At 53.9% G+C, this 139,859-nt stretch overlaps 3 protein-coding genes across 5 annotated transcripts; all 3 read right to left on the minus strand.

Moving 5' to 3' along the window:
* Window positions 1-4,795: 4,795 nt before the first annotated feature.
* CACNA1S (calcium voltage-gated channel subunit alpha1 S) lies at window positions 4,796-73,514 on the minus strand. 2 transcript variants are annotated; one of them, XM_044377782.3, is made up of 44 exons: window positions 73,152-73,514; window positions 71,358-71,463; window positions 56,380-56,519; window positions 54,266-54,408; window positions 53,934-54,086; window positions 51,424-51,629; window positions 49,973-50,076; window positions 47,793-47,938; window positions 47,268-47,349; window positions 45,190-45,350; window positions 41,853-42,078; window positions 40,730-40,937; window positions 39,654-39,774; window positions 38,716-38,830; window positions 37,536-37,629; window positions 36,808-36,877; window positions 34,444-34,576; window positions 33,659-33,788; window positions 31,959-32,018; window positions 30,256-30,362; window positions 29,655-29,742; window positions 29,306-29,413; window positions 26,937-26,989; window positions 26,508-26,654; window positions 25,835-26,036; window positions 25,211-25,369; window positions 23,772-23,882; window positions 22,984-23,067; window positions 17,378-17,434; window positions 16,398-16,526; window positions 16,169-16,234; window positions 15,503-15,594; window positions 14,602-14,761; window positions 13,527-13,654; window positions 12,427-12,523; window positions 11,996-12,098; window positions 10,923-11,024; window positions 10,498-10,622; window positions 9,157-9,285; window positions 8,126-8,361; window positions 6,697-6,779; window positions 5,859-5,950; window positions 5,506-5,649; window positions 4,796-5,371 (listed from the first exon to the last, which is right to left on the minus strand). In XM_044377782.3, exons 1-44 carry the CDS (start codon window positions 73,301-73,303, stop codon window positions 5,120-5,122), a joined length of 5,604 nt encoding a protein of 1,867 aa, XP_044233717.2. In that variant the 5' UTR covers window positions 73,304-73,514; the 3' UTR covers window positions 4,796-5,119. The 2 variants fall into 2 exon arrangements, with proteins under 2 accessions (XP_044233717.2, XP_044233718.2); XM_044377783.3 differs by lacking the exon at window positions 17,378-17,434 and having other exon boundaries at window positions 73,152-73,431.
* A 1,492-nt stretch (window positions 73,515-75,006) lies between these two features.
* On the minus strand, window positions 75,007-76,068 carry ASCL5 (achaete-scute family bHLH transcription factor 5). Its single transcript, XM_026480684.4, has one exon. The coding sequence runs from the start codon at window positions 75,577-75,579 to the stop codon at window positions 75,007-75,009; it is 573 nt and encodes a 190-aa protein (XP_026336469.2). The 5' UTR covers window positions 75,580-76,068.
* Window positions 76,069-89,246: 13,178 nt separating this feature from the next.
* On the minus strand, window positions 89,247-108,895 carry TMEM9 (transmembrane protein 9). 2 transcript variants are annotated; one of them, XM_048225435.2, is made up of 7 exons: window positions 108,554-108,689; window positions 108,262-108,363; window positions 107,082-107,173; window positions 101,154-101,262; window positions 98,606-98,737; window positions 91,302-91,454; window positions 89,247-90,620 (listed from the first exon to the last, which is right to left on the minus strand). In XM_048225435.2, exons 2-6 carry the CDS (start codon window positions 108,325-108,327, stop codon window positions 91,302-91,304), a joined length of 552 nt encoding a protein of 183 aa, XP_048081392.1. In that variant the 5' UTR covers window positions 108,328-108,363; window positions 108,554-108,689; the 3' UTR covers window positions 89,247-90,620. The 2 variants fall into 2 exon arrangements, with proteins under 2 accessions (XP_048081392.1, XP_048081391.1); XM_048225434.2 differs by lacking the exon at window positions 108,554-108,689 and adding an exon at window positions 108,854-108,895 and having other exon boundaries at window positions 89,247-91,454.
* Between the last annotated feature and the right edge of the window lie 30,964 nt (window positions 108,896-139,859).

Consider the following 139,859-nt stretch of genomic DNA (forward strand, 5'->3'; position numbering starts at 1 on the left):
CCCCCCATCAACCTCGGTCTGCATGCTTCCTGAGAACAGTCCCGCCAGGACGCCCACCTCAGTGAGCCCTCATCCAGACTGATTCGTATAAACTGCCCCAAAGCAAAAGGTGAGGGCTCTGCGACCCCGCCGAGAGGCACGGGTGGTATTTGGGTGCCGCAGGACAGTGGGGCACCCACCCTTATTATAGTAGGTTAGACATTATAAAATTGCAGTTTTATAGACAAACGGTCTAGAATGTCAGCAATTTCGAAAAGTTCAATCTAATGCACATTGTTCTTCAGTTGACATGGTGTGCTGCCGTGCACTCACCCTCGCTCCCCTTCTCATCTCTCCCTCCCTCCCCTCCTTCCTTCCTCCCTTCCTTCCTTTGCTCTTTGCTGGGGATACAAACTTGATAAAGAAACTGTCCTTGAGGAACTCTCAGTAGAAAAAACAAACTTTAAGCTCCTAATTACACTGCGGGGTAATAAAGACCACAACAAAAGTTATCACACAATGCAAGAGCACTAAGGAAGAGGCGACAGACAGCGTGTACCCAGGCCTTTGGGAAGGTTGAGCACGGAGGCATTTGCTGGGGGCAGAAAGGCACAGCAAGTGGGGCCTGGGCGTGGAGGGGCTGCGTTGAGGGTGGCAGCCCGCTTGGCAGGGTGCGGGAAGGGTCTTGGGCCAGGTAAGCCGGGGACGAGGTGGGGACTGGGGGCTGGGGCCATTGTCAGGGGATCCTTACAGCGATGTGAGAAGTCAGCAGCTCAAGAGTAGTGTCCAGGCTCCTATCTGGCCCCTGGCGTCACTACTTCTTGGCCAAGTGACTCTGGGTAATTCACTTAGTCTTTCCAAAGCTGTTTCCATCACAGAACAGGATTCACAAGGACACCTGGTTTACAGACATTGCCGCAAAGACTGAATGAGATGTTGCCGGCCGGGGAACTTGGTGAACTGGGCTCGCTGAATGCCAGCTCTTATTGTCCTACGGATGAGGAAGCCAACATTTCTCTGGCCTTTCTGAAGTTTAGGGGAGCCGAGGTCTCCTCCTGGCTCCTCCCACTGACTTGGAAAATTGGGTGTCTATGGCTCTTTCCTTCTCTGGGTCTTGATTTTCTTTCTCTGGAGAGAGTCACCCGGCTCCATAAGCTGTCAGCCCCATGGCAGGAGTGACATGTTATTGGGATCAGATGCCAGAAAAATGGGGGTCAAGGTCAGCTCTCGGGTGGCAGCGCCTTGCATAGTGGCTTCTCCGGAGGCGGAGCTGGCCTCTCTGTCCACGGGCTGTCCCAGTTGCTGGCAGGGCTGTGGGGCATGCGGTCCGATACAGTGATACTTGGGCTGACAGTCACATTGCCCAGCTTTCCCTAAGAGGCCCGGGACGCCCCTGAGCTCAGGGCCCTCCCAACTTAAAGGTCTGGCTCACTCACCAGCCAGCACCGGACAGAATCGAAGCAACAGCTTCTTACCAAGGCCTGGGTCTTTACACGGTCACGGTCATACCTTTCAGCACCCTGGAAGGTGGAATTAGTCCCCCATTTTACGGAAGGAGGAGCAGAAGCTAAAGAGGATTGTGTGAACTGCCTGACATCACAGCATGGAGGTAGGTGAATGGGATTCAGGTCCAAATGGCTCTGGCTTCCAAGACTATGCTCTGAGACACGTTTCAGAGAGTAGCCATATGTTTCCTTTAAGAACCACTCAGCCCCACCGAGATCAGGGCCTACACACGCACGGAGACCAGAGCCAGGGAGCTCCTCCTTGCTCTGAAGATGGACTGGACCTGCGCCCACCCTCGCTGGTTTTCCAGAGACCGTCCATCTGAACTTCACACCTCCCGGATGGGAGGGCTCTACTAGTCGCCACGGCTGGCAGGAAGCTTTGTGCCCATCCCCTCCCACCAGCTGCACCCCCGCCCCTTTTGGCAGACCCTGCACCCAGCAGCTGGGCCCCAAGTCTGCAGGAAATCAGCAAGGAGAAGATAGGGGTCCAGCAGACACTACCTCCAGCCTGTGCCCCCCCCCCCCACGACAGAAGTGGCCCCACCAGCCCCTCCGGGTACATTGTCTCTGTCTGACAGTCCTGCTGAGCAGAGGAGCCTGTCTCCCCCACGCCAGCCTGCTCCCCTGTGCTCCCCCCTCAGCCCTCCTCCTTCCACACTGTTCCTTTTAGGCTTTATCTGAACAGCCTGGCAGCTCCGTAGCGCTGTGTAGGGCTGCGGTGAAGTCCAGCTTGTTGCCCCTGGAGGCAGAGCACCTCCTGCCTGCCCTCCTGGGCCCGGACAGACTGCCAAGGTGGCGGAGGCTGCAGAACCCAGGCGGGTGACACGGGGTAGGGAGCCGGTGGAGGGAAGGGTCCGCCCTTCCTACCCTTGTCCTGCATTTATCAACAGGGAGCCACTGGTCTGGGTTGAAAAGTGCTCAGCTTTGGGGGGATAACATCGAACAAAGGGGACCTGCTCCTGATTTCGTGAAGCTAGCCTCTGGCTAGGGTCACAAGAAACAAGCAATAGTGATCCCCGCTGTACTGGGGTGTGGGGGGGGAGGAGAAGGCACGCCATGTTTCTGGGCCAGGCTTCAGAGGGTTGTTCAGGGAAAGCTTTCTGCAGGAAGCAATAGCAAAGCTGAGAGTTGAAAGATGACTAGGGAGGGATCCAGGGGGCTGAGGGTTCCTGCAGTTTTCCAGGGACAGCGGCGCAGTGGAACTCAGAGATGAGGGCAGCTCCCCCTGGCGGGGCTGGCCTGGGAGCAGGAGGCCAGCTAGGGGCCCTGCATGAGGGCCAGACCCAGGGGCGCTGAGCAGAGGCAAGGTTTTGCCCGATATTCTGAGGATTTGGGGGTGCCTTTAAGGCTTGTAAGCAAGGGAATAAGATAATAGGCTTCTCCTTTTAGAAAGATCAGAGACAGACTGGGAGGAAGGGAAGAGAGGAGGCCAGGAGGGCAGTCCAGAGGCTCTTGGAATAGAAGAGGTGTGAAACGGGGCTGCCTGGGTGGCTCAGTTGGTTAAGCGTCTGCCTTCGGCTCAGGTCATGATCTCAGGGTCGTGGGATCGAGACCCGCATCGGGCTCCCTGCTCAGCGGGGAGCCTGCTTCTCCCTCTCCCTCTCCCCTCTGCCCCTTTCCTTCTGCCCCACCACCACTGTGCTCTCTCTCAAATAAATCCATAAAAATCTTAAAGAAAAAAGAAGAGGCATGAAACATTGATTGAACGTATCAGGAAAGTCACCGTGGGCACGGAGACAGGCTTGGGAACTACTTAGGAGGACGAGTCTGTGGGGACAAGCTGGGGGCCCAGGACAACACCCAGACTTCTGGTTTGAACAGGGGCCGGGTTTCCTTGAGATGAGCAACACCGGAGTAGCAGCAGCCTATGGGGAAAGGACAGTGAGGCTGAATTTGGACATGATGCACTCTGGGCACAGGCAGGACATACGTGACATCGTTGTCAGGGAGAAGGATATAGAGATGTGGAGGTTTGCGCTAGCCATATGCAATTGGGAATTATCAACACAGATGCAGCTGAGATGTGAGTGGCTGAGAGCATCTGGGGACACTTCCCAAGTGGAAAGAGGGTCAAGGACACAGAACCCCGAGGAATCAATCCCCCACCTGAGAGGTAACTGGGCCAGGCGAGAGCTCCCAGGGAAGCGTGGGGGTGGAGCACTCGAAAGGCCGGAGGAAATTCAGGAGGGCCGGGGTGCAGGCAAGTCAGGAAGGAGGGAGAGGTACGTTGTTCCTAATGCTGCCTAGAAATCAAGGAAGGTAAGGACTTGGGGTCCCCTGGATCGGCCACAAGGTTGTGGGAGATACTGGTGAACAACGGCCAGAAGGCAGACTGCAGGGGGATGAGAAATGGGAACTAGGAATGAAAATGTGGACAAGGAGACAACCCAGGGAAGAAGTTTGGTCTTCAGGAATGCACTAGACAGACAGACAGACAGACAGAGCTCGGGTAGATAGCCAAAATGGCGGCAAGGACATGTTAAGATGGAAACACCTCGAATGTGACCTACAGACAGAGGGGGGAGGGGCGAGAGGGAGACAGGAACCTGGCTGGGGAAGAATCCAGGAGCTGCCTGGGGGAGTTGCCAGGCTTCCCTGGGGTCAGGAGCTAGGCAGGAGAGCAAGAGACAAAGGCCAGCAAGTTCGTCAGTTTGGTAAGAGTTGCTGAGGGAGGGACCCTGGGGTGGCCTCTGCTTCTCTGCGGGGGAGGACACCAGGCTGTTGAGGGGAGGTGTGGGGGAAGCCTGTGCCGGGACCGCAGCCCTGCAGCCAGTGGGAGTCTCCCTGCCCTGCACACTCGCAGTCGGGGGCTGGCCCGAGGAGCCCAGGGGGTTGTGGGGCGGCCCAGCAGTCACCTCGGCCATGGCCAGTGCTGGGCCACCTCACCTGCTTCTGGCACGCTGGCTGTGTGAGCAGAGGGGCACCACGCCACCTCCCTGGGCCTCCACCGCCACATCCTTAAAACCCTTTAACTACTTAAAAAAGACCAGCCTCACGAGGCTTTAAAGAAGGTTGGCCTTGGCGTGACGTGGGATGTGGGGCCGTGGCTTGTAAGGCCACCAGTCCTTCCTGGGGCTACAGGGCCCCAGTCAGTGGAACTGGCCACAGACTTCCAGGAGAATCCACATTCTCCACGATGGGCCCCTCTTTGCCGCATGCGGGAACGCAATCCAGATGGCCCCTCTGTCCTCCCAGGCCCAGACTCCCAAGCCCATGAGCGGGGCTCCTGGGAAATGGAATGGGGAAGGGGGAAGAGTGAGGAGAAGAGTAGGAAAGGTTTCCAAAAAAGGAGACAAGCGGGGGCCAGGTGCCAATGTCACAGGCCTGGAGACTTTAATGTCCTGCTGGTGGGAGTGGCCTTCTGCCAGCCAACACTGGCACGGATGGGGCCTAGTTGAATGACGTTAGAGGTTCCATCCAACCGTGCCTCTTGCTGGTAGAAGAAAGGCCTGTCAATCTACTTCTTCCTGACTTTTTTTCAGTGGTTCCCGACCACCCCTACTCAGCCAGTCCATTGAACTGCGGAGAGAGAGAGGGGCTGCCGTGCTGGGCTGACCCTTCTCTGCCCCAGCAGCCCCTCCCTCACCATGGGGCACGCTAGCTCTAAGCCCATGCTGCTGCTGTGCGGGCCTTCACGGCCTGGGCGGGATCAGGGTCTCCCTGGAGCCCTGATGCTGGTCCAGGCTGCCCAGAGAGGACCTGAGGCTCCAGCGTCCCAGGGCACTGGCCAGGCCCTCTGGGGACTCTTGTCTTTTCAGCAGCTCTGTGGCTGCCACCTCCACTTCCTCTGGTGCCATCTGGCAGGCATCTGCCAGGGCCTGGCCGGTCACCATGACAAAGTTAGCGTCAGCCGCCAAGGTGTCCAGGCCTCCTCGAACCAGAGCCTGCGGGGAGGACAGAAGGCTGGGTGGGCTCTCCTGAGGAGCCGCCTCAGGGCTCTGCCTCTATTGGCCAGCCCAGGCCAGCCCAGGGCCATCCCTGAATGCCGCCCACTGCTCTGTCGCCGCCCCCACCTCACCTCTTGAATCAGCTGTGCTGTTGCCGGAGTCTGGCACAGGGAACCACTCTCCTTGGTCCTACTGCTGTGGGATGCTTCCTCAGGCAGAGCGCCCGGGGTAGGGCTCCTCCTCGCCTCAGGCAGGGGAGGCTCGGCCCTGGCATGCTGTTCCAAATGCACGAAAGCAAAGACCCCAACAGGGATGCTGGAGCCCCCTGGGATCCGGTGAAACTCCAGCTCCTCAGAGGAAGCCTCAGCCAAGACCCACAGAGAGGGGAGGACCCAGGGGTCCGGCCCTTTCTGTTATTAATGGGCAAATTATGGTGGCCCCCCTCCTCTGTATAGAGTTTCTTCCCAGGCCTCTGCCCCATTACCTGGCAGGGGGCAGGAGATGCCTGGGAGCTGGAAATTTCTCTCTGGGTCAGCTGTCCTTTTAGCTCTTCCACACAGGATTTGCTGTGGGGTCCTGGGCAAGACAGGGCAAGGGCAAGAGGGGCTGCTGAGTCCTGCCACAGCCCTGGAGTCAGCAGAGCTCCACTTGGCCGGGCAGCCAGACCCTCAGAGCTCGCTGAGAGCCTTGGGGCTGTGGCAGGTGTTGTTGGCGCCAACCAAGTCCAGGCCGGGCAGGACCCTGCGTTGTCCCCTTGCCCCTGTACTTGCCCTAGTCTCTGTCCTTGTGGGCTTGGAGGGGGGATCGGGGCCAAAGTTTGACCAGACCTTCAAGCTCTTCTCCAGTGTGTCCCTGTGTGCTTGCATGCAGAAGTGTGAGTGTGCGTGCGTGTGTGTGTGTGTGTGTGTGTACGTGCTCTGGGGAGCAGGGCAATTGCCCTCATCTCCATTGAACTTGGGCATCGTCAGGGCTTCTGCTGTCACACACAGCAGTCTAGGACCTGCTGGGAGATTGCTAGACCATCCGCTGCAGGTCCCCAGGGCCAAGGGGTCATGCAGCCATGGGCTGTCCCTCGGAGGGGTGGGGTAGGGGGGTGTGAGTTTCCTGGCACGCCCCCTTCCCACCACTCAGTTACCTAGACGGCACCCTTCTCCTCCTCCTGGATGAGGAGCTGGCCCTGACAACTCTTCCATCCCAGGCCCAGCTGGCTCCCATTGCGACAGGCTCCCAAGCCAGATTCCCCAAGTGTAAGGAGAGAGCCAGGCTCCCCAGGCCTGTCTGGGGGGAAGGCTCAGCTTCTAGGGTGCACAGAAAAGACTGACCCAGGACCCTTCGGAGTTGGCCAAAGGCTCCTCTGGCAGCAGGCGTCTCTGTCTCTCCAGGGAACTCCCTTTCATAGTGGACGCTGAAACGGAAACAAGGCTGGTGAGCCCGAGCAGGCTGCTGGTTCTCCTGCCATCATGCCCCTCTGTGGCCCCTCAGGGTCTGGACCCCTCATTGGTGTTGTCCTGACTGTAGGGCTGGTGCTCGCACTGCTCTCTGCCCAGCCAGTCCTTGCCCTCTAAGAGAAAGAAGCCACATACATCCCCTCCTCTTCTCTTTTGCTCAATGGATGCCCTTCCTGCTACCCTTTCCGCATTCTGTTCATCTTCCGAGGCCCAGCCCCAGTCTCACACCCTCGAGGACACTGGTTCTCAACCTAGGTGGCACACTGGATCACCTGGGGAGCTTCCAAAACCAGTAGTGGCTCTCCCATCCCCAGAGTCTGCGGTGAGACCCCAGGCACTGCAATTTGGGGAGGCTGAGAAACATGGGTGGAGAGGAGGCTGGCATGTGGAGGCTCAGTGGAGGCTGAGAAACATTGCTTAGTTCCATTCTAGGCCTTTTCAGCCCCTGGCAATCAGGACACCTGCATTCTCAGGGCACCTGCCCTTTGTGATTATTTGGTCACAGTCATGTCCCAGGACACGTGTCCCAAGAAGACTACAGTCCTTTCAGGGCAGATCCCAGGTCTGGCGCGTCTGTATCCCCAGAACACCTGGCACCCTGCTGACCCGGGCACAGGCGCCCTTCCGGCCCTGTGGGGCTCTGAATGGAAGGGGGTGTAGGCAGCCCTGGCCGGGGGAGTAACTGCTCACGGGGTATCTGCCCTGCCTGCCCATTTCGGACGGTGTGTGACAGCCTTTCCAGGTCCTCCTATCTAGAACGGAAGCTCTGCTTGGACCTCAGCCCACAGGTGATGATTTCTGAGAAGCTCTCCCCCTCATCCTGCTGTTTTTCGTGATACTTTCGTAATCACAGATTATATTTAGTCTACAGCTCAGGGTGGGAGAGAGAGGACCCGCTCAGCAGTGAAATCTCCCCGGAACCCAAATCCAACAGTTAAACTTTAATTTTCCACAGTTTTTTGTAGTAACTCTTCTTGTGGTAACTCTCTCTTCCAAACCTGCTATGTTCCATGGGTCCCAGCTCCTAGACCTGCTGTGGAGGAGGGAGTAAAGGAACCACAGGGCATTTGTGCCAATGCTGCCCTCTACTGGCCAACAGAGTCTCTGCAGTCCAGGCCTGCCTATTGCCTTAAGGTGGAGGATGGATCCCAAAGGACACAAAGGCAAGCAAAGGACAATCTATACATTTCAGATGGGCCCTTCCCAAAGAGCCTGGAACCCACGAACCAGGTCTTCCCAGCCCTACCCCAGGATCCCTACATCCAAAGCTGGCAGTTGCTGCCACTGCCTGGAAAACACCTGCCTGTTGCTATGGTTGCTGTTGTCATAGGCAATGTTGGCGTTGGCATTGTTGGTATTGGCACGAGCAAGAGGGTTGGTGCTCGGATCTTGAGGGAAATCCTCCAAGAAGACAGGTGATTCCAGCTCTTCCATCTCTATCTCAGCAAACTGGAGCGGTCTCTGGTTGGCCATGACAGGGGGCAGGGAGTTGGTCCTTTCCAGGAAGTTGTCCACCTGGCCAAAGAGGCCTCCAGTCCTCTAGGGGCAAGGAGGAGAGTGTAAGGGCTGAGAGCAGTGACTGGGGATGGGAGCTGAGAGTGCATGGGGCTGCCATCCTGGCATGACGTACTGGGAACAAGTGATGGTATGAGAAGACAAACCCTATAAGGCCAGAGGAGAATGGACTGGGCTATAAGGTCAGAAAAGGGATCACGATCTCCCTCTTCAGAGAGTTCTCAATTAAATGGGGTAGACAGGACACAACTAAGGAACTACACAGGAGACACAGACTCCAGATAGGGAAACACGTTGTCACGTAAGGAGCACTGGCATTGGGAGTCTGGAGAACTGGTTCTAGTCCCACGTCTAAAACTAACTTGCTAAGTGATATTGGATATCTCATATCATCTCTTTGGGTTACCATTTCCTCAGGGATAACACAAAAAGTTTTAACTAGGTGGTCATTAAGGACCTTTTAGTTGTATAGTGTCATAAAAAAAACACTAGACAGAGCAAAGGATTGAAGACCAGTGTAACTGGAAGCAGGCGGAGCATTTGGTAAGGAAGGGATTCTAAGAGATGAATGTCAACTAGGGCTTTAGGGGAGATGAGGATGACAGTGAGGCTTGGTAGAGGAAGAGAAGAGAGTATATGTTATATTTGACAATGCCAGTAGGTTGCGTCATTGATTCTGAATCCCAAGAGATGTGGGCTGTGGGTGTTTTCGGTTTCCAAATTCCCCTCCTGTATGGCTGGGCTCCTGGCCCTTATTTCTATGGGATGTTGCTGCTCCCTGTGCCCAGAACACATGGGGTGGTCTCAGCCTTCACTCACCCGGAATATCCCTTCCTCCATCGCAGCCTCTACCATGGCTCTCTCCAGCTCCTCTTCAGCTGTCAGGTCTCCTGAGATGGTGCGGCGGATCTCTGGGGCTGCCTCTTCCTCAATGGTCCGCAATCCGGCCTGGCGATGGAAGCTCAATGACTCCTCCAGTCCAGTGAGGGAGACCAGACTGCTTCCCACAGCCTCACTCATTTCTAGCCCCAGCTCCAGCCCCACTCTCTCTGGACCTTCGATGTCCCAGGGCTCCATGAGGCCCTGATCTGACCTCTGGGATGGTCCAAACCCTAATGGCTCCCAAGGAGTCTTCTCTCAACCTCATGGGTGATTTCACACCCTCCCAGGCCTCCAGGTGGAAAAATCTTTTTACTCAATACAGTCTTCTAGACAAACGATCTCTTTTGATTGAACACGTCATTCATGTAATTTTTTGAGTTGATCAAAGAAATGGGACAAATCACGATCAGTATCATCTGACAGCTTGCAATGAGAACACAGCAACATTTCTGTGACATTCCTGTCCAAGATGTGTGGCCTAAATCTATCATGAAGAAATAGCACATGAACTCAGACTGAAGGATATCCTGGCAATCTTCAAAAGTGTCAAGGTCACATCAAGGAAAGACGGGCAACTGTTCTGGATGGAAGAGTCTACGAAGATATAAAAACTAAATGCTATGTGTGATTCTGGATTGGATCTTTTTACTATAAAGGACATTATTGGGACAACTGGTGAAACTGGCATGAGGCCCGAGGATTTGATGGTAGTAAAGTCTCAATGTTAATTTCCTAATTCTGGTGGTTGCATTGTGATTTTGTAAGAGAATTATGGAAGAGAATGCCCTTGTTGCATATGAAAATGTTCCGGATTGATGGAACATCATGTTGGGAATTACTCTCAGAAGGTTCAGAAAAAAAGGTGTTTGTATTATACATGCAACTTTTAAAATTGTGAGATTGTTTTAAAGTGAAAATTGCAATTGAAATAAGTTTTTGAGCACGCAGCCCACATGCATGTGTATTTTTGAATTTGTACATTGTGTGCATTATAATTAACACCAAAAAATAGAAATAAAAAACAGAAGAGATGAAACAAAATTTTAAATTTCTTTGCATAACAGTGGATCATTTTAAGCACTCAAATCTCTCTTTTGAACAAATCCCATTTCTTTTGGTCCTATCATCCAGAGATGGAGGAGCTCCTGGCCCTTCTCCTCACTCACATGGCTCCCTCATTCCCTCTCTGCTTCCATCACTGGCCTTCAAAGACAGGAAGAGGGAGCTGGAACCTGGAGACCTGGCTCAGTGGAGTGCTGGAGCTCAGGCTGGGCTTACCTGGATCTGTATGGTGTCCTTCTTGGGCCGATACCCATAATACTCTTCCTGACGCTTCATGAACTTCCGGAAGTGCTCCTGGATGAGAAACGTGGCGTAGAACTTCCCTACAGTCACCTCATCATCTGCAGAGGAGCCAACAAGGGATGTCCTGAAGGTGGGTAAGAATCTGAACTGGGTTCAGAGTGGGAGCCAGGGGTAGCCAGGATCGGGCAACTCAGGACCCTCCTCTCCTTGCCGACTTGGACAGTGGGCAGTTTCTGTCCTAAGGCTGATAACCTGCCCTAATGGCCACCAAGGGTTCTATCCAAGGTATTTACAAAGGGTCTGGGCCATTCTCAGATTCCCACAGGGCTTCCTGGAGAAGTCCTTTGCCTCCTTTCCTCAGTGGCTTCTGGACTCTGGTCTCCCAAAGCAGCACCCACCTCCAATTGGAGGAATGACCTGGTCCAGGAGCTTCATGCTGGTTCTCTTCCAGATCTTCTTGATGATGGCCCTCAGCTCCTCATTGGCCTGCTCAAAGTTACCTGGGGGCAAGGGACAGACAGAGGCAGCCCTAAACTCACCTAGCTCAAGGCCACGGCACTTGACAAAGCCACCTAGGATTCTTGGAACACCTCACTCAACAAATGTTGGCTGAGGTTTTGTTTGATTGGTTGGTTGGCTGATTGGTTTTGGCAGCTACTGGGCTGAGCACTGGCTATGGGGGAGGGCATCACCATCCCCATGGGGCAGCCCAACCCTTGGGTCATGTATTCACTCCCCATAAGCCTTGGCTTCTAGTGCTCAGTATGGCTGCCTTTGAAGGCTGTCTGTCATCTCCTGCTCTTCTCCCTTTCCCCTCAAAAGCCCTCAAATCCCCATGTCCTCTGGTCTGTTCCAAGGACCCGCAGGCAGCCTTCCTGCTGCCCTAACTTAGTTTCTCCAGTTCTTGACTCTTGGCCTTCCTCTCCTTGCCCTCCCAAGAAAACCTTCCCTGGGGCTGTCTCAGACACTGGCAGAGGTCCTGATGGCCTTCGGGATGGCTCTGATAGAGCCGAGCCCTAAGTGAGGGCTCAGGAACAATACCAAGCCCCCACCCTGACTCCTTTCCCTGCTCCCACCATGTCTGCCCTCCTGGCAGCGGGGGACTTGCAGGGTTAATGGAGCGGAGTGTGGACTGCCGGCCCAGTGCAACTTGAGGAACTCCTCTGCTCCCACCCAGAGCCAAACCTCTGGTGGCCCTCACCTCTACGCTAACACTGCCACTTCTCTGGCCCCGTTCAGACATAGCTGTGTGGAAACAGATCCTTAGCGATCTTTGCCCTGTAGAGAATTTTTCAGTTCTCTCTAAGCCCTGAAAGGCATGAGAGTGTTGTGGTCATGGTCTGGGGTCCTCCTTCTACTTTTCCCCATGGCTCTTGGTTCCAACCTTTAACTCCGAGAATCTGGCAGAATCTGTACGGGAAAACTCATCCTCTGAGAAAAGGGAGGGGGCCGCCCACCAGAAAGCCCTCACCTTCTGTCTTGATCTTGAGTGCCGTACGGACCAGGGCGAAGAGAGTGGCGTTGAAGGTGACCGTGCCATCGCTGTTCAAGGGCATGTTCATGCCCACCAGGCGCTGCGAGGGAAGGGCAGTGACTGGCTGCGGAGCTGGGACCAGGCCAGGCTTGGCAGGTCATCCCAGCCTGGTCCGTGGACTGGGAGGGGATGGGACATGAAGGCTGGGGTTGTGGGTGATTCAGGATGCCCTTCATGAGGGAATGGAAAGATGAGTTGGGGGGACAATGCTGAGACTTGAGGTCCTCAGGGAGGGACTTGGGGACCCAGGAGATGACTGCTCTAAAATGACTCATCCAATCAAGCCCTCCCTCACCAGCTTCCCTGTCCCAAGGTACCTGAGCCTCTTCCTCTCCCGGAGCCCACCCCTCCCCGGCAGCGCTGGTTACCTTACATGCCACCCGGTGGGGGCAGAACTTCCCAAAGCCCAGAGGGGGCTGGATCCGTCTCAGCAGGGTCACCACATCCAAGTGTTTGATTCTGCCCCTGCAGGAGGACACACAGACTTGTATCCCTGCAGCCCATCCCCCCAAGACCCTTCCTCCCTGCTTACCCTTCCTCCCTGCTTAGAGAATGGGCCAAGGGGAAGAGAGCCAGGCCACAGGGGCACACTTCCTATTTTCCAAGGAAGTAGAAGCTGAGCTCCCCCTTTAAAGAAGAAACAATGTTTGGGTTCACTATTGCCCATCGCCAGGAATGGGCTGTCCTTTTGGGGGCAGATGTCTTTTTGAGAGCAGAATTCCTCAGATGTGGGATCTCCATCCTGGTGTGGAATCTGGACTTCATTTTCCCCATGGCAGAGCCTTCCGTGGGTTCTGTTTGAGCTGACTGGGGGGGCTCTTGGGTTTTATTAATAGAAGTAGAGGGTGTGGATCATTGGAGGCGGAAGCTCACTTCCAGAGACGGGTAGAGAGCTGGAGAGCTGTGTCATAGGTTGTTGTAAGGATTAAATGAGATAATGTATGCAGTGGTTAGCACAGTGCCTGATGCCTGGGAAACATTCATCAAATATGAGCTTATTACCTTTTTTAGAAAGAATGTAAAGCAGTAGTACTTCCCAAGGTTTAACATGAATACGCAAGCCCTGAGGTCAATAAGCAATGCAGATTCTAATTCAGTCAGTCTGGGGTGGGGGGTGGGGGCTCTGCATTTTCATCAAGCTAGGACACTGCTGGTCCACGGACTACAACTCGACTAGCCAGGGCCCGCTGAGGTACTGAGTTCCCTGCTCCTGGATGTGGCCAAGCAAAAGCTGGGTGACCATCTCCCAACAGAGTCAAGGGGTTTTCTGCCCTGCGCGGCTGTGGGGTCCCTTCCAACCCTAAGAAACTCCTATTTTCTGATCTGGGACCTCAGATAATGAAGGGAGAAGAAGCCCACTCATTCTTATGAAACTGGAGAGTGACTCCCTATAGGGGACTCCAGGACAGGGTCTAGGATGGAAGGGGGGACAGTTGAGGGACGCACAGATCTTATAGACTGGACTCACTTAGCCTCCGGGTCATACTCTGCCCAAATGGCCTTGAACTCATCCAGATGATGAGGGCCCAGGATGGACCAGTCCCGCGTGAGGTAGTCAAAGTTGTCCATGATGACAGCTACAAAGAGGTTAATGATCTGCAAGAAGAGAACCGAGGGCTCCCAGCATGGAAAAGCCGGCGATAATGGGGATCGGGTCGGGGGCCGGGAGACGTCCACGGGGTAAGGGGGCCAGAGCTCCTTCCTCCCTGGGCCCTTGCTTGCAGCCCTTCTGAATGACCTCCCTCCCACACAAAAGCCACCTGTGTCACACCCTTGGCTCCCGCGCTGGCAGCGTCCTCCGATGGGGATCTTGGCGCTCATCCTTGAAAACTCAGCTCAAGCACCTCCAATCTCAGCCTCTTGCCCCCACCCCAGAGAGATGATCCCCCTCAGTGTCCTCACTGGGCCATGGCCCCATTACTGCTCTGGCCTTGTCGGTGCATAGGGGGTGTCCCTTTGAACGGCAAGATGTGCTTACACCTGGATTCCCCGGGGCCCCAGTGAGCTTCTTCAGGGCCGGGCTGGGTCTCAGCATGTTTCTACCCTCTGCACTGAGCCCAGGGGCACACGGATGCTCACACAACAGTTTTGACCAAATACAGGAAAGAAGAAAGAGTGAAGGAACGACAGTCCCTTGGATGCCGCTGGCCCTTGGCCTTCCACAAGAACGGACAGCAGCCCTGGAGTCTGAGAACAATCCACGCTCTGTTCCTAACCCCGTCAGGGACCTCCTCCAGGACCCTGTTTCCCCTCACAGGGGGGGCAACTTTCTCTTCAGAGGAATAGGGAGGGACAGGTGGCTTTATTGGGAGCCCCTATCTGTTTAGGACAGAGCCCCATTAAATTCTGCTGGTTACTAATGGCTAACCCAAACAGGTAAAACTTGTCGGCAACCCCCCCGGAGCATGAGGAAGCTCTCAGAAAATCAAGTCACCCCCAGGATGGCCATCTAACCAGAGTCTCCTGTGTCCTGGGTCCCCGAGGCCAGTCCCCGAGGGACAGAAGCTGACCGAAGGGGGCGGGCTCGTGCGCGGGCGTCTCACCAGGAAGGCGCAGAGCATGTAGAAGCTGATGAAGTAGTAGTAGGCGAAGCTGGTGCCGCACGTGTACTCCTCCCCCGGGGCGTAGTCGGACCCGGGCTCACACCGCTTGCCGTAGCTGCAGGCCAGGAGGATCTCCTGCCATGCCTCACCTGTCGCGCACCTGGAAGAGGCGGGATCCTGCCGGCCCGTCCCCTCGCGTCGCCCCTCAGGAGGCCAGCAGCCTGGCAGGTGCAGGGTGTGGACAGGTGGGCAGACGGGGGCTGCCCCCTCCAACCCCCTGCCCCCCCACCACAAGAGGCAGTTCAGACCCCTAGGTTCACCAAGGAGCTCAGTGTGAGGCGGGCCTCAGTTTCCCCTCTGTGCTGCAGCTCCCCTGCTCCCTATGCGGCACTACGCGCGGGAGCTAAACTAAAGAAAAGGGGTCTCTTGGCTGCAGGGGCACAATCAACCCATGATTCAAGTCACTGGTGGGGGACCGCAAGGGAGAAGGCCGTGCTGAGCGAGCTGCGGCGAGGTCACAGGCCACTGAGGCCCCACGGCTCCCGTGGAGGGACGACCTCTGGCCTCTGTCTCCTGCTTCAGCAGGATGAGATCAGGGGGACAGGCCATTCTCCACTCAGGACCGGCTACGTCATTTTCGGGGCCCAGTGCAAAATGGGGCCACTCGTTAAAACTGATTTAAAAAATGGATGGCATTGGTTGTGCAATGGGGAGCATAGCTGACTTCTTAGAGCGATTAAACATTTCAAGACGGGGACAGCAGAGCCTCGGCTCATGGAGCACGGGGCACTGTGTAGCTCCATGGGCCCCAGGGCCAGGAAGCCGGGGCCCTGCCTCTGGGCAGAGTAGAGCAAAGCAAAGGCGGAGGGGGGCGGGAGCGCGGGCAGCGGGAGCCTCGCACCTGAAGAGCAGCAGCACCGCCTGTGGGAAGGTCTGGAAGTTGTTGTTGCGGTTTATTTGGGTCCCGTCCACCATGGCGATCTTACCGAACATCTGCAAATCACAAAAGGCTCCCGCCTTGGGACCGAGATCGCAGCCGCCCCTCAGCCCAGGCCCACCATCCTCTCCCACCTCACCTACTCCCCTCCTTCACCCCTACCCCCTCCAAATCCCCTTCACCACAGGCCACGGCAGACCCGAAGCCAAGTTAATTGGATTATTTTCAAGGTTGGGTGAAGCTCTTCCCATCAAGCCAAAGGGAAGCAGGACGGCGGGCCGGTTTTCCCAGCACAAGCCAACTTAGGGACTCCATGCGGGGAATGGGGGGAGAGGGCTCGCCGGAGGGTAGACTGAGACCACCCGAGGCCTTTATCGGTGGCCCCTGCTGTCCGCCCGCCTGCCGAGGTTCCTCCCTGATGGCTCCCAGCCGACCCGTTCTGCAGTCACTGGGGACAAGGTGCCCAGGGTCCTTCCTCAGTCCTGCATCTGACACCTTGGTGGCCAGGATGGAAGAGGCAGGGAGGGTGGAGGGTCCAGCCTCCATGCCGATTAGGCCTCTCTCTAGGGTCCACAGATGCCCCCCTCTCACGCAGCCAAGACCCCCGACCTGGGCCTGCCTGCCGCTCACCTGCATGCCGATGACGGCGTAGATGAAGAAGAGCATGACGATGAGCAGGGCCACATACGGCAGGGCCTGGGGGCGAGGGCGGGTCAGCGCGCTCGCTGCTCTGCAGCCCTTACCCGCCCCGAGCTCCCTGCGCACCCCGCGGCCACCCCGGGGCTCTGCCCTGGGCGAGAAGGACATCGCACACAGCCTCTCCAGGTCCCCAGTGGTCCGGTGGGCGGGGCAGGCCCACCTGGAAGGACTTGATGAAGGTCCACAGGAGCGTGCGTACTCCCTCCGCCCGGCTCAGCAGCTTGATCAGCCTCATGACCCGGAACAGGCGAAAGAAGGCGCTGGAGATGCGGGCACTCTCGTCGGGGTCCTGCGGGCCAGCAGCCCCAGAGGTCAGTCTGGAGGTGGCACCTCAGAGGGGTAAGGAGCAGGCGGGGCGGGAGGGGCGATGTGTGTGTGCCGGGGAGATGTCCATGGTGGAGAGGAGTCCCAGCCCCGCCTCATGGCCCCTGCTAGGCACTAGCGCCCCATCCTCCTCAGGCTCAGGGCTCTGGGCTTGCTGAGCCAAAAGGAGGGGGGTGTGCGGAGAGTGCGCTAAGCCCATTCTCCGGAGAGGCAGCAGGGACTCCACCCTGGGCCCCCGTGCGGCTGCAGCCAGGCCCACAGCCTTCCTTCTGGGCCCTCCTGCCTCATCTCACCTTCTCCTCAATCTGCCACTGAGCGGAGGACACTTTCAGTGCCATTTCCCTAGAGCGTGACTGCTCTGTCCCCATCAATTCAACATGGCCACTCCACCACCCCACCCGGCACATGGCTGTCCTAAGCCAGGCAAGCCTAGCCTTAGACACCCGGATAACTCTGGAAGGGGAGAGCCCTGCCAGGCTTCCTGTGTCCCCAAAGACCTTGTGCCAGCGAACTGTCACTAAGGTCCTGCACCAGCTAGCAGTCACTGTCCTCTCTGGATGCTCCCATCTGAACAGAGGGGGCCAGAGAGACCCCTCACCCCGTTTCCCAGGGCTCTGAGAAAGCCATTGCGTCCATGCACATTCTGCCACAGAGCCCCAGCTCCCGGCCTCCCCCGAACCCTCCAGGGCACCTGCTCTAGGGAAGGAAGCCCTGCCGGGTCCACCCCATGCAAAGCCATGGCCAGGCCTGAGCATGCAAGCCGCAGGGCGGAGAGCTGGCGGGCGTGCTGGGCAGGCTCATGCAGCCCGGAATTACAACGTTCCCGCAGCCTCCACCCAGGCAATACAGTCCTCCGCTGGAGGCCAGGAATGTCTGTGGAGAGAAGAGACCAGGGGAGGGGCAGGGGAGGAGAGAGAGGAGGAGGGACATGGGGGAGGGGGCAGGTGAGGAGAGGCGTCAGAAAGAACACACAGAAGAGTTAAAGAGAGAAAAAGAGCGGCAGGGCATGAAGACCCCAAGTGGCTGCCAATCAGGGGTGGGGGTGGGTGGGGGTGAGGACGAAGCTGTGGGGACAGGGAGGCAACAGGCTGGGGACAAGGGAGCAAGGAGGGAAGACCAGACGGGGACAGGTCCTGTCCCGTCCCCGGGATGTGCCTACAGCTGACAAGAGGCCCAAGTTCTTCCCATGTGTCTGGGTTATGAGATGCTGGGGACATCCCTGAGGGGACACACGGCAGTGCCCACCCATCACTCTGAGTGGACTCACACCCCTGTCCAGGGAGGCTACTAGCTCGCTTGTGCCACCGAGGCCCTTAGGGAAGTCCCATCCTCCAGGGGCAAAGGCCCTCTGTGGGAGTCCGAGCACCTCCCCCGCCGCCCCAGCTGACGTCTGTCCGCCCCTGGCCCGTGACAACGGCCAAGGCTGCCATCCCAGCGGCCGGGTTCTTAAGAGCAGGTGCTGCATGTCTGAGAACAGCAGTCTTTCCTATGTACCCAGGTTCTCTCTTAGGCCACCTTTCAGGAGAAACCCTTGTCCTACAGTCACAGGACAGGGGAAACCATTATTTTATCTTCCCATTATCTGTGGGTGAACTGGTTCCCAGTACACCGGGTTTCCCAGCCAAGCAACATCCCCCCCTGCCCGCCCCCCGGGCCACTGGTTCTCAAGCCTGCGGGCCCTCTGGGAATCACAAGGAGAATGTAATAGATTCCTTCCTGGGCTCCCCACCCAGGCCAATTAAGTCAGCTTCTAGGGGATGGGCCCGGCTTCAGACGTTTCAATGCATCCCAGGGATTTTAATAGGCAGCCAAGGACGACCACCAGTGTTCTGGACCTGCGTGACCCATGTGGTAGCTTCCAGGCACAGGAGACTGAGTTACAGTGAAAATTAAATCTAATGAGAAATTCATTTCCTCATTTGCACCAGCCACATTTCAAGTGACCGCTGGACACGAATGCCTAGCGGCTACCGTACTGGATGGGGCAGAAGATTTCTATCAGTGCGGAAGTTCGGACAGACAGTGTTGCCCTAGTCTGCTCTCTGGTTTGTATGTCAGGAATAGGAATCAATATTTAAATTTGAAGCCTTAACATGACTTCAAGGAAACGTTACTGGTACTTCTGCTCCTAAAAATCAAATAATGACCGACACCCTCTGGGTCCTCCGACACCAAAGAATTGTTTTGATTCATCCAGGCTTCCTCTACACAGACTCCGAACTTCAAAAAGTAATTACCTTTCATTTGGGCTGTTTATTTTGGCTGTTTAGAGTTTTCTCTTCTAACTTTGCTTTCAAACCCTGGGGCCTTTGGGACGCTATTCCCCAGTGGAAATGAAACATAGGTGGAAATACGCAATACCCACACACCCACGCACGCACACGTGCACGCTGGTGTTGCCTGGGACCCACCCTGCCCTTCGTCTGCCCCACCCTCTTGGGATCTGAGCAGACAGAGTTCTGCCATTGTCTTTCTGTACATGGGGGCGCACAGGATTCCCAGGCCAAGCCCTCCCCCAGACAGTCAATGAGGCAGCCAAGTGCCCAGAAGGTTCTGCTCCTGCCAGGGCTCAGCCTAAAGGAATCTCAGGCTGAGGGCTTCTTCCTCACAGGCTCCAGGCTTTTCCTCAACTGTCCACCCCATCTCAGGGGTCTCTAGTGCCAATCCTCTCCTCCACCTCTCCACTCACCACAGGGTTCACCCCTAGGCTGGCCGAGTCTAAAGTGCTCATAATTAGGCCGCGGGACATTCAGAAGGAAGCCCTACCCATTGGGGAGGCCTCTGGCTTTGGGGCTAGTCCCCCAGCCACCCCTGAACAGAAGCCCATCACGGCCAGGGTTAGGGTGGCTCAGAAGGCTGAGTGCTCTTCTCCACGCCCCTCCTACGATACAGCTCAGCAGGCACTCTGTGCCCAGAGGGCAGCCAGCTTTGGATTTCAGCCTTGGCTTCTTGGATCTCTTCTTCCCTGTTCCCTGCTCCCCTCTTTCACCCTGCAGTGACTGCCGGCTTCAAATCTGCAGGGAGGCCAGCCTGGAGAGCTTGACTTGGAAGAGCTCAAACAGGGACCTCTCTGGCTGGGACCTCCTGCCTGCCCCCAGTGCTGTTTCTCACTCCACTCGCAGGGCCTCATCCCCTCCACCCCACTTCTCTTGGTCCAGCACCTGAGGCCATATGCCTCCCTGCTCAGCCTGGACCCTTGTCTTGCCATTTCGACAACGGCCGTGCTTACATCGAGACGTTCCATCCAATGTGCCGACTCTCCAGACCACACCTGGTGTCTGGTCCCTTTCCCCAAGCTCCCGGGCCACCGAGCAGAGCATGACTCCAGGGAGAAACCGAGCTCACGAGGCCCACCCCAGCCCCATCATTCTTCCTGCAGATGGAGTCATCACTTCGGCTATGCCTCAAGAATCAATTCCCACCCTCATGCCCACTGTCCTGTCCTCCCTTCCAGTGGAAGATTCTGCCTGCTGCCTCGGACACTCACATGTTGCCCAAGATGAACGCCCTCTTCCCTCCTCCCCATGTCCCTGCTCCCTTGCACCCTTCACAATTCTTACACCCTCTGCTTACACTCTTCCTCTTCCAGTGGTCTGACTTGTGTCCTTTGCTGTCACCCCCCAGAATAATCCATTCCTCAACAATCTTTTCTCATGCTGTGAATTTCTCCCCTGCCCTGGCTCTGCCTGTAGTCTCCCTTTCCCTAAATGAATCAACACCCACCGCTTTCTAGCAACTACCCACTGAACTCCTTGCAAAAGCTGTTTCCTGTACACATGGCCATTTGTTCTCACTCTCTGGTCACTGTTCTATCTTTATCATTGGCTTCAACCCCACAGTCTATCCTGCTCAACGGATGGCTTCCTAATGGCAAACCGAGTGGCTTTGCTGGCTTGAGCTCTGTGGGATCTCAACTCCGTCGCAGCTGGCTAGTCCCACCCGAGGCTTCGACCGTCGCCTCCGTGCATCAGGGGCCAGCCCGGTTCATGGAACCGCTGCTCTGCTGTTTGCAGAGTGACGTTCGGCTCCTCTCCTGCATTTCCAACAACTTGCTACCCATTTCCACTTGTGTACCCAGCACCCAAACCCACAGCACCAGAACAGAATCATGGTGAGTGTGTCCCCCCAAGTCTTTCTTTTTGGGGGGTGCTGAGTCACCCCAGACTCCTTCTTCCTGTGGCCCCAGGCCACCAAATCCTGTTGCCTCAGAGCTTTTCTGTTCCTCTCCTGACATCTGAGCCCTGACTCTCATTGCTTTATGCCCATTTGCTTTATGTCCCCTCTTGCTACCGTGGATGCTTCCTTTCCTAAATCCAGCTTCTCGCCTGGCACACAGGGTCTTAACCCCTTCCATTTATTCAAAGGCTTTGCTCCTATAGTTACATCCTCACTACCAGGTATTTCCAGAGCCTGAGGATATGCTGTCATTTCTCCCATTTTCAAGGAAACCCTCCTTGGCTCCACATTCTCCCCCAGCCTCTTTCCTATTTCTCTCTGTAGCAAAACACTCCAAAGGAATTGCCCCTCCTTGCATTCTATGCTCTCCCTCCCCGGTCCACTGTAACCAGGCATTCTTTCCCATAATTCCAATGAAACTGCTCCTGCCAAGGTCCCCGCTGATCTCCCCATTGCCAAAGTCAAGTCAATGCTCAGCTCTCATCTTCCTTGACTTTTCTGTTCTCCTTGATCTCAGGACACCACTCTCTTTTCATTTCCCTGCCTCAGTGGCCAATGCTTCCCCAGTCTGTTTGCTGGTTCCTCCTTGTCTCTCCAATCACTGAACATGGGAGCATTCCAGGGCTCAGCCTTCAGACCCTTTCTCTCTAGATACCTCCTCCCTTCTCAGCAGACGTCACCCCCTCCCCACGACTTTAAATACCATCTTCATATTTAGACACCCCCAACCTGCCCTAACCTCTGAGCTCCAGACTCATCAATCCCAGCCTGCTCGGTGTCTCCATCTGGATGCCTCATAAGCATCCTACATTACCATGTCTAAAACAGAAATCTTGGTTTCTGCCCCACGCCTGCTTTTCTAGTACTTTCCATATCTCAGTAAAAGGAAGCTCAATTCCTTGGACAAAAATCCTTATAGTCACCTTCAGTTTTTTTTTTTCTTTCTCACTCTAAATCAGGGCCATGTGCAAATTCCGTCAGCTCAACCTTCCAAACAGATCGGATGTGTCCAATTCTTGCTACGTCCACAGCTAACCCCCTAGCCTCCATCACCTCTCATGGGTAATCGCAACAGCCTCCTGACTGCCCTCGCTGGGCCAGGCCTGTGTCCCCCACGGTTTGCTCTCAACACAGCAGCCAGGGGGATCCTTTTAGAACTAAAGCGAGACCAGGTTCAAGCCCTCCGAATGGCTCTCATCTCTCTCAGAATAAAACGCGAGATTGTAACCATGGCCTCCAAGGGCCTGCGTGATCTGGTCCCTGGCCTTCTGTATCTGACCTTCATCACCACCACTCTCCACTCCAGCCACGAGGGCCTCCTGCCACTCCTCAGACTCAGGGCTTTGCACTCACTCACTTTTCTCCCCTACAACACTGTCCCAACGCCTGCAAGTCTCACTCCCCTGCTTTATTCAGGTCGTCGCTCAAATACCCTAACATCAACCCTTCATTCCCTTCCCTTCTAAGCTCTTCTCCTGCTTGGTTTTACTTTGTAATACACACCGAGCAGACCTGCCATGTTCGAGATTTTTTTTAATTGTCTGTTTGCCCCCATGCTCTTGCTCGTTGCTGTATCTCTAGCACGGGTGGGAGGTACTCGACAATATCCCGTAATAAGGAAATAAATGACCTGCTCCCTAACTGGGCGCTCTCATTTTAGTCATTCTTACCTCTTGCCCCTTGCCTCCAGCTGACCTTTTTAGAAGAACACCTTTAATCCTTGTACAGCTCTGTTCAAAAACCTATGACTTCCCATGGCCTGCGGGTAAGATTCAAGGCCTCCGCTCCAGCCGCACCTCCCCCTTCCCTCCTCCGCATGTTCACGTGCTTCTGCCAAACCGGACGCGCAGTGCCCTGAATCTTCTATCATTCATTTCCGACTCGGCCCTGCCTGCCCAAGCCCTGCTTGCTCTTCCCTCTGCCTCTGATCACCAGCATCCCTTCTCTGAGGACCCACTCCAGTGTGTACCACCTCCGTGAAGCCTTCCCTGATCACACCACCCAGAGAAGACCTTTCCCTTCCCCAACAGCTCTAGCCTTGGGCAGCCTGGCACATGGATTATGTCCGCCTGCAATCTGAGTTATCCGTCCGCTCTGTAGGCTCGTGGCTCCTGGCGTTTCCAACTTTGTAAATCCCCAGGGTGCCGTGCTGCACACACAGTGGGTACCCCACCCATTTCTGTGGACCGAGCAAGTGCTTGCTCCCCCCCCCCCCCCCGTGATGGCTCTGTTGGCCTGATACTCACGTCGATTTCACTGAGGATGACGTCGATGATGCTGCCGATGACAATCAAGAAGTCAAACACGTTCCAGGGGTCCCCAAAATAGCCCTGGGAAGGACAGCGATGGGAGAATCGGGGTGAGCTCTGGGGGGAAGGAGTTTGGGTGGCCAGCAGGTGGTGGGCCCCGGCTGAGGTAAAGCAGAATGGCCAAGCCAGGCCAGGGTGGGGTTCGCGTGGCTCTACTCTCCACTAGGGCTCCCGTGTGCCCACACACCCTGCTACCCCTCTCCCTTTGGCTCTGTATTTTTCTTCCTCCAGAGCATGGTGTGGTCAGAGGGGAGGGAGAGAATGGTTGAGAACTCAGGATCTGGGGTCCTGGTGCAGACGGAGAACTCTTTCATCCTCCCCATCTCGAAGCCCTGTCTGGGGCTCGATAGTGCGGACCTGCCAGGGGGTGGCCAGGCCGGGCTGGACGCAGTGGGAGTGGACTGGGGAACCAAAGACACAGCAAAATACTCCCCCAGCCCTGGGCCTCTTCTTCAGAAGCTTAAGGGGAGGCAGGGAAGTCAAGCTCAGAAAGGGCACCGGGAGGAGGCAGCCAACACCTATTGTCATTGCCAGCTCTGGCAGGCTGAATACCTCGTATGCCCGCGTCTGAAGGTGGAAACGGGCCAAGGAGTGAGCAGGGTGGGAGCAGAAGTGCTGGACAAAGGGGCCTTTGGTAGAACAAGACTGGGTTGGGGGTGCTGCACGAGAAGGCCCCCATCCCACCAGGCTCCCCTGCTCCTCTTGTCCTGTATCCCAGCGCTCACCCTGGCCTTGAACGCCATGAGCTTGAGGACCATCTCCAGGGTGAAGATGATGGTGAAGGCCACATTGAGGATGTCTGAGATGTGGTTCATCTCCTCGGACTGGTTGTAGTGCTGCGGAGAGGCACAGGACAAGGGGCTGAAAGGGCCCGGCTGCCCCGCCCTGTGGGCTGTGTCCCACAGCTCCATGCTCTTCCCACGCTGCCCCCAGTCCTCTTCCTCGGGCTTCCTGCCCATTTTCTTTGAAATCGCAGAACACTAGCTGCCTGCTTTAGCCACCCCTGAACTCCACTGAGTCTGATGGATCCCTCTCCCCCTCTAAGAGATGGTGAGAGGAGGACGCGAGGGTCGCGCTGAGCAGGCTGGTCTGCACGTGGGCTATGAGGCTGGAGCTCACCTCCAGATCTGACCAGGAGGGGAGGGCCCCCAGCAGTGCTCTGGGGACAGATTCCATCTAGTCATTTGAGCACAGGGCCAGGCGAGAAGACCACTGCTTCCAGAGCTGGTGTCAGCAGTGGCTGCAGGTGTACTGGTGGGCCACTGAGCTCACCAGGTATGGGCACACTACCCCCCACCCCCTGCCCCATGAAGGCGAGGCAGTCGAAGCCAGACGCTTAGCCCCCGGGCCCCACCACTGCAATCCTCCTTTATTGATTTCCTTGTAACATTTGCCGGGAATCTCTAACCCTTTCTGGAAAGTTGACGAAATCCCACTTTTCCCACAAAATCTTCCCAGCTCGTTCAGAAGGACCTGATGGCTGCCCCCAGCCTACCCTGTGTCTTGGCAGGACTGCCTAAGTCTGTGCCTAGTTCAGACCCAAACTCGAGCCACTGCTCACGATCCTCTGTAGGACCCGGGCCTGCTGGCTCCGTGATCCCTTTTCCATGTCCTCATCACCTGGCAAAGCGGAGTCCTGCGCTGGGCGTGTCTCGGGGAGCCGAGCGGCGCCGTGCTATTTCTACAGGCCTGACGGGAGCTGATGCTTAATTAAGGTTTGCTAACGATGCTGCTGATTATGATACTGTCTATGAAGTATGCTCAACTCCTAAGAGACACCTGTTCTGTGACTATTAAATCCATTTTTCTTGAGACCGGAGCCAAAATTCCCACCAACTCCATCACCCGCACTTGGAAGAGCAGAGCATAAACTGAGAAGGCACTTTCTCCTTCCTACGCTGCCTCGCATTCTGCTTAGCCATCTCCTGTTCACAGAACCGTGCAGTGATTCGTATGTGTGAATCCCTTCTTAATAAACGGGCGGGTGCCTGGCGACAAGGCCTGGGCCCCGGGCGCTTCTCCGTCCCCCATCGCCCCTCACCGCACAGTGTCCGGGACCTAGCAGGCGCCAGGGAAAGTATCTTGGGGGGCAGCTGGCGGAACCCTGCCCTCGCCGCCTGCCCTGCCCGGCGCCGCCCGCCAGCCCCGGTCCCAGGGGCCTTACCTGCATGCCCAGGCAGACGGTGTTGAGCATGATGAGGGCGAACATCAGGTACTCGAAGTAGGACGAGGTGACCACATACCACACCTGGTACTGGTACGGGTTTTTGGGGATATAGCACCTCAGTGGGCGGGCCTTCAGGGCGTACTGCACGCACTGGCGCTGAGACAACACACGGCGGTCAGCGCGGAGGGCCCCTGCCCCGCTCTCACACTCACTGCATGGCCTTGAGGGCACCTGCGTCCTGGTCAGCCAGCAGCAGCTGTGGCCAGGAGCTCGTGGCTGATGGGCTCTGCCGGCCCATTTAGGGGAAGAGTCCCAGTGGGCCCGTGGGCTCCCCCTGCGTTCCCCCAGCCTATTTCCAACATGGCTCTAGCCCCAGCCAGGGCTCTGAAGGGCCTCCTCTGGGCAGGGTGAGGGCTCCGGGAGCGGACTCCCACACCACCAACTTGTGTTGCTTCCTATTGGGGTGGGTCGGACACGGGGGAGGGTGTGTGGAGGCTGGGTCTGGGCCAGAAATGTAATTCTGGGGTCATCCTTTGCCCTGGGGCTCTCACTGGCTAAAGCCCAGGGCTCAGGTTGGCAGAAGGCCTGCTGGGCCTCCACCTTGCCCCTCAGCCCGGGCACCTGGTTCTTGTTCAGCTCGCAGTTCTTGTACTCGGTCTCCCCCTGCTCCTGGAAGGTGACGATGACAAAGCCCACGAAGATGTTCATCATGAAGAAGGCGATGAGGATGATGTAGGTGATGAAGAAGATGGCCATCTCCACGCGGTGGTTGTGGACGGGGCCCACGTCCTCCTTGTACGAGTCGATGGCCTGGTAGAGTAGCCTTGGGATGGGCAGAGGAGAGGCTGGGCTGGACTGGGGTGATGAGGCAGAGCACCAGGCCCGGAAGGGTGGGTGTTACCCCACAGGCCATGGGGAGCCAAGGGAGTTTTCTGCACCATCAAGTGACAGGAGGGAAGTCAGGACTCTGCCAGGAAAGGCTGGAACTGGTCCTGGGAAGGGCCCGCTTTTCCATGGGATGCCCCATCTACCCTAATTGATCAGTAGGGCTCCCCAGAGAGCCCTACACGTGTTGGGGGACAAGGGACATTTTGTCAGCACCCCCAGGTCACGATGTCTTTGGAGTGGCCAGTCAACATTCTCGTCCTCCAAGCCCCCCAAGCTGGTGGGTCTGTTGAGCGCTTACCACCAGCCTGGCAGAGTGCAGCGAGGGCTGCAGAAGGGAGAGACGGCTCCCCGACACTGCCCCCCGCCACCGTGCCCATGTGGGACCCAGGCCCCAGCCCTCACTCACTGAGGCCATCCCTCAAAAGTGGAGACCGTGAAGAGTGACATCATGGCCGAGAGCACGTTGTCAAAGTGGAAATCACTGTGTATCCACTGGCGCGGACGCAGCTCCATCTGCGTGGGGTCCCCATCCTTGTACACATAGTAATAGCCCCTGAGGTGGGGAGGCTCAGTCACACCACTGTGCGTGGCCAGGCCACCTCCTCCCCACCCACATCCTCCGGGCCCTGGGCAGTGAGCGTGCAGGAGAGATGAAGGTCCAGACCGGGGACCAGAGGAGACACTGCTGGGTACTCCCACAGTCACCCACGGAAAGGCACTTTAGAACATCCCTCCTGAGCCTAGGGACTCAGGTTCCCCAGGTCCCCCCCACCACAAGGTCCGCCATCCAGTGGCCATCCCACCATGTGCCCTCAGCCAGCAGCGCTCAGCCCACCTGCACTCCTTCTCTGTCATCTTGGATAAGTCATTGCAGCTGAAGAACTTCCCCTGTGTCCCGGAGAAAGAGGGAGGGAGGGAGGGAGGGAGGGAGAAACACACATTGTTACGGAAACAGCATTCAATGAGCTACGGAGGTGAATAGTGGAAGCATGTGGAAGGAGGATCCTGTCTGCTCCTTTCAGAGGGGGCAGGGCCCCGGAATAGTCTTTTTTCTTTCCCGTCATCCATTCCCGCAGCTGCCCTGTGGGCTCTGCCAGCGGGCCTGAGGCTGCCAAGGCTGAGAAGCCAGTTCCTTAGCAGGAGCCTGTGCTGTGAGCCCCAGGCCAGGCGCGAGGGGTGGGAGATATGAATGCAGCTTGGCCCTGCTCTTCCCGCAGGCAGCACCCCGCCCCCCACCGCTATAGGACGCCCCCTTGGGATCTCCCCATTACAGACCAAGAGGAAGGGTTGCCCCACCTCCCACCTTCCCTCGCCTGCCAGAGGGGTGGCCGCAGGGCTGCCGTGGGAATGAGAGCTCCAGGGATGCAGCCCAACGGGGCGTGATGGTGCAGATTGTCTCCCAGCACACCGCTGCCCGAGGGCCTGCACAGGTCCAGCACTGCTCCCCCTACACTGATTTCAGGCAGGGCAGTTTCTTTTTTTTATCTACATCACAGACTGGGCACCCACGGAAGAGTTTGAAGAAAAGGAGTTGACTACTAGGTCTTCATGTGGCTAAATTAAGTTTGGAATCCTTGGAATCTAGTCGGGTTCCCCCAAAGGCCCCCAGAGGGAAGTGTTTCAGTCAAGGATATGGGACTTGTTGAAGGCACAGGTGTCCTACCCGCTGCAGGTGGCTGCCGTTCCGGCCACATGCCCCCTGCCAATCACCAGAGCAGAGGGGCGCCAGGGAGGCTGGTGACATTGAGGGGGAAGCAGGGAGGGCACACAGATGCCACTGGGCAGGTTTTTGGGGACTTGAATCTAGAAAGCAAACTCTTGTGTAATATGGAATGTATGCGACAAGTCTCCACGGGGTAAAACGGGAGGTAAGATGCCCCTTGTAACGGATGTCTGACCATTATCGGAATGGGTCGTCTTTTGATAAGAGACTAAAGCACAGGGTGTTTGGGGGTCACGGGGCAGCTGCTCTTGCTTGGAAGGGACACAGGAGCCAAAGGAAGGGGTTGCTTATTCATTCTTGCAAGGAGCGTGTCCTGTGGGCCAACTACACGCCAGCCCCAGGCTGGGTGCCAGGGTCAGGGATGAGTCAGACACAGACTCTGCCCTCAGGAGGACCCAGGGCCCCTGGCCTGGCAGCAGAGGGGGCAGGGGGCGAGGGAAGGGGGCAGCCCGCTCCTGGAGCTAGGAGAAGGTCCCATGCAGATCCCAGTAAGCACTGTTTTGAGGCTAAGCTATCTCAATCTCGATGCAGTTTCCTAGGTAACCCCCCACCCCTCCAGAACAGTAATCAACAGGGCCCATCTCCCTTCAGGTCATCTGGGAACCCCACCCTGACTGCTCTCCCCAAAGCCTGCTCCCTGCCCACAGGGAGAGACTTGTGAGTTTTGCTTCATGACACCTTTTCAGCCTTAGCAGAGGCCCTGGCCCAGAGAAAAGGCTCCATAAATGTTGTTGAAAGAGGGAATGATTTTAAGATGATGCCATTGTCTAGGTCTGACTGAGGTGACTTCATCACGATTCTCATGCCCCGGGGGCAGGAGCAGATGGCATCTGAGAGCAGTGTCAAGGGTGTTGGGGAGGTACTGGGATGCCAATTTCTGTGTGAAAGGCAGAGGCATCCAGAAATCGGCTGGGTGGGAGGGGACACCCTTGCAGGGCTGATTCCTAGAGAGGAACTACAGAGCCACGTCCTCCCAGGAGGGTGAGAACAGAATGAGGCAGTTCCCAGATGAGAGTGATGGTCTGGTCCTGGTAGATATGAATGATGCCAGACATAGCAGCAGGGGGCATGGGGTGCAGTAGCCTGGCTGACTGAAGAAAGTGGAGTGGATGGGGCTGGAGTGGGGAGCATGTTTAGACAGCCCTGGCAGGATGGGGGGGCAGGGGTGCTCACAGTGCCCGGCAGGTGGGGGAAGGGGCTCCATCCCCAAGGAGAAGCCACGGAGAGCCAGGAAGACAGCAGGTGCAATGGCCATGGCAGCCAGCAGAGCCACGGGGGCCAGGGAGGGGCATCACCTGGGAAACCACATCCAGACTCCATGTGGCTTAGCCTCACACCCCTGTGCGCTCAAGGACAACTGTTGGCACAGTTTGGGGCTCCCTTTGCTTAGAGGCAGGGAACGGACCGGCTCTGGCCTCGGCCTGACAGCTGGCCCCAGAGCTGGGGAAGGGAGGCTGGCTGCCCGGGCGGGCGGGGCTCACCTTGAAGAGCTGGACGCCGATGCAGGCGAACATGAACTGCAGGAGGGTGGTGACCAGGACGATGTTCCCGATTGTGCGGACAGCCACAAACACGCATTGCACCACATGCTGGGGAGCGAGACCGGGTGGGCTGCCTCCCACCCTTGCTGTCTCCTGCTGCCTCCCAGGTGGGGGAAGGCAGAGAGACGTTTGGGGGGGGGGACGCAGGGCTACCCAGCCTCCCCCTTCCTCCCACCGTTTGGCAAAGCGGATGGAACACACGCCCTTGCAATGGTCGGGCTGAGGTTTCTAGAGTGGGCCCTTGCAGCCCCTCCTTCCTGCTCCCGGGGTCCTGCCCACGCCCTCTCACCTTCAGCCCTTTGGCTCTGTTGATGGCCCGGAGGGGTCGGAGCACCCTCAGCACCCTCAGGATTTTCACCACGGAGATGGCGCTGGACCTGGGGGAAGGCAGTCGAGGGGTGGGGGCTGAGGGCAGCCTGCTCCAGCCTCGCCGGCCTCCTGCCGCTAGCCCTCCACATCTGCGTTTGTCCGTCTGAAAACCCTGCCATCGGTCCCCACCCTCCTGCCTGCGTGTTCCATTCCAGGGTAAGGCCACCTCCTGCTACCCGGTGGCGGGCCGTGTGGCACAGTAAGGGCTTCCCCCACCGCTGGCCACGGGCTGTTTCTCCCATCAGACTGGGGGCCACCCAAAGGTAGGGGCTGTTGTACCCGAAGCGTAGCTGGACGACTGCCTTCTCCTCTCCGCATCCCCGCCTACTTTTCATGACTCCGCTCTGCCCACTTAGCATTGTCCCTTCAGTCCAGTTGGTGACACCCCGGGGGACCCCGGACCCCCATCCACAGCCCCAGGAATCCCTCCCCTTGCAGCTTGGTGCCCACCAACACATAGTGGGTGGGGCTCCACTCTGAGGAGGGGACCACGGCCCGGGCTGGCCCCTGCCACTGCTCACTCAAGTCCCATGGAGATAAGGGACACGGCCACCACCACCAGGTCCAGGATGTTGAAGTAGTTGCGGCAGAAGGAGCCCTTGTGCAGGAAGGCACCGTAGGTCGTCATCTGGGGGGGGAGGCAGCATCCTGGGTGGTGGAGGGCTTGGGAACAGGCCTGTCCCCACAGAGCAGGGCCTCTCGAAGGAAGAGCCACCTGTCTGCTCAGAAGACACTCGCTGAGGCAGAGAGCTGCCAGAGGCTCTATCCTTCACTCCACTCCTTGCTGTGTCCCCGGTGCCTTTCCTCCCATTCTCTGCTCCCAGTTCTGGAAACAGGACTCCTCACAGGCAGCTATGCCACACTTTGCTCTCTGAGCTCATCTCACACAGAGTGGGGAAGCCCCAGCCCTCCTCTCCCCTGGGGCCACAGAGTGGGGAAGCCCCAGCCCTACTCTCCCCTGCAGAACATGATAAAAGTCCTCTTCCTCCTCCCCGGAAGGCTTCTTCAGAAGTCGCCTCTGCCCTGAGGATTGCTGAGTCGGGCTGAACAAGTGTTCGAGGACAAGAAGACCTTCACCAGGCCCCTGACCCCTCCCGTCCCCATGGCCCCACCTTCTCGCTGGTCTCTCAGCTTCTTTCCTGTGCTCTGTGATAATCTCCCAGGCCCTTTGCACAAACACACTATGCCCTTGAAGTCTGATGAGCTTGAAGCTTTTCCTGGCATTCAAGGTGATTTCATCTCAACTCGCCTTCCCGGCCTCTGAAGCCAGGCCTCCCGTGTGTTCTGTGCTATGTCCCAGCCCAAAGGGACCACTTTCTCCTCTCTGAGCACGTCCCAAACCCCTTCTCACAATGCATGTGCTATTGTTCTGTCCTCCTGGACTGATCCTGTTATCTCTCCCTAATGAAGTCCTGTCCAACCTCAAGATCTAACTCTAATGCCACCACCTCCAGGGAGCCCTCTGGGACCTCAGGGAAGGTCCCCCCTCTGCTCAACATCTTTAGTAGTCAAGGGCCCTGATGTAAGGAACTGTTCTGAATTCATATTGCAGCCTGCTCTGGGCTATTCCTCCTGCAAAGCTCCCCTCTGTCCGCCTCATTTGTGAAGGTGAAGGCTGGGGCTACTACGTCTCAGTCACAGATAGGCCCTCCCTCTGCCTCCCAGGCCCTCCATGGTGATGGTGTGAACTCTGTGTGTCCGCCTGAGAATGGGAGAGCAGTGATGTGCTGTGGGTAAGGAGAGGGAGGGTCATGATAGCACAGAGGGGCCAGAAACCCACCCAGGGCAAAGGTCACTTCTCGGCGACTCTTGGAGAGAGCCCTCTCCCTCATGTGGCACAAAGATCTAGGAACAAATCACAGCTCCCTGGGTCCTTTCTTAGGCTAACCGTGCCTCCCTCGGGAGGGAATGCCCAAGGCTGCATAGAGAAGGATGTGCTCACTGAGAGGTGCTGAGAGGTGCACAGGCGGCAGGTTGGCTGTACTTCATGTCCCCACCTGGCCACCTGCTCACCTGCTTGCCAAGCTTACGAGCAGCAACCCCATCTGCTCTCCTGGGTGTGGTAAGTCCTTCCTTGATGTTCTCTGCTTTCCTCTGCCTTTTTCCTCATCCCCGCAACCCAGCCTCTGAGTAAGTGCAGCATGTGTAAGCTGGGGCTGCGTCAGGTCTGGTTTCCTGGCCTGTAGACGCTGCTCACTCAGGCTGTCCTGCAGCCTTCACTCACCTTGAGGACGATCTCCACGGTGAAGACAGAGGTGAACGCGATGTCAAAATACCCAAGGATCTGGTGACAGGGTAGCAGGACAGAAGTCAGTGAGAGGAAGGGCTGAACAATGATATCATTATTATCTTCAACACCATCACCACCACCGCCGCCATTATCACTATCACCATCATCACCATCATCATCATCACCATCACCACCACAACTGCTATCCTTGCCATTACCATCACCACCATCACCACCACCACCATCATCACCACCACCATTACCACCACCACCATCATCACCACCACCACCATCGCCACCACTACCATCATTGCCATTACCATCACCACCATTACCACCATCATCATCACTATCACCATCACCACCACCATCATCACTATCCCCATCATCATCACCACTGCCATCACCACCATCACCACCACCACCACCACCATCATCATCACTATCACCATCATCACCATCACTACCACCACCACCACCATCATCACTATCACCATCATCATCACCACCATCATCGCCACCACTACCATCATTGCCATTGCCATCACTGCCATTACCACCATCATCATCACTATCACCATCACCACCACCATCATCACTATCCCTATCATCATCACCACTGCCATCACCACCATCACCACCACCACCACCACCATCATCATCACTATCACCATCATCACCATCACCACCACCATCATCACTATCACCATCATCATCACCACCATCATCGCCACCACTACCATCATTGCCATTGCCATCACTGCCATTACCACCATCATCATCACTATCACCATCACCACCACCACCACCACCATCATCAACACCACCACCACCATCACCACCACCACCACCACCATCATCAACACCCCTGCTATCACCACCATCACCACCACCACCACCACCATCATCATCACTATCACCATCATCATCACCACCACCATCGCCACCACTACCATCATTGCCATTACTATCACCACCATTACCACCACCACCATCACTACCATCATTGCCATTACTATCACCACCATTACCACCACCACCATCACTATCACCACCACCACCACCATCATCATCACTGTCACCATCATCATCACCACTGCCATCACCACCATCACCACCACCACCATCATCATCACTATCACCATCATCATCACCACCATCATCACCACCACTACCATCATTGCCATTACCATCACTGCCATTACCACCATCATCATCACTATCACCATCACCACCACCACCACCATCATCACCACCACAACCATCATCATCACCACCATCATCACCACCACAACCACAATCATCATCACCACCACTACCATCATTGCCATCACCATCACCACCATCACCACAACCATCATCACTATCACCATCATCATTACCACCGCCACCACCACCACCATCATTACCGTCATCATCACTATCACCACTACCACCACAACGACCACCATCACCGTCATCATTACAACTAGGCAGCCAGAGCCTGGCTGTGCTGCAGGCTGTGACAACACTATTCAGAAGGAGTGGCTTGGGCAGTCTTGGCCCTCCAGGGACTTAAACTCTAAAAGACTCTGATGAGTACGGCCACAGAGAGCATACATCGAACTCTGAGCACCAGAGTGAGGTGTGCAGGTGGCTGAGGCCTGGGGTGGGGAGGGGTGCTGTGCTGGCAGAGAGCAGGGACCTGCCATCACCTGATTCCTCACAGACTCGGCCCGGATGGGGTCCTCGGCAGCCAGCGCGGCGCTGCTGAGCAGGATGAAGAGCAGGATGAAGTTGGTGAACCAGGTGGCGTTGACAATGCGATGACACAGGACACGGATCCTGTGGGGCAACGGCGAGGGGGCAGGAGAGCTGTGAGCTCTCAGGCACCCGGGCCTCTCCAGCCTCTGTCTGGCAGAAAGACCCTAGAACCCTCCCTCCTGGATCAGCAGAGGAGGAGAGCCTGCATGTGAACGGTCCTCTGGCTGGATGTGCAGGGCCCTGCCCTGCATTCTGTTCCTGCAGCCGTCATCCCCTCTCCCAGCCAAACCGCTCCCAACACCCGCCCCCATCCTCCTCCACCACCCTGTGGTTTCCAGCCTAACCAACGGGGCAGGCTGATCTCCATCCATGATGCAGATGAAACTCCATGAGGATTAGAGTCTGTGTATATTTGAAAGGTGTAAAACTGCAAAGCCAGTAAGAACTACAGCTTCACCTGGTTCTCATCCCCTTGTCCTGGCTAAATTTGCCCTCAGAAAGGAACCAAAATATACAAACCCTCTTAGATGTAAGTAAGCTAAGGTTTGAAGCACTACTTCTCCCAAAGATACTCGCATTTTAAACAGGGTGCAAGATCTTAAGTTAAGGGAGTCAGTTTCTCGCAGTGCAATTGTAGGCCCAGACAATCAGGAGAAGGGGGTCTTTTTAGAGCAGAAAACAGCCCTTTTCAAGAACCCCACCAATCACTCTGCACCGCAGCCAAAGGGCCACCCACTTGTTGGTGGGGCTGAAGATGAAGAAGGAGCTGGCTTCTGGAATGGGTACTGCCTTCTCTTTCAGCTGCAGCTCGGCCAGGGGGCGTGGCCGGGGGCTCACGGGGATCTCAGGCTCGTCTTCTTCATCATCGCCTGGGGGGAAGGGAGAGAGAGAAATGGGGGGCATCTTTACATACTTTACTGCTCCCCAGGCTTCTGTGCTCTGAATGCAACCATGAACCCCTGGCAGCTAGCAGGTGAAGGTAGTAGCCGGCCGATGCGGGACACGAGGATGCCAGCAGAGTCCTACCTGGCATCTCCCTCTCCCCTCCGGGAGTAGGTTTTGAAATGTCAGGGAAAACTGTCAGTCTCAGAACCCTCCAGAAGTGGGGCCAGGAGCAAAGACAAGGAGCGTTGCCGCTTCATCTTCTGTCTCAGGGCTAGACTCACACCATCTCAGTTGCTCGCAGCTGGGAAGTAGAGGGGGGGCCCCTGACTCGGATGAGACCTGAGCTGTGGTCCAGGCTCTGTCCCTAACTTGCTGTGCCGAGGAGGCATGTCGCTGTCCTTCCTGGGCTTTAGCTTCTCAATTTGTGAAATTGATTAGGGGCAGGAGGCTTGTTGAAATAAATAGACTCTGAGTGCCTTTCCTGGGCTAGGATTCTAAAAATAATCGTTTCAGAGAGAAACTGCCAGCATGAAAAAAAATCAATATTCCTTGAGCTTCAGCCAGTCTCCACTACTGAGGCAGATACCAGGGTGGGAGGGGTAGAGGAGGAAGAGATGGACCCTCTAGGTTCACTGGCTAGGTCTCATGGCCTCATGAGAGAGCTGACTACCCGAGCTCCTCAGCTGGGGCAAGCGGGGAGGCAAGGATCCAGTGATCAGATTAGACGGCACTGTCAAAAGTCGGGGTGCCCCTCATTGTGCAGGTCTTGCCCAGTCTCCTGTTGCCTCACCCCATAGCCACCGCATCCCTACCCCTACTGGCCGCTTGGCAGAGCCCTTTGAGGAAGCCCAGAAAGAGCCACTGGATTCTGCTCTCTGCACAGGCTTCAGCTTCACCCCCTTTCTCCTTCCTCACAATAAGTGTTCTAATGTGACACTTCCCATCTTTCCCTGGCTGTCAAGGACCCCGAAACACATCTTATGCTTAATGGAAGAGACTGTTAATTCTTAGAGTTAGTATATTTCCTTGTCCATGCCCATTTTGTTAATTTCATTGTATATATCTTTTGTTCTAAGCCATTCCAAATTGTCTTTGGAAAGAAGCAGGATAAACATATTCAACCTCCTTGGTAAGAGCTCTCTTCCAGCTGCCCACCCCACATCCCCTCTACCCTCCCCCCTTCTTTCCAACCCTTTTCCCTTTTCTTAACCTCCAATTTCCTGGGTCAGCCACCTTCCCTGGCACACTAGCCATGCTCATCTGCTAGGTCACGGTCATTAGATGAAACAGCTCGAGATGAATTATTTTAAAACCTAAATATTCATTTCTGGCAGACATTTGAAGAAATATTATTAGTCCTGTCTCTATTGGCTCTATGCTCCCCACACACCACTTTGCAAAGTCTTTTCACGTGTTCATTCATTCTACTTATTGAGTGCCTTCGCTGTGCCATTTGGAGCACAAAACGTCCCCCTGGAGCTGAAGAGTCACTGGGGCAAACAGATGCTAATCAGTCGATTCCACAAATAGCCGTGAAATTGCACCCGTGACCTGGTGCTCCGAGGACCCATGAGTGAGCTGAGAGCTCTGGGGCTCCAGGCCTCTTCCAGGAGGCTCTTTCACATGAACCAGCCTGGTTCTGCTCTTCCCAAGGTGTTCTCTCCTTGGCACAAATGAATGGCTTTCTGTGGCAGCCACTGGTTATTTGCATTTGCGAGATGTTTATAGTTTCTCTGTGGCTGTGTATTACCCTCCCGCACACTCTACCCTTGTCTCCTTCATTTCGATTTTCCCACAGTGTAAATCAAGGCTCTATTTATCCCTGTGTCAGTCCAGCCCCCAGCCCTGCCGAACACTGGATGGTGAGTAACCTGTCCAACTCCTACACCACATAGATAGACACGTCCTCGTCTGTGGTCTACTCTGCGTGGCCAGAATGGAAAACTTGGAAATGGAGTCCTCAGCACTGAAAAACGTAATGGGCACTCAATAAATACTAGCTGAATTAAATGAACATAGAACATGTGGTTTTTCTTTCATGCATATTGTAGAGAGAGGCAGGCTGGCAGATGGCATATATCTGTAACTAGGTCAGAAGGGAGGTCTCTGTGTCATGATCCCGTCATGGAAGGGTCCAGGTAGGGGACATGCAAGAGATTGTCCCTGGGGAGAAATCAACCCCAGCATACACCCCAGACAGTCCCAGGACCCTCACCTGGGAAGTCAGCCGAGGGGTAGGGATCCTTTACTTCATTGACATTAGATTCAAATTCATCGATTTTCAGCTGTAGGAAGGAATACAATGAAGATAATGAAAGCAAAAGCTGCAGTTTCCGCTTACTGAGCACTTCCGGGAGGGTTAGTGCGGGCGTTAGCTCAATCCGCCCCACAGCCTGGGGACAGGTAATATCAGGATCATTCCCGTTTTACAAATGAGAAGCCAGGCCCAGAAAGGTCAGACGAGTTGCCAAGACCTCAGCCTGTCTGAGCCTGTGCATGGCACCCCCGGCTTGGTTCTCTGGGGCCCAGCTCCCCAACCCTTTGACTTCTGCTTCCTCAGCTTCCAGAAGGGTTGAGCAGAGCCAGGCTGGAATAAGCAGGAAGTGGTGGGAATCCAGTCTGGGCCTCGCAATGGAGCAGGGGGTGTTAAGGGGGCAGGAGACACTTTGACTGGGGTGGGAAGCTGGGGCTCTGAGGAAGTCTGGTTCCCAGACTGGGGCAACTGAGCCTCTCAGTACCAAGGATTCCTTGTGGGAGAGTAGCCTTTCTCTTTCTCTCCAGTAAAGTAGAGACAGAGGCCCTCACCTGGCTGATAACCAGGCAGATAGCCCTTCTTCACCTCCCTACCCACCCACCAGCACCCTAAGGCATGGGGGTGACCCAGAGGACTTGCAGACTCCCTCCCCATCCTGTCTCTGAAAATACCCCACTTGACATGCTCACCTTGGCGGTGGTAGGGATGCCCTCACCCTTGGGTTTCTGTTCCAGCTTCTTGGCTATAACTGACTTCTCCTCCTCTGACTTGTCTGGGAGACCCCTGAGTTAAAAAACCAAGGAAGCCCACAGTGGAAGCCCAGCTAGAAAGTTCTCAGGGATCTGCTTAGTCTGATGGCATCCTCAGAGGGAACCAGCACCAAGGGCTCTGGGGTGGGGGGAGCTGGGAACAGTGTAGGCTGCCAAAAGGGAAGGGCTATATGCCCAGGCAACTCCTTTCTCTGTGACGAGAGGGCATGCCCAGCTTGGGCCCGTGGCTAAACATGGCTCACTGGTCAGCCACACTCAGTGTTCATTGATGGGTACATAGGTGGAAAGTGGCTTTGCACCTGCTTCATAAAGAATTCACAGTGTGGGAACAAGGTTTGGTCTAAGCTGGGGCTCAACTCTTTGGAGGTATCTGGATTTCATTGTTGGTCTTTCTCTCTTTCTCATCCCATCCTGCCTCTACCAGGAATGGGCATACCATTCCTGCAGGCGTGGGCATTGGAGGAAGCAGGCCTTTGTCTACAGCCACTCAGGAAGGCTCTCCAGCCAGCAGCCTCGGGCACCCGGGAGCTTGTTAGAAATGCAGAACACCAGCCCCACCCCAGACTTCCAGAATCAGAGTCAGTATTTTAACAAGGTCCCCAGGTGATTCATTTGCGGTTAGAATTTAAGAAACACTGTCTGGCAGACCAGTCCTGCTGCTACTCTTAGAGGAGGGTCTCAGGCTAAGGAAAGTTACACAACAAACTCAAAGACAGAACTGTTACAGACGCGAGAAGCCAACCACCACTTCACACGTGACATGCCCAAGGCTCAGCAGAGGGAAATGACTCCCTTCGAGAAGCACAGTGACTCAGTGGCAGGGCTGGTTGAATTCCTAGAATCGCCACCGGGGTCCCCTGGTCCAACCTGCTTGGCTCTGCCATCGCATTTCCAGAGGCCACCTCCAATTCTGCACCCAGGGACACCTCACAGGCTGTCAGCCCTCCCTAGACATGCTGGTTGCAGAAGCCTGCCCACTGGGGCAGGTGTCACTGGGGCCCAGCCCCTGCTCATCAGGCTCCAAGGAGCCACCTGTCCAGAGCTGGGAGGCCTCTGCCAAGCACGCCAGGTCCCTCCCTGCTGGGGATGCAGCACTCACTTGGACATCTTCCTGCGCTTCTTCTCTTCCGCCTTGGCCTTCTGGGCAGAGGTCAGGCTCTCTGCTTCGGCCAGGTTGTCCACGGCGATGGCCAGGAAGACGTTGAGCAGGATATCTGAGGGCATCCAGCTAAGGAGGCTTGGGTTGAGGATGAAAGGGAACCCTCTGGGGCCGGAGTCCCACCCTGCCCATGGGCTGGCAGGACTTAACCCCACTCCCTTGGTGGGCTTGTCAGAGAGCCCCTTGCCAGAGTTACTGCATGGGATGGCATGGGCCCGAGGGCATGGACGAGCCTGGTTGCACAGGGGTGCCCATGATGGGCCTTGAGCACCCCCCCCCCCATTTCCCATCCAGGACTGATCCCAGCTCCCTCCCAGCGCTGTGAGGGGAGCCAGTGAGGCAGTCAGTGAGAGTCATGCTCAGCACACATGAGCTCAAGGAAAACCAGTTCCCTCCCCATCCGCTCTACTCATAATACCAAATTCCATGTGCAGACATCAAAACCCCCTGGCTCTTTCTGCCCCATCCACCCCACCCTCCCATCTGCTTATCTCATTCTCGCTCTGCCTCCTCCCTTGTTCCTCCTTGCCTGCCTCCCAAACCTTTGGACCAGGCCATCCACCATCCTCATGGCCCCACCGCCAAACCTTGTCCTTCCTCCTGCCTGGTCCAGGCTCACCAGCCTCTCTGGGATGAAATCCTCCCACCTATGCCCAGTCACCTCGGTGGTCCTTGAGCTTTCCCGGTGGAAGGAATTATCCTACAGTTTCACCTGCATTTGCTATCTGCTCTGTCCTAGCCCCCCACCCTGCACCAGGAGTCTGGGGGCTCCCTGCCAACTGGAGGGCCTGCTGCCTGGCATGCTTGACCCCCCATTTTCAGACCCTCTCCCATCCCCTCCCTCAGCTCTTTTCTGTACCCTGCTCCCGAAGGGATACAGTTGCCACAGACGAAAAGGATGATGAAATAAGCACACACGAGCACCCCGGGGTAGGACGGCCCGCCGTAGGCCATGATCCCGTTGTACATCATGGAGTTCCAGTCTTCCCCTGTCAGGACCTAGGGGGAGAGGGAGCATGGTGGGGGGGAGCAGAGGGACTCGAGAGTCTTCTGTTGGGAGTGCATGGCCCCAAAGTCCCCTAGACCTTTCCTCTCTTCATCCACGGCCAGGATGAAAGGTCCCTGCTCTCTTCCTGGAACCTCTTCCTTCCAGGAGGTTCAGAAATCTTACTGTTGCCTCTGCAGGGCCAAGGAGTTTGACTGTGGGGTCACCACTTCCCTGTGCTCTGTTCCTAACGCCCAAGCTTAACTGTATGGCACCCACCCGGGCCTCCTGGCAGCCCAGCCTTCGAAACTAGTGTGAAATGTCAAGTGCCTTGTCAGACATGATGCCTGACCAGTCATGGGGTGAACGGAAGAGATGGTGAAGTCGTCTGTAAGACCAGCTGATGGCCACACACTGCCCTTCTCACTAGTGCCAACACGGTGATGTTGCTCGTGACTGCTGGCTTCGACACAGAGAAGCTTCTCGAGAAGGCCACGGCTCTGAAGGCCTCGGGTAAGTCACAGCCGCGCTCCTTTGGAAGGCTCCTGGTGAGCATTGGCTGAGCCATGTCTTCACAGTGAGAAATGGTTGGCATTTCTCTGGGGCTCTTCAGTCTTGTTCGGGGAGAGCTCACTGACTCTGTGCTCAGAGACATGAGCAGAGCATGGGAGAGAAAGCAGGCCCCTGGACTCCATTCATTCAGTATCAGTGATCCCGCTATGGGCCAGCATTCTGCTAGTACCAGGGACAAAGACAAATAGGGCAAATTGGGCACAGCTCCTAGCCTCCGGAGGGTGGGGGAGACAAACAGCAACTATTACAATGGACAGAAGCACAGGGGAAGAGGGGGGCCTGGAGAGGGACCCTGAACTCAAGCCAGCAGATCAGAGAAGCCTTCCTGGAGGAGGGGAAGCCCACCCTGATCTTGAAGGACAAGAAGTGGGATTCAGCCTCCGCAGCACCGCCTACCTGGAAGACGCTGATGAGGGCCTGCGGGAAGTTGTCGAAGTTGCTGCGTCGCACCTCCGTGTCCTCGAAGTCATACCTGCCCCCGAAGAGCTGCATGCCCAGCAGGGCGAAGATGATGATGAAGAGGAAGAGCAGCAGCAGCAGGGAGGCGATAGAGCGGATGGAGTTGAGCAGGGACGCCACCAGGTTGCTCAGAGACGTCCAGTACCTGAGGGCACAGGGTCACAGGTGGGGAGGAGCAGGGCTCCTGCCAGCGCCCCCTCCACGGAGTCCCTGGGGTCTGGCCAGGCTCGGGCAAAGGCTCAGGCCTGAAGGACGCAGAGGAGAAGGGGCGGCCTCCAGGCGGGAGGCCCCCAGATTGATGCTGCCCACCGACTCGTTCTGTCGTTCCAAGCACTTCTCGTGTTTTATCATTTCCTATTCCTTAGTACGACTGCCGGTTAGCTTCCGGTCACGCCACCAGACTGTAGACCCCATGAGGGTAAGGACACTTCTCTGCCATGCACCCGTGCCCCCCCTGTGCCTAGCACAGTCCCCAGCTCGGGCAGGTGCTCAATAAACCCGGGAAACCGATGAGCGCGTCTCTGCTCCCTCACCGTGCTCCCTCCCTCCTTTTTCTTTTTTCTCCCTCCTCATTTCCATCCCCTTTCCCTGCTTCTCCTTTCCTCTCATCTTCTTCTCCTGCCACCCTCTCCCATGCTCTTCTTGCCCTCTTTCCTCCCTCCTCTCCATGCCCCCCCTACATCCCTGCCCTGCCACGAGAGGGTAACAGGGAAGGGGGTGGAATAAAGGAATGAGGTCGAAAGGGGAAAGTCATTTTTTTCTAGGAGGGAGGGAAGTCCTGGGCAAGGGGCCACACGTGAACTCACCCAGACCCCAGACCATGGGAATGAGGCCTTGCGCACCAGACCAGGCGCGCTGTCCGCTTGCTCCCCTCCATCCCGAGCCGCCCCTGCCCGGTGCTCACTTGGTGATCTGCCCCCCCCTCCCCCCGCCCCGCGCTCACTTGGTGATCTGCCCCCCCGCCCCGCGCTCACTTGGTGATCTGCCCCCCCCCGCCCCGCGCTCACTTGGTGATCTTGCCCCCCGCCTTGCCCCCCAGCCACACCCAGCGGCCGCTCACTTGGTGATCTTGAAGAGCCTAAGGAGGCGGATGCAGCGCAGCACGGAGATGCCCAGTGGGCTCATGGCGCCCGACTCCACGAGCAGGAGCTCCAGCACGCCGCTGCACACCACGAAGCAGTCGAAGCGGTTGAAGATGGACATGAAGTACTGGCGCAGCCCCAGCCCGTACATCTTCATCAGCATCTCGATGGTGAAGAGCGCCAGCAGCACCCGGTTGGCCACGTCTGCGGGTGGGCGGCCCAGCCTCAGCATCGCGCTCGCTCGCTCTCTCTCTCACTTTCTCTCTCTCTCCCAGCCCTGCCTCCGGGCCTCTGCCTTGGCCGAGCCCTCCTCCCCCAACACCCACGCTGTGTTTCCAGAACCTCACCCCTTTTCCACTCTCCGAACCCGCACAACCTGGCCACCGTCTGCCCGTGGAGGGAACGCTGATGTGAATTTCTCAAAGGCTAAGCCCTACCATGTGTAACACAAGACTTTAATTCCTTTTAATTTCACTTAAGTTAAGTAAGCGCTGCCCCACTCTCATTACTGTACACGTCCTTCTCTCCTGTTGGAGGAGGGGGCCCTCCACCTATCAAAGCCAACCTGTCCACCTATGCTTTGCCTCCCCCGCCCCGACCCCCACCTCACGGAATCCACTGTCAATGATCCCTTTTCTTGCCTGTGTTTAACTGCTCCTTTCAACTGGATTCTTCCATCACCATTTTTAAATGCCCAAGTCTCTCGAATTTTCCCCATAGCTCCTGCCCCAGCTCTCCCCTCCCTATCACAGCCAAACTTCCCAGAGGATCATCTACTTGGATCCCTTCACCCCTTCCCACCCTGCCCTGCCCCACTGGCTCTCTAACTCATACCTAACTGGGTCCACCCAATCACTCCACCAACAAACTCTCTCAGGGTCACCAATGACTTCCAGGTCACTGAATCCAATGAGCATTTTAACCCTCTTTTTCCCTGACCTCCCAGGAGCACTGGACGCTACGGACCAGCCTTGCTTTTTCAAATAGCCCCTTTTCTTAGCTTCTGTGACGCCATATCCTTCTGGATTTCTTCTACTTCTCCTGTTTTTCCCAAGCTTCCTTTGCAGCTGCAGTTTTTACCTAACCATTGGACGCTGACCTTGAGCTGCGCCTTTAGTATACAGTACCCTCCGGTGACCTGGGGATGTCTTCTAAGACTACAGCCTCAATGGCCATCCCTGCCAGTGACTCCCAGATCTCAATTGTTCAACGCAGACCTCCCCACTGAGTTCCAGACCTGTTCTTCCATCTGCCTCTTTGATGTTTCCACTGGGATATCTCAAAGGTACTTCAAGTTCAATGCCCAAGACTAAGTGGGTGAGTACTGCCCATCCTCCCCCACCCCCAAATATACCCAGGCACTGACTGCCTTCCCCATCTCAGAAAGTGGCACTACCATCCATTTATCTGCATAGCCCAGGAACCTCAAATCTCTGACTCCTTTTGGTGGGCAACATTCATGTCTTGTCCACATTCGGGCATTGACGCTGCATTGGCAATGCTTGGCACAGGCAAGGGGCTCTCAAGAAGATTGGGGCAATGAATGCACGCACGTACCCACTCTGTTGCATTTTTCCTATCTCTTTCCCATAGAAAAAGACAGCCTTCTTTTCTAGTTATATTCCTTCCTTTATCTTTGTCAACATTTATACGTAGTGTCTTTTGTACTGTTCTGCTGTCCCAAGCTCCTGGGGCTGATAACTCCTGTTGCTTGTGCTTGAGAACTCTTCCCCAGGGTGGCCCTCTTCCTTACTGGGGGTGCGATTGTTTTGTTGTGAGCTCTTCTTTGGGAAACACTTTTCCCTGCAGGAATTCTGTATGCCTTGGGTTGAGAAGTATCCCTAAAGGGTGGCTCATGTTTACTTCTGCTGGGCCCTGCAGGGGTTTCACTTGCCTGTGACTAGTTTTTTATGTTACTGTGCGAGCTTAGGATCCCTACACCATGTGGAACAGAGCAAATTGGACCCCATACTTACATAGGGCACAGATTGGATTTCAGTTTTTCACCTGAGACGTTTTTCCTTATTCCTAAAGCCTCCAGCAGGGATAAACTTCCACCTTCTTTCCCTGACCCAATGCAGTGAGATTTTTGCTTCCCTCACGTAGGGGCAGCCCTAGGCTCTGCTCTATGCAGGGGGTCAGTGCTGTTCCTCACCTCACCCAGGCTGAGGGCCCTGTCTTCTGTCCCTGCATGGGTATTAAGAACCCAACTGCCACCTTTTAGGGTTTAGCTCTAGGTCTAGAATGTTCCTGGAAATCAATTCATGAGCTCACTGCTCTGGCTTTCAGTGGTTTCTTCATTTCTGCCATCTAGAGACTTCCTTGCCTATCTTTGGAATATTGTTATTATGACTTAGGCAGCATGGCAATGTGTCTGTCGTGGGGAGGGCACTTAGTTTGGTCCACCGCGTTGGGACTGGACTCCCTGTTCTCTTAGCCTCTGCCTTTTCGCAGCTCAGAGCTCCACATGCAGAAGAACATCTACCGCGGGGATGAGGCTGACTTGACTTCCACCAAAGCGAATCTTCCAGAAACTCAGGTCTGATCCTGTTATATTCCTGCTGACAACTTCTCATTAGCTTCCCATCACCTGAAGTTTAAAGTCCCCACATTTTACTCAAGAGTTTAAGGGCCTCTATGCATGAACACCCCTCCTGCTGCTCTCAGCCACACAGGAAGTTCTTCCAGCTCCCTGAGTTCACCATACTGTTCTCTATCTTCACGTCTTGGCACATGCTCTTCCTTCCGTGGGAATCCTCCCCCCCTTGAGTGCTGGGGGGCTCATCTACTTATTCTTTAAGATCTAGGGAGCTCGACAGTCCTTCCCTGTAATCCCTCTCTTGCTACCTCGTATTTGCCTCTATTGTTGCCATCCCTAAATGGACTTGACTTTATTCATGAGCGGCTACTTACCCTCTGGCTAAGTACGCTCCTGGAGGGCGAGAGCAGCATATTCATTCTCTCTGCATCTGAGTTCTTTTTCTATGCCTTACATACAGTATGCATGCAATAACCAGTTGGTGAAAGCTGTTTTGGGAGAATTTGAACTTGGACGCTTGGAGTTCTTGATTGCTGGTAATCCTTATGTTTGGTATCCGAAATGTAATCATTTACCTAGACACCTGGGCTTCCCCATGAGTTGCTGTTATTGCCTCTGGTGATGCCATGAGGGAAAAAAGTACTACCAGCCTACAATTTCTAGAAAACAATGTCAATATCCACCTGAAGTCTTCTGCCAAGCCCGAGGAGCTACTGGCTGGCTTTGGCCATTGGCCACATCTATCCTCCTCCCGGCTTCACTCTGCTTTGTCTCACCTTGCAAGTGGGTCAGCCACAGAGGCTGGTTGTGGTGCTCTGAGGCGATAGACAGGGTGTTGAGGGCCACGACCAGGATCACCAGCCAATAGAAGACTTTGGACTTGATCACATCATGGCACTTCCAGCGAAAGATGCGGTTCCACTGCCTCCAGTGGCGGCTGGGAGAGGAGACACGGGAGGATGGAGGCAAAGAGCTGCTTTCCTCTGAGCTCCCACCTTTCTGGGATTGCTTTCAGACAGACTCCAGCCATACTTCGTCTGATCACCCACTCTCTCCTCCGGCCACACGGGAGACGCTAAGGGCATCAGCTGCGGGGCCAGACTGATTTAAAATCTTGCCTCTTACTAAGCGAAGTTCTTCCTTTTTCAAAGGAGAATAATAACAATGCCAGCCTCAGAGGGAATTAGAGATAATGCTAACACAATGTTTAGCACAGTGCCCGCCATATGACGGGGGCTCCCCACACTGTAATTTTAATTAAAGCACACTGGAGGCCCCATTTCACTCATTATAAAAGCCATTCTGTAATGGATTAATCGTATCTGGTGTTGGTGAGGGTGTGTGGAAAGGGCACTGTCACAGTCACGGCAGTCTTTTTGGAGAACCATTGGGCAGCATTGACCACGGTTTAAAATTATATTCGCTTTGACCCAGCAATTCCATTTCTAGGAATCTGCCTGGTGGAAATGTTCCTATTTATCCACAATGGTTTCTACAGCCCTGTTTGTGTTGCCAAAACCTGCAACGATTAATATTTTATGGCATATTCAGACCGTGGAATACTTTACACCCAAAGATATACCAAAAAAGGTGTGTGAGCCATCCAGCCACGGAAAAGGCATGGAGGAAACTTAAAGATCTATCAGTAAGTGAAAGAAGCCAGTCTGAAAAGGCCATACACTATATGATTCCAAATATACGACGTTCTGGAAAAGGCAAAACTATGGAAACGATAACAGGATCCGTCGTTAGTTGCTGGGTCGGGGGAGGAGGGAGGAGTAGGCGGAGCACAGAAGATTTTTAGGGCAGTGAAAATACTCTGAATGATGTTAGAAGGATGAATCCATGTCATTGTACATTTGCCCAAACTCGCAGAGTGGGCGGCACCAAAAGTGAGCCCCAACGTAAACCACAGCGTTCTGGTGGGAGACGTTGGTTAATGGGTTGTGCACGTGTGGTGGCCGGAGGATATGAGAAATCTCTGTACCTTCTGTTCAATTTTGCCATGAACTTAAAACTGCTCTAAAAAAAATTAAAGTCTTAAAAAAAAGATATGTGTGTATGTATAAAATTGCCCTAAATAGATCATTTTAAGTTGAAAATAAGTTACTAGATACTATGTATATTATATTCATTTATTCATCCAGTATTTGGCAATACCTCCTGTAGGCTGGGTACTGTTCTAGGCTCTGTAGTGACAGCAGTTAACATAAAGAACCCTATCATGTAAAAAGCCAAACAAAACAAAAAACCTGGTGTGTGTGTGTGTGTGTGTGTGTGTGTGTGTGTAAGAGAGATAAAAGCATAGCAAAGGTCTTGGAGGGATACACATCTGTTACCATGGTTACCTCTTTGAAGGGTAGTGGGGACCTTCATCTTTTCTTTGATGTATTTCTCTATTGTTTGACCTTTCAAAATCACAAGGATGTATGAACTTGTAAGAGGAAGCAGCCAACCAAACGCACACATCTTCCTCTTGAGACAAAGGCACTCGAGCCTGGAGCCTCCCCTTGTCTGCAGACTCCTGGGGCGGCCAGCCTCCTTCCTGCAAAGCTCTCAGTGCTACCTCTTTGCAGCTCACACCGTCCCTTTTCCCAAGCAGAGCTTTCCAGGACTAATTACCCCACTCTGATCAGAGGGTAGCAGCCAAATTCTCTCCTTGCCTCCTGGCAGGCTCCCACTTTCTTCCCGAGGTAGCATCTAATTAGGTCATCTGCCGAGTGCCCTGTGGTTGCACTAAGGGACAGGAACATGACTCTAAAGCCCAGTAAATGGGTAGCAGTAAATGGGTTCTAACTCCCTATCTCTGGGAGTTCTGATGCTAGGAAGACTGAGGAGAAGGGGGGAAACTCACACGAACTGGATGATTTTGTTCAGGCCCTCGATTTCATACAGGCTTTCTGTGTCGGAGCCTCCCTCATCCAAAGACAGCTTCCCTGGGAACAGGAGAGAAAGAGTGGACCAGTCTTTCCGGGCCCCTCTGGGCTGGACACACCTAGGCTGGGCACACCTGGGGAAGCGGCCATTGACTGGAGACACCTGTGGCATCTAGGCGGGCCTGGGTCCCTGTGTGCTCCCGGCCCAAGAAAGAGCCCACACCTGCAGGGGGGTGGTTATGGACGGGCGGCATGTACTTCGCACTCCGGGAAGCGCCCTGGGCACACCTGGCTGCCATCATTTCCAGGTGTAAGGCTTTAGGCAAGTCGCTCACCCTCTAAGGGCCTGAGTTCTCTTACCTGCAAGATGGCAACGTTACACCTGCTCCAGGGGCCTCCCACGCAGCAGGAGGTTACCTGACTCAGTGCTCCCAACGGAGGCTGACCGCGAGGGGCAGCTCAGGGGTGGGGAGGGCCTGCCGACCATGCCTTTGGGCCCGAACCTTCTCTCAAGTCCTCAACGTCCATGACCTCGCCCTGCGTGATCCAGCTCATGTAGCCTCGGAGGTCCTCCTCCAGCTGCTGCTTCTCCCGGAGCTTTTGGAAGGTTCCCCTGGACTTGGCCTTCTCCCGCTCCTTAGTGAATTCGCTGCCGTGGAACAGGGGAGACGGGGGAGGGAGGAGAAAAAAGAAAGGGTGTGGGGGAGGATTGAGCTTCCCCAGGACAGAGAGAGCACATTCTGTGGCGGGGTCCGCCCCTGCCTTCTGGCCCAGGTGCCCTTCCAGGTGACGGAGGGGCAGCTCCTCTCACACCCCCTCGCCGTCCCCACCCATGTGGTCCGCCTTTCTCATTGCTCTCTGCTCCTCCCATCTGATATTTCATCCTACCTCGTCTTGGGGTTACCTTGGTTATTAGGGGTTAACGACACGACAGCCCATTGCCCTCACAGAATCAGCCACGGATTCTCACAGTTTCCGCGCTGCCCTGACCTGGAAGCTATCGTAGAAATGTAGCTGTGCTTACAGACCTAAGGCCTGGAGGGAACTCTCCTGAGAGTTCCAGGTGGCAGCACTGGAGGGAAGGGACCTGAGGGCCAGCGAGGGGTCTTCAGACCAGCAGAGGCAGCCCTCGGCCACTCAGCAGGGTGAAGGGGGGGAGCACAGTCATGGGCTTGTGACGTGAGCGCCTCAGCTCTCAGTACCGGCTCCTGGGGTGGGGGGCAGGGCCCCTGTAGCTTTTCGTGCTGTGGATCCTTGCATAGTCCCATGAAACCTATGGGTCCCTCCTCAGAATCATGTCGTAAAATACACAAAATAAGACCATCTCATCACAAAGGAATCGATTATATTAAAATACAGTTACTGAAATATAAAGAAATTGTGATAAAGTACCACATATGTTTTTAACTCATTAAGTAGCAAGGTCTAGTTGCCGACCTAACAACTATTATAGTTTCAAAGTAGTCATGAGTGTAGGCACTGTTTGCAACAATTGTAATGGGACCTGTGGTTTCTACTGGGACAAGTCATAGAGCTAATACCACTACCGTGGCGTGGTGTCTCCACACCTGAAGAAAGGAAACACGAAACTTCAATTAGAGTTGATAAAAAAGAAAGATAAATTTTTCTTATTAAAGTTCATGGACCCCCTGAATTCTGTCTACACAATGCCTGGAGGGAAGCTTCTGGGGTGGGGTGATGGCAACGGGGAAGGGAGCGGACGGTCACTTCTAGGCTGTCCACTGTGGCTCCGGTGGAGCCGTCACAGAGAGAACCTCTCTCATTAACCAACGTGACTGTTGGTACTTAGCGCTCCAAATGTGCTGGATTCCGTTCTAAGTACTTTATATGTATTAACTCATTTAATCTCCCAATGACACTATGAATTTATTCCCATTTGACAGATGTGGACCTGGAGGCACAGAGAGGTTACGTAATTAGGCAAAGGTCACACAGCCACCAAGCAGCAGTGCAAGGACTTAAGCTTGGGCGGTCTAGCTCCAGAGTCTGTGTGCCTCACCTGAAGGCTACACTGACTCCTAACACCAAGCATCAGCTCGTGCACATCCGGGGGCAGGAGGCTGGGATCTCGGGGGCTTCACTCAGAGGGAGTGTGGACGCAGAGGGACAGAGGAAGGAAGGATGGGAGAAGGCTTGAGGAGAAGGGAGAAAAATTAAAAATTAAGGGGCTCCTACCTTTATCTTCTATATCTCCCTTGCTAACCGGGAGCGTGCTTTGGCAACGGGGAGAAGCAAAGGTTCTAATCCACGTCTCCCTGCCTTGTTCCTCCTCCTCGTCTTGTTCCTCTTCCTTCTCTACCCCTACTCTCCTTCTCCCTCTGGCTCTTTTCCTTCTTCTCTCCTCTCCTCCCCCTCCTCCCACCCCAGCTGCCCCTTTTCCCTCTCACCCTCCATCCCTCTTTTCCTCTCCCCCCCTTTTTTTTTAAGATTTTATTCATTTATTCGACAGAGATAGAGACAGCCAGCGAGAGAGGAAACACAAGCAGGGGGAGTGGGAGAGGAAGAAGCAGGCTCATAGTGGAGGAGCCTGATGTGGGGCTCGATCCCGTAACGCCGGGATCACGCCCTGAGCTGAAGGCAGACGCTTAACCACTGTGCCACCCAGGCGCCCCTTCCTCTCCCCTTCTTCCCTCTTCTCCCAGCTGCCTGTGAGCTTCCTTACCCGCTCAGGACACCCAGCACCAGGTTGAGAATGAAGAAGGATCCCAGCAGAATGAGGGTGACAAAATAGATCCAGGGCCACTCGTTCCCGATGGCATCATTGACCTGGTCCAGACAGAAGTGTGAGTCCCATCCACTGACCTGAGGGCTTAGGTCCCCTTCTGGACTCAGGGCACTCATGCTCTACTTGACCCTGGGGGAGAAGGAGAGAGGCCATCTGGGCCCAGTGAGGGGACCTTCTCTCCCCTCCTCCAAAGACCCAGGACCTGGAGTTAGAAGGACTTCTCAAAAGGAGCCTTGCTGATGTCCATTTGGCCCAGACACGACTGAACCATTTCCCGCTCCAGCCATCCACCTCCCTGGCGGGAGTCTCTCAGACACTCTCTCTCCAGTTGGTTTCTTTACAGCTAAGATTTTTCAAAGTAGAAGAGACACTAAGAAGTCTCGGACTGAGCTTGGCCAGCTCCTTCATGAACAAGCTCTGTGACCCTAGACAAGTCACCTAACATCTCTGAGCATTATCCCATCTGTCCACGGGGATGATGATACGCGCTTGCCCCTCATAGACTTGTAGTAGAGGTGAAATAACACATGTGACAGGCCTTTGAAATGTTTGATAATTTGCTCCCATAATAAGAGCTTACAAGAACTATTCGTACTAATCCTTTCTATTTGCAAAGCATCTGACAGTTTGACAACCTTTCCTTCGACAGGCAGGGTCACGTTGTGGTTAAGAGTTCTGGGATCGGAGCCAGATGGATGAGAGTTCAATTCTTGGATCTATTGCTCACCGGCTCCATAACTGCGGGCAAGTTACTGAATCTCTCTGAGCCTCAGTTTACTCATCTGTAAAGTGGGAAAAATGCCTTCCATGGTTGGAGGATTAAATAAGAAATGCAACCTAGCTCCGGATAATAGCAAACAAATATATTCCAACAAGAAAACTAAAATGGCATTGACCATGTTGCTGGCACTGCTGTAATTCAGTTTATCTGCCTAGTAACCATCATAACTACCCTATGATGTAGGTAGTATTTTTATTTTCTAGACGAGGAAACTGATACCTACTAATATTGATATCGGAAAATAGCCTTGCCCAGGGGCAAAAAGAGACTCAAGGGCCTTCATCCCTCGGGAAATCTGACATCCTAGGTCATCAGGAAAGAGGCACTCGTGGGCAGGCTTTGGTAAAAGTTGGAGATCGAGACCAGAACCCATGGATTCCTGGTTTCCGTTCCTCAGCCCCTTCTTAGGTCCTGCACAGACAGGTTGTACCTCGGGGACTGCTGCTGAGACACACACACAGCTAGGGACAAGAAGGGGGCCATGCCCCCTGTGTAGGCTTCCCAGGGAGGGGTGAGAAGGACTAGAGGACACCATCAGGCCCCACCTCCTCCCCTGGTGAGCCTGTGGATGAAGGGCGGGGGCTCTGCCTCCGTGGGGCCGACCCACCCAGTAGAGGACATCGGTCCACCCCTCCATGGTGATGCACTGGTACACGGTGAGCATGGAGAAGCCGAAGTTGTCAAAGTGGGTGATGCCATGGTTGGGCCCCGGCCAGCCACCCCGACACTCGCTGCCATTGATGGTGCATGGACGCCCAGAGCCCGTCCTGGCGCAGGGCGAGGGCTTCTCGTTCTCCACGGTGGCCACGATATCTGATGGCAGAAGGCAGTGTGAGCATCAGATAAGAGGCGTAGGTGGACAAGAATGAGAGAAGAGTAGTCTGCAATCACTGAGGAATACGTCTAGAACACACTCAGCTGGAAGCGCGAAGGAGTGCTCCCCGGGGAGCATATGGCGCTGGAGGAGGAGGACTGCTTGGGGCCACGGGCCTGCAGCGGGTATCTACATGCCTGTAGATACCAGCAGGGACGGTATCTCAGGCCCCAGGGGCTCATTGGAGGCTTGGCTTCGAGGATTGCTTTCCTAGGAAGTGCCACCTATTACGTTCGCAGGCGTAACGTGAACGTCATGTCTACCCACAGAGCTTTAAAAAAGGAGGCAGCTGTGTGGCTGGGGTGGAGGTGTGGGGTGGGGCCACCATGTTCTGACTTGAGTTCTTTCTGGGAGCTGACATGGAGATGTCCCAGCGGGACTGAGATGAGCTGCACGAGACGTGAAGCTCTAGGGGTGGGGGTTGGCTCTTAGCAGCCGTTCCCAACAGGCTGCAGTCCCCTCCGTGTCCCTGGATGGTGCTCTTCTTGTCTCTAAAATCCTTCAGTTTGGATGACATCCTGGATCCCCTTTTATCTCAGGATGTTTTAGTCTCCTATTGTGATCAGAGATTCAATTAGCTCATCAGAGCTGGAATGCCTGACCTTACCCATATTGACCATGTTGGCTCAGTCTTCTGGAGATGGGAGAGGAGAACACTGATGAGTTCTGAGCTCTGAGTGGGTCCCTGACCCCTCAAGTCAGGCAGCTCCCATCCCAGAAAGGTTCTTGAGCACTGCTGGCCAACACTGGTCAAGAACTCATGAGAACACCAGATGAGACCTCCAAGTTTGGTTTGAAGGTTGTAATAGAAAGCCTCCTCCTCTCTGCCTGGATAATGCTCATTATAGGACATTGATTTTTACAGGAATAGGAAGAGGCCGAACCGGGAGGGGACTAGGAATGGAACCACCAAAAGCTCTATCAGAGTTCACCATCTTGACTTGCATTTGGACCTTGTGTTGCCTGTCTCTTTGTCAGTGGGCCTGGGGAAGTGAGGAGTCTCCTGAGACACTGTAGATCTTGGCAGTCTTGTCCATCCTGGACTATTCTGGTGAGTTAGATTCTGGGCTTTTGGTGGGAGGGATTGTCCTAATAGAAGTCATCTCTTTCTTGTGCCGCGTCCAGTTCCTGTGGACCCTGGTAGAAGCTAGGCTCCGACCGAGACAGACGGACACTGCCAGCACCGAGTCTTGGAGAGTGGAACCCACACCGTTTCAGGGACAGGGAGCCTGATGCAGGACTCAATCCCAGGACCCTGGGATCATGACCTGAGCCTAAGGCAGACGCTTAACTGACTGAGCCACCCAGGTGCCCCAGGTCAAAATTATTCTTGTAAGAATGCCAAGACATTATTTCATCTCCCTATCTTTCAACGAATGCAGAGTGGAGTTTTCTCTACATGACGTGTGATTTCACAACAGACTGAACACAAAAGTAGCTGTGAGAATCCAGGAGATTCTTTCAGGCCAAGGCATTAAAGAGTTTTAGACAAGATGTAAGACAGGACCTTTCTTCTCACTAAATGTTCTTGGTTTGGGAAAATATAGTTATTTTTCATAAGATATATATGTTCATAAGTAATGGGCTTATCACTGTTCTTTTAAAATGATTACTGAATTAATATTACGACATTTTCCTCATTTTCTTATCGATGAATATCAATGAATATCAATGCATAAAATCTGTATCAACAACAGCTCTTTGGGGTCCTTAATAATTTTTAAGAGCATAAAGAGTCCTGGGGCAAACAGTTTGGGAACAGCTGGTTTGGAAGCCTTGGCTCAAGTTCATTCGGGCCTCAAGATATGTTATCTCTGATGACCCTACAAATGGCCCTTCGGCTCTCGGGTGCTTTCTTGAGATCCCCTGCAAACACGGCTCTGCGGGCCCCTGCTCTGAGGGGCTGCTCAGATTAAAGCTAAAACAATGGCTGCAAAGAAAAGTACAAATAGAAATTCAGGCTTGTCCTGAGGCTGCATCTCAATCCATAGCTGGCCCAGAAAGCCCAAAGCTACCACACTGATCTGGGGTGGGAGTGCGTTGGAGCGCGCTGTGGCCCAGGCCTCGGCCCACTTGCCCTGATCACTGACCCTGTCCTTCCTCCAATTTCCCTTGTCCATTCCTCAGGGTAACAGGTGTGGGAAGCAATAACCGAGTTCCGGGGGTTCTTCACGGCTGAGGTGGCTGTCCCTTCTGAGTTGCACTAGGGCCACTCCCACCTCCCCAGTCCCCTGGGAGCTCACCTGTCCCAATGAAGTAGCAGGTCTTATGCATCTTGCCCTTGAAGAGCTCCAGCCCGATGATGGCATAGATGATGACCATGAAGAGGACGAGCAGGGCGATGTGGAACAGGGGCAGCATGGCCTTGAAGATGGAATTGAGGACCACCTGCAGGCCTGCAGAGGGTGAGAAGGGAGGAGAAAAGGGGGGTCATCTCCCCTCTTGGGCTCCTGGCCCTCCCTCTCTCTATATCCTGGGAAGCCTCTGGGACACCAAGGTAGGGGGGGACCCAGAGCCGGGCAGGGGAACGGGTTGGGAGAGGAGGAAGGGTGTCCGCAGGGGCACTGGCACCCACTCGGCACCCCTGACACCAGCCGGAGGGGTCTGAGCACGCGGAAGGCTCTCAGGGCCTTGACGTCCAGACCAGCCCCTTTGCTGCTCATCGGGGCTGTGTTGCTTTGGATGACATTAACCTGTTCCAGAATCACGGTGAAAACCCTAGAATGGAGAAGAGGGAGAGAAGAGGGTCCTGTGGTCAGATAAGCCCCTGTTCCATGGCTCTGGGACCCCGTATCCCATCTGTGCTCAGGGGATCTGCGGAAAGGCCTAAGGGAGAGGTGACAACACCCATCAACCGCTAACCGGGATCTGGGGATGCCTGTCTGGAAAATTTTATTAGAAAACATTCTGAGGGGGCACCTGGGTGGCACAGCGGTTAAGAGTCTGCCTTCGGCTCAGGGCGTGATCCCGGCGTTATGGGATCGAGCCCCACATCAGGCTCTTCTGCTATGAGCCTGCTTCTTTCTCTCCCACTCCCCCTGCTTGTGTTCCCTCTCTCGCTGGCTGTCTCTATCTCTGTCGAATAAATAAATAAAATCTTTAAAAAAAAAAAAAGAAAACATTCTGAGGCCAGGAAAAGAGTACAGGATCCATCTGAGATGCCTACTTGGGCGCCGAAGGGGGTTGAGGTCCATGGGCCACAGGCACTCATGGTCCCCAGCCTGGGAGCTGAGTGCACCCCACGGTGGGCTAAAGGTCAGCAGCAGCGGTGCCCTCCGTGGGGACCCAGAGGAGAAAGCCGGAAGCTAGGTCTCCCCGGGAGCGTTCCCCACGCTGCACTTCCCGACAATGCCCTTTGATTTTCTTCCCTGCTCGTCTGTTCCTCCTCTCGATTTACTCAAAATCTTGTTATCCTTTGAAGTCCATCTCCAACCCTTCTTTATGAATCCTCCCTTTGACAACGAACCCCTGGGACACTCTGCCGTGTCGAACAATGGCGCACTGTGTGGTATTGTTTTCCGACACTCTATTATTCCGTGGACGTCCGTCTTGGCCTCCCACCAAGGCAGCCCAATTAAGAGTAGAGGCTGATGCACGGAATTCTGTGTCCCCAGGGTGCCTAACGCAGCACAGCGTAATTAGTAAATAGTCAACATCACGTTTATTGAATTGAAAGGCAGCGTTGTGGTTAAATAATAGCCTCTGGAGCCAAGATCGTCTTGGTTTGCATCCTGGCACTGCCGCTGGCCAGCTCTGTGACCGAGGGCCGGTTGCTTGACCTCTCTGAGCCTTAGCCTCCTTAAATGGGAAACCTGAGATGCTCGAAGACCCTAAATGAGATGTTACACGTCAAACACATAGTAAGGGCTTGATAAATGCTCCTGTTACAATGGGGGTTGTTACGTATGGACTGAATGGTGTGCCCCCTTAATTCGTATATTGAAGCCCTAACCTTCAGTACCTCAGAATGCGGCTTTATTTGGAGACAGGGCCTTTTTAAAGAGTTAAGTTAAATGAGTCTATGAGGGTCGACCCCAATGTAGTCTCACTGGTGTTGTTGGAAGAAGAGGAAATCTGGACACGTAAAGAGGCCCCCGGGGGAGCGCGCACAGAGAGGAAAGACCACGTGCTCCCAGGGAGGAGGGGGCCATCCACAGTCCCAGGCCACAGGAGAAACCAAACCCGGTAACACCTTCATCTCCGACCTCCAGCCTCCAGAACTGTGAGAAAACAAATCGCTGTTGCGTGACCCCCCCACCCCCGTCTGTGGGACTTCGTCACGGCCGCCCTAGCCGACGCGTACAGGTTCCTAAATGTCCATCTTTGGAACCCAAATAACAGGTACTTAGTATAGGAGCATGGAAGAAATGAATAGATGATAAAGGTTGAGAAATTATAAATATCCAGAAACTGCTGACACCACGTACGCCATTTCCAGTTGTGCGTGATGCGAGAAGAATAAAGGAACGTAGAGTGCCTAGCTGGGGAAGGGGTGTGAGCTGGCGGGGCCATGCTTCACCCTCCCCCAACACTGGCCGCATCTCTGCTCGGGCTGGGCTTCCAGAGGCTGCCCCATGGCACAGTGCTGGGGTTCCATCCTGCCTCTGGGATGCTGGTGGTGGTGGTGGGCACAGTGGCCTCAGAGAGCCCCCCGACCTCAAACCCCAACCCCCCACACTGGGGCCTCACCCCAGGAAGACAATGATGAAGTCTAGCACATTCCAGCCGCTGCGCAGATAGGCATCCTGGTGGAATAGGAAGCCGTAGGCAATGATCTTCATGGCGGCTTCAATCGAGAAAACAATGAGGAAGAAATACTCCAGTTTCTCCTGTGGAAGCAAACAGAGTCACAACACTCTTCTGTGCATCCTGAATGCGCCCTTGAGCCACCCTGACTCTTCCCCTCCAAGGATACTGTTCCTCAGATGCCCCGGCCTCAGGACATTTGCCTCTGCCTGGAATTCCTCGACCCCCATCCCCCACATCACCACCATACATCCTCACACTGCCAGCTCCCTCCCTTCCTACAGGTCTTTACTCAAAAGTCATCCCTCACCCTGGCCTTTCCTGGACAACAAGTACCTCTGACATTTTCTGTTCCTCTTGTCTTTTTTAGTTTGTCTTCTTAGCACTTTTTCCTAGCTAAAAATACCCTCTATATTTTTATCTTGTTCATTTCCTATCTCACCCACTTCAATACAAACTCCATAAAGTGTGAGGATTTTTGTTCATTTCTTTCATTACACTTCTTCCCGGGCCTAGAATTGGAGGAATAAATGGATGGTCTGGACAGCCCTTAAAGGGAAGGCCTCCAGGCAGTTTCTGGTTTGGGCATCTTTCTTCTCGCACCATCCTGAGGACCGATGGTGGGCGCGGCGGCGGTGGGGGGGTGGGGAGCGTTTCTCAGGACCCCAGATGGCCCTCTCTGGCGGATCCTACCAGGGTCTGATTTTTCTGTAACCTCCCCTGCGTGTCCTGCCGCCCCACACCAGCTGTCTGTGGGCGGCCACTTAAAGGGCACCCCCGCTGTCACTCAGGGTGAGGGGAACGAGCACACTGGGTAGGAAGGAGGCCCTGCGGGTAAGAGGTGGAGGTCTGAGTTCAGCGCCGCCCTCCAGAAGGCCTTGCTGACCCCTCCGGTTTCTGCTCCTGGAGCCTGATCCTCTGATCCTCTCAGTGACCCCATCCTGGGCCCGGGCACCCATCCCCCTCCTCGGGGCCCAGGAGAGCTATTTCTAAACGAGAAGGCAGAGTCGCTTCTGCCAAGACTCTGGGCTGAAGCTGCTCTCCTTGCAGCCGTCCAAACCCTGGTCTGGGGGCTTCCAAGAGCCCTGTGCCCCACCCCTCCGGGGCTCCCCAGATAAGCACAGTCTCCCGAGGGGGTGTCCACCCAGCCCACCGCTGGTGGGACTGGCAGCACAGCATGGCCCCGGGAGGCATGTAGAGAGAAGCTGGCTGGCCCTCTGGAGCTGACCAATGAGGGGGGCTGTGCCTCACCCCAAGCCTGCTCTTACCATTAGTCACCAACACCCACCCCCAGGAAAGCACTCCCCCCACCAGAGCTTCTCCATCAGCACACTATGGAGGCATAACTCATACTATGAATTCAAAGTTCCTTCCTTCTGGATGGAGCCAGGTCAGGAGACGAGCCACCCTATTAATGATTTGGAAGAGAATTTATTTTTACTTCCAAGTGGTAAGTGTGGGAAGCAAGGGAAGAGGTTGCCGAATGGCCCGTTGGTATGGATATGGTCCTAGGGGCCTCCCACCTTGTCATTCAGAGATTTTTCCTGAGAGTGTAATTTCCCCTTCTATAGAGAGAGAAAAACTGAGGCACAAAGGGACTGAGCCTACTTTCCTTAACCTCACCCCTAATTCCTCCCACCAGTTTGTAATCCCAAAGCTTCCTTCTCTTTCCAGAGAATGTATGTTTAAATGCAAACCATCCTACTAGCGGCCCTGTTTTGCTTTGCTTGTTTGTTTTAAGATTTATTTATTTATTTGTGAGAGAGAGAGAAAGTGAGCATGAGCAGGGCGAGGGGCAGAGGGAGAGGGAGAGAATCCTCAAGCCAACTCCCCGCTGAGTGAGGAGCCTGCCTGCCATGGGGCTCAATCGCAAGACCTGGGGTCAGGATCATGACCTGAGCCAAAGCCAAGAGTCGGACGCTTGAACGACTGAGCCGCCCAGGCGCCCCAGTGGGCTCTTCATAGGAATTGTGTTTAACTGAACATGAGGTGGGAATCATGGGCCACCTCTCTCCCTGAAGAGCAGCAAAGGGCAGTCTGGCCAGCTCCCTGCTGAGGTGGAGTGGGGGGCGAGCATGCGGGGGCTCCTTGGAATGGGCTGGGTCCTTCCGTTCCTGTGCCGGGCAGGCTTCCTGGGAGTCAGGCACGCTGGCGAGGGAAGGGTGTAGGGAGGAGGGTGAAGTCAAGTCAGCATTTACATTTTTAAGTGGCTGCAACCCCAGGGGCAAGACAGTTGAAGTGGGGTTGAGGGGAGGGAAAACAGGGCCCAAAATAGGCAAAGTGCTCACAGGCTGGGCGGCCAGCCACGTCCACCGGAGAGCTGCCCGCACCTGCCACTGCCTGTCCAGCCGCCGCCAGACCCTGAGGCTGCTGGTCGAGGGCCGCGGGCCTCACACGGGGTCACTCGGCTTCCACAGCCTGTTGGCTCCGAGGCGCAGCTCTCCCTACGGCAGCCCCGGCCCGGTCCTGGAGCACCTGGGCCTCTAATGTGCTTCCACAGGAGCCCCGTGTGTGCACGTAACCGGGGCCTCAGCCAGGAGGAGACGCAGGCAGGATATGTCCCTTCTTGAGTTTTGGGACAGTGCTATCCGTGTCACACTGGGTTGCCCCGTGGCCCCGCCAGCCGGGGCTCAGTCTCACAGAGGAGTGACGCACATTCCAGCCACCGATATTTATTCAATGCCGGCCGGGAGGCAGCAGGCAAGGCCCGGCTCGCTTTCCCTAAGATCAAAGTCATCGACCTTCCCTAAACCCCCCAGGCCCCTTCAGCACCCCCTTGAGAGGCCGCCAACGCAGGGGGGGAGGCAGCAGGATGCGGCATATAGTTTCCCATCAGCCCCGTTCCTGTGGACAAGCTCCCAACCTCTGTGAATCTCGGCTTCCTCACTTGTAAAACTGAGATGAGCCCACTACCCGGGAGGGTCACTGTGAGGGATAAACGGCATCCTGCAGGGAAGGGCCTACAATGGCCTCGCAAGTTCCAAACACTCAGCAAATCACAGCTATTCTGATGAGAGACCTGGGCCCCTCGTGGATGTCTGTTCTCTGCGTCCGCCCTGTTCTCGCGGTTTCCGCAGAACTGTTGTCTGAGGTCATGTCTGCGGGTGGCTCACCCAGTCTTGGCTCTGTCCCACCTTGAATTCAACATGCTTAAAGCTGAGCTCCTCGTGCCCCTGAACTTGCTCTCCCTCCTTTGTCCCTGTCTCAGTCAATGGCACCGAGATGCCCAAGCCGGGAACCCAGGGTCCTTCTGGGCCCTTCCCATCACGCTTCCCTGGATCCCAACACCCACCAAGTCCAGACCTTTTATTTCCTGACGGTTCTGGATCCATCTCCTCCCTGCTCCTGCACAGCTCTGGTCTTGCTTGCTCTCCCAGCTTGCCCAGCCTGCTGCCCTCTGCCACCCTGGTCCCCTCTCTACAGAGATCTGACCAGCCGCCGGCCTGCATTCTCCAACGGCCCCAGACTGCTTCCCAGAAAAAATGCAAATGAATTCCCGTGGCATGCAAGGCCCTCCATGACACGAGCCCTGCTGACCCCCTGGCTCACCCGTGGCCTGCTCGCTCCCCACTAGTCACGTGGAATGACATTCAGGTCCCCTAGCTCTCCTCAGCTTCCGTGGGTTTGCTTACGGCAGCCCCTCACCTGCGACCTGTCACCCAAGCAAGGCCTGTGATCTAAGAAGGTCCTTCTGACCCCGCACAAGGAGAGTAAGTCCTGAGTGTCCTCACCTCCCCTGTAACACTATGCTGTTCTTCACTGCCTTTCACCAGACCGCAGCCCTCTTGAGACTGTGTGTTCTCCACTGTGGATTCTCCAAGGTTTTTCTGCCGCGTAGACCGGAGAGATGTCCTTTCCCCCCTCAGGAGTGGTATTCAGGTATAGGGGCAAGGATCTCCCCGCGCAGAAGGGAGTCTCTGGTGGTGGTGGGTGGGGGAGGTTTTGGGGTTGGACCCCCACCCCCACCAGGGTTTCTGATTCCCTGCCTCTACAAGTATGTGCTCCCCCCTACCCAGATGAAAATGTGCTGAGCTCAGGGCTTTACCCCTGCTGTTCCCTGCCCGAAATGTTCTTCCCAGATAACCTCTTGACTTTCTGCCTCTTTCTTTTGGATCCTAATTCGAATGCCGCCGTATCACCGAGGTGCACCTGATGCCCCTCGCCCCCCGCCCCTCTCTATCTCCTTATCCTGCTCTGTTTTCCTTTTTAGCAAGGATCATCACATAGTGCACCATATAACTCTTTCTCTCTTTTAACTCTTTCCCTCGGCCTGAATAGACGTTCCATGAGAGCGGGGCCTTGGCTTTGGCCACTGCTGGGCCACCTGCATCTAGAACAGTACCCGTCACACCAATCTTTGTGATCACAGGAATGAGCCAGTGTCCTTAGTGCACTGTTTCTCCAGGTCCAGGCTGGAGACTGGGGCTGTCCACAAACGGCTGGTATTGCGGAGAAAAGTCCAGCCGCGGAGAACAAGCACTTGGAAATCGTTACAGCCCTTCGCCCCAGCCTCCCAGCACGTGGGCGGACTACAGGCTCAGTCTGGACTGGGGGAGTCTCACAGGGCACGCGGTGAGGTGGTCCCACGAAGCAGGACCCCCTGCCAGTCCACAGCGGACGGCAAATCGGAAGCAACAAACGGGTCTTTCCCCACAAATCATCTGAGAATCTCTGCTCTAGAGCAAACCGTGCTGCCTGGCACAGAGCAAGTGCTCAAGAAATGTTTGTTGAATGAATGAAAAAAAACAATAAAAAATCACCCTTTCTCCTGCAGCATAATTTAAAGGGAGGTGCTGATATTGCATTTATAAGGAGAAATACATGTTTGGTCTTCATCCCTGCTAATGGCACAGAGCTTCTAAAGCACTTGGGATTTCCTAAGTGATGAGAATGACAAAGGGGTCTTTTGTTATGTTAATGAGTGATGGCCTGTGGAACCCACCTAAGGTTGGGGACTGGTCACCAGAGGAGTCAACCATGTAATTAGAAGGTTGGAACTTTCAGTCCCACCCCCTTCACCTCCAGGGAGGGGAAAGGGGCTAAAGGTTGAATCCATCACCAATGGGCAATGATTTAATCCATCGTGCCTACATCATAAAGTCTCCACGAAAACCCCGAAGGACAGGGTTCAGAGTTTCTGGGTTGGTGAACGATGGAGATGCAGGGAGAGTGGAGCCCTCAGGAAGCATGGAAGCTTCGTGCCCTTTTCCCCCATACCTTGAGGGCAAGGTATACATCTCTTCCATCTGCCTGTTCCTGAGTTACATCCTTTTATAATGAGCCAGTGATCTGGCAGGTAAAATGTTGCTCTGTGTTCTGTGAGCCACTCTAGCAAACCAATCAAACCGAAGGAGAGGGTCATCGGAACCTCCCAGCCACAGCCTGTCAGTCAGAGCACAGAAAACAACCTGGACTTGCTGTTGGCTTCTGAAGTTGGGGGTGGCAGTGTCTGTCTTGTAGGATGAGCCCTTAACCTGTGAGATCTGACGTTCCATCCAGGGAGACAGCAACAGAATTTATTCGAATTGTCGGACACCCAGCTGGCGTGAGAGCGTTGCTTGGTGGTGTGGGGAAACCCCCCATATATGCATTGGGATTGGGTATAGAATCAAGACAGGTGTAGCTTTGGGGTCTCTGTTCCTAAGAAGGGACACTACATGCCAGGCTCTGAAACGGGGAGTTACCTCTGATCCCCTGACCCTCCCGACCCCCTGGCAGGACTGTGAGCCAGTCTGACTTCATGAGATGAGCTTTCTTACCAGCTTCCTTCAAGGGCCTTCACTGCCACATGTCCCTTTCAGGGAGTTCTTGTCTCTCCACAGACAGACCTCTAACCGGGGCTTCCAGGGGCCCCTCTTGGCCGGAGGTAGGGCTGGCGTATGGCTCTGACCCACGGGCCTCGCACCTGCTCCTGGGGGTGTTAGAGCTGAAAAAGGCAGAGCTCAGACTGCACCCCCCTCACCCTCCCACTGCCTCTATTTTCAGGCTGTCTTGCAGCCGTAAGGGTCAGCCAGTCATGCCGCAGGGACTACTCCTCCCCCTGGCATGTCCTGGGCGTTGAGGGAAGATGGCGGGAGCTGGCTGGTCCCTGTCTGGGACCACAGAGGCAGCTGTTACCACACCCTCTTCCTCCTCATCCCCACCCCAACACTGGGGCTGCAGGAAGACCGGACTGGGCTCCAGTCTCCCAGGCTCCCGGCGGCCCCCTCGGAGGGCTCAGAAAGAACCATAACAGCCTACAGCAGAGCTGATAGAGAAGCCAGAATGGCCCAGCCAAAGGGCTCCCTGGGAAGGAGGCCTGCCACAGCTTTGCCCTCCCCGTCACCTGGGCCTGAGTCTCCTTCCTTCGGGTCAACCCTTGTGACCAGCTGGGATTTGAATCCTCCTGGCGGGAGGGCACTCCTTCATATTGGTTGTTAAGTCTTTAAGGCACATCTGCTTCAAGGAGCCAAAGTGAGTTTGGCTGGGCGAGAGGGCGCCCAGGGTGCTTGGAGAGGGCTCAGGCTCATGGGGCCGGGCTCCGTACGGGCATCCCCACACAGCCCGTCACGCTTACGGGCCTCACAGCCAGTGTTCGAAGCAGGCTGCTTGGGTGCTGCTACTGTCAGATACTTTCATAACATTAATGATTGTTTTCCTCCTGGACTCGCTTGCTGCCTTAAGCAGACAGCAGTGCTGGGTCTCCTGCCTCAGGAGAGGTTTGTGCCAGCGCCCCAGGCCTTTGCTTTCTAAAGCCTGAACCCACCATGCGGAAAAAGGTTGAGGAGACAGGGCTGTCTCACAGGCAAAACAGATTCCCCTAGGGTTGAGAAGGCTCTAGGGTAGATCTGGTCTGGGGTCTGCTTCCTCATTGAGCCCTAAAGACGTAGCAGGGTCTGGGAGGAGGCCCCGGCGCCCCCCAAGAAAGCAGGGCCCCCCTTGCCAAGGATTCCTGCCCCTTCAACTTCAAATGGAGACAGTGGAGGGTGGGCCTGAGGGGACCATGGGACTGGAACACTATGGCCTCATCCGGGCTGGACAGAGCCCCTGGGACCCGGGACCCTTAGCACAGCCGGAGACGAAGGGTCTGGCCCAAGCCCAGGGCAGGCAGGGTAACTGAGAGTGCCGAGAATAACTGAGGTTGAGGCTCTCCCCATCCAGAGGGACGCAGGCTCAGAATCAAGAGAACGTTGATTTCTAGGATAAAGGATGACATTTCCTGAGCACCTCAAATGTAGAGGAAGGTTCAGCCTTGCTACGCTGTTTTTCCTACTTTCCAGATGAGGAGAGTGGGGCTTAGAGAGGGAAGCAGGGTGCCCGAGGTCAAGAGGGCTTGTCCCACCTGCCGTGACTGAGTCAACGATTTTTCTACTAAGCCAGCCTGGTGTCCGGTCGCTGCACGATTCACGGGGTGACCAGGGTCTTGGCGTCTATCTCCATGACCACCTCAGCCTCCAGGTTTGGAAAATGACCCGATGAGGAGTGAGGAATGTGGCTATATTTAGCCTGATGGACTGTGACCCAAGTAGATGTGATCTGAGTGGGTCTCTCCTGCCATCCTACTTCCCCTTCCCTTCCCACGCGGGAGAACAGGCTCGCCCAGGTCTTGCTGGGTCAGACATGCCAGGGCTTTCTACCCAAGCAAGACCATGGAGCCCAGAGTCGCAGGAGGAGTCTGCATACTTGTGGTGGTGGTGACAGGTGGGATGAGGGGAAAGCAGGGTGCCCAAGCTGGGAGGGGGTGGGAGACCAGTACTGTCTTAGGTAATCATAATGATAGCTAAGACTTATTAAGCACTCACTTATGTACCGGGCTTTATTCTAGCCACATACATACATTTAATCCTCATAGAACCGTACAAGGGAGGTACTCCTACCCTCATCTTACAGATGAGGAAACTGAAGCACAGAGGGGTTAAGTGACTTCTCGGGGATCACACAGCTACTATGTGACAGAACCATAATGTGAAGCCAGACAGTTTGATTCCAGGGTCAGTGGGCTCAGCCAGTAGGCCATGCTGGGGAGGGAGAGAAACAGCATGCCTGGGACATCTGGAGGGGTTTAACAGGTCCTGACCGACCCCTTACCCCACCCTGCCCAGGTCTGCCATGGCCCCCTGGCTGTGGTCTGGGAGCGCTGGTCGGGCAGAGAAGGAAAAGAATGAAAACTGTGCAACCCCTGTGTGCTGGGTGGGACATGATGTCATTGTCCTCATCGATGTAAGAGTTCTGCAAGGTCACTAAGTGGTCCCCTGTGAGGTGACTGAGGCTCCGAGAATTTAGGGAGCTGCCAGAAGTCCAGGTAGGAGGCAGGTTTGTCTGACGTGAAAGCCCCTTTCTCCCCCGACTCCCCCACAGTCTGCATAACTTGGACAGGGCGCCCAGGGTTTCCTCCAGGCGCCCACTGTTCACTACCTCCCCATCTGCAGCCCTGCCCTGTGCAAGGGGCGCAGATTAGGGGTGCAGAATGCTAAGCCCCCAGAAGGGGAGCTGAGTCCCTGCAGTGGGAGAGGGCAGGCTCTGGGGGAAGGCTGGAAGGCGGGCTTTCATTTTACTTGGCTGCACCCTGTATGGTGACGCAGGCCCGATCACCTGGGCCCAGCAGGTCCCAGGTTTCCGAAGAGCAAGACCAGAGCTGGGATCCATCTGAGGCCAGAGCCTCCCCAGACGGCGAGGTGGAGTGGTCTGCTGGCCGCAGGAGTTGGCGGGCACATTCCAGACCCTATAAAAAGACAAGTGCCCTGGATGCCAGAGGCTTAGGCTGCTGCCTTGTGCACAGGAACCTGAACCCCAGGAATGTACTGGGGCCTGGCCGAGTCTGCTGACACGGGAGGACTGGCAGGGGTGGGCCCACTGCTCTCCGAGGGCCGGGGATGGGGAGGCCAGGGATGCGGAGGCTGGGGACGAGCTGAAAGGCTGAATCCCTCCAGACTGGTCCTGCCCTGGGCACCACCAAGGCCTACCTGACCAGTGTGCCAAAAATCATCCAGAACTTAGAAATTAGGCAAAGGGAGGTCGCCATGTCCTTGAAATGTCATGTTGGAGCATTTTATAACAGGCCTGGCCAAGGACTATTTCATGATCTAGGACAAAGTTTATCAGCCCCAGCCTTATTCACATTTCAAGGACAATCCTTTCTTGGTGGGAGGGGGCCGTCCTGGGCATCGGGGATGTTTGGCAGCATCCCTGGCCTCTACCTGCTAGATGCCTGTAATGTGGGGACGGTCCCCACCAGTTTCCCAGCATTGCCAAATGTCTCTTCCCTCCCTGCCCTTGAAAACCACTGAGCTGGGGGAAGGTGCCTGTTCAACTCTCACAGTTCTGTCCTGTGGAGATACAAATGGTTTCTGCCAATAGAAAAGATAACACGAACAGGTTCCTATTTCATTGCCCCGTGGGACATCAGTCGGCTTAGGATCTAACCTGGTAATCTTATTCCGTTATTTCTTTCTCCAATATTATATACTTCTGTTCCTCGAATTCTCTTTGAATCAGCTTTAACCTCCTGCCTGCTCTCTTCTCGGTTGAATTAATCTTTGACACGTGTTCCTTCTTTATTTTAATCCGAGGCACGTTTGCACTGTTTGAAACGCATGCTTGGACACAGGATTGCTCTGAGGATGAAGTAAAATAATGTAGCAAAAGCAATCAATTCCCAGTCTGTGCCCAATAATTAGTAACTCTGATCCTTGGTGCTTGCCCACATGGGTGCCCTCAGGCTGGTCAAGGCTGGAGTGGTGACCCTTCCAAAGTCCCCTTTCACCCAGTCAGGGGTACCCCCTAGGAGCAGCATTCCTCAGACCTCAGGGAGCAAGTGGGGCTTCAAGGAGCAGAGCTGGCTTGAGAGGGTCTTGGTCTGGCTTGGCCCTGAGGTCTGGTCTTGGCTTTCAACTACCCTTGGAAATCCCACTGCCCTTCTACTGGCCCCCGTGGTGACTCGGTGTCTAGTCCATCCTCCTGCTTCTCTGACAAATGGTGCCCCTTTGTGATCTGCATCCCCAGCCTTCACTCTCCTGGGAGAACTCTGGGACAGGGCTGGGTTAGACACAGGCTTCCCAAGCCTAAGGTAGGCTTCTCTCTTGGGCAAGTGGAGTCCAGCCCAGGTAGAGGCTGGGGCCGGATGCTCTGAGCGTCCATTCTGGCCTGGGCAGGCAGCAGCTGCACAATCAGGAGAAAGCAGGGTTACGGTGGGGGGCTGGGGTCTGCTCTCGTGGGACTCCTCCTGTGCCACTCACCAGGGAAGCAGGGATGGTCATCCTCTCCTGATATCAAGAATGCCACATCAAGATGCCCAACACAAGGGACAGGCTTGCCCACACAGCCAGCTGGGCATGTGCGGTGATCTAACCTCTCCGTGCCTCAGTTTACTCTTCTGTAAAAATGAGAAAAATAGTACTACCTTCCTGTGGGTCTGTTGTGGACAATAAATGAGATAATGCATACAGAGCATTAGAATAGATCCTGCACAATTGTGAGTGCCCGACAGCTACTGGGTGTTGTTAAGCTGGTGATCGTGAGGAGGAGGAGAATTTGCTGGAGGACTGGATTGGGGTGGCCAGGAAACCCATTCAGATAAGTTGGATGTTTCAAGGAGTGAAAATGAAAAATCTAAGAGAAATCAGGGACAGATAGCGGGTGAGGTGAAGAGGAAATTTTTTTTTTTAAAATCCTTTGGTCATACCCTTTGAATCTAGAACAACCCAAGGGTCTCTGTGAGCGGGGCTTTGTCACTGGGGATCCCACTCTGAGGCACTGTGGTACCTGTGTAGGAAAATTCCTTATGTCGATAAAAGGGGCACCGCAACACACCAGGTCTTGACTCATCCAGTAACTTCTCTCAAGTGTATGATGTTACCCCCATCTTACAAACGAGGGGACTGAGGGCACGAAGTTATATAACATGTCCAAAATCACGCAGCTAGTATATGAATGGTCCTGGACTCAAAAGCATACTCGGGTAGCTCCAGAACCCACTCTTCCCCAACCTGGCTGATCTCAGAGCCCCTTCCCCCTCCGCCATGATGCTACACGGCCGGCCAGGACATCAGCACCCCCCGTCCTCTTCTTGCCATCCTCTGAGCCCCTGTGTCTCTCCAGAACTGCCCTGGCCTCTCTGAGCCTCCGTGTCCTCCCGTTCAGGGAAGACCCGGGTTTCTCCACTGACACAGAACAGGCAGAGTTGGGGGGTACCTCAACTCCAGTCCATCACCGGCAGCAAAAGCTGGGGTGGGGGGAGGAGATGGAGAGCACGAGAAAGCTCCTGGGGGGGCACCAGACCTTGCTGGGGAGCAGGTCCACTTTCCCACAATCAAGGGCGCCAGCTGCCTCCTGACTCTGTTCTCACACAGGCAACTGTGTGACAAGGCTTCCTTGTCCCCTGACCAGCCCTGCCCCCTAGCTCGCACCCGTCTAACGCTCAGACCCGCAAAGCCCATCGCCTGGTGAACCGCGGTGCCTGTATCTCAACAGGACCGAGACCAAAATCCCTGTGTCCCTCCTCCCATCTCCGCCTGCTCCTCCCCGGGTGCCGCCTGTCTTGGTAAAGTGATACCGCCATCTGCTTGTCACCTACTCTGAAACCCGAGCGTCATCCTTGCCTCTTCTTCCCCTCCCCCATGCCTCCGTCCCCACATCCAGCAGGCACCAAGTCCTGCTGAGCCATCTCCTCACTATCTCTCTCCGTCATCCTCGTACCCATCATGCCTCAGTTCCAGTCTCCCCCCCTGCCTGCCCGCACAACTTCTCCTCCTTCTCCCTCCTCTCCCTGCTTCCCTTCTCCTCCCACCCCAGTCCACCCTCTTCATGGTGGCCCGAGAGATTTCTCAACCTCTTGCCTCCAGCACTCCGCTCAGGGGGCTCCCTGCTGAGGCTTCTACCGCCTCTCCCCTGGTGCCCCAACCCCTCCTCCAGGACCAGCTACATAATCGATGGGCCAGTATAAAATGAAAAATGAAAAATTGTTCAGAAAGTAGGAAATAAATGCCATTAAAGGTGTTAGGATATAAAGCTTTTTTCTTCCTCCCATGGTTTCCTTTTCGACCTGTCATGGTGTTTTTTATTGCCCATTTACTGTTGTGGGGGAAAAGTACAGACCCCCACCGGCACTCCTTGTCCTCCTCCATGACCCACTGCATGCTCAGTCCACTACCATGCAGCGGCCAGACGTCCTGCCCCTGGGCTAGAGGTGGGGAAGTGGAAGCAGGCATCTCCCTTCCCGTGGGCTTGCTGCCTCCACCCAACGTGGGCAGCCAGCACACAAGGGTATGGCCGCCTCTGCTCCAGGAGACACTAAGTATCTGGTTGGGGGATAAGCCATAAGCTCCCCCAGGCGATCATTCACTGAATGGGCTGTGGTCCTGTCAGCCCAGGGTGGGGACAGCCACTGCCATGCCCTGTCCTGAGACACCCAAGACCCACGTGTACCCAGCCCTGACCCTGGCCCAGGACGCCAGCGGGGAGAGACTGAGCAGTATCTGTCCGTTCAGGTGGGAAGCTGGAAGGAGGTGGCAGGGGGGGAACTGTGAGTGGGGCCCCGGCTCTAAATACTAGTGCAGATACCATTGTTCCATTGGTCTTCACTCACAGAATAAGGATTCAAAGATGAAATCGTTTAAATTTGCAGCACTATAACCACAGATCATTAAACCCCAAGCATGGCGACCTTCTAAGTGCAGGCCCCAGAGCGACTGTATAGGTCACAGGCTCATGAAGTTGGCCCTGTTCTCATCCTTCACATCTCAGGGTAAACATCACGTCCTCTGGGAAGGACCAGGTCCTTCTCCAGTAAAATATCATGGTGTCCCAAATCTTACACATTTTCCATCTCATTTTAACTACTTGTGTAATAATTATAATTATGCTTAATTGATTTGATTAGTTAATCCCTGTGAAGACTGGAACTATGTCTACTTGGTTCCCAATTATATCCCTAGCATGTGCCAGGGGTATAATAGGCACTAAATAAATATTTATTAAATGAATGGGAAAGTTAATGAATTGATCTGTGGGCCTCCCTTCTTATAAACTAAGGGTTATTTTGGATGACCTGAAAGTCCCTAACCTTTCTGATACCTACAAAGCAGCCGGTAGGTAAGAGAGAGATGAATATCTGATGTCCCTTCCTTCTGGTCTAACTCCTCTCATTTCTCTCCTGCTGGATCACATGGAGATGAACGTATAATTGACAAATGGAATGAAGAGTCCACAGCTAGAAGCTGGCTCTGTGACTCTCTCACCTACCCTCTCTGGGCTTCACCCCAAAGCGATCAGATTAGGATCCCTCACCGACTGTTAATAGTCCAACTTTGACATGTGAAGTGATATTCACTGCTTTGGAAAGCTTTCTGGTCAGGTTTTCCTCTTCCAGGAAACTCATCATCTTGTGTCTGTGAGCTCTAGCTAGACCTTACCCAAGGCTTTGTAACTCCAGCCCACACGCTAAAGGAAAGCACACAGGACCATGAGAAATTTTTAAGGCAGCCATGTTTCAAGATGGAAGATGACAGACCCAGTAAGGTGTAATTTAACCCCATCCAGAGGGCAATTTCTTTTGAAAGTAGCAAACTTCTTAAGAAGTTGAAATAGAAAGAAGGCACCAAATATAAAATCCTGAAGAGTGGGGTGGACCCACAGCCCTCCTGGGTTAAGGGACACTAAATACGAAGTCTGTCTTGTGGAAGGTTCAGCGCCCCTTCCCAGCCTTTGTTGTATGGGCCCTGCCCACAGTTCACCTCACTCTCCTTCCACACTCGGAACCAGAGTTTTTTCTGTTTATAGCCAAGCACACGCTTAAAATCCCAGCTTCTCACCAGCTCAAGATAGATTCCCATGGAAACCAGCATAAAGGAGAAGCAAAGATAAATACCTTTCTTTCAGGCCCTGGATGCATGTTAATTGGCCTCCCCCCTCCCTCCCCCCGTGATATAAATGCAGGAAAAACCTGTTGAGATGGTGGATCCATTGTTCTGTCTCCTCGGGGGCCTAGACAGTAAATGCCTGAGAGCACTGTTTCTACAAGGGCTTCCCCTAGAAGTCCTCAAGCTGTCACCATGTGGGCAACACAGCGGTCACCAGAGCAGGTCCTAAAGTCAGAGAGGCCTGACTTTGAGACCCTATGACAGGACTTGCATGTGGGGTGACCTTGGGCAAGGTACCCAAACTCTCTGAGTCTCAGTTTCCTTGTCTTTTACATGGATTTAATGGTGTTGCCTCACGGGGGGCAGTTAAGAGAATTAAGTAAGACAGTAAACTATTTAGCACAGAACCTGGCATCCAATAAGCTCATGGTAAATGGTAACCGTGTTTACTGTTATCTAGCTGCTGGGTCAGGTCAGCCCTTCACCTCTGTAGGGCTCTGTTTTCTCACCCGTAAACCAGCCAGGAGGGGAGGAGATAGGACAACAGGATGCTGGAAAATCCCTTCCAGATCTGGCATTTTATGGCTCTGTGTCCATGTTATTGGTGAAGGGGCAAGGGGAACATGGTATAGAGCCCTAAACTATGTGCTCTCTTGGAATTCCTAGATCCCACTCTCCCGGGAGGCAAGTTCCTTCTGGATGAGATCCAGGAAAGGGAACGTAGCACTCGGCCTCCGTTGCTCGGTCGCTGACCTTACTGAGCCTCAGTTCCTGCGTCTGTCAGACAGCATCACTTCATGGGGCTATCGTGAGGATTTTCTGAGCTTCCTCGCATCCGGTGCTTAGCACAGTGCCTAGGCACGGTAAGTACTCGCTCAGTGCTGGATGGTAACCTTACGGAATCCAGAATTAGCAGGTTTACCCTGCAAAGCTGTGGAGTCGCCCGTCAGCCCTGCAGGTGGCTGGGAGGGTGGGGTCTGTGCCCTCAGGGGATGGGAGCTCCAGCACCACCCACCAGCATGCCGTCCACCAGCCGGCCTCCCCCAGCCTGGGGCTGCAGGAGGGGGGTAGGAGGACCTCTCTTACCAGGCCAAGGTTCAGAGTGTTGTTGTCGTCTTCCGGCATGGGCAGGTACACAGCCAGGGCCACACAGTTGGCAAAGATGGTGAGCAAGATGATGGTCTCGAAGGGTCTGGTGTTAGGGTTAAGGAGCGCCCTTGAGTGAGGCGTGGGACTGGTACCCGTAAGGGGAGTGGTACAATGCAGGCCTTTGGGCCCCTGCGGCTCCTTCCCTGCTCTCCTGTAGGTTATAGAAATGGCCAGGTTCTCCTCGGGAGCAGGTAACTTCCACTTAGATGGGATAGGAACTTGGCTGAGGGCTACTCAGCTTTAAGGGCTAGGAAGACGTAATGCTTCTTGGCAAACACCTGCCCATCCCCCAACTAGCTGCCCCCCCCACCCCCGGGGAGCCATGATTTTCTAAGATTCTCGCCAGACAACTTGGGGGGCTCACTCAGAGAACTGGTGAGGGATGCTGGGGTTGGGTATCCACAGGACAGGACCAGGAAAGGGGAGGCTGCAGAAGTGGTACCCAAATCCCCCCCAACCTGAGGAAGGAATGGATAGGCCGACTGAGTCAGCAGCCTACCCGGCCCCCTCCCCAGCCAAGCTCACGTGCCGGTGTGCGCGTCCCACACCCACTCACGCCTCCCTCCCAGGCGCACCCACCCCCTTCACAGTCATTTCCCAAGGGGCACCCCCAGGCCCATTCCTTTGTGGGCGAGCAGCCCAACCCAACCCATAGGCTGAGCCACTGTAAAGCGGGTGGTGGAGGTGGGGACGGGCCGCAGGGTGGCAGGCACACTATGCAGAAGGTCTGGACTGACTACCTGCTTCTCTTCCTGCCAGGGTCTGAGAAAAGGTGGGCCACAGGGGCACAGAGGCGCAGAGGATGGAGGAGAGAGAACCCACCGGGGGAAACCCGACCCCCCCGGAGACAGGCCAGGAGGGAGAGGCAGTGGGAGTTCCATGTCACCAGGTGGAGCTGAGGGCAGCAGGGCCCACTCTGACCCCAGCCATTCCAATTGGGCCCACGTTTTCCTTATCCTTCCAATTAGCCCTTATTCCCCTTTCTTCTGGGGAACAGCTGGTGGGAGTCCAGTGTTCCAGAACCCTACAGAAATATTTCAAATATTCCTGACCGCTCTGTGAGAAGGCACTTGACACAGCCCCTCCCCCCAATCTCCTTCCTCCCTTCCCCAAATAACCCAGATATTTTCATCATTCTTCCTCTCAGAGCTAATGCAAACAGAGAAAGGGATTGCAAGTCCCTGTCCCCAGAGTGTTATGTCTGAGTGAAAACCGCCAAGGCATCACCCTGCGCCCGGAGCGCCTCACAGCAGCCCTTTGTTCAAGGCCGTTTCTCCTTTGACCCCATCCTCCGCTGGACGCCCCTCGCTCGGCAATCTCTCTGCCTTCACACCCTCCCACCAAGGGGGAGAATCTGCTTTTTTCTCTCCCATCCTGTATCAAAATGAGACCATTGCCTCAAACCCCTCAGTGGAGCCCCATGATCATGGGGTTTGGGCACACCTGTGATCTGCCCCCGTGAGACATCCGGGTCCCTTCCACAGATGGTTGTCACCAGGCCTTGGGCCCAGCACTCAGGCGGCGGCCCCACCAGTTCCTCCTGCTGCTCCCCTCCCCCTCAGCAGAAGCCTTCCTTCCCTAAGGCTCCTTACACCCCTTCTGTGGCAGTTCACCCCATCTCCAAGTCCCCAGTCCCCCTACCCCCAAAGTCTGTGATCTGTGACCATGCCCTGCCTCCCTCTCCCACATCACACAGGCTCTCCCTGACACCCTGCGGGTCCCAAAGGATACTTCCATTCCACGATGTTGATGCAGGCCTTCCTCACGGGGTTCTGGAGGGTCAAGCAGAACAGGGCCCGGGGGGGCCTTGGCAGAATCTCAGGAACGGGCTTCTTGGGTTGTTTCTTCCTCAGGCCCTCATCGTGGGGTGAGGACGGCTCCATGGCTTCCCTGGTGGCCTCGCTGTCTCCTGTTCCCCCACCCCGCTGCCCTCTCCGCCCTGCGTCCCCAGTGCCCCCGCCTTGGGGACTGGACCGGCTGAGCCTGCTGGGCCCAGCATGCCCGGCGGAGCCAGCCAGGGGGCGGGGGCAGGAGGATTACTCTCCCTGCTCCCAGCAAGTAAAATTAGCCTCCACTGGCTCCCTGCTGCCTGGCCTGAGCTCCTGAGGCCAGGCAGCTGTCATTCCTTCCCAGCCCAGCCAGTGACATCCCAATATGTCCCTAAGGAGGCTGGTAGGGGGGTGGCAGAAGGAACTTTCACATGGGCCTAGGAATGGGGGCAGTGGGAGACAGGATGGAAAGCTTCAAGGCTGGGGCAATAGAGAGTTCAGGAAGGGGGTAACCTATGATATGGAGCCTCAAACTGCAGATGCTCCCGTGTGCCAAGATGAGCTTCCCCCGCTCCCTCGCCCCACGGCACCCTCCCAAACACCATCTCAGGACCTGCAGCTAGCTGTCACGCCAGACCTCGCCACCCCGGGCACACCCCGTCAGGAAAGCTAACTCGTCCACACCGGGGCGAAAGTCTCCCTCAGAAGAACGTTGAGCGTGCACACTTCGGGCACAATGGGTAGTGACTGTGTGCTTTGCACCCTCCTCCCGCAACCCCTCCAGCCCCTCACTGTGCTCCGGCCCCTCCCTGACACTGTGCCTGGGACACACTAAGCTCTCTGTAAACGTTAGCTGGATGCAGAGCTGACCGAATGCCCCACACCACCCGCAGTAAGTGCTCCGAGTTGTGGGTGGGGGTGACAAAGGGGCACCAGGGAAGTGAGGTAGACTGATCTGGAATCACAAAACTCAACAAATCTTTTATTTAGCCTCTTGGTACAAACACAGCGCCATATGGTCCCATTGCCCACAGAGGGATACAGTCTGAGGGGAAAATTAACGCAGTCCTCAAGCAACCTGGGGGGAAAAAGGATGAAAAGGCTACACTGGGGGTCAGGGGTGGGGGTGGGTAATCGCCCTCCATCAGGGAAGCCAGAGTGCTTCACCAAGGCATGCACTTGGCCTCTTCCCAAGTCTGATCTGGGAGAAGTGCAAGCAGCAGTCTGGCCTCCTGTCTGGGCGTCTGGGTTCCTCTGGGGTGGGGGGGAGCCGGGGGTGGCAAGCAAGCTCCCAAAGTGGACGCTAGGATTTGAGGCCATCTCGTGGACAGCAAGGGCACGGCTCATCCCATCCAAAGACCAGCCGGCCTCCTGGGGAGTCGCAGACACAGGGCTGCACCCGTGGCGACAAAGGTCGAGGTCGAAGAGGCCACCACAGCGGGTGGTGCACAAGCTGGAGCTGAGCTCCGACCTTCCGCAGCGCGGGGCTGGGGCAGAGCGGGAGGCCCACCCAGGGACGGCCGTCCTGGGTTGCCCCCTGCCGCCTGGAGCGGGCACGGCGCGCACCCGGAACTTCCCCGGGGCTCCTCCCCTCTCTGTGGTGCCCCTCTATCCCCATCCCTGCACCTCTACCCCAAGCTGTAAGGAATGGGGTCGGTGGTGGCGGTGGCGGAGGGACGGTGTCGCAGACACCGCAACGCCGCGGACCCGCAAACGCCAGGGGCCTGCGCCGCACCGCGGGTGACCCGACAGTCCCCGGGCTGCTCTCGGGAGTGGGACGGCCCTGGCGGATCCCCCCACCCAGCCCCGGTCCCCGCTCAGTGGCTGGATTCCTCCGACTCAAAGAACGGCGAGGAGGAGAAGCAGGAGGACTCGCACGACTCGGGCACCAGGGAGCCGGGCGCCCGGGCCTCGCGGTCGCCGGGGCAGTCGGGCGGGGAGGCGGAGGGCGGCGCGCCGTCGGGGGCGGCGCTCAGCAGCTCCTGCAGGTACTTGATGTAGCGGATGGCGGCGCGCAGGGTCTCCACCTTGCTGAGCCGCTTCTCCGCCAGCGCGCCCGGCAGGTGGCCGCGGAGGCGCGCGTAGCCCTCGTTGACGCACTTGACCCGCTGCCGCTCGCGCTCGTTGCGCTTCTGGATGAAGGCGGGCTCGAAGGGGTAGTCGTACACCCCGAAGGCACCGGGGAAGGGCACGTAGGGGAACACGCCCGCGTAGGCATCGTAGTACTGCGGCTCGGCCGGGCCCGGGTACAGCAGCAGGGGCACGTTGCCCAGGGGCTCGGCGGGAGGCAAGGGCGCCCGGCGCGGAGGGGGCACGACGCCCAGCTGCATGCAGCTGGGGGGCGCCAGGGGCCGCCGGTCCGCCAGGGCCCGGCAGAAGTTATTGTTCATGGTGCCGCGTGGAGCTGGACCCAGAGTGAGACCCTCCCCGAGACGCCCCTGCCTGGGGTCTGCGTGGGCCCGACCACAGGGACGAGTCACATCGCCAGCAGCAGCCCTGGGGTACCAGGATGGGTTAGGGCTCCTCTTCGCCCTTTGGGATGGCCTCCGAGATCGCCCTGCCAGGAGTCATCGCCGTGGCCTAGTGTGGCTCCTGGCAGAGGCTCAGCGGCACCCTCTCCGATCCCGCCGCGGCGCCGCACAACTCCGGGGACCCCTGCCTTCTTCCGTGGCACCCATGGGCAGGGCAGCAGGCCTCGGCGCCCCGCCTCCTCCTGAGCCCAGCATGGGCACCTCCCACGGGCACTAACCCTGGGACTTCATACTTGGGGCCACGGGCACCGGGTTCTTGTTCCTTACCATCTGGGGAATCCCCCCGCTGCCCGGGCCACAAACCGTCGGCTGCTGTGAGGAGTGTGCCGGCTCAGCTCGGGGAAATGTTTCTAGAGAAGAGGGGAGTGAACATATCAATTAGGAATTGTATTATGTGCTCTTCTGAGTCACCCCACCCCCACCCTCCAAGGGGCTCGTGAGCATCCTGAGGGGACCCGGTGTGGCTGCTGAGACCGCTAAGGGCAGAGCAGGGTTCAAACCTGTGTTCACCCTTTCATGGCTGGGGGACCTCTCTGCGGCCTGCTTTCCACACATGGAGATAACTCAACATCCCTCACAGGAGATTAAGAGTAATATGTGAGAATCAAATGAGAAAAAGTAACCAAAAAACACCTCCTGGGCCGGCTTATAAAAAGTGCCCAGTGACCCTACGATTTAACAATCACACTACTAGATATTTACCTAAAAATACAAAAATACTAATTCCAAGGGATACATGCACCCTGAAGTTTACAGCAGCATTCTCTACAATAGCCAAATTATAGAAACTGCCCAAGTGTCTGTCCACGGATAGCCGATGCATAAAGAAGAGGTGCTACATATATACAATCGAATACTACTCAGCTGTAAAAAAGAATGAAATCTTGCCATTTGCAACAACATGCATGGAGCTAGAGTATAATGCCAAGAGAAATAAGTCAATCAGAGAAAGACAAATACTATATGATTTCACTCATGGAGAATTTAAGAAACAAAACAAATGAGCAAAGGGGAAAAAAAAAAGAGAGAGGCAAACCAAGAAAGAGCCTCTTAATTCCAGAGGACAAACTGCTGGTTTGCAGCCGGGAAGGGGCACGGGGATGGGGGAACAGGTGGTGGGGATTAAGGAGCGCACTTGTGATGAGCACCTTGCATTATATGAAGTGCTGAATCGCTGTATTGTACTCCTGAAACTAGTATTACCCTGTATGTTAACTAACTGGAATTTAAATTAAAACTTAAAAAAAAAAAAGGGCCTGATGATGTCATTTCCTTTGAGAGTGGGGATCAGATCTTATGATGGATACCTTCTAAGGCCTTCCATCTAAGGGGCTCAAAGACTGTTTATTGAACTAGCACAGTGGCCACCACAAGCCTACCAAGGGGGTAACTCTTTCCTGAGGAAATGAATCCGATTCCAAGGGACTTAGGTGTTGCTGGGACTTCCAGGGCAAGCACCAAAGCCTTCTGTGCCCCAGGGCCTGCGGATCCAGGCTGCACCCTCCCACCCCGTCCTGGGCTTCTCCTTCTCGGCACTGACCGGAAGTGTCTATTCTCTCACTTCCGTGTGCGCAGAGCCTGGCCCGGCTCCTGGCCTGCTGCAGACGCGGCACAATGGCTTGTTGAATAACTGGCCGGGGGTCTAGGCAGCAAGCTGGGCTTGTCAGGGCAGGGCTCAGTTACACCGGCCTCTCCCAGGCTCCAGGAAGCTGCTATCTCAGAAATAAGTGCTCTGCATTGAATTTAAACGCCACCCGACCCTCATCACATGTAGTTAGCGGATTCAGCCTGAGTATAATTTCCTCCAGGAATTCTCTCAGGCCCTGTTCTCCCCACTTGTGTGTGTCCTCACTGTCCTACAAATGCTGTCTAAGCACCTGTCACACTACTCTATCATTGTCCTCCTCCTCATGGAAGATGGAATGAGCAAGAGCTGTACCCACACAGGGAGTGATGGGGCAGCGGGAGGCCTTGGACACCGGGCAAGGCCTTTCGATGAGACAGAAAGGGGCTAGCTCTCTCCCTGACAGGGGGAGGTTGGTGACTCAGATTCCTGAGGGAGTCTCCTTCTGCATTTTCTCATCTTTGTCCTTAATTGGGTCCCAATTCTGTCCCCAGCTGGCTCTGCCCTCTATGCTGAATGAAAACCAGGAAGAATCAACAGCGATTCTAAACGTCATGGAGATTTGCATCTGCTCTCAAGAGTGGAAGCAAATGCGCCAGACATCAGGACAAATTCACATATCCCTCCCCTGCTCAGCAGCCTTTCAGGGCTCCCCGCTGCTTTTGAGGGAAGGTTCTAGAAAATCTCTTTCCAACAGACTCTCAGCTCCGTCAGGACCAGTCTCCTCCTGTCACTCTCTGCTCATTCCTGAGCTCTCTCCTTGGCTTCTACTGACAGGCCTTGGGACCTGTTTCATAGCTTCCTTGATTTTCCCCATTCCTGCCAACCTTTGAGGGAGCTCCGCCCATGCTGACTGCCTGAGCTCAGCACCTCCCAGCATGGACTTTCGGGATTATGCCTTCATTATAAGCCCTTCATTGTAAGCCCTTCATTCCTAGGTAATGCCCTCTGCCCCTTGCCCAGTGCTGGGTACATAACACTGCTGAAAATTATTGCTAGCAGTGCCCTGTTTTGGTAAAAACATGGAATCCAGACTGTACGTTCCCACGTGACCCCCGTCTACTTAAATTTGATTTAATTATTCAAATTTAATTTGATAGAGGGTCAGAAGTTTATTTATATCTCGTGACAATTTTACAAATATAACTTAATATGTATTTGTATTGACTCAATATTCAATACTTATTTACATTTCAGACAAACTGTTTCCGTTCTTTTCATAAAACCATTCAGAAAAGTCACACACAAGAAACCTCACAGCTTGAGGGCTCTTGGGCCACTTCTCTCTTTACTGTCAGGAGAGAGCTAATAACCTGGCAGGGAGCCCAGATGAGGACACACCCCCAGCTGCACTGTGTTCTTCTTCTTCTGCCATCGGATCCCCCACCCCAGACCAGACACCGAGGACACAGTGCGGTAGGCTATCACCCAGAGGCAAGAGAACCGTTCACTCCGCACTTACTTGCTGGGGCCCTTTGTACACGAGGGGTCGCTCTGGGCCCTGGGATAGAGCAGTGAACAAAACACTGTAGTGAAATAACAGTAATGATAATTCTAGCTGTTATTTATTATTTATGATGCACGAGCCACCGTGCTACGTGCTTTCCATGGACCATCCCATTTAACTCCTACACCGTTCTCGTGAGGTCAGTGCTAAGATCACCCAGTTTTACAGATGAGGAACCCGAGGCTTATAAAGGTTAAGGTCCTGTCCGAGTTTCCACAGTTAGTAATTTCGTAAACTAACAAATCTAAACGACCATACCCTTCTTCACCCCTTCCCTCAGGATGTCTCCCCGCGGCTTCACATTTGAACCAGAAGATCAGAGGGGCTTGTTCTGACCTAACACAAGTATTTTATTAACTTATGATTCCTGTTGGAGGGGATGTTCCCCTACAGATTCGAATAATTGTGCTGCGATTGAGCGTCCCTGCTGGTGGCGGAGGTTTCGCAGGTCACCTTGGTCAACCTTGGGAAGGGAACGCCCCCTTGAGGATATTCTCAGGAGGGTGGCCGTGGAGCTCTGCTGGTGGGAAGGCAAGTACTGGGATGTAATCAGACGGGGTCAAACACCAGGAGCCGTACCCCGGGGAAGAGCCCCTTGCCTGAGCTTAGACACCCTGAATAGTGGGATGGTCCTCACTCAAAGATCGGCAGCCTGGACAGGATCTGATCTGCAGCCCCGTGCTACTAACCCTTCCGCTCAGGTCACCGGACGGGGCAGAACCATTTGCTAACAGTGCCACCGTGTGGCGATGAGAAGCAATGGCAGTAGCTGATGGATGAAATTCCAGGTGGGGACCTCATGACTGTGAAGTTTTAACCAACTTCCAGGTGTAACTCCCCTTGGGAACTGTGTTTCCAGATCTTTTGGAAATCTGGGGGGAAAGGAAGACCCTCCCCAACGAAGAGTCACTCGGTTTTCTGTTAACATGCACTGACTCTCTTAGTTGAGTCTGTGGATCAATTCACATCCCCTAAACTTTCATTATATACAGATACATGGAGTACGTATAATCAAGCATATTTTGTTATTTGTTTTGAACAAGAAATAGCACGTTGTGTCAGAATTAGGCAACTCACTAGAGAGAAATGTGGTTCGGAAGTTGGTATAGGAAGTCCCCCGATCCCCACTCCCCTGCCCCCCGCATACATTAGCAGTGGTGGTTGATTATGGACTGGGTCAAGTTCAACCAACCCATAGAGTGCTTTAAGCAGCCACAAAATAGCACCGCGGGCAACACTGCCTACTCTTCAAAGGGGCCCTAGCTCCTCTGTGGGACTGAGGGCATCCCTTGCCCGTGGCGTCCCCCCAGCGCCTCACCGTTCTGCCCCGCGCTGGTTTAATTTCTCCCTGGCATGGCAGAGCAGATGTGCCTGGCGAGAGGCACCCGAGATTCTTCCATGAAGCTCACTTCATGATGCAAGACACTGAGCTGCCCCTTTTAGGACCGCGATATGTTCACACCACACCGTGCACAGCTGCTTTGTTAAGGGCCGACTGTCAACAAGGTATTACACCAAGGACTCCACAGCCCTCAATCCGACTTGCGACAGAGAGAGTAAGTTGCCAGTGGGGGTGTCCTGGGCCTCCTTTCCAAAGCCCTGCTGTTCCTAATTGTGCAGCATGTAGCATTTGCCCCGCCAGCATTAGCTCCCTGTTGTCACATGCTGCCAGAGGCTCTAATGTCACAACCCCCCAGGACGGCACATTATTATAACTCCTTGCTGACGGTTTCATGAGCACTGCCTGCTGACCCCTGTCCCAGCGCTCTCCCAAGTGTCCACTGGCTACTCAGCCCGAGCTCCCCACCCCGCCCTCCACTCTACTCTTGGTGGCCAGCAGGCAGCCAGCGGGCGCTCTCCCCAGAGAACCTCCTGACACTGCCTCCCGACCAGGTTGTGAACTGTAAGTGAAAGAAGGCCTGTCTCATACTTCATTTTTAAGACCAAAGTATGTGCTCAGTAAATGTTTGTTGATTGACACTGGGAATCCCCGGGGAGGGCTGAACCATCCTTTATCAAACAAAGGGAGATGTGAACTTCCAACAGGCTTTACCACTTAAGGAGCAGGTAACATAATTTTCTACCTTTGCGGCTTCTCTCACTGTCTTCACTGGGACTGGAGCCAGAGGGGGGAGTCTGAGGTCAGACGCTGGCTGAACACGGAACGCACGGCTTCAGCAGTGACTTTGGGGAAAGTGAGTTCATGGTCCTCTGCTCCTCCCACCACTCGGAGAGATTCCTACAGTTGACAGATCCAAGATGGTGCTTCTCAGCACCTGACTCGAGACTTCTTCCAGAGCCCCGCCACCCCTGCTGCCAAAACCCGGGAGAATTCATAAGGAAACCAAGCACTCAAAATGACAGAGTGGGGGCCCTGCCTGGCTCAGTCGGTGGAGCATGCAACTCTTGATCTCTGGGTAGTGAGTTCGAGCCCCACAGTGGGTGTAGACACGAGTTAATTTAAAAAAATATTTTTAATGACAGAACTCATTGGCTTTGTGCTGTCGTCTTGCACATTCTCCAGCCTCCAGCAAGGCTGTCAATAAAACTTTTCCCAGAAGCTCCATGGTCAAATACTTTGAGAAATGCAGCCCCCTTCATTCCCTTTCTGGGAGATTCACAGGGTTCATTAGCATCCCAGAGAAAGTCCTGCAGTAAAGAAAGCTGTTTTTGGTTAACTCAGAAATTCCCAAATGGACATCAAAACACTTCTTTTTCCCTCAAGCCTGCTAACATCGAATGGAATACATTTCAGGGAATGGTACCTTAAATCTCCAGGATAAATATGTACTTTGTCTTTTTTTTTTTTTTTCAGATTCTATTTATTTATCAGAGAGAGAGAGAAAGCACAAGCAGGAGGAGCAACAGACAGAGGGAGAAGCAGGCTCCCCACTGATCATGACCTGAGCCGAAGGCAGACACTTAACCGACTGAGCCACCCAGGCATCCCTGTACTTTGTCTTTTTTAAGTAAGAAATGTCATAACCTCCCTTGGAAGTGTGTCTTATAGCCTATAACTGTTTCTAGAAGGATAACCTCACCACTCCCACCATATTCATATGCAACACCCCCAAATACCTGTGTAACGTATCATTTCAGCATCTCAATGATATTTCACTGGATCTGACCAAGGAAGGGGCAGCCAGGCCCAGTGACCACACACCCTCATAGTGCTTTTGGAGGGTTGGAAACGGCCTTATCCTCTGGGCAGAAGCGGAGCTTGTGCAGGCTGATCTCAGCCCCTCTGCCCCCCCCCCCCGGTACCGGACAAGGCAGTGCTGCTGTGGCCTAGCCTCACACTGTCCACCACGCCACCATTCCCGCCCCAGGTTTTGGAAAGCTCTGGTTGCTCCCGAGCAACCTGTGTGCACCACTCCCAGCAAGAGAACAGCATGGCAGAGCTTTGGCACGGGCTGACGGAGCCATGGGCTCAAGCATGGCGTCACTCGGCTGGGGATCTCCAAGAAGAGGAAAGGAGTGCAGAAAGGAAGCCTAACGGGGATTAGGCGCCTTCTGATGTCTGATATTTCGCTTGCTGCTCTGCTCTCCCTGTCTTGTGTAACCCTCACCGCCCCCTCACACTTCTATTTCCAGAAGAGGAAACTGAGGCTCAGAGAGGAGAAGAGAGCTGCTCAGTGTCACACAGCTTGGGTGCAATGTACCAGGGTTGGGTGAGGTTGGTACAGCATGTGTCCTACTACCTGTCAATTCACCCCCGAACATCTCCTGAGCTCCTTCCAGGAAGCCTGCTGTCAGGGGGCACTCAGCACAGGACAGCCGCAGCTGCTGTCCCCAGTTTGGCAGAGGAAGGAAGGACTGCATGTCGGTAACAGGGCCCATCACATAACTAGCGCTCTCCCATGTGCCGGACACGGTTCTCAGTGTGCTCTCCCTACAGGCCAGGAAGGCCAGCGCTGACCATATCCTGTGTTACAGGAGAGGACGGGAAGGCTCAGAGAGGTTAAGTAACTTGCCCAAGGTAACACAGCTGGTACAGGACAGAGCTGAGATTCATATCCAGGTGTTTGGGCTCCTGAGTAAGCACCACTCACTACAGTACTTGCAAGGAGAAATCCCACCAGAGAAGTGAAAGCAAAAGGAGTTGAGAGGAGAAGGTAAAGACACCCAGCATGATGTGAAGGAAAACGCACTGTGCTACAACCTCAGCTCTGTTCCTGATTTTTCCCAGAACTGGGACGTGGAAGCAGGAATGTATGCCTGATCTATTTGGTGATCAAATGGCTAAGTTTGTAAAATCACTTTGTGAACGATAAAGTTCCAGACAAATGTAAAAGGATTATCATTATAAAAGGTCATTTTAGAAGAAGCAGCCACCAATTGGATACCATCTCTCTCTACATGTTGGAAGGGCGAGAGTTAAGGGGTTGGGAAGATTTCTCAAATATCCTTGCAATCCTGCTATGAACTTCGGGAAAACCTCATTCTTGCATTTATCAGCAAGGGACTCGCTAGATTTACCTTCAGAAACAGGGACCTGCTGGCTCAGGAGCCGTTGAGAGCTTGGAACTCAGAGCACAGCTGGACCAGAAAACAATAGCTAACTTGTATATAAGATTTCCTCCATGTGTTGGCCACTATTGTAAATGACACGGATACGTGTACTTGTTTACACACACACACACACACACACACACGGCCAGTGATTTAATCCTCACTTCAAGGTAGGTACTCAAATAATCCTTATTTTGCAGGTAGGAAACTGAAGCACAGAGAGGTAAAGTAACTTTCCTAAGGTCACACAGCTGATCAATATTAAACTTGGCACTTAAGAGAAACTGGCATACGCCTTGGGACTGGTGAGGCATCATCATTCTGTCCAGGGGTGAGTCTCTTTTAACAGCCTAAGAGATTGAGTAAAACCAAAATTCAAAAGAGATAAAGAGCATTCCAGTCATTGCTCTTTCTACCTACATTCCCACCCTTGCCCCCTGCTGTCAGTGACACCCAAAATGCAGAAGAAAGACGCTACAGTCTAGAAGCCAGGACATCTGGACTCCTCCGCATCCAAAGCAACTAATAGGTACTAACGTGACTGGTGGGCAAACCTTAGCGTCAGACAAAGCTGCTCCTTGCCCAGCCTTCAGAGAGGGTGTGAGCAGAAATAGCTCGAAGGAGCCCAACGACCTCATGGTGGGGGTGGGGGTGGTGTTCAGGTTGCAGGAGGGCAGCTGGGGAATGAAAGGCAAAGGGAAGGGACCCTGGTCAAAATGTTGATGGGAGCCCAGTATTTAACCTGATTCCCCCGGCTGAAGGAAAACCAGCGGCTTCCAAATGCAAGTTGCTCTGATTCCTGTTCGGACCGTTGCCGGCACCGAGTAGGTGCTCAAGAGCATCTCCGAACTCTTGTGATTAATCAGTGCTCGTTTCCGAGACAAAAACGAGGAAGGAAAATCATCCTAGGGATGCCTTAAAGCACGGGGAGCGTCCACCAGGCAATTCTGCCGGAGAGCTCGGACCGGGAAATTGGAGCTGGGCCTGAGCTTCCCCCGAGGGGGACGAGTCGGCTGCAGGCTGGGGACGCGGGCTGAGGGGGCACCACGGGGGATGCCCCCGAGAGGGCTGCTCTCCCGAACCACCCACTCAGCCATGAGGGTGGCGGTCGCCTCCCTGGGCCGCCTGCCCTCAGCCCAGCACCCACCTCAGGCTGAGACCTGGGCTTCAGGGCCCCTATCACTGCCAACTCAGGGAACAGAGGAAAAAGAGACTCTCGTCCCCTTTGCCACAGAAGAGAGTTGCCCTTGTAGGCGATGGGTATTTCATGGGTAAAAGAAATCCCTTCGGGCCACAGAACAAAAGTCTGAGGTTCCCTGATGCCCCTCCCAGTCAGATTCAGAGAGTTTGTAGGTGGGAAGTGACTTTCCGCCACGGGCTCCAGGAACAGGGTCTGCAGTGAGGGAGGGGACGCAAAGTAATGTCGCTTTGCACCGGCGATGCTCCACGCGTGGGATCTCATTGATGTCGGGATGTCCCTGCGAGGAAGGTGTCTTCCCCCCTCCCCACCCCAGGTCCTTCCCCCTGGTGGCCGAGGTCCCAAAGGCTCCCGGCACGCATGGTCACCAGGGTTCTGGATCTGTCTCTCCACGCACTGAGCCCTGTCTTAGACACAGCTGGTGCTCTCTCTCTGCATCCTGTCAAAACCTGGCGTTCAATCAGGGACTCTGGGGCCAGCCAACTGTGGCTTGGGATCCTGGCTTTGCCACTTCCCAGCTCAAGCAGCCCGAGCCACCCTGTCGTATCTTCTCTTCTGTGGGTGGGGGACAGCGGTGGCTGTCACTAGGGTCACTGGGCGGGTCCGGGACGCCCCGGGGGAGAACGTCGTGGGGTGCTGCCTGCCTGGTCAGTGCCCCGCGACATCTGCTGCCGCCGCTGTGGCTGGGAACTGCTCTCCAGGCTCTAGTCCTGCCCCACGCAAATCCTCCAGGGGCACAGAACCAGTGCCTCCTCAGCGTGACTTCGATCGTGTTGCCCCCATCTAGACAACGTATGGCTCCGACAAGCGTACACTCCCTTGCCCAGCACCGAAGGTCCTCAGCAGTGTGCCGTCCTCCTCTTCTTCCGACCTTCTCTCTCAGCCCATCACCCAATCAGCCCCCACCGCCGGTGTGACCCATGTCTCCACACCAGCCTCTGCCTTCTCCCCACGATGCCCAGGTCACTCCCGCCCCAGAGCATCAGCCCTGCCTTTCCACCCATCCAAACTCAACTCCTCCTCTGGAACCAGCTGGAGTCTGTCCTTGTCCATGCAGACTTTCCTGCCCCTCGCATTCTGTTCTAGTCTTTCTCTTTCTCCCCTGCATCCTGAAGCCTTTACGTGTCGGTCCCTCAGTAGCCATCATTGGTTTGGGGACCAATCTCTCTGCTTGCTGATGACCTTGCCGATGATCTTGCTCCATGTTTGCATCTTGGTCTCTCAAGGAGCAAGGCAGGATGGTGCCTCCTGCACCCCAGCATCCTGCAGGGCCAGTGCTGCTCCTGACACCCGGGAGGTGCCCCAGAAGGAGCCTAATAGTGGAGGGGCGATTCAGTGGCCGAGCGCGTGGTCATCTGTGAACGCCGCCCACGTGATCCACAGAATGCTGCGGGGGCACAGGCGCTCACGGGCCAGTCTAGTTTGTCTCAGGCCTGTGGTGGAGCAGCTATACAGACCTTCCGGGCCTGAAAATACAAAACTTTTCAGTCCAAACTGCTTCCTCTGGCAGCAGGATAAAAAGCATAGGAGCCAAACGGAAGAAAGACAGTGTTTAACAGGGACAGGATCTTGGCTCACTTCACAGGGAAGGGGGCTGCAATTTATTGGGCACCTACCATGTGCTAGCAATGTATTTAATCCCCTCATGCTAACTTTTCTTCCCTGTGTTGCAGACAGGGAAACTGAGGCTTGGAGAGCTTCAGTGAGATCACAGTTCTAGGAAATAGCAGAATTTTTTAAAAAACTAAATACTTCTATAGAACTTACTCTGTGCTAAGCACTGTCTAAGCACTTCTCTCATTTGATTCTCACAGCAGTGCTGTGAGGTAGATATTACTGACCCACTTCAAAGGTGACCGGGCAGAGACCCGGATAAGCAAATGGCCTGTGGCCACACAGCTACTAAGTGATGGATCTGGAATTTGACTCAGGCCATGACTTAGGCCATGCCCCTAACCACTGCCCTGCACCACCTCCAGCCTGCTCCCATGTTCAGACACAGGACCAAGCTCTCCCCTGCCCAGACCCTTCACATTTTAGCTGAGTTCCAGGAGACCTTTCCTCCAGCTGATTCCACCCAGAAAACCCATACTTTAGTCTCTGGGCACTGGCAGGCATCAGGCATTGGGCTAAACCTAGTGGCAGTAGACTCTCCCAAGATCAAGTCCACGGAAAAATTCCCAGTTGGTGGCAAAGCCCTTGGCAGCACAGCTAATCTCGCCTGCTCCCCCAGAGATGGGTGCCGTAACACCAGCCAGCAGGTGGCTTGGCTCTGCTTTCCTTTCCTTTGGGGAGGAAAGCCATCGGGGGTGACTAAGCCCTGAGTAAACTGTTCCCAGCCTCACTCCTCCGGGCCGGGTGGGGCCGGCACTGTTTCGGGACAAAACTCAGACACATCCCTCAGCCCCGACCTTTGCACAGTTACCTCTCTGGGGAGCACTCCGCCAGCACCGCTGCTGCCGCTCACAGAGATCTGTGGCTCGTGGGCCTTCAGGGGGACAGAGGGATCTCCGGTGCTGCCCACCTGCCCTGCGGTGCCTTCGGCAGCCTCTGGCCCGGCTTCCCTGCCACAGCACCAGGAGCCAGGTACACTTTCCTGATTAAGCTTCAAACGGCGACACACCCAGAAGGGGAGGGAGGAGGGCGGTGGAGGTGGGGGGCTCCTCTGATCTGGGATCCACTCCCAAGGAGGAGAGAGGGCCACTCTTGGCCTCCTGTGATTGGCTGCCCTGAGTCCAAGAGAGACAAATGCAGCTCCAGCTGGAGCCAAGGGCGAGTGGAGATGCTGTCCTCTCCGGGTGCTGCCCAGCTGAGGGCCAAGGGGGGGGGGACGGCCCACCTGGCCCCCACTGGCAGGGAGCCTCCGAGAGCCTCTAAAATGGAAATCAGTGCCGCAGGAGGGACTTGAATTAGAGCTTAGGAAATGCCTCCTGAATGTGCAGGGTGCAAAGCCCAGGAAGGCACAGGGAGTCTCTTCTCGTGGGGGCAGCCTTATGCTTAGGGGAAGACACCCCTCTCTCTGGAGTGGTTTGATGACACCAGCTTGGGTGTTGGGAGCTGTTGTGATCACTGAGCACTCCTAGGGATGAATGGGGACTAAGAGGGGTGCAGTGGCCCTCCAGGGACACAGTTCCAGGGCTGGGCAGGCCGCTGACTCGCATTGCCGGACTGGGGGCTGCCGTGTGTCCACTGGGGACTTCAGGGCGGCGAAGGCTATTCCACAAAACTGCCTAATGCCAGAGCCGGAGAGGCCTCTTGGAAGCCACCCAGGCCACAGAAACTGGCACCCAGAGAGGGCAGGGTTTGCCCAAGACACACAGCCAGCTAGCTTAGCCTTCTGCAAAGCAAGTGCCCCGCTCTGGCAAACAAGCCCCTGCCTCGTCACCCCTCACCTCTGCCATGAATCCCATACTGTTTCTCTGCACAAAGTCCCTGGGGAGCCTATGGGACCCCTCTCAGCAGCAGGGGAAGACACTCCATTCCCTCACGTGGTTACAAACACCACTGAGCTCTTATTTCTTGCAGGCTCTGTTCCGCTCACACACGCAACCAAACACTGCCAACACCCGGTGAGATAAGCTGCTGTTCCCACTTCTTGGTTGAAGAAACGAAGACAGATTAATTTGCAGAAGTTCACACAGCTGGCTAGAGCCAGCGCTGGGACTGGGACCCGGGCGGCCTGGCTCCCGCGTCTATGCCTCTGACCACTACGCTATAGTGTCCTTCGGTGGCGGCCAGGTCCAGGGTTTCCGGGCGTGGGTCCCCTTGGTGCCTGCTCTGAGCTCCCCTGGCCCCACTGCACCAGCAGAAGCTGGAGAAGACCCTCCCTCGCTGCTCATTCACCCCCCTCCTGACCCCACCCCGTTCAACCAGTGGGAGACTGAAATCTAGGGAGATTTGGTGGTTTACAGATGTCGGGTCTGAAGGTGCTTGAGACAGCGACCGCTTCAGGGGGCCCAAACCAGCATCATCAGCACCCAGCTTCTTCCAAATTTCTGCCATTTGTACTGAGTGTTTTGCTAATATTTTCTTCATATGCACTCGCTTCCCCCCTTCTCACCTGTCCTTAACACCAATTTCCTTGAACTCACGAAGTTTATGTGCTGATTGCGTGTTTTCCCTAATACTAACTAAAATAATTACAGAACTACTAGAATAAAAAGTATTCTTCGGGGTACCCCTACAATCGCCATGCTCATGTGAACCGTACTTCAGGAAACAATAGGCTGGGTGTCCTCACTCTCCTGGAGACGCTCAGGCTCAGACAGGAGGCCTGCTGTTTGAGGTCACCCAGCAAGGAGCAGCAGCGCCAGGGCGGGACCAGGGCTCCCGACACCCAGCCTGGAGCCTTGCGCTCCGTGTCCGACCCGATGCAGTAATCAGAGGAGCCCGGGGCGCGCAGGGTCGGCCTGCCTCTGGCCTTGACTCCGAGCTCAGCTCAATGCCTAGGGAGCAGAGATGTCACTGGCCGAGGGAGCTACCAAATAATCGCCCCCGGGGAGTTCTGAGCAGAACTTCAAGAGTGGGATTTAGCTGAAGGGGTCAGAGTTCCCTGGAGCCCTAGGAGACCCCATTACACCGAGTAGAAGCTCCCTGCCGAATGTACAGAACCTTGACCGGATGGATGGGTTATGTTGTATGAGTAATGATGGTGAAGTGATTAAGAATAGCCAATACTCACTGGGTGCTTATTTACGTGCGAACTGTTAGATTGTTCTAAGTGTTTTACACGCATTAGCAATTTATTCCTTACAATAACCCAAGGAAGCAGGTAATTAGCCCCATTTCACAGTGAGGAAACAAAGACACATAAGGCTTTAAAACGTGCTCACAGTTGTCTGGCCGGTAGGTGGCACCCAGGCTACCGGCTCAGAGTTCAAGCTTTTAACTGCCCCACTTGCTTGACTAAATGGAGGACTGGTATTAGGGGGAGAGATTGGCCCAGCCCCTCACGACAGCAGCTATCTCCTGAGGAGCACTTACCACGGGCTTCATGCTGGCTCATCATATCTGCTCAGGATCCCACAATCGTTCTGGTCCCTTCTCAGCTGTGTCCCTTGCTTGCTTCCAAGGCCAACTCCCAAGTCTCTGCTCTTCCTGGAAGCCCCATCTGCATGTCACCCCCTCCCATCCCCTTTAGTACGCGTACTGGACTTTGAACTTGGGCAAATCTTGGCAAACTGAAATCCCTACCTCACATTGTTCTCCTGGCCCCCACCTCTCAGGAAGAACCCAGCATGGGGCTCCGCAGGGAGCTTCTCAACACCTGTTTGTCCACACACCCCCTGAGGGCAGAAACTTCAATTCGACCCACCTGGTCCCTAGGTGCACTGTGTCCGCCAGGGTCTTGGAGGCACCCCGCGCTGCACTTGCCAGGGGGGGAGGGGATGGAGGGCCCCCTCATGGCACGCACACTTGCTGCTCCCAAGCAGGTCTGTTTCCCTGGCTGTCCCACCTCTCTGAACAGCCGTGGGTTTTCGTTAGGGAAAACGTATGGATTTTGCAGTGAGCACTTTTTACTCTACTGTAAGATACTGACATCAGGCACCCTGCAGAGTCTAAGTTTCATCTCCCACAAAGATGAAACACAGATCACATCTCAGGATAATTCCCCAGGGCCAGTGGATAGAGCTCGTGATGAGCCGAGCCCCACTGGTCAAGTGAGTGGGACTCCTGGCGAGCCCCGGGCCTCTGCCTGGCCCCCACCGTGGGCCCTGCCACAGCCACCAAGACTGTCTAGGCTCTGCTTCTCTGCCCGGGCCTATTAAGGACCATGTTCTCTGTCCCCTCTCTGGGACACAGCATTTCTCATATCACTTGCAGAACACTCCCAGCTCTCTAGATCTCTTGAAATCCAGAAAGTGAGAGAAATAAGACAATTTAATGATGGCTTCCTTGGTTTACAGACAACGGAAGGACAAACATTTCTCTCCATGCACTGGTACAATGAAATTCAGAGATGAGTGGCAATCCCAGGACAGGAGCTGTGGTATTCAGAGCCACCGCTCAGCCTCCTGGTTGCGTGGTCCCACCAACCGCCTGGCTCAGCACCTGCAGACCTGGGGAGGCAGGGGGATGGCCCAGGCCACCTGAGGTGGGAGTGAGGGGCCGCGGCCACAGGAAGGGAGGCGCAACGGCACTGCCGTGCACTGGTGGAAGAGTGTGTGTGTGGGGGGGACAAGTGTCTGGGTGTGCCCTGAAGACAGTGCAGCTCAGTTGTGTCTGCAGTCCCATCAGAGCCGTCCTGAGGGCTGGGACCAAGCTGAGCTGGGGCTGAGGTATGGGGGTCGGGAGGAAGGCGGCAGAGAAGGAGCACATGCTGACTGCTTTCCTCCCACACACTGAGTTCCTGATGACCCAGCTCCATCTTGCAAAGGGTAAGAACATTCCTAAGATTTGGAGCTGGGGGGGCGGCAGGGGTGAAGTAAGGAGGTACAGCCTGTTCCAATCCCGAGGCCACCTGAAGCGTCTCTGCTCTGTTCTGGCCTGCCCCACCCCCTCCAGCCCAAAGACTGGAGCAGGCAAACCCGAGATCAGGGACCCCACCATTCTGCCCAGATTCAAACAGCTGACTACACCTTTTCTAAAGAGAGGGAGGAGAAGGAAAAAGGCCATGGGCTTCTAAAGAGAAAACCTGGGGAGGGTGGCACCGAGGGGTGGGGAAGGGGCCTGCGGCTCCGTCCAGCCCCAGAAGCTGGCAGCCGCGGCCCACGGTCCTTGGCCCAACCTTGCCAGCCCACCTAGCTGAGCATCTTGTGCCGATCGAAGACCGTCTTCCGCTGCTCCTGCACCTGCAGCTTCCAGCGCTGCTGCGCGCCCTCCACGCGCTCCAGCACGGTGTTCGCTCGGGGGCCCCCCAGAGAGCCAGTGGCGGCTGCCACAGAGCGAGCGTCCTGCAGGGGGAAGGAAAAGGAGAGAAGATTCAGCACTGTGAGCCAGGGTGGGTCTCGGAAACCTGACCCGGAAAAAACACCCTTAGAGCAATCCCAAAGGCTGAGCTCCCCACAGACTGGGAGGCTGGACCTCCTCGACGGCTGGGGGCTGCCTGAGGGCCTGGCCTTGTCGTCCGTAGGGCCTTGCCCAGTGCATCAGGCCAGCTGCAGCCTCGGTGTTTGGAGAACCTGTGGGGCGGGGCCTGGGAAAGGGGGCGCTCTGGGAGGAGTATGATCTGGGGTCGCCGTTACCACACAGCTATACTTCAAGTCGGGTCCCTGGCTCTGCCCCACTGGCTGATTTCTGGCCCTCAGGAGGAATACTGAGTGTTGGCCTCAGGACCTCATGGGTCGGCGCAGATGCCCTGATGCCATCTGTGGCTTGAGGAAAGGCATCAGTGTGTCCCAGGGTGGTTATCAGGCTGCAAATCCCCCCTGCCCTGCCAGCCACAGCCCAGGCACAGCAGGGAGACCCAGGGGCTAGGGCCTGGCTGCCCTGGGCAGGGAGCACACGGGTGCCAGTGGGGAAGATGGGCCCACCGAGAAGTCCGCACAGGAGCTGCTCTGCCAGGGGCTGGGACACCCAGCTGACTGCCCCTAGGAAAGAAGGGATGTCACTCACTCAGGGAGTCTGGCAGGGATGGAAGTTTAGAGTTCAAACCCAGCACTCCCATTCCAGAGCCTGCCCTGGCCCACTCTTCTCTGACAGGTTAGGATAGCTCGGCTCCTTCTCTCTGTGCCCCACCGATCCCCTTCCCCTCTGCTCTCAGAACCGCTTCTGTTGTCAAAGGCAGCAGCTCCCCTAATTACCACCTCTCTACCTCTGAAGCTCCGGAGCCCATGCATTTCCTGCAGGACCCCAACCTGATCTTTGGGGGGAATTAGAGCCGAGGGCCAGGCCCACACCCCCGTGGGGATTTCCTCCCTCGCTCTCCCTGCCTCTTATCTCCTGCCACACATCTCTTAAGGGATTAGCACACCTCTCTAAGCCCAGGCCGCCCAGTAAATGCAACTTTGCTTCTAACGCCCCGCGCTGGCACAGCTTCTGTCGCCTCGCAGCTGCCAGGCTGGGGAGAAGGGAGGGGTGTGTTAGACGAAGGTAGGGGAGGCAGAGAGAGCTGGCAGTTGCAGAGAGGTGGCCGGCTAGGGGTGAGGCTGGGAGGTAGTTCACTGTCGCTGTAGAGGTCTGAGTCACTGTCTCGTGGGGGACACTGCCTCCCCAGGGGCCCGGGTCCAGAACCCTGAGGAAGGCTTCCTTAGCCCACAAGGCTGAGGATCCCAGTGACACCGAGGACGCAGGTGCCGAAAGCGTCAGGAAGGGGGCGCACTGAGCCCAAAGTCAAGACTCCTGGGTTCCAGGCCTGGACTCCCAAGGGCCATCGTCTCCCTGCCTCACATTCCCACCTCCCCCACAGGGCCTACAGTAGGAGCTGGGACAGAGGGACAGCCTTAGCCACCTGGTAGCTTTGGGTCCCTGGCCAAGTGACTATTCCTCCAAGCTTCAATTTAATAAAGCCCGTCTTTTCAGACTTTTTTGACTGTCCTGTCAGCAGGCGTAACATGTACCTGATGGCCCAGTGTGCGTGCACAAACCTATGCATGCGCAATAAACAAGTTTTATAAGACACGTAGTAGGAGGCATTCTGATATTTGCGCTGCTCGCCTTCAGTTTTTAAAATGCGGGTCATGACTCATGACACAGATTTCATGACCTAATGGCTTGTGACCCATACTTTGAAAAACATGGTTTAGGATGAGGAGATGGCTACGCAAGGTTAAATAAAATCATATATATAAAGTTCTTAGTATGCTGGCCGTCACGGAGTAGGAGCTCGAGAAATGTTTCATTTTCTTCTTCCCCGGCAGTTCGGCTCAGGGGTTAAGAACACCGTGGACTCAAACAAACCCGGCTCTGACTCTTGGCTCTGACACCTACCGGAATATGACCCCAGGCAAGTTAGCTCCTGCTCGTAACCTATTTCCCTGTCCGTGAGATGGGGGCTGCTTTGGCGGTGCCTGGCAGCTAGCAAGCGCTCAACTCACAGCAACTATTCCCGTCAGATGCCAGCTCTGGGGTCTCCGAGGCGGGAGAAAGGGGGAGAAAGCTGGCAGACTGCTGCCAGAGGGAGCTGCTTTTGAAAAAGGACCATGGCACAGTACCACTTTCCAATCCCGTCCCTTCCTGGTTCAGCTGCACCAGCTGGGTGCTACCAGGGCCCAAGGGCAAGCCTCCGCGTGGCCGGGTAGGGGAGGTGGGCACTGAAGCCCCACTGGGGAAGCTGTGGGCCCACCGGGATCTGGCTATCCTGGCTTTGGGGGCCCAGGGGGCTTCTCTCCCTCCCCACCTCTCATCTCGCCCCTGCCAGGTCCCATGAGGAGTGCCGGGGTGGGAGCCCGAGGCAGGCTTGGAGGGATGGGCCGGCTTCAGCCCAGCTTCTCCTTGACGGCTCCGCAGCTCAAGAGACCGTCTTGAGGAGGGGAAGCCAGAGGAAGCCAAGAGCAGAGCATTAAGGGAACATGCTGAAATTCACCGCATGACCACAGTATCATTTGTCTCCCCTTCATGTAAAGTCTTAACAAACAGCTCCTAAGTGGGGGAAAGCTGCTGCTGAGAGCCTCCGTGTTTCCATTGCTAATAGTCTGATTAAAAGGTATTAAAGCTTCCACGTCTGTTCTAGAGACGGCCCGGAGTGCGGCCTCATCTGTTGCAGAACGGCAGCTGGAGGCGGGAGAGAAATCACACCATTTCCAGCCCCTTCCCTCTGATGCGGGGTCTCGGGGCGACTCAGGGAGGTGGCAGGGCAGCTTGGACAGGAGGAAGGCGCCTGGGTCCCGACGGGGACCAGAGTACCATGACGATGACAAGGGTCACTGTGTGCCAGGGGCTCTGCTAAGTATTTTACGTGGATTATCCCTAGGCTTGGGGGTCCTGGGTAACATTACTCCTGTCTGCAGACAAGGAAACTGAGGCCATGGGAGAGGAGTCCTCTTGCTGCCCAAGTCACACAGCCCGGCAGGGGCTGCGTGGGGGTGGGAACCCATGTCTGTGTATCTCTTATCCCAGCACTCTGTTGGCTGCTTCTTTGGCTCGTTGCTCCGAAGAGAGAGCCAACATGCAAAAACAAAGAACCAAGCCGGTACCTTTCCACGAGATCGGAGTAAGCACAAAGTGCCTGTAAAGGCACTGGGAATCAGGGACCTCAGGCCAGGCCCTCCTCTCCGGGCCTGGGAGGCCCCAAATCCTGGTGTGCACAGGCCAGAGCTGACAACCACCGTCAACATGGCCCAGAGGAAAAGAATCCCGGTCACACAGCTCGGAAAGGCCCGGGTACAAAGCCCCTCCAAAACGGGGACTACATGGCCTCCCTCAGTTTTCCAGGTTTAACCCAAATCCTTCCTGCTGTAGCCAAACCCCACCGCTTCTCTGCTGTAAAGCTCTCCCAGACTCCCACACGCTGCCAGCCATCTTCCTAGGACATCCCATGACGCCGTGCCCCCACGCAGACACCCCGCCTGCTGCCTCAGCTACCACAGACAGAACACGTGTGGGCACAGCATCAAGGCCGCCAGGCTGGCTGAGGCGCACACGCCCGGTCTCACCTCCCCCGCGCCCCCCAGCCCTGCAGCCACCCTGCTCCACACGCGGCCCCTCACCGCCAGGCCTTTCTTCCTGCTGCCCCAGGCCTTCCCTCCAATAATCACCACGCTGCTGCTGTGTTCAGACCCCACAGAGATGTCTCGTTCTTAAGGACGAACAGACACTCGGCAAGCTGACACACACGTTATCACAATGATGTTGAGGTGAGAACAATTACAGCCATTCCAGATGGAGGAAAAGGACACTCGTCACCCCGGCTCCTTCACGACCCCAGGAGCCCTCATCATCACCACCATTCTTCTGTTCCCTGCATGTCCCTAGAACTCTAGGCCCCCGAGGGCTGACATCTCTGAGGACCCCTCAGAGCTCAGGCGGCCCATGCTGCAAGTAGCAGAGAAACCCAGAGCCTCAAGGAAACCCTTATTTCTCCCTCTTCAAAGAGGGCCAAACCCATACATCTAAAAAGCTCTGTTTGCCATTTCTGTCCCAGCAAACACGCTTGCTTCCTCCTTTCAAAGGGTGTCTGAGCCTGGGGATTAAGCCTAATGCTGCCGGAATCCCAGGGGAGGCAGCGCTCAGCAATCAGGGCCCACTGAGGCCTGCCAGCACTTTCAAAGGGAACACGACAGGCTTTCATCTCCCTCCTTGGCGCTGGGGCTGGGGCTGTGGGGGAGGCCTCCCTTCCTCTTCCAGACCTCTCGCCCCAGGGCATGAGAGCTCTTGGCTACAGGAATTGGGGGAATGGAGCCAAGGGCCCCCAAACCTGGGAAGTGGTCCAATCCCCAGATCTCATCTCTGATTGGATCCCAGACTTGAGGGGTAGGGGGTGGGGCAGGGGCACTGGCGCCTGGACAGTTTCCTCCTCAAGGTCACTGAGTTATATGGGCCTAGGCAAACTTCCAAAGAACCTAAGAGGTCCCGTTCCAACTTTCTTCCTTTGGGAGTGAAAGCTAAATCCCTTACCCCAGGGGAGAGCCCATCCTTCTTGCTTCCTTCTTAAGGGAAACCCTCCCCAGACCACTAATAAACCCAGAGATGCAGCTTCGGCCCTGGCTCTGCCGCTGTTTGGCCAGGTGGCCTTGGGACCTGCTCTCCTTGCACCCCACCCCACGCCCCTTCCCTATGTGCACTGGAAGAGGTGGGGCAGCAGAGCCCCCTCACCATCCAAGGCTAGGGGCACGGGTCTCTGGGGAGATGAGATCTCTGGGCGTTATTGACCCCAGTGTCCCTACAGCACCTGAGCTGTCACTCTCTCACGCATCCTCTGAGCTGGCTCTGAAGACCGCCTCGGCCAAGAAGCCTTCCTTCCCAGACTAACAGGAAGAGGAGAAGTCCCCAGCCCCTGTCTAACAAAGAGCTTCCCAAAGCACCTAACTTGCTCCCTGACTGCCCACCTCCTAACACTGGATCTCGCCCACTGCCTTTATGGTCCTGGCTCATTCACTTGGTTTGGGCTCTGTCTTGGGGCTTCAAGCCCCGAGGGCAGACAGGAGGTCTGTAACTCACGCAGCGCGGCCCGCAGGAAGAAGAGAAGCCCCGTGCACAGGAGAAACACGGAGCTGCTGAACCCCCAGGAGGGACGACCTAGGGACAGCTAGGTTGGAGACACCACACAGAATCACAGGGTGAGGGGATGGGGAGCTGGGCCAGGCGCCAGGACTGGGGGCAGTGCGTGCTAACGGTGCTGAGCGGGTGAGCAGACCCCACCCCCAGCTGCCCCAAGGAGTTCCCTTAACCATCCTCCAGGTGCCCGGGAGCTGCACTCTGCCCCGCCCCCCGTATCTGCGCAGAGACGCTGCACCTCAGGTGAGGGCATCACAGACTGAACACCTTAGACTGCTTTCTGGAATATCGGGGTAGGAGGTGAGGGGGTGTCATCCCTCCCACCTCTCTCTCCCAGGGCAGGAAATCTCGCCTACAGTGTGTAGCGTGGGCTTGCCAGCTTCAGCTTGAGAGCTGCCTGAGGCCCCCACGGCCCCCGCAGGCCCCCAGGATATGGGGCCGGATAGCACTTCCTCACAGGACAATCCTCCTTACATGGCCAAAATCTGCACCCAAGGAATGTACAGCCTTGGATTCGGGATCTACTCTCAGGAACTGGAGGGCCACGTCTAACCCCCCCTCTCCCTTTAAAGCCCCCTCACACAGAGGCAGCTCTGACCTAAGCCTCAAAGTGGGAAGCACCCCAGGTCTCCTCGGGGAGAGGGGCCTGGGCCCAGACCCAGAGACGGCAGGCCGCCCTCCCCTCTGGCACCACATCCAGGACGGCAGGAGACACAACAAGGCCATGCCCAAGAGCCATGCATTCCAGAGAAATCGCAGCACGGGCTGTGTAATCACGGGGCCGCATCTCTCAATTACCCCCCAGCCAGGACTGCAATTACCACATTACCCCTAATCACCGCGTGTTTATTAGCCATGCCCCTCCCCATCAGAGCTGCTATTACTGTACATTAATAACCAGGTAGGCACGCAAGGTTTCCTCCTGAACACAGACCACCCAACTGCCAGCGCCACCACCTCCCAGGCCCCAGCTCCCAGGGCTCATCCTCTCTGCTCCCCCTCTGGCCAAGCTCATGGCAGCAGGAGACTGCACGCAGACTGGGAACGGTCCAGCCACATACCCAGGAGAAGCAACAGGGCCCATGGATGGCCAGGCCTCCCTCCTTCCCCGGCCTCGTCCTCGTGCTTGTGCTGGCCCAGATCCACGACGCCCAATGGCTGCACACGGAGATCTGAGCCCCGGACCCTCTGGGCGGGGTACCCGCCCTTTTCCACCTCCAATGCAGCACTTGACATATTCTAAATTGTGACCTCCTGGTGGCAGTTTAGCCAATGCCTGGTGATTTCTAGTGACCCCAAACACACTCACTTACGAGGGAGCACACCCAACCCATTATCAACTGTGTCATCTGCAAGAAGACTCCTCAGATCTTGTTCAATCTCCCTCTCTTACTCCCAACTGTGGTCCTTGTACCCCTGGCTTTACCGGGGCTGAGACTAAGTTCTCTCCCACCAACATCGGGAGGTTGCTATCATGTACCCCTTGAGTTTGGTTTGATTTTTTTTTTTCCAAGCTCAACAGCGGTCTACAGAATCACTAAAGAATGAACCTGCTCTCTCCCAGTCCACCACCAGCTTGACACCAGTATCTGAGCAACCAGGATATGAGGCATGTCTACGTGCCTGGCCCTGGTTGGTCCATCTCCCCTCGGCCCAGAGAGGCAGTCCACCAGGACCACATGGCTCCCTCCTGCCCTAATGCCAGACATCAGGCCACCTCCTGCTTCACCTGGAAGTCCAAAGGGTGGTTCCCCACTGAGGAAAACTCTGGAGCCTGGGTGATGTGTAGGACACTGAACAGGGGAAGAGCAAATTGGCGTATGGGGGGTAAGGCACACGGATCCCCACCTAGGCCTCCAGCATGCTCTTCTGGTTCTGCCCTGGGGACTCGCAGGCTGGGAGCCCAGGACCCCCTGTGGGCAGAAGTACCGGCACCCAGAAACCTGCTTACCTCATTTTCCTCCTCATTGTGCAGCTGTTCGGTGTATGCGTCTGGCTTTCGAATGAGAGGGTCCACCAGCATCAGGAAGGCCATGTAGAGCAAGAGGGCCCCCACCACTGACAGGTAGATGACAATGATGACCTGAGGGAGAGAGCCAGCTTGCCCTGTGAACCAACACCCTGGGCCAGGACGGCAGTGGCTACCTCGAGCGCTGCACTGGGGAAGGGCCCGGAGGCTGAGGGCTTGGAGGCAAAGACAGAAGGGACACGGGGGCCCTATTCCACATATTTACCAGCTTTGCCCTAAACTGAGGGGATCCCACAAGGGCAGTGGACATAAAAACAACAGATCATGAAGGAAGGCACCTGGATCCTGACACCCCAAGATGCTCCCTGGGGTGGGGAGTGTGGAAGTGGGTCCTACCTGGCTGTCTCTAAGAAAGGGTGGAAAGCAACGGGACACAAAGTCAGAGCAGGGAAGAACCGGCTGGTGGAGAGGCCTGAGGCCGAGCCCCAGGGAACGAGGGCTCACTCCCCACTGCCAAGTGCAGGACGGACAGGTGGGGAGCGCCAGTCCCGAGAGGGCACGCCGATGGGTGGAGGGGGACAGGCTGGCAAGAAGGTATGCCCGGATGGCTGGAGAACACATCTCCGCCTCCTGTCAGTCACCCTGCATGGAGGTGACAGCCAGTGGCAGAATGACAAACCTCTTACGTACATGGAGAGCCTCATACTGGAGTAACTTCTGTTTTACAGAAAAGACAGAATCAGTGAGGCTAATTCAATGTTTCCCAGTGTGGTACTCTGGGCATTTAGGACAGGACTCTCCAAGACACTCGGCAGCCACAGCCCCTATAATGGTGTCATAATACACCTCTGTTACTGGGACCACAGAAGCACCTTCACTCGAGTCCAAATGCCCGCGGGCCGGCCAGTACTCACCTGACTGAGAACCCTGAGCCTAAACTACTCAGCCTAAGTTCCAAGGTTAGCAAACGGTAGAGATGTAACCTGAACTCAGATTTACTGACTCTGGCTCACATGCTTTTTCTACTTCCACAATGCCTGGCCATCACTGGCTTCTGATCCACAGCCTTGGCCCCAAATGGACTGTGATGAGTAATAAAAGGAAGAGAGAAACCTTGGGATTTTCAAGGCAAAGCTCAGCTCAGCTCAGTCAAGGGTCAAGTTCAACTGGACCAACTTCCTCCCTGACTGGGGCACCAGTGTTCATGCCTCTTTAAACAGGGTGAATGGTCAGCCCTCTTGCCTGTACCAGGGAAGGGCAAGGGGAATGGAGGCTGAGTCTATAATAGGCTGAAGCTGGGGGGTGGGAGAGCCTCCTAGGGAGGAGGACTGGAGGGAAACTTGAGGGATTAGGAAGTATGTCTGATGAGGTCCCCATATCGGGAAGTCCCTTTCTGCCAAACAGGGAGAGGCGACACCTGGCTCAGTATTCAGTCTCAGCCATCTGGTCCCCGGAGGGTGGGGGCCCTGGAGCATGTTCAGAGCAAGAGGAAGACGCTCCAGGAGGGGCTGGCTCAGGCGGGAGGATGAAAGGAGCTGAGTCTGCACAGCTTCATGGGGCGACGACTGAGCGGTAGGGGACAGACAGCTGCTTCCCATCAAAAAGGTGAGAACACGGAGGACCGCAGCACAGGGAAGGAGCTGCCAGCTCCCTGGTCTGGGCAGGACGACAGCAGGGAGCATCGCCTCCCCCTCAGAGCCTCAGAAGGAGAAACGGGATGGACTAGGCAGTGTCGATAAACTCAATTCCTTTCTCGATGCTATTTCTAGACTCTCCATAGGACCAGTGGAAGTAAGCTGAAAACCTGGCCACAAAGAGCTTAAGTTAGAAATCGGTACGCGGGGCCTGGCTCAGAGTTAGAACCCGGACTAGGAAACCCCGGGGGGAGGCTCCGGGTGAACGAGCTCTGCTAGCGTGAGCCATGGTCCTACGGAGCCCACCCAGTGGCAGAAGAACGGACAAGGCCCCTGCCCTCACTCGCTAAGGTGGGCCTTGTTTACTATTTCTCCCGAGTTCACCCAACAGCCTATGAGAATGAGGTTTGGGGCTGAAGCCCCCTGCCCAGGTCCCACCACACAGACAGCTAGCCCTGGTGCACAGCTCTTGGGGGGCTTTTCAGGAGTCTGAGGCCACTCTGGAAGCTCAGTGAGACTGGGTGTTCGGGGAGGGCGGGCTTACTGCTCTATTAGCAGCATCCTGCATGGTGCCCAGACCATAAAAGGCACCTGAAAGAGGCTTACGGAATGAATGGAAGAAAGAAGAAAGGGAAAATTGGAAGGAACAGGAGGAAAAAAGTGACATGAAGCACCTCTCCCAGGTTCCCGGCCCCCCATATAATGGGAGCCACTGGACAGTTGTCAAAGGACAGAGCTGGCTCCAAAACGGTATGGGAAGCAGGCCCGTGTCTGTGACTAGGCCAGCCCAGAAGCCAGTCCCACCGATACTTGGAATGTTCCAGAATATAGCAAAAGACCGCGAGTGCCGGGCAGCCAGGGAGCGGAGTGGGCCCGTGCCCCGAGCCCCAGGCTACCTTGATGGTGGTGGTGCTGCGCTCCTCGTACTTGCACTCACACAGCAGGCAGTAGGCCTCCACGTCGTGGCCGGGCACCGGCATGGGCTCCACCACGTGCAGGCAGTTGCTGCAACAGAGACAGACGGGGCGGTGGGAGCAGGGCCACTGGCAGCTGGCAACCCAGGAGGGGACAGTGGGGCAGAGGTGAGGGGGCTCCCAGGGCGTGGGGAGAAGCCCCCTCCCAACCCACCAGCACCAGCTCTCTGAAGTGCACCTGCGGTGTGGCCACGAAAAATGCCAACACTTCCCAAACAGCTGCCCTCAGCTGCCTTCTTGTCTCGTGCTGTGCTCGCCCCCACCCTGGTCCCATGTGGGCTCACCCAGTCCAAAGATTTCCAAGTCAGCACTGGTGAGGCTTAGACAGGAGTCTTAGGCTAGAATCCCTGTCAGGACCACCCCCCGGCACCCTTCCATCCAGCTGCCCGCTAGTCACCACAGAACAGCCCACAGGGACCACGCATTCCACGGCAACCCTTCTGCCCCAGCTCCCCAGTCCTGGGGCTGTGTCCCCAGAGCACCCCCACTGTCCACTCCACTGACCACGTCCAAACCTGGTAATCACCCTTGACACTCCCTTTTCCTCTCACCTATGAATCCACCAAACGCTGGTGATTTTACCTCCTTAAAACCGTCTAAGACCCACCTTCTCTATTGGCTCCCACTGCCCTGTCTTTTTTTTTTAAAGACTTTATTTATTTATTTGACAGAGAGAGATAGCCAGCGAGAGAGGGAACACAAGCAGGGGGAGTGGGAGGGGAAGAAGCAGGCTCCCAGCGGAGGAGCCTGATGTGGGGCTCGATCCCAGGACTCCGGGATCACGCCCTGAGCCGAAGGCAGAGGCTTAACAACTGAGCCACCCAGGTGCCCCTCCCACTGCCCTGTCTTAGCTCAAGGTCTCAACATTCTGTCCTCGGACCAATGCCCTGGACTCCCCATTGCCCTCGCACCTCTTATCTGGCCCTATGTCTATACTACCTTCACCAGGCAGCCGAGTGGTATCAGCAAAAGTAAACTCCTGTTACGTCACCCCCTGCTTAAAGCCCAAAGCTAGTCAAGACCTCCACAGGGCCTCTAGCATGAGGCCAAATGAGCTGCTCCCCCTGGGGTCCCCACGGCTCCACCTCACTCCAGGCTGCCTCCCTGTCCCGGCCCATCCCCTGCCATGCCTTACCCCACTCCCCATCCTCCAGTTCTGCTGATCTTCTGGACTCTTCTCTGAATGAGTCATGCTCCCCTCCTTGACACATCTGCTTTCTGCCAGGAATACGTGGCTTTGCCACCTCCCCTTCCCACGCTCCGAGCTCTACACATCCTTCGAGATCCAGCCCAAAGATCTGACCTCTGCCCGCGGCAGCCAGCACCCACACTCACCTCTATCACAGCACTGACCACACTACACTGTAATCCCAGCTTTATTTGTATGGTCTCCCCTGGGGGATGCTAAGTTCCTCGAGGACAGAAGTCCTCTCCATCTTCCCAGCACCCAGCGTGGTGCTGGCAGAGCAGGGCTGGGGGGACAAGCTCAGGGAACAAGCTCCTGCCAAATGCATCCCGTTCTAACGGTATGCCCACTTAGCCCACCTTTACCTACGCGGCCGACTAAGGCGAACTAAAGATCAAAGGCGCCACGTATAGGAAGAGGGAAGTGAGCTCAGGAAGGCAAAGTGGCATCGCCACCACGATGAGGTCAGGACCCAAATCCCGATCCTTGGCTCGTCTTTCCATGTGACGCTCCATCTTCGTGGGCCCTGGGCCTGTGCTCAGCTCTTTACTTGGGCCTCTTGACCGGTCCCAGCCTTCTTCGGATCAGCAGGTTTCAACAGGTACAGTTCACAGACCACAATAAGCAAATGACCTCGAGAATGCACCTTTATCATTACCACTGGGGAAAGTCAACCACACTCTCAGAGGTACGCAGAGGCAAACCAGGCATCACACAGCAATGGACATCCAGGTCTGGGGCTCTGGGCCTATGACCTCCTCTCTGGGATACAAGGGTTGTACCAGATGACCTTTAAGGCCCTTCCAGTTCTGACAGGAATCCTGCAAGAGTCAATGGGGAGAACTTGGGAGACAGTTTCATTAAGGGTAGTAGGTGGAAACTGAGGCCGCGCAGGAGTCTAGGATCTAGCGACATCATTGGCAACACCCCTGCAGGGGTGGGGGTGAGGGGCTTGACCTATGGTCAGCAGGTCAAATGTACAGCAGGGTGACTACAGTTAACAACCCGTATTATAGGTCTTTCAGGTCTCTGAAGACAACCAGGCCTATTCTGAGCTATCCCAGGGTCCTTCTAGACTCAGCCTGGGTTTCTGGCAGAAGCATCAAAGATGTGTGATGTGAAGATCAGGTGTTGAAATAAAAATGAGGTGTCCTCTAAAAGCCTCTGGTTCCCTTAAAAATCCAGTATGTAGCATACGCGATTTCCCCTAACCCCTGAGGATTCCAGTTCCACCTCTGGGTAACAACTTCACCACATCATTCCTCACTGCGTGAGTGGGTCATCGTCCACTGTAACTAACTGCACCATTTCCAGACCCCGAACGCTGCCACGTCTGGGAGCAGCTGATGGACAAGGCCAGGTTCACGGACAGCACTGGTCATCACTGCTGGGACCTTCTCTTCTCCAGGAAGTCCCTACAAGCCTCCTGAGGTCCAGATGCCTCCCTTTCTGAGGCACACGGGGTCCTGGTTTCAAAGGCCACTCGAACGCTGTACTGGGATGTGCACACTCCCTGCCAAGGGCAAGCAAGGTGGGGTGGCAGGGGCCGCTGGGAGGAGTGAACCCAGGTTCTTCAAACTGGAATCCTGCCACTCACGGGAATAGGCTGTAAAGGGGTTAGGGGAATAGTAAATGAAAAGCTGAAATCCTTCTGCTGTCTCTGGCCTCTTGAGAGTCAGTAAAACCCTAAACATGATCTTGCTCTAAGGATTTCATTTACCTTTCTGGGGATCAGTGGTATCGAAAGACTCCAAGGACTGGTCAGAGGACATTAAGGGAGAGGTCTACAGAGAAAGATAAGCTGGGTTTAGTTCTCCGCTCCGCCGCGTATTCTGCGATTGTAAGTAATTTATTTATCCCCTCCGGGTCCCCGTTTCCTCATTTATAAACGGAGGCTGAATTCATCAGTGTCTTTCAGGCTGTTTTCTCTTGGGCACCCCAGGAACCACTGGGCAAGAAGGGGGTGGAGGGAGGGGCTGAGGGACCAGTCCCTCTTGGCACCAGGTCTGATTTTGTTTCGCATGCTGTGTTTCCAACACAGATTCTGTCTCTAGAAAGGTTTGATCTCTAGAAGTCGGAAAGACAAAGAACTAACCTACTTGGTTCTTTCCTACTCTGGGACCACCTCTGCAACATATCTCCTCGGCAGACCCACCAACAGAGCATCTTTAGGGTTTCTGCCCTCCCATGGGCATGCGGTTAAGAACCCCTAGCACTATAGACGGCAAACACCAGCCACGCAGGAACATAAAGGCCATGACCTGTGAGTCCCGCAGCTCAGACAGTTCTGGCTTGGCTCTGCAGAACAAAGGGTAAGAGGATTCTCCCATCCACGGACCCAGGTGACAGTAGAGTGGCGACAGTGGCAGAGACCTGAAGACATAACTGGTCTCCTCTGGCCCTCGCCAGGGGGCTGGAAGACCACAGGTCAAGTCCCCCTCCCTACCCCTATAGGGGTGTTCCCAATGTTGTTGCTGGGTCCTAGAATCCTGCCCAGCCTCAGTTTCCACCTACTACCCTTAATGGGACTGTCTCCAAGTTCTCAACTTAAGCTTATTCATTAAACAATCCCCTAATTCTGACTTCTAAGGAGAAGAAGATAAACTATAGCCTGAGAGGTCCAGATGGGACTCCTTTCTCCGCAGGCATCCAAGCTTGGGTTTGCGGCCATCCTATCACCCCCGCCAGAGACAGGGGTACGAAAACCTGCTGTTGCTTGTGGGAAGTAGCCTTATTATCTGCTGCGGGGCTCCGTCTGTCAATTTATTTACTCATGTTATTGGAGCTATAACCGCAAGATACAAGGAGGTCACAGGGGCTCCTCCCAGGACTTCGCATCTTAGGGTTTTGTGAATCCATCAGGACAGGCGAAACCAGAGGGAAACAGTCTCTGCTGTGGGAGGAGCTCCAGTTTTCAGGGGCTGTGCTGTTAAGTCTGACGATGATTATCTATGCGGCCTCTAACAAGGCATGATAATATATAATAATTTTAGCTAACATTTATACAGCACTTACGACATGCCAGGCATTGTCCTAAGTGCCCTACTGACAAGGGCATGTACCAGCACGCACGCGCGTACACACACACACACAAATACTCAAAATACTGCCATCCATCTTACGGATGAGAAAACTGAAGTACACTGGACAAGAAGTCACCTGTCACACAATGAACAGGGGGCCAACCTGGATCTGAAGCCAGGCAGGCCGGATCCCTAGTCTGCACATCTAGCTAGCCTGCCTCTCGGAAAATCACTCAGACTATCTCAGAACTGGAGAAGTTCCAAGTTCCCAAAAGCTGCTCTGAACCAACCGCATCCTAATCACCTAAGGAATGTTAAGGGAATGTTACTCCTGCCCCCCTGCTCCCCAGTATTTACTGAATCCGATTTGTAGGGGGAAGAGATTGAATGTACAGCAGCATGACTATAGTTAACAAAACTATATTATATACTTGAAAATGGTGAAGAGAGTAGAACTTAAATGTTCTTAACACACACACACACACACACACACACACGGTAATTATGTGAGGGACAGAGGTATTAACCTTATTGTGGTAACATTTCACAATACGTATGTGCATCAAGTCATCAGGTTGTACAGCTTAAACTTACACAAAGTGCTATGTCTAACGGATCTCAGAAAAGCTGGGAAGAAAGAAAACATCAAAACCCCAAATCTTGGGAGCAGGTGGTGCTAGGAATCTGTATTTTCTCAAAGCCCACCTGACGATACTGACACACAACCAAGCAGGGACCCTGACCTAGACATCCCCTCCGTGTGATGCGAGTCCCTTCCACAGTGTCTTTAGCAAAGAATCACCCCATCTGTGCTCAGATCCCTCCCAGGATGGGGCTTCCCGGCTCTTAAAACAGCCTGGATTAGAAATGCTTCCTTGGCTCGCACTTGTATCTGTTTCCCTGAAGCTACCCTTGAAGCTGTTTCTACTGGCTCCAATTCTACACCAAAAAACCACATTGAACGTAACTGATTCCCACTCCCATGTGCCCCACCTCCCAGAGCATGCCAGCCCTGCTCCTGGTCTTTGCCAGCCACCAGATGTCCCCAAGCCCTCTCCTCGTCAAGCCTCCCTTAAGCCACTCCTTCTAGGATATGGTGTTGAAACTTCCCTTCACTAAGCTGGTCTCCTTTCTCTGAACAAATCTGTGCTTCTTTTTCTCATTTTTAAAGGGAAACATCCAGAAATGAATTCAGGACTCCAGGAGTATAAATAACTGAAGTCTCTAGAATTCTAAAAAGGGAGCACTACCTATCTCATCTACCTTACAAGGCGTTAATGAGACTGGTACAGAATAACACACGTAACAGAGCTTTGCAAAAGTACACAAAAGGTTCCATCGTATGTGGGCATACTACCTACCTCTCCTAATTTTCTGCTACCATTTTGCATTATTCATAAACACCCAAATCAAAGCAAAATAACAAAATCCACTTCTCTGACCAGGAACCCCTCGGCTAGAGTTCAAGACACCTGGGTCCTGTGCCCAACTGGCTGTGTGACCATGGACCAAAAAGTCCTTTGTAGGCTCTAGTGGGAATGCAGAAGTCAGCTTATCCTCCAGAGGTCCAGGAACCCCAGTAAACACCTGTAAACTTCAACTAGTTGTAGCAGCCTCGAGCCAGCCTGCACAGCGCCTTACCAGTCCTTCTGTGACACATTCTGGTTGTAAATGTGCCCACTGATGTTTCTATATGGTGGGCAGATGCATTTGCAACGGATATCTTCAGAGCTCTGGAAGAGAAAGTACATGGTAGGCAAGTAGGCAGGGCCCCTGGCTTTAGGTTCTAGCAACACCTTCAACTGTGAGTTCCCTGTTCTATATATGAATGCTCTTGACCTCTCCCATCCCCAAGTTCAGCAAGGAATGACTTCTGCAAAATGGATGCTAATATCACAGGACCCTCAAGACAGAAACTGTCCAGGTGGCAAAGGAGACTCACAGAAAGCTGCCCAGGGCTGCCATTCCCCAGTAGGGTGCTTGGGAGCAGGGGTGTGTGTGGCAAGCAAAGTGACAGTGCTCTAGACTCTGGGCCCCACACCTGCTGTGCGCACCTTTGTCCAGCAAAGGTGAGCCCCTTCCCAACCCCATCCCATCTCCAACTACATAGGTTAGGATTAGGGGAAGGTAAAGGGCAGGGGTACACAAAAAGTGGATCATTTCCATGGGAACACCCTTAGAAAGTTCTTCCTCTCTGAAATGGGTTAAGAGACAACACCACAAATACTTTCATTCCAATCAGGAATTCCCCAGAGGGGCTGGAAGCAAACCCTCAGACTCAATCTTACTTAAAGCCTTGGTGACCTTCAGAATTTTAAATTCCATAGAGCTGCCCAAGTGCAGTTCTGGGTCATTTACCCCTAAAGAATGGAAATTTCTCAGGAGTCCCAGCGCTTGGATTGGTCACCCTCCGTGTAACAGAAACTTCCAGCTGTGTAGGACTTCACACTTAAGGAGCATTTCCACAGACTGTATTACTTGATTCTCCTTCAGTAGAGTAGTAGACATTATAACCACCCCGATTTAACCCAGGAGCAAAGGAAGGTATGGGGAACTTAGATAACTCCTCCAAACACAAACTCCCTCGCTGGAATCTCACCTAGGTTTCGTCTGATCCAGAATGTGTGCTCTGCGCTCCACCCCTCTCCCCTCACTCCACCCTTACGCAGGCCTGCAGTCGGGCGCCCGAGAGAATACTCCCCAAACTACTACGGTCCATTGATGAGTGAGGGGCAGGGCTGAAGCAGCAGCCACCTCTGCGGAAGCCCCGTCTGCCGGCAGGGTGGTCGCGCGAGAGGTGCTGCTGGCTCACCCCCCTCACCTTGTTGGCTTGAGCTGGGGGCAACAGCAAGCACCCGACCACGGCCACCAAACACAGGAGCTTCATGCTGATCAGGCTTGGGAGGCCAGCCAGACCGGACACCTGCATAAGAGATAGGAAGTCGGGAAGGGGAAGGTGGCCACACCATAGCCAGCACTCTCGGCCCTTTAGCCCTCCCGCCGCCGGGACGTAGGAATCGGATTAGGGGCTGGGTTCAGCATTCCAGGGCCTCCTAAAACCCTGTGGCCAAATACTGCCTTCCCTCTCCAAGTCTCAGGCTCTCCATCGCCACCTGGAGCGCCCGGAAGAGGGGACCTCCCGGGGACACGGCCGCCGGGGGCCTCGAGTTCCCAGGACCAGGCCCGGCTCCGACCCTCGCGGCGCGTTCCACCGCCCTCCGCCATCTCCGCCTCCGCCCGCCCGGCAGCTCCTCCCCGCTCAAGGCCCGATGAAAACTTTCGGTGCACAGGCTGGGAGCCCTGGTCCGACAGCCAAGGCCAGTGCCCCCCTAATCAGGGGTCTCGGGCCGGCCTGGGACCCCCGGGTGCCCCCGAGACCCCCGTACCCCTCCCCCAACGCCCAGTCCGCTAACCTGTGAGCCCCGCCGCCGCCGCAGACCAGCTGGTCCCGCCCCCTCCCGGTCTCTATTGGCTGCGGGAGCAGCCTCTCCGCCCAACCTCGCTATCGCCAAGGTAACAAGGCCCACCTTCGCCTGGGCTTGGAGGCTCCCGCGCAAGGGAGAGGAAGGCATTTCTCAAACCCGACCAAACAAGAAAAGGGAGCGTCAACCTTCCAGACAGAAACGGGGAAGGGTCTTGCCTGGGTGTGGCCTGTAAAACTCCCACAGCCCTGCTTCGCCCCTCTTCGTATTACAAAACTCGGGGGTCCGGAGAGGGGCTAAGTTTGTTTCATCTTGTTGTTTTATAAAGAGAAAGCACTTTATACACAATAAGCTAGTAACAACAACAATAACCTTAAAAACCCGATAAAGGCCTTTGTCCCCACTCCCAATCTGGAAATGTTAATTAGGGATGCACATCTTTGCGGCACAGGATTTACCAGGCTCCAGCTCTGCTCTCGCCCCCCCCCCCCACCCCGGCCCAGCGCCCCGAGGAGAAGGAAACCAGGGGTGGCAGCGAGGCTGGGCCTGGGAGGGTCCTGCGCAGCCACTGCTTACCTGGTCTCCCCGCCCCACTGCTGTCTGGACCTGGCAGACTGGGGCAAGGTGTGCAAGGCCCGCATGGGGAGTGGGGAGTGGGGAGTGGGAAGCTGGTGGGAGGGAGGGAAGTCTGGGGTGCTGAGGGGCAGATGGGAGCTTTTTGCCAGCTGTGAGGGAAAGAGGAGCCGTCTGAGTCCTGGGTACCAGACCCAGAGTGAGGACACCTAGGCTTTGGCCCTGGCTTTGCCACTAAGCAGCTATGTTACCCTGGAAGAGCCACCTCCCCTTTCTGGGCCTCAGCGTCCTTAATCTGTAAAATTAGCTGATTGGATACTAAAGTCCCTTTCAGCTTTGAAGTGTCCTGGGAGTGGTTTGATGTGGCCCACACTTGCCGTTGGTGGCTGGAACAAGCATAGGGGCTGGGTGCAGGCAGAATGAAACCCCTCTGGGGCACTGTGGACTGTGGTAGGCTCCTTGTGTGGAGGTGGTTGGGTTTATATTTGTTTCTCCTACTCATGCCTTAGGCCTCTTTAACTCCTCACCACCTGGCAGACCACCCTACCCTTGGTGGGTGCTCAGGGAATGTGTGCTAAACCAAACTGGGTAGAATTAAATTAACCTCATTGGACAGCAGGCAGGAGGCACAATGGCATGACAAAGCCACGGCTCAGTGAGCTCAACGACTAGGGCATGAATCCTGGTCCCCCCCTTCCTTCCTGGTTGTGAGGATGTGGGTGGTTGGCTTCTCCTCTAGGGAAGCTTCGGATTCCACATCCATAAAATGGGGCTAATATTACCTACCTTCGGGGCTGTTATGAGGGTATAATGAGTCTATATTGGCAAAGCACCAGGAACGGTGGCAAGCACAAGGTGGGGGAGGGATCTATAAATGGAAATGTTAGCTCATTTTGGGGGTCAGAATGTCTGCTTTGGTGAATAGGCTGGGGCAGAGACAGGATGCCTGCCACATGGGTGCAGAAGGGACAATTCAGGCCCTGGAAAAATACCTTCCTCCTCCCAATCCATATGCTTTATGGAGGTGGGGACCTTCACGGGGACAAAAGCGATGGGGCTCTCATCACCTCCAAGGCACACCCTTCTGATACCCAGCACGCAAAGTGCCCAATGCTGCGTTCACTGTCTTGCTCATCTGATGGAAGCCAGGCCTACTTTTCTCAAGCCCCAGATTGCGGTGTCAAATTATCGTTGACTCCACTATCTCCTATCTCCACTCCAGTCTGTCTAGGTGTCCCCGTGGGGCAGCTACAACCCCCTGCCTACATCCTGCCACAGCCACACTTTGCTCCCTGAAATATACTCCCTTCCTCTGTCCTTCTGCTTCCATCCCATCTTCCTCCAACCCTGTTTTCAGCACAGCGCTCATTGCTCAGCAATCCCTGGTAGCACCCTGTCGCATCAAATCCAAACGGCCCCACCTGGCATCCAAGCCCTGGCTGCCATGTCTGCCCTCCCCCACTCCATCTCCTCTCCGGTTACTCCCCTCCAGCCATCTTTCCCATATTTGACTTTGCTCACACCAGTCTTCCCATAGGATGCCCTCGCCCCCTCAACCCTACCAATCCTTATCCTTCATTTCTTTCCAATCGCTGCCCCAAGCGCTTCTCTTCCAGAAACTTTTCCCAGGGAGCTCTAGTTGACCCAGGGCACCTCATCCTCACACATTCCTCCCTGCGCCCTTTGTTTAAGAACCAGACCATTGAGATGAGTCCGAACCTACGCATTCAATTCAATTCCACAAATATGTGCCGAGCACTGGCAAGATGCCCCAGGAGATACCACAGATAAGCCCCATGTGAACCCTGCTTCCAAGAAGTGTAGTCTCATTGAGGAGAAATCATATGGCCGGGATGTAACTTAAAATAGAAAGTGAGATGTCATAGAAGAGTTTTCCCCCTGAAAATATGGTTGAGCACTGTGTACCAGGCAGTGTCCTAGCTGCCAGGGATACATCAGTAAACAAGATCAACCCTGTCCCTGCTCTCATTGACCTTGAAGTTTATCGCAGGAAAATGACAAATCAACACGTAATTACAATTCCAGGTGATAAGAGCTAGGGTGGGGAAGATCTGCAGAGGCTGGTGGGAAACCTAGACCTAGGGCCAGGGGATCCCAGAATAGTAGCAAGGAGGCTTTGAAGGTAGTGGGGGCTACTTGAGCTGGGCCAGGGTGGAAGGCAGAAGAGTGGCCTTGCCCAAAATATCCACATCTGAATCCCTAGAACCTGTGACTAGCTTACCTCCCACGGCAAAAGGGATTTTGCAGATGTAGTTAAATCAAGTTCCTTGGGATGAGGAGAGTAGCCTGGATTATCCAGATGAGTCAAATCTGGTCAGATGAGTCCTTAGAAGAGGGAAACCTTTTCTGGTTGTGGTCAGAGAAAGAGATGAGACAGTGAATCAGAGAAATCGAAGATGGAAGGGGCCATGAGCCAAGGAATGAGGGTGACATCTAGAAACTGGTAAGGGCAAGGATCAGATTCCCCGCTAGAGCCTCCAGAAGGAACTTCATTTTAATTCAGGGATATCTGTGTGGACTTCTGACCTACAAAACTGTAAGATAATACATTTGTGTTGTTTGAAGCCACTAAATTCATGGTAATTCATTACAGCAGCAATAGAAAACTAATACGGCCAGGAGGGTGGGCAAGATTTGGAACAGAATTTAGGAGCAGGGTGATGATGGGGAAAGACATTCCGAGTAGAGGGGGTGTAGGAAGAGATGGCACTGGGAACATGCAGGAGGAGAAGAACAAATGGTTCAGTCTGGCTCAAAACCAGGGCAAGTAAATAGGAAGCGAGGGCAGAAAGATAAACCAGGGCCAGAACTTCATGACAGCAGAGGGTTGATGTGAGCCAGGAAATGAGCCCAGGCCCCGGCTTGGGGGTCTCGGACGGGGCTAGGACCAGGCAACCTCAGGAATGTGCTCCCTCCAGCACAATGAAGCTGAATGAAGCTCCAAGCTTCCTGTTGCTTCCTCCTGGGACTGTTGGTCTCCATCCTGCACCTGGCTCCCCACTCCCAGATTTGGAGCTTTGGGATTTAGACCATAGCCCAGACCCTTGGTTTCCCTCTCTGGTACCTGCCTTTACCCCAACAACCCTATTATCCGTTGGCCTAAAAAGGCCACATCTTGGCATCTGTGCCAGAGCTGAAGGTCTGGGGTCCTCCTCACTCCCTGTCCCCACTCTTGGTTCTCCTGGGGAGGGACTGGACTGCTGTCATCACCCCCAAACTGTGCCTACTCTCCGTGGCATCAGCTACGTGCCCCTGCTCTTCCTGTACTCCCCAGCAAAGCTAGTCTGTCCAGTGCCTTACAGCCTCCAGCTCCTAGGACAGGATTGACTTCCTAATTGGTGCACCAGCACCCATGCTTTCGTCCCCCCCCCCCCCTCCGGGGAACAGCTTCACTAAAGCATCATTCAACCTAATCAGAGAATAAAGCTCAAGGGCTAGCATTCAGACACTGTAACAGGCTCTAAGGGGCAGTGATTGGTGACGTGGGGTACAGACAAGTCTTTGATCCACCTCTAATGGGAAGTCATCACTCCGCCCCTAGATGGCAGGTCAGGGGCCCAGGGATGTCCTCGAGACGGGGTGGGCACCATCCTCAGATACCCTGAGTATGTCTGCTCTCTCTGACCACAGCAGGAATTCTCAGGCATCGGGGGCACAGAGCTGAGGACAGGGGGTGCCCCGCTGTGTAGCACACTCTCCCAGCTTCATGTCAGCCTGAACATGTGAACTGTCTGGGCCCCCAGAGTTGCCTTTTCACAGATAGGCTGCTCTCCTGAAACCAACCGACTAAGACGACACTTAGTCAAAGAACAATTATATTTAATGGGATGAAATACTGAATGAAAGCATTATTCTATCTAAAGTATAATACATGACATAAACTTTGCCCAGATACACACACACACACACACACACACACACACACGCATTTGTAGGTAGTACACACACACATATTTAAATTTAAAATTTAAATTCTGGACCTACTTTATGGCAATCATTCTACCAGCAGTTATTAATGAAGCACCATTGTGTGTGTGATCTTGCACTAAGTGGTCCCTCTCCCTCTCTTGTATCTTTCTTGGCTCAGCTGCTGCGTCTGTATGTCCTCTTCTGGATACAGCCCCGCAGAAGTACAGAACAATAGTTCACTTTGGGTTTCAATTTTCTTAACCACACCAAGTATCTTGAGTTCTGTTTGATCAGCTCACAAAAGGACATGAGGCAAAATGGGGTTAAATAAGTACCTTGGACCAGAAATCACAAGATCTGGGCTGTAATTTGAACTCGCTCCTGTTCCAGCACTAGCCTGCTAGGGCCTCAGTTTCTCCCAAAAGGGATTTCTTTGGAATAGCAGCTTTAAATCTTTTTGGTCTCATGTCCTGTGACATAATAAGAAATATATATATTGGTCTCTGCCATGGTTCCTGACACAAATTCCTAAAATCTTTTAATTTTCTGAATGCCAGCAACATCTGGCATATACTCCTAAGCCGTCGGGAATTCCTGGCTGATAGGAGCATCTTTTGTTCTATTGAAGTGACTCTTGGTGGGCTCCTGGGTGAGGGCTGATCACTAGGAAGACGAGGCCAGGATTAGAAGCTTGGAACTTTCGGCCTCATCCCCTACCTCCGCAGAGGGAAGAGGGGCTGGAAATGAGTTAGTAATTGATCGTGCTTGCATGATGAAGCCTCCATAAAAATCTCAAAGTATAAGTTTCAGAGAGCTTCCGAGTTCCTACACACATTGAGGTCCTGTGAGCGAGGCGTGCCTGAAACGACAGAAAACTCTGCACCCGGGGGCGCCTGGGTGGCACAGCGGTTAAGCGTGTGCCTTCGGCTCAGGGCGTGATCCCGGCGTTGTGGGATCGAGCCCCACATCAGGCTCCTCTGCTATGAGCCTGCTTCTTCCTCTCCCACTCCCCCTGCTTGTGTTCCCTCTCTCGCTGGCTGTCTCTGTCTCTGTCAAATAAATAAATAAAATCTTTAAAAAAAAAAAGAAAGAAAAGAAAACTCTGCGCCCGTGTTTCCACACCTTGCGCTCTGCATCTCTTCCATCTGGCTGTTCCTCAGTTGTGTCCTTTCCTAATAAACTGGCACTCTAATAATGAAAGTGCTTTCCTGAGTTCTGGGAGCAAGTTATTGAACCTGAGGAAGGGGTCAGGGAACCCCAATTTCCAGCTGGCCAGTCAGAAGCACAGGGGAGAGCAGGCGACTTGCCACTGGCATCTCAAGTAGGGGAAAAGGGACAGTCTTGTGGGACTGAGTCCCCAACCTGTGGGGTCTGCACTAATACCGATCAGGGTCAGGATTGAGTTGAATTGTAGGACGCCCAGCTGATGTCGCAGAATTGCGGGACGTGGGCAAACCCTGCACATCTGGCGTCAGAAATGTTGATGTGTGAGAGTGAGCAGAGAAGGGGAAACGGTTTTCCCCTATTTTCATGTCCCCTTTACACTTAATATTATCGAGGACCCCGAAGAGCTTTATGAGATCATACCCATTGATATTTACAGTATTAAAATTAAAACTGAGAAAATTTTAAAAACAGCTTTTTTTGTTTTAAAATAATGATAATAAACTCATTGGGTGCATAAACATCTTTTGATGAAAAAACCCTGTGTTTTCCAAAAGAAAAAACAGTGAGAAGAGTGGTATTGTTAAAAAAAAAAGAGAGAGAGAGAGAGAGAGAGAGAGGTATTGTTTTACATTTTTTGCTAAGTCTCCTTACTGCCTGGTTTCATAGAAGACAGCTGGATTCTCACATCCACTTCTGCACTCAGGCAATTGTGAATTACGTGTCAGCACATGTCATCTGCCTCCGGAAACAACCCACCCCCGATGCCTGGAAGAAAATGAGAGTGGAAAAGGTGACTAGGAGAATCGTTTGACCTTGTGATTGCCCTGAGTCTTGGGGGCCCACACGGTCCTCAGACCGACTTTGAAAACTGCTGGCTTAGAGACCCTAACATGTTCACCAGAGCTGACATTCTGTAGGTCTTTCTGAGAAGGCTCTGTGGTAGAGTTTTTCAGAATACATTTTGGGGATCACACTCCAAGAACTAATTTCATGGGATGTTACTGTACGTGGGGAACTGTGGTTTCTATGAGTAAGTTAGTCTGAGAAGCCTTATTTAAAGCAAATGATGTGGACGGATTTTACTGCAGGACTTTTTAGATGCTTTGATATGATAATACATGTTATGAATTTCTTTAAAAAATATGACCATGTATAGGGTTTCGCCATGATTTCAGCCAGACACTCTTTCTTTGAGAAGCATCTTTGAAGACTAGTGTAACAGGGAACATAATTTGGGAAATACTGCTCCAGTGATTCCTGGGTACTTGTGCTGAGTATTAACAGATCAAATTCTATCCTTTGGAATCCATTTTTCTCTAAACAAAATTCTGCATGCATACTTTATGGTTCTTTTAATGCAGAGACTTTATGGTACTCATGTCGAGGGCTGAGAGAACCTCAGGTTGCTAAAAATTTGGCCTTTAGATAAGTTGCTGAAAACTAAATAGGAAGAATATTACCAATTATATATACATATATATATAATATATATATATTATATATATATATATTGAGCAAAGGAATAAGTAATATTCCTTGAACATCCACTACATGCCAGCAGCCTTTTTAAAAGCACAGGAGTCAAGACTGTGTGTTCTCAGTGGGGAGATAGACACATAGATCAACAGAACAGAACAGAGAACCCAGGAAGAGACCCACACAAATATCCCCAACTGATTTTTGACAGAAGTTGGAAAGCAATTCAGTGGAAGAAAGTTTGCCTTTTCAACAAGCGATGCTGAAACAATTGAACACCCATAAGCAAAACAATGAATCTTGACTGAAGTCTCACATCTTATTAAAAAATTACTCAAAATGGATCATGGACTGAGTGCCTGGCTGGCTCAGTTGACAGAGCATCTGACTCTTGATCTTGGGGTCATGAGTTTGAGCCCCACTATTGGGTGCAGGGATTACTTTAAAAAAGTGGATCATGGACCTAAATGTAAAACCTTAAACTATAACATTTTTAGGAAGAAAAGTCATAAGAGAGAATTATTAAAATCTAGGGCTAGCAAAAGCATTCTTACACTTGGACAGAAAGCACAGTCCATAAAAGGAAAAAAAATGGTAAGCTGGACTTTGTAAAAATTAAAAACATTTGCTCTGCTAAAGACTCTGTTAAGAGTATGAAGAGAAAATATTTGCAAATCACATATCTGACAAAGGATTAGGATCTAGACTATATAAAAAATTTTCAAAACTCAGTAGTAAGAAATAAAATTAGGAAATGGACAAAAGACATGGAGAGATGCTACCCAGAGCAATCTACACTTTCAATGCTATCCCGATCAAAATACCGAGGACATTTTTCAAAGAACTTGAACAAATAGTCCTTAAATTTGTATGGAACCAGAAAAGGCCCCGAATCGCCAAGGAACTGTTGAAAAGGAAAAACAAAGCTGGGGGCATCACAATGCCGTATTTCGAGCTGTACTACAAAGCTGTGATCACAAAGACAGCATGGTACTGGCACAAAAACAGACACATAGACCAATGGAACAGAATAGAGAACCCAGAAATGGACCCTCGGCTCTTTGGGCAACTAATCTTTGATAAAGCAGGAAAAAAACATCCGGTGGAAAAAAAGACAGTCTCTTCAATAAATGGTGCTGGGGAAATTGGACAGCTACATGCAAAAGAATGAAACTTGACCACTCTCTCACACCATACACAAAAATAAACTCCAAATGGATGAAAGATCTTGATGTGAGACAGGAATCCATAAAAATTCTAGAGGAGAACATAGGCAGCAACCTCTACGACATCGGCCAAAGCAACCTTTTTCATGACACATCTCCAAAGGCAAGAGAAACAAAAGATAAAATGAACTTATGGGACTTCATCAAGATAAAAAGCTTCTGCACAGCCAAGGAAACAATCAAAAAAACTAAGAGGCAGCCCACTGAATGGGAGGATATATTTGCAAATGACACTACAGATAAAAGACTGGTATCCAAGATCTACAAAGAACTTCTCAAACTCAATACACGAGAAACAAACAAATCAAAAAATGGGCAGAAGATATGAACAGACACTTTTCCAATGAAGACATACAAATGGCTAACAGACACATGAAAAAATGTTCAAAATCATTAGCCATCAGGGAAATTCAAATCAAAACCACACTGAGATACCACCTTACGCCAGTTAGAATGGCAAAAATAGACAAGGCAAGAAACAACAATTGTTGGAGAGGATGTGGAGAAAGGGGATCCCTCCTACATTGTTGGTGGGAATGCAAATTGGTACAGCCACTCTGGAAAACAGTGTGGAGGTCCCTTAAAAAGTTAAAAATTGAGGGGCGCCTGGGTGGCACAGTGGTTAAGCGTCTGCCTTCGGCTCAGGGCGTGATCCCGGCGCTATGGGATCGATCCCCACATCAGGCTCTTCCGCTATGAGCCTGCTTCTTCCTCTCCCCCTGCTTGTGTTCCCTCTCTCACTGGCTGTCTCTATCTCTGTCGAATGAATAAATAAAATCTTAAAAAAAAAAGTTAAAAATTGAGCTACCCTATGACCCAGCCATTGCACTGCTGTGTGTTTACCCCAAAGATACAGACGTAGTGAAGAGAAGGGCCATATGCACCCCAATGTTCATAGCAGCATTGTCCACAATAGCTAAATCGTGGAAGGAGCCGAGACGCCCTTCAACAGATGACTGGATTAAGAAGTTGTGGTCCTTATATACAATGGAATATTACTCAGCTATCAGAAAGAACGAGTTCTCAACATTTGCTGCAACATGGACGGCACTGGAGGAGATAATGCTAAGTGAAATAAGTCAAGCAGAGAAAGACAAATATCATATGATTTCTCTCATCTATGGAACATAAGAACTAGGATGATCGGTAGGGGAAGAAAGGGATAAAGAAAGGGGGGTAATCAGAAGGGGGAATGAAACATGAGAGACTATGGACTATGAGAAACAAACTGAGGGCCTCAGAGGGGAGGGGGGTGGGGGAATGGGATAGACCGGTGATGGGTAGTAGGGAGGGCACGTATTGCATGGTGCACTGGGTGTTATACACAACTAATGAATCATCGAGCCTTACATCGGAAACCGGGGATGTACTGTATGGTGACTAACATAATATAATAAAAAATCATTAAAAAAAAAAGACATGGAGAGACATTTCACTAAAGAGAACATATAAAAGGCAAATAAAAACGTAAAAAGAGGGGCGCCTGGGTGGCTCAGTCGTTAAGTGTCTGCCTTCAGCTCAGGGCGTGATCCCGGCACTCTGGGATCGAGCCCCACGTCAGGCTCCTCCGCTATGAGCCTGCTTCTTCCTCTCCCACTCCCCCAGCTTGTGTTCCCTCTCCCGCTGGCTGTCTCTCTCTCTCTGTCAAATAAATAAATAAAAACTGGAAAAAAAAAACGTAAAAAGATATTCAGCCGTTTGGGAAATGCAAATTAAAACCACAATGTGATATCACTATATACCTGTAAGAATGGCTAAATTAAAAAAAAATAGTGACAACCCCAAATGCTAGTGAGGATGTGCAGAAACTGGGTCACTCATACATGGCTGGTGGGAATGTAAAATGGTACGGATCTCTGGAAAAGAGTCTGGCAGTGTCTTTTAGAATTAAATCCAGAGTTCCCATGCAACTCTAGACAACTGTACTGCTGGACATTTAATTTAGAAAAATGAAGACTTATGTTTGCAAAAACCTGTGCATTAATGTTTATAACATTTTTGTTAAAAATAGCCCCAAACCAGGAGCAGCCCAGAGGTTTCTCAATGGGTGAATGGTTAAGCAACTATGGTACCTCCATCCCATGGGATACCACTCAGCAGTAAAAAGGAGTGAACTATTGATACATGCAACAACCTGAATGAATCTCAGGGAATTATGTGGAATTAAAAAAGCCAATTCCAAAAGGTTACATACTTCATGATTCCATTTATATGACATTCTTAAAATGGCAAAATTATAGAAAGGGGGGAAAGAATTAGTGGTTTCCAGGTATAAAGGAGGGGATGTTGGTGGGAGGCAGTTGAATGACTCTTAAAGGGCAACATGAGAGAATTTTGTGGTAACAGAAATGTTCTGTGTCTTAACAGTATCAATGTTAATATCCTGGCTGTCATAGTACACTATTATTTTGTAAGATGCTACCAATGGGGGGAGCTGGGTAATGAGTATAGTGTATTATTTCTTTAATTACCTGTGAATGAATAATTATCTCTAAATGAAAAATTTAATTTTAAAAAAGTACCTGAATTGGTCAAGATGCGAACTCAAATTTACTTAAATTATAGTCTAACCCATGTCACATTGCTAATATTGGACTGATTTTGACTTAAAAAAATGACAATTTCGTATCAGTCAACCTAATACAACAGGAATTTACTAGTTCACGTAAGCATTCAAAAAGGGAGAAAAGAAAACCCCATCCTGCCACATATTTTGGGTTTTCTTTCACTTTCTTTTAATGGAGATATAACAAATCTATAGTGAAGTACATAAAATGTACCACTCGATCAATTTTTACTGTATCAGACTCAGGCCCGGGAGTCAGGAGTCCTGGCCCTGTCTTTTAACAGCTCTGCTGTTAAATCTCTGCATGACTGAAGAGGCCATGTCCCTTCCTCTGAATTTCACTTGCCCCAACTAGAAGGCAACAGTATTAAACCAGATCAGTGTTTCACAAAGTGCGGCGTGTATATGCAAGATGATTCGAGTTATACATGGAAGAACAGTTTTTTTGCTTTGATAGGTATGCAGTTTCTTTTTGAAACTTCCATGTGGAGTTATACCTCACATGCAATAAAATGCACACAATTTTATTGAAGTGTTCCGTGAATTTTCCCCTAGGTATACAACAAATAATGCATATAAGCCATTTCCGGCTCCTCAGAAAGCTCTTTGTGCCCTACCCCAGTCAGCATGCATCCCCTGCTCCCAAAGCAACCAGCACGCTGAGTTCTATCAATATTAACTGGGTTTTGTCTGTTCTTGAACATCATGCAATTAAATCACACACTATCTTCATCTCTGCCTGGCCGCTTTGCTCACCACTATGTCTTATGAAAACCACTCACATCGTTGCATGTGGCTGTAGCTCATTCCTGTGCATTGCCAAACGGTATCCCATCGGATGAATATACCACAACTTACGTATCCCACTGCAGCTGGGCATTTGGATTATTTCTACTTTGGGGCTATTGTGAACAAAGCTGCTATTACTATAAATGTCTTTTGATGGGTATGTGTACTCATCTCTCTTGGGTATGTTCCTAGGAATGAAATTTGCTGAGTAATAGAGTACTCAGATCTTCGACTTTTGTTTTCTGGACGGGATGTACCGATGTTCACTCCATCAGTGTATGAGCGTTTTAGGTAACCGGCATTGTTGCCAACACTCAGTGTTATTACATAATATCTTGTATGAATATAAGGAAGTGCCCTGGTGGTGGGAGGAGGAGGGAATAGAGACGATTTCAAAACTTCTAAGATTTTTGCGGGGATTTTCGGACTCAAAGGGGGGTTTTTAGTGTCCTGGCAGACACACCCCTAGAGGGAGGAATTTAGAGGAGGCACATTTGGGTAAAGAACTTGGATGAAGAAAGAGCACATGCTTAGCAAATTACAGAGACCACAAAGCTGTGTGTATGTGTCCAGGTGGGGTGCGGAAGAAGGCCCAAGAAAAGGCAATATTTTGGAGGATAGAATCAGGGTCCAAAAGATCTCATATCACTGTAAGGAAGGCTGGATCTGTTTCCCGCTTACGTAAATACAGGGTGGGAGAGATATGTAATGTAACCAAGGATACGTTAGTGTTTACACTAATGCATTGTAAAGTGACTGACAAACTCATTTGACTCAGGCTGAATTTGCAGAAGACCTAAGAAGTCCTTTTGATCAGAACAGAGCATTTTATCTTTGCTCTGCACTCTAACCAGAAGCCCACTTCTGGGATGTTCTGTTCCATTTCGGAGAGATACGCTTATGAGGAGCAGAGACACAATGCATTCAGAGCACAGTGGCCGGCACACTGGAGACCTCGAAACCCTGCCACGCGAGGAACAGCTGTAGGAAATAGGACATTGTTCTGGGAAAGAGAAATCTCAGTGGTATGATAACTGTCTTTGGCCATCTGAGGGAATGTCATGTGAAAGAGGAATAGAATTCGTAGGGCATGACTCCAAAGGTCAACACTATCAGAGAAAGCTTTCAGTTTGGTATCAGGAAGAATGTTTACCAAGGTTGGCTGAAAAAGGAATGCATTGCCCAGACAGACTGTTCTGCTATCACCAGGGGTGTTCACGTATCTTTTGGTCAGCTACTTGTTGAAGTTACCTCAGAGGGAATTTAAGAATCTGATGAAAAGTTTGACATATGACTCGAAGTTCCCTTTTAGCTCTGAGATGGCATGAGTCTGGCTGTGTGACTTTGGATTTCCTGGAACCTCTTTATAAAACAGGGATGGGTTAAGGATTCTTCAACACCAAACACATTTCGTTGTGGGCGCCTTCCCACAGGCGCTAGGTGGTAAATTTTGCGCCCTCCCCATCCATCATCAGCTGCGAGTCTGGCAGTTAGGGTGCTTTGGTCGTTAGCAACAGAAACTGATTGACTAACCTAAGGGGAAAAGCTATAGCATCTAAGAGGGAGTTGAAGAATAAGGCATAAAGGGAGCAGAAACAAGTGCATCCTGTCACAGCTTCGCCACAGGGGTGAAATGGCAGCGGATGGTCTCCGCCACCCCCATCCTTAGCCCACTATTTGGTATTCCAAGTCCAGAAGAGGGAGAGTGCCATGGACCTCATTAGGTCTTACACCTGCGCCTTGACAAGAAAGCTCAGGACACATTGATTGTCAGCCCAAGGTCATCTCCCAAGAAGAAATCAGAAGCTATTACCAGAAGGGGCAAACAACAACAGTGTCCCCTGTATACATCACCCCTTTCTCTCCTACTCAGGATAGCACATCAGAGCTCAAGAGAGTGAGTATTTGATACATCATTATGAGAAAAAACAATCTTCGACCTACTCTCCTTTATCTTTCAAAGGGGAAAATGCACCCATCTGGATGCTTACGTTTTTTTCGTAGTAGCACATGTGTCACATGCTTTCACTGTGTGGTGAAAAGCTAGAAGCCTAAGAACCCGGTGCCTGGGGGGGGGGGGGGTTGGAGACAGACAAGCCGATGGGCTTGTGCATCAACAAACAGGTATCGGATGCCCACGATGTGTCAAGCCCTGTACTAGACACCAAGACTCATTAAGCCAGTGCAAAAATGGAAAGGTTAAATATTTGCCCCGTGTAAGCGCAAAGGGGGAGGAGGGCAGTGCGGTGGGGCTAAACAGTGTGGGGCTGGCCAGGGAGGGATTCCTTCCAGGCCTTCGGTCCTGAGGTGGCCCGCGCTAGCCCCGCCCACGAGGGACCTCCCGCTCCAGCTGTCCAATCGCCGGGCACCCCGCCCCGGTCTAGCCGCCCCGGCCTGCAGCCCGCTGGAGGAGGTGACGCCCCCAGAGTGAGGACATCTCGGTCCCGGCCAGCAGCTGTCACCTGAGAAAGATTGAGATCCGCCCACCAGGCGACAACGCTTGTTGTAGCCGAGACGGGCACAGCTCAGATTCCCTCCCTGAGGTAATAAACCCCGGGAAAAAAATGTGACAAATCGCCGGGGCATCCGCCCTCCGGCCGGTCGCTCGCTCGCTCCCTCCAGCCTTTCCCAGACCGGGCCGGAGCCTGGAGGCTTTCGGGGAGTAATCCGGTGGGGGGAGGGGTGCTCCCCGTCCTTTCTCGGGGTGCGGGAGGGAGGACTCCAGATAAACCCCGAAAGGGGGGGGACAGAGCAGGCGGGAGGCTGAGGTCCAAGAAAGTGAGCCTGGACCATAGCGGGGGCGAGCTGGCTCCCGGCTCCGGCGCCAGCCTCGAGGTCACGGCCCTGCGTCCTCGCCCTGGGCGGGAGGGGGGGGGGATGCTGCGTCCTGCGGATCCCGGGAGGCAGGGCAGCACGGGAGACACTAATCCGCAGTTTTTACACATAATCACTTCAGACAGGAAAGATTAAGTACCTGCACCTCAAACTGCACTCACAGCTGGAAGGACTGGTAGTTTCCGAGGCTTTCCGCTCGAGTTCCCATGGCCCTTTGGTCACAGCTTCCCAGCGAGGGACCAGGGGCCCTGACTCTGATCCCCGAGCTGCCACTCACTCTAGATCACATTGGCTCCCTGGACCTCAGTTTTCTCTCCTGTTCAATGGGTTACACTAAACCTGGTGCATCTTACCGCCTCTCAAGGACAAAACAGAGGATCCAAAGAGTGTTTGGAAGTTAAAACATGACAGAAGTCTAGGACCTCTCCTGCGTGCGTGTTTGGTCACCAAAGAACGCTGATTTTTTTTTTTTTAAGTCTCTAATTGACTTGAAGGAAATTAGCCTAATGGCTTGGTCAGATGAGGGTAGGAGGTGGATTGGGGGGAGATGGTGTGGGAGAGGCTGTTTTATTTGCAGGGATTCGCTCAGGGAATGAAGGAACCAAAGGAAAGCCTGGCTTGTGACTTCTGTAAAGATTCCTGTGATCAGAGCTGTTACTGAGTCTGCTGATGAGAGCAAGGAGGCCCCTCATTGAACAGATACAGAAACTGAGGTGCAGACAAGGGGAAGTGACTTGCCCAAGGACACCCAGGTGTTGACCAGAGTTGGCTCTGAAATTTCTTTGCAGCTTCTTAAAACTAGCTTCCCTGACCGGGACCTCAGTCTTGCCTCCCCCTACCTCCAGGTTTTAGGATTTGGGCCTTTCCCCCAAAGGGTTAGTGGGGTTGTTTCATGATTCCAAAGCATCTTAAACCCCTCCCGTAGAGCCGTTTTCTGATCCTGTCTCTCAAACTGGGAGAGGCAGGAGGTGCCAGGGGTTAAATAGTATTCCCTGGTGTGGGATTCAGCGGGGTGAGATGTTCACAAGCGCTCGCTCAGTTTACAACTTGCTGTTAATAGAGGCCATTAATCACAGCCAACTGCAGCTGGCTCCGCCTGGGACAGACACAGCTCACCATCCCCGGGCTGGGCGGGCAGGCAGGAGTACACGGGGAAGGAAGGGCCTCCTTCACTTACCCCTGAGGCCCAGAAATCTGTCCCAGGAAAGAGGCAGTAGATTAAGTGCTCGCACCGTGGTGACACTGGCACATAGCACCGGTGACTTGCTCTTTCCAGCCGAGTTTCCCAAATGCCCAACCTGAGTCAAATGCCTGACCCAGCGTCTGGCACACATGAGGTACCTAACGAGTACTTGGAAAGAGTCTGGTATTTGGGAGGCGTTGCCCCAAAACATCAGGAGAGAGGGAGGGAGAAGTTTGGGTGTTTTAACTGCCATTTGGGCTGCAGAAACCTGCTGATTAGTCTCCAGGGTGCTAGAAGCTGCTTCTGGGTAGGTAGCTGGGGGACAGAGTTTTCCTTGCAAGGGGGCCGTGGGGTGGGGGCACTAGCGAGGTCAGTGGGCTCAAGATGTGAGCTTCACGTCTCAGAGCTTGTTTCTCTTTCTATGGCCTCTGGTGGGGCTCACACTGCTCTGAGTCTTGGACACCCATAACCTCTCCAACTGGAGACTCTGGACCCTCTTGGATTTATTCAGAGTCAAGACCAGAATTCTGGTGGACTAACCTTCTAGCAGGCCACCTAACAGAGTCCTCGGTGCTCAGTGCTGAGGAAGTAGGAAGGCCAGCTATCATGTTCCAGAATGTTCTATCCCAGTTTCAGATTGTGCCCGGGAGCCAAACACTGAATCATCAGGACCCAACATATTGTTAGGCCTCTTGAGGTCTAAATCAGAGAAAGTATCTGTTATCTTTTGCCAACTACTTATTTTAATGCTTGAGCCTAGAACGAGGACAAGTGAACATAAGCAAGGGAAACAATTTAATAACTTGATCGAGTCTAACAGCCACCATGTACGTAGAACTTACCTATGCCTTACATATTATTCAAACATGACGTCACTTAAAACTCCCAACGACCTTGTGAAATAGGTATGGTTTTATTCCCATTTTGCAAGTGTGGAAACAGAAGTGCAGAGAGATTAAATTATTTGACCAAATGTCACAGAGCAAGGAAGTAGCAGAGCTGGGTTTCACACCCACGCTATCAGGCTCCAGAGTCTATGCTCTTAACCACCTAGAAAGGAGGAACCTGGGAAGAACCTTCCAGTGGTGTGGTTGTCAGACCCAGATGTCATGTACTCACAAGATTCCCCCTTCCAGCCCAGCGTGTGCAGCTCTCCCTGGAGAAGGGGGAGAGCGAGATGGCCTCTGGAGGCCCTTTCACACAAACAGGCCTCCAGCTCTCCCTGGAGAATTCCTCCCTCTCGGACTTCACTTGCTTTTCTTTCTGTCCGGTCCAACAGTCTGGTCTGGGTCTCCTGATTGAGTTCAGCTGTCGCTGTGGGACCAGGAGAGCAGTGTGCAAACCCCTGCAGGATTAGGGGTGCCGATGAGGCAGCCACCAGAGAACGGCATCACTTGACAGGTCTCTCTCTCTCAGCAGTCACAAGGGCCGAGCCTGGAGCCCTCTTCCTGCTCCTCTGGCAGCCCTGGCCTCCCTGTGACCCAGCCCTTCTGCTTGCCATCCCCCTTTCTCGCACAGCTGCTGTTTTTGTACTTTTTTGTCAGACCCTCGAAGCGATCCCTCCGTCCTCCGGTCTCAGCTCCCAGAGAAGGCTGGAAGGTTCAGAAGTGCACGTCCTGCTTCTCTGCAGGGTATCTCCTCCTCTGTGTCCACCTGAGAGTTCTTCTCCCAAATCTCCATGGGAGGAAATTCTTCATGTTCTTTGTCAACCTGTCTCAGCATTGACAAAGTTGTGAGGCCAGGGCATTTGGTGAGATGGAATTTCTGGGGCCAGGCTTCCAGGAACTTGTTGGGGATACACACAAAGATTCAAAGTATTCCATTCATCTAGCCCAGGGCTCCGCAAAGGGCCGGGTAGTGAACGCTCTGTGTAGGCCCTCCAAGTTCTGTTGCAGCTACTCGATTTTGCTGTCGTAACACAAAAGCACCTCGAGAGGATAAGTAAATGAATAGGTGTGGCTGTTGCCAATAAAGTTTTATTTACAAACACAGGCTGTGGGCTATAGTTTGCTGATCCCTGACATAAGGCAGCAGTGGGCAGCTTCTGTGTCATCCCTCCTACTGGCTAGGGTACACCCTGGACCAGCACAAGCAGGGACACCTACCTCACCCAGCCCACCAGAGGTCATGAGTAGACAGAGGCCTAGGGGGAGCACTGACCAAGGGTCAGGATTGCTATCTTGGAAGCAGCCTGGAATGGGGTGCTGGGATACTGTCTTAAGAGTGAGGACCCCCCCCCCAGGCCTTCTGACCACTGTGTTCAGTCCTTCTGCCCTGTGCAGACAGCGTTCTTCCTAACAGAGGAGTCCCCACAACCTTATCATTGACGAACACCTCTGACTTCTGCGGCTGGAGCTGCAGTGGCCCAAGGCTCATGTGCTTAGGAGAAAGCCCAAACTGGGCTGTGCATGGCTCGTGAGATGCTTCCTGTCTGGGACCTGGTGCTCAGTAGCCTTTGAGAAGTCCCTGATGGGGACAGGCCTCGGGAATCATCTCAGATGTCACAGAATTATTTCACTGCCTCCCGGGCACCTCTGTCTTTCCCACCTCTGCATCTCTGCACGTGCTGTTCTCTCTACCCGGAACACTCTTCCTCCATCTTCTTTGCTTAGCCTGCTCATCCTGTCACCTTCTCCAGGAAGCCGCCTCGGATTGCTCCTGTTCCCCAAGTCTGGGTTGGGTGCACACCACCTGTGCTCCTGTTAAAGCCCAACAGTCCCCCAGCACAGCCTTTATCATGCTTCATTGTGACCACCGGCTTCCCTGAGTCCTCTGCTAGAATGTAGGTTAGGCTGAGAGCTCTGTGCACGCAGGGACCCCAGCACCTGGCATGAGACCTGCTGCTCAGTCAATATTTATACAGTAGCTGGTCAAGTAAATACTTATCAAAGGAATAATCTCACCCGTGTCAGTGGGCGTAGCTCTCCCTTAACTATTGTGGGAAGACATGTGTCCATCACATTCTTTGTAAACGTCCTGAGAAGTTTGAGGGAGAAGAGGTCCTTTCCTGTGGTCATAGAACCAGTCTTTCCCCTTGAGCTGCTGTTTCTATTAATCAAGTCCGAACACGTGTGCATCGTACATTCCAAGGGTTGTCTGAACAGAGGCAAACATCTTGTTACTTAGTGGGCCTTCGTTTGGGGAGGGAAGTGACAGGAGGAATATTTTCCTGGACTCTGGAAGGGAGACTTCCTGTCTTCCTCTATGCTTGGGTGCCCTATTATTTCTCTATGACTTAGTTTCCCTTTTGTAAACAGGAAGGTGACATGTTTGTGGGGGGGGGGAGTGAGTGCAGGAACCCTTGAAAGAGTGAATGTTAACCTCTAGAGCCGTTTGAGGGGTTTTATTGTGAAAGGGGAGTTTCTGAGCTCATGTTTTCTTCCAAAAACTCCAACTATAATTGGGATTAGGATTTTTACACTGCTGAAAATTAACTGCAACCCCCTCCCCCCCCCACCAGCTGGAGGAACATGGACCAGGCTCGCAGTCTAAGGTTTTGATAATATCCCTTGGGCCCGGCAACTGTCTCCCAAAGAACAAGAAGAACTTCCCAGTTATCACCCTACCAACCTTCCCAATTTCCCCCAAATGAAGGGAAGAGACAGAAATGGGTGTTGTAAAGCCAGGGAAACCAGGACACAGGTTGAGGAAGATCAGGTCAGAAAGCTGGTGAGGATTTGAATCCAAGAATCCAAATAGTGGCGCACCCTCCCTTGCCCACGCCCCCACTCCCGTGGCGGCCGTCGAGGGTGGGCTGGGCTCCAGGCTGGTCAGTGAGCAGCAGACTGACTGGTGCAGGTTCCTGTGGCGGGAGAGGCAGACAGGAATGCTGGGGAGAGGAGGAAGAGAGATGTGTTTCCATCCTAATGGTTTTCTCATGTCCATGCCCATCTCTCCCCAACTTTTTGGAAAACACATTCTGCTCTTCCCCCCCCTTTAGAGGCAGCTGTAAATGGCCATAGCCACAGCCCTTGGGCCGTGCCAGGCCTGTGACTGGGGAGTTGCTAGCTCTCTCGATTTCAGGATTTTGTGCCGTCGAAGGGATAACTTCTGAGGTATTCTTGGGGGCACCTGGAATTGCTTGGCAGCTTAGCCAGGCCTTCGTTACACGTAAGTCATGTTTATGTGATATTAAAAATAGATTGCAAACAAATGTATCATTGTCTTTCGACTCTTGGCCCTTTGCCTCTGCTCTCACACCTCTGGGGGGGGTGCCCTTGAGACTTGATTTACCCAGATTCCCTTAGATTCCCCAAATCCTTGCCATAGGACACCTGCCCTCCCCATTCCAGGTTGTTCTAGGCTCTTCTCACCTTCTGTCCTCACCAGAGAGCGTGTCTCTGGCAGGAAAGCTGACAAAGCAATTAACAGCCCGGGCAGCTCATTAAATGCTAGAGCTGAGAGGTGCTAAATTTTCTCCAGCCTGTCAAGGGCAACCACGTGTAGGTCGTTCAATAGGGAAGATCTCTTTCAAGTGCTGAGATTGGCCTTGCTGAGTGGGGAACTTAACCCCAGCGCCCGCAGTCCTGAACGAGCTGCCCTCTTACCATCCTGCCCCCATCCCCCGGCCCCGCCATGCCTCATGCAGTCGCTCGTGAACATGCGATATACTTAGCCTGCTCAGGTCTCTGCTTTAAGGATCCCATCTCCTGGCAGAACACCCAAGGCTGAGTAATTCCTGGGCAGAACCCAGGATGGGGTGGTACGGGGATAACCAGAGGGAGAAGGAGACGTCGTCCTCTCCTTGGGGAGTTCACAGACATTGTGTACAAATACGCAGAGGGAGAGAAGGGGGCACAAGAAAGACACACAGGCCGAGTCCTTGGCAAACTTGCTTGCGTTTGTGTGATGCTGGGATGGCAGCAGATGGCAGGGGAGGGCAGGAGGCAAAGGAGTCAAGAGGAATTAAGCAGGGAAGGTTTCTGGCAGAGAAGGGCCTTCAACCAGCTTTGAACAATGCTTGACAGAAAGAAAGAGACCCAGATTCAGGGCAGATTAAGTGACCTCAAAACAAGGCTCAGAGGCAGCAGAGGGGGCCTTTGATTGGAAGCACTAAAGTCCTCGGAGGTATAGGGGCTAGGATAAAATTACAGCACCATGAAAGTTTTCCCTCTCTAGATCAGACCGAGGAGAAGAATGAACCAGAAAGGCTTCACATCTCGGGGAAGGACTTCGGATCATAAGACTACCTTGCCTGGTGCATGTTGGCCTGGCTCCTGGGTGTGTGTGTGTGTGTGTGTGTGTGTGCACACGTGTGTACACTCATGCATGCTGACCAATCCAGTGTATGGACGCTTCTGTGGGTGGGACGGAAGCAGCAAGTCAGGTGCACATGTGTGCTGCAGGTGAGCTGTGTGTGAAGAACAAGGGGAGAGCGAGCCCAAGAGCTCATGGGATTGGCCATGGAGGACAATGGCCAGAAGCGATGACCCTAGCACCATGCGGAGGGATCACTAATTTAAAAGAAGACAGTATAGAATCAGGTGGAAGAGGGGTGGTGCTGGACCTCTGGGGCCCCTGCCTGGCAAACCCCTTTTCCGCCTTCTCCTTCAGATTCGCACCACGGCTCCCTCCCTGGTTCTTCTTACACCTCTGCATGCACCTCCCTCCTCCCTCACCTCACCTCCTCCCACATCTCCACCCACCCACATCCCCTTCCACCCTGCCACTGGGCCACCAGGCTATGGAAGGGGCAGACCTTCAACCCTGGCACCCAAGGAGGAGCACAGCCCCAGCTCCATGGCTTGCGGGGTTCCTGCTGTGAAGTCCGTCCCCACCTTGCCCCGATCCCATGTCACTGGTGGGCTGATCTCAGAGAAGCATACATAAAGCCATGCAATTCTACTGGAAAGGTCCGTCTCTCTCCTTCCTCCTGACTCATTCTCCCATCGCCCACTCCTCTTTGGCCTTGTGATTCTTCAGGCTGCTGGCTGAGCGCATCCTTCTCCCCCATTCCTTCCCACAGCCGCCATCATCTCCTCCAGTCCCCTTGGCTGGTGCCCGCAACCCCTCCCTGGCCTCAGAGGATTGCTGAGGGTGGGCAAGAGGTCATCTGCTCAGGGCTACCACAGGCAAAGGCTGTCAAGAAGATGCCCCGGAAGCCTCCATTCCTCCCTCAAATATTGTTGAACCGGGCTCAACACGGGAAATCCATCAATGAAGAAAATACATGTATGATTCGTGCTCCACAGAGCCTTCAGTCTAGTGGAACAATGCTTAAAAATAACTGCTCAGATATATAATGATAAACTGTGACAAGTCAGGAGACCCTGCCATTGCCCCCTGCAGAAGTATCCAGAATCTGCCCACTGCCCACAGCACCCCCCCCCACAAGATGCTCCAAGACATCTTCATCCCACTGGATAATTGTGGGGGCCGCTTGTCTGGTCTCCCTCCTTCTACTCTTGTCTTCCTGAAGTCCGTTTCCAACCCACCAGCCAGAGTGGTCCTTTCAACACATAAGCCAGATCTTGTGATCCTTCTGCTGAGAACACTGCAGCAGCCACCCATCTGAGGGTAAAAGGCAAGTCGTTATCATGGCTGATGGCCCTGTGTGATTGACGACCCCTCGCCTCTCTGATAAAATGTCCTCCCACTTGCCCTCTGCTCAAGCCACTCCAGACTGACAGCCTCCAGACAGCAAAAGTGGTATTTATTTATTTATTTTTTTAAAGAGTTTATTTATTGATTTGACAGAGAGAGAGACAGCCAGGGAGAGAGGGAACACAAGGAGGGGGAGTGGGAGAGGAAGAAGCAGGCTCTCAGTGGAGGAGCCTGACGTGGGGCTCGATCCCAGAGCTCTGGGATCACGCCCTGAGCCAAAGGCAGACGCTTAATGACTGCGCCACCCAGGCAACCCTAAAAGTGGTATTTAAACCTGGGTCTGTCTGATTCAAGGGTCCATGACTCCTCCGCTAATAACATTATCACCCCCTTTTTATAAATGAGGAAACAGATGTTCAATAAGTTTAAGATGAGGCTAGAGTCACATGACTAAGAAATGTGACTATCATTGCAATTGTATCTGTAATTATCTGCATAATTGCAAATCCAGGATAGACCCCCTACCACTTCTTAGTGGGAGATCATAAGTGTCCACCGGTGTAGACCAGGAAATAATACCGTTGGCAATTCAAGTCACTTCCACCATATCAAATTCCCCTCAGTTTTTAGTTCTACTGAGCTGTGGTCTTGGTCCTTTACACCTAAGATTACTTTCAACTGATCTCAGAAAGTCAGCCAGGAAATGGAAAGTTTTCTTCCTTCAAATCCTCACACTACCCACAATGTGGGGATAACTTTTTATCCCCGTAATTTTTGTAAATAAAGCTGCGGCTGGCACCCAGGAAGTCTGAAGATCGTATCTTCTGATCCAGAGCCTCCTTCGGAGAGGTCCTCGGGGCCAGGTGCAGGAGAAGCCAGTGAAACCCTTCACTGTATGGTCCATGGAATTGCTATGGGGGAACAGAAGAAAGCCCATCAGACAAGGTCACCCTGGAGACAACCAAGAGGCTCAGGGCACCATCTCCCACTCATGCGGCTCAGACCACAATCATGCAAAGAGAAGAAATGGGCAAGAGGGTCCCAGAGAGCTTTCTCCAGGATGGAGATGAACACCAGCGTTATTATCTCCAGGATGGACACAAGACTGGACCAAGAAGGGACCTCAGGTCTTCAGGTTCCTGGTTCCATGGAGCGACCATGCTGGTGCTCTGTCAAGTGGTTCCTGATTGAGTTCCTCCAGGGGCACAAGTCAGTCACCAGGCAATAAATCCCTCTTCCGCTTTAGGCATTAATGAGATCCAGCCGGCTCCTGTCAATCTCCCAGGAGCAAACATCTAACAACCTAGGCTGACAGGTGGTCCCCTGGGATACGGTCTATAGCGGAGCCCAGGGACTGCCCGGGGCATTTTCCAGAATTAACTGCCAGGAGGGTGGGAGGCTGGAGAGCTTCAGGAAAAGGAAAGCGTGGACATGCAGGGCGGCATACACTGGGTCCTGAAGTCTCTTGAGGCAGGCTGGGCTTTCAGAAGGAACAGCACCAAAAGGTGTCATTGAGCTAAACAAACCAAGGGGGGTTGTCACCTTTCCTCGTGCCTGGTATCACAGAATTCCTCAGGTGGAATTCCCTTTTCTTTTTTTCTTTTTCTCTCTTCTCTGTCTTCTTCCCTCCCTCCCTCTCTCCTGCCCTTTTTTTCCTTTTGTCTTTTCTGGTTCTCCAGGAGGAAGTTCCGCGGGGGGAATTGGATAGGGATGCAGTCAGGCAGATCTGGATCTTTCTTGTTCTATAAATGGAGAAGCCCAAGTTTTGAGGGGCAAAGAGGCTTGTCTGCCTGGCTCCGTTCCCGGCTGTGCCCCTGTGTCAGTCAAGGCTCACTCGGTGAACTAAACTCACTTCCTCTCTCAATGTCTCATGTCCCCTTTCTGCAAAATGGGGATAAGACAGTTGTGGGATTAAAGGTGCCTATAGGTGGAAGAGCGCAGGGTGGGGTCCAGCACTAAGTCAAGGCTCTTGGTTCCTAGCCTGGTGAAGGTCTTCGCACCCAGCTAATTACTCCATCACTCACTGGACTCTGGCAATGTCTCACACCTCCTGGAACGTTGAATTTGATCTTTGGAAAAGAAATCAAACATGTATCTGGAGCCATGTTTGAGAAATTAAAAGAGTGGGGATCAGTTGTGGGGAAAAACATTTGGAAGAAGTCAAAGATTTGATGTTTATCTAAAACACTAAGATCTCACTCACAGGGTTGGCTTTTCCACCCTGTGTGGGGACAAATGCCTTGTGTAACACCAAACAAACGATTCTTGTAAGCTAAGAAACCTCGTTCTTACATTAGAGTGACTAATGTCCTCCTGTACTCAATGGTTATTTCCTATTGCTGTTCTACTCTTTGAGAATATTTCATTATTTGATGGAGTTTTAACACTTTGCATCTCAAATTCCAGTTGAGTAGCTGAGCCCCCGATTGTTCTTTTTGAACCAAAATCAATAAAGAGAAGTTTGTTTTGACTACTGACTGCAGCTCGTTTGTGTCTTCAAACATTAACCAATTCTCCATCTCTGTCCAAAACTGGGCAGGAGATTAGCGCTGATGACTGTAAGAGTTCGGTAATGATGTGCTTAGGGCTGACAGCAGGACAAGTCACTCTGTTAATCCTTCATCCTGACCCTCAGCTGTCAGCGCCTAACTTTGAGGCTGTGACCTGCCACGTTTCAAACGAGCGGCTCCTGTATCGGTTCTGTCATTCCCAGTGAGTCCCATCCCTGCTTCGAATCTCACCTTTCCCCTTTGGTTAGGGACCTCTCCCTTCCCTATCTTCTGGTTTTATTACACAGAACCATGATAGACATCTTCGTCCTGTCTTTTAATCGGCTCAGTTACCTAGGAGTCTCCAAACACGCCCACTTAAAATCAGGTAGTGGTTGGGGAGTTTCTTGTCTCTCCCCAGCCTTAGGTAAACTATTTGTACATTCTCTGGCAGCACTGGGGGACATCCTTTCAACAAGTGAATGCCAAGCACTGTTCTCAACTCAGTAAACAAAACAAAATCTCTCTCATGGGGTTTCTATTTCCAATCGAGGAGAGAGCCAATAAACAAATACATAGATTGGATCGATTCAGTATTAATAAACGCTAGCTTCTTAGCATTGGCCAATCAGGGAAGAGGTTCGAGCCAGTGAGAAGGAGTCAGCTCGGCAGAAGCAAGACGGCACAAACAGCTCCCTGCAATGCACAGTGGAGACAGGAAAGTCAAGGAGAGAGTTCAGTGACATCATAACACCAAGGGCCTAGCTCAGTCGCTTGCTGTGGAAGCTTCGTGCGTGCTAGTTTCCATCTCTGTCATGGAGAGCTGCTGTCACAACCAACCGCAACGATGACAGACACCATTTATTGGCGACCTAACAGGGGAGACTATGTCTCCCCAATCAGACAAGAGTCTCTGAGCTGGGGCTGTGCCTCTGCCACCATGTGGGGAAGGCAGGGGCTACCTCCCTGTCAGAGGAATGGTCTCCCCTCCAGTCCCCAGGGGAGGGTCCTGTCCTCAGGGTTCCTTAAGCAGGAGGCTGACAGGCACCTTTCCTCCCCATGGCTGCATCTTGCAAGGACTTGAAGTACCCAGCAGGCCCCAGCCTAGCTCCCTGCCCAGCCCTCTGCCAGGCCCCTGCCTGTGGTGCTCTGCTTTGGCATGCGGCCCCAGGGCCAAGCCACTGGTCGGGGATGGGGTTTCATCCTGAACTTTACCACGAGCTGCATGTGGCCAGGCTGCTGGGAACTTGGGAAGCTGATGCCAGAGTAAGGACAGCTGATCTCAGGGAAGGCGCCATACTGCCCTTGGAACCTGAGGCAGGGGGATTGCGTCATAGGATCTCATCCCCATGGTACTGCTCTCAGCTGGCCAGTGGGCGTGGAGGTTCCCGGGGACAAGTCATACTCCATCTGAGCCTCGATTTCCATCTTGGGCAAACCAGTCCACAAGACCGAGCTTTCCCTGGGTGTGTATCCAAGCTTAGGCACAGGGATTGGGAGTCCCTGTCCCTGCCCTTGGAAGCCCCTAGTTTGATGTGGAAGACACAGCCCTACTCTTGGGGAGTGCCAGTCTAATGGGGGAGATAGGGCCTGGCTTCAGATTTTTTTCCACTCTAATCTAACCAATACATAACACCCAAGAGCTCTTTCTAAACCACAAATATATTATTTCTCTGCCGAAAAACCTCTCCTGGCTCCTCATGCACTCCAAAATAAGGACCAAACTCCACTGCAAGGCACAAAAAGCACTTTATCACCTCCCCGGGTATGAAGCCTGCAAGCTGGCTGGGCCTTTTGGTGAAGGGCTCTGTCCTGCCCTGTCAAGGAATTTGACCTGCCTAAAGGCTCCTTCAAGGGTATGCTAAACTCACGTTTAGCCAGAGCTTTCTCCTGCCTAAAGGGAATGTTTCCTTGCACGGTGGGATGGGGACAGCAAAAGGAGAGCTTCTGACCATCTCCCACCCCCTGAGGCTATGGGTTCAGGAGACACTGCCCTGTGATCGAGCTGCCCTGGGAACAGAGCCCTGTCCAGGGGGACAGTGGGTATGCAGAAAGGTGTCATGGGAGGAGAGATACACTCTGGCCTTTGGGAAATTCCAAGGACTTGGAGGGACACAGAATTTGTGTCCCCAGGACAGGCCTGAGACATGAAAGCTGAGGTGAATTCATGTGGTCACATGGACATGTCACTCAATACGGGTATCACAGGAGGGCAGGAAAGTCACCATTCTAGATGGTGTGGGGGGGCGTGGGTGGAGAATGAATTGGAGGACAAGTGCCAGGAGGCTGCATGGGAGAGAACAAGCCAGGAGGTCAGGGGGGAAGGGTGTTGGTTTGTAGAAAGGCCTTGGACGCCATGAGGAGCTTCGCTTTGGCGCAAGCAGGCTCCTTGCATGGCATGGAGGTTCCCCCAGGCCCAGCTCTGACGGAGTCTGCTTCTCATACAAGAGTCTGAGCCGGGCTGTCCTGTGAGGCTTCCAGGGGCAGCTCTAGGGCTTGGGGCTCCCAGCCCGCCTACCCCACTTGGCCTCACGTTCCGGCTCAAGGTGGCTGGTTCCTCCGCCGTGCTGCTGCTTCCCCGGCTCCTCACTTTCTCCTGGACTCAGTTTCTCCACCTGAGAAGAGGGAGTTCAGCTCTGTGTTCTCAGAGTTGCTCCAGGCAGCAATCTGACAGAGAGCTGGGTGGGGATTCCAGGAGCGTGCCCAGATGGGGTCTCCAGTCCTCCCTGTCCCCCCTTCTGCCAGCATAAAGCCTCTTGCTGTGAGGCCCAGGATTGTCAGGGGCACGTGGCGTCGATGCCAGGAGAGCTCTTGGGAAAGATGGTAGGAGGGCGTCTTCTCCCCAGTTGGCTTGCCACCTCTTCCCACAGTGGCCGTAATGGGCTGGGGCTGCCAAGGACACGGAGGTGGGACGCCTTGCTGAAAGCCTAGGGGACCGGTGAAAGGGTGACACAGAGCCCTTTATGAACCCCACAGGTTTCCTCCCCCCTGGTTCCTGCCCCGGGCAGAGCCTATCCCTGGTGGTGGCAGGATGCTTCTTGAAGGGCTCCCACATTATCTCCCAATGAGCTTTCCTCACGGTCATGGGAGAAACACTGATAGGAGTGAGAGGGATGTTCCTTTTATATTTTTTTAAGCAGAAAGAATTAAGCACTAAGAATTAGCCATTTTATCAACCCTACAATAATCCGTGAAGAGCATGATTACGTTGAGGATAAACGGTTTATGGTCAAAAGAATACAGCCAGGAAGGCTGCAAAAAAAAATTAGATTATATCTAATTCTTCAAGTTCTGAATAGCTGGGCCAGGAGGCAGAAGTGTGATGCAGTCAGAGTGCCTGCTTGACCCTCCTACTCAGTCATTTCCTAGCTGTGTACCTGGGAGGCCGGTATTGAACCGTTCTCAGCCTCAGCTTACTTCTCTGTAAAATAGACATAATAAGGGTCTGCTTCATAGCGCTGATACGCAGCTAAACAAAACGGCCCGTGTAATGACGTCACGCAGTATCTCGGGACCCAGTCAGTTTGTGCTGTAATTTGCTGTGATTCGATGAGAGCAGCCGGGCACCTCCGTAAGACAGGCAGCTCTGCGAAAATGCGGCCTTGGAAAGCAGAGCGGGTTCGCCTCCTGGAGCAGGACTTGTTCCTTTACTTGCTCACCGTCTGACTGACACCTCAAGGGAGCAGCTTTCTGGAATGACTTAGTAATTGGGGCTTCTCCCCAATTCACCGCCTTTTGGCACGTTACGTTCCTCTCCATTAACAACTACTAGTCTGTGGATCTGCTCTGCCTCCCTCCCTTGCAGGGACAGGCCCTGGGGCTGAGGGAGGAGCCCATCTCTGGGCCAGAGGGAGGCGGAGTAGATCCGCTGCTGACTCGTCTTTAAGAGGGCAGATGTAAGTTAAGGTATCGAAAGACCTAGGAGAACATCTGACAGTAGCAAGAGCTCTGTAAGAGTCAAGTACTGCTGTTGTCATTGTGTTGTCGGTGTTCAATGCGCTCAAAGATTCTGGCCAGCTCTCACCTTCTGGGAGGTTCCACACTGCCCCAGTAGACTGATGCCCATCATGGCCTAACCCCTCCTGGAAACAGGAGCAGGGACTCCTCCTGCCCTCTGCTCCCTGTGGGTCCAGAGGACCCCCTTCTGTGACCCTCGGGTCAGCCAGGTCTCCCGGTCTCGACCCTTGCAAATGAGAGGCTTAGCTCCTGACACACATTTCTCTGATAATGAAAGCTGGCTTTGCAAGCGTGAAATTGCCCTTGGGGGTCTCTAGGACCTTCAGTTCCGCAGGCCACATTCCCTCCCTGCAGGTGGGTGAGAAAGACAGGAACAAAGGCTGACCTGTGGGCTAGGCTGGAGACAGGGAGGCATACCAGCCAGGCGGGAAGCTGGGCAGGGGGGTGTAGGTGGTTTGAGAGCGGCCAATGGAAGGGCAGCCCTGACGGTGTCCCAGGGAGGCCGGTGGGAAGCACAGGGAAGGAGACTGTCTGCCCCCACCCCACTCTCTCAGTTCCATCTTCCTGGGTAAGGACTGGTGGGAACGGAGTACTGGGCCCTAGCCCTAAGCTCAGAAAGAGGTCTAAATCCTTGAAGCCATCCCCACAGGGCAGTAGGTGGCCTTCTACCTTTCTGGAGAGTCCAGCTCTGTTGGTGACATTGTGTGTGCGTGTGTGTGTGTGTGTGTCTTTGAGTAGAACCATGCCCTCCCAGCCCATCTACCTGGACATCAGCGGGAACAAGAGAGGACATGGTGAGTGTCTTCAGGGGCTTGCCCAGCTGGAGCAGAGCCGTTCTTCACACCAAGACATAGAGACAGTAGCAGCCTACGAATGAAGTCAAATTCTCTCCTGAGTCACATGAAATTACCCTGCTTTCCAAGTCCACAAGGCCTTGCCCATGGAACCCACTCAGCAAGTCAGAGAACTCCAGAAGATTCAAGTTGGCCAGGATCTCAGAGATCATCCCACCCGATCCACGCCATGGGGAGTAAGAGGGCACCCAGAGGAAAGCCTGTATGGGGCCTGAGCCTCTTGGCCTCTGCCACATAATAATGCATTTCCCTCTTGTGGGGACAAGGGGGCAATAATAAATTTTTATCATTTCACTACCCGAAGTCACTGAGCCTTTCCCATAAGACACTGTGAAAGAATGAATATGCATAAATCCTGCCCAGAGCTCTTCCGATATGGATAGTCCCTTAATAATGAAGGCCAAAACTTGTTCCTTTATCTCCCAAAGAAAAAGCCTATCAGGAGGTGTAATAAGATTACGTTATAGAGAGAGGTGGTGTGAAAATTTTAACCACTGGATAAAATGGGCACTGGGAAAGATCACTGGGGAATAGTCAGAACACTCTATCATTGGCTTGAATGGTAGGTAGCCAGAAAATTCCTTAAAGGGGCTGGGCTGTGGGCTGGGCACCCCCATGTCACCCCCTTTGTTACCTACCGCCAATTCCAAGGAGCAATACCAGTGTCTGGCCCGGGATCTTTCATACCATTGAGGATTCTTACCTTCAGGCAGATGGCTGAACATGCCAGGCTTAGCTAAATATTACTGGGCATTCCATCTGATAAAGGATAAAGGATAAAAAACAGAGGACAGAGGTTGGGTGAAAACCATTTGACCCATTTTAGTTGCTTGGAGTCCTGAAATTTCCATCTTACTGCAATGAGAGGGATTCAAGTATGGAACAGTGCAGAGCAAAGAGGCAGGCCTACTGTGGTCTTCCGGCCATCCCCAGGCCTCAGGAAAGAACCTACCAGCTACTTGGGTGCCAACGGAGGCTTGTAAAATGCTGAAGGGCTCTGTATTGGACCATGTTCCCCGCCTGCCTCTTCCCCTCCTGGGACGATGGAGCATTGTGGCTCAGAGGGTCTCCTGCAGCCTAGGGCCCCACTATAAGAGAGAACACCTTGCATTTATCGGACCAGCCTCTTGGGAGCTGGACTCCTGCCTCTCACTTCCACCTTCCTTTGTTCCTTTTCTGCCCTGCACCAGAATGAATTTCTAAAAACACAAACTGGATCCCATCACTCTTCCAGATTAAATAAACCTCAATAGCCCTTAAGACAGAGATCAAAACTCTTCAATGGCTTCTCAGGCCTACTTGTCCAAGCTCAGCTCATGTCGCTCTTGCCCTTGGTCTCTGAGCTCCAGCTCTACCAGCCCCCTGGAGGCTCTAGTTCTTTGGAGCACATGCTGCAGTTTATAACTGGC

Source organism: Ursus arctos, unplaced genomic scaffold (genome assembly GCF_023065955.2).
Source record: "Ursus arctos isolate Adak ecotype North America unplaced genomic scaffold, UrsArc2.0 scaffold_2, whole genome shotgun sequence".
In the NCBI taxonomy this organism is placed as follows: Eukaryota; Metazoa; Chordata; class Mammalia; order Carnivora; family Ursidae; genus Ursus; species Ursus arctos.

Excerpts from the sequence above, each read along its gene's own strand:
- CACNA1S (XM_044377782.3), bottom strand. The coding sequence starts at position 73,303 with ATGGAGCCGTCCTCACCCCACGATGAGGGCCTGAGGAAGAAACAACCC. Across the intron at positions 26,655-26,936 it reads ATGACAGAGAAGGAGTGCAG|GGGCTATTACTATGTGTACA; the intron begins GTGGGCTGAGCG and ends TCCCCACCTCAG. Across the intron at positions 5,650-5,858 it reads CATCTCCTGCCCCCTGCCAG|CATGCCAGGGCCGAGCCTCC; the intron begins GTAATGGGGCAG and ends CATTTGGAACAG.
- ASCL5 (XM_026480684.4), bottom strand. The coding sequence starts at position 75,579 with ATGAACAATAACTTCTGCCGGGCCCTGGCGGACCGGCGGCCCCTGGCG.
- TMEM9 (XM_048225434.2), bottom strand. The coding sequence starts at position 108,327 with ATGAAGCTCCTGTGTTTGGTGGCCGTGGTCGGGTGCTTGCTGTTGCCC. Across the intron at positions 107,174-108,261 it reads CCCCAGCTCAAGCCAACAAG|AGCTCTGAAGATATCCGTTG; the intron begins GTGAGGGGGGTG and ends TTTCTCTTCCAG. Across the intron at positions 98,738-101,153 it reads GCAGCACCACCACCATCAAG|GTCATCATTGTCATCTACCT; the intron begins GTAGCCTGGGGC and ends TCTCTCCCTCAG.